The 144,179-nt window shown below is 38.4% G+C and overlaps 2 long non-coding RNA genes and 1 other non-coding gene across 3 annotated transcripts; 2 read left to right on the top strand and 1 right to left on the bottom strand.

The window, feature by feature from the left end:
- Positions 1–45,112: 45,112 nt before the first annotated feature.
- LOC123596612 lies at positions 45,113–45,215 on the top strand. Its single transcript, XR_006711772.1, has one exon. It is a non-coding gene; the product is annotated as a U6 spliceosomal RNA (small nuclear RNA).
- Positions 45,216–55,970: 10,755 nt separating this feature from the next.
- Positions 55,971–126,368, top strand: LOC123585757. Its single transcript, XR_006706405.1, has 3 exons — positions 55,971–56,158; positions 62,590–62,694; positions 126,310–126,368. It is a non-coding gene; the product is annotated as an uncharacterized LOC123585757 (long non-coding RNA).
- LOC123585760 lies at positions 120,425–121,779 on the bottom strand. The gene is made up of 2 exons (XR_006706406.1): positions 121,736–121,779; positions 120,425–121,403 (listed from the first exon to the last, which is right to left on the bottom strand). It is a non-coding gene; the product is annotated as an uncharacterized LOC123585760 (long non-coding RNA).
- Positions 126,369–144,179: the final 17,811 nt, after the last annotated feature.

Below are 144,179 nucleotides of genomic sequence, written 5' to 3'. Positions count from 1 at the left end.
CACTCCGTCCTAATTTGTCTTACATTAACACCTAGACAGAATCAATCGGAAATGAACAGAGAATTTGTTCATTCAACATTTATAACCACCATTCAATAATTCATAACTAATGAACCAGACAATATTCTAACTTGTGTTATAATTATATTTGTACCTGCTTTATATTATCTCTGGACTCTATCTTATCATCATCAGCCAAAGCACCTAGTACAGTACATTGAACATGGATATACACATAGTTACTGAAGGAAGGGATGGGAAAGGGGCATGAAAAGGTAAAAAGTGAGTGGAAAGGGGAAAGGGAAGACAGCCTTTTGGATTTTTATTATTTTACATATATTCAGAAGTTAAATATAAGCATAATTACAATGGGCGAGGCTATTATGAAAGATCCCAATGAACACAGCATTTTGACTTTTGCAGTGAGATCATTAAAATTATTTTGACCCTTCTGGGTAAAATTTACTTTTAGAAGTTGAGACTGTGATGGTTAGTACTTTAATATCGGGAATAAAATTAGTAGAATATTTTCTGGTTTTAACTCTGTAATATTTTGCAAAGGTATTTTATTTTCTGTAAAATAAATATCTTTAAATATGTTTATGGTTTATAAACACTATAACTAAATCATACTTTCCACAAATATGAAACCATTCTAACACCATTTTCAAACACTTTTACCCAGATTTGACTTTTAAAAAGTAATATAAAGACCAGTATTTTTACTGATATGATCAAGGTCTTTAGTAATTATGGATTTTCACAAGATATTTTTTTATTTTTGACTCCTAAGATTGCAGGTCATCAAAATAGGAACACGTTCTTCCTTTCTCTTAACTTCGAAGCTCTCCATCTTTCTCTTTTACTTTAACTCCAGTTTGGAAATGGTATCTTGTGGTTAGCCTCAAGGTGAGCAATGTCCTCGTAGCTTCACCTTGAATTAACCTTATGCTGACCTTATTTAATACACTGTCATCTCCTCCACACTTCAAACGTCTCCATCTGTCTCATTAACATTACAATTCAAAAGTAGCATTAATTTCACTTAAAACTTAACTTAAACTCCCCAACACTAGTTCCCCTTTATCTGCTGATTCCCTTGACGCAGTTTCAATGACCCGAGATCAACCGCGGTCTGAAAGCGAAAGACCCTCCGTCTGACGAATCCTCAGAAGGTGAATAGTAACCTAACTTTACGCAGCAAAGGCCTACGTCATTCGCCTCACTTCCTCTCTTCAGTCGTGGGCGTTTTGTTGTTTGCATCCTCACAAGGGTGAGTCAATGCAATACAGTGTAATATTTTGAGAGAGGGAGGGACTATGTTCACATAACTTTTATTACGATATATTTTCATAATTCTATTTTATTGTTAGTCATTGTGAGTTTTTTTTTTTTTTTTTTTTTTTACCGTGCCTCATTCATAAGTTAAACTTTATCATAGGTAAATATGGATGGGAAAAACCAGTATGCCTAGGGTTTAGTACTGTCCACAGTTTCAGGCATCCCTGTGGCGTCCTGGAATGAAGGTGTCCCCCATGGAAAGGGAGGGCGTCTACTGTATATTTATCCCTCATCTTCCCCATTGGGTCTATGGCATCTATACCCCTAGTAACAGATGCTTGAAATAATCCTTGACCCTGCTTAATCCCTGTGAGCGGTGACAGCCAACTTGTTCTCTAAATTCTTGTGGCGTTAGACTTTTCTTGGAAAAGAATGGGAACCACACACTGGGAGTCTTGTGATGCTTTAAGTTAAGAACAGAAGTCACTCACGAATTGCTTCCGGTTTTAAGATTGTTAGATGGATTTTTGGCCAGAAGGAGCGATGCTATTTAAAAGCAAAGCCCCGGAGGGGCGCCCCGGGTGGCTCAGCCAGGTAAGTCTTCGACTTCGGCTCAGGTCATGATCTCACCGCTCGTGGGTTCAGGTCCAGCCTCAGGCTCTGTGCTGACAGCTCAGACCGTGGAGCCTGTTTCAGATTCTGTGTCTCCTTCTCTCAGACCCTCCCCTGCTCGCGCTTTGTCGCTGTGTCTCTCTAAATAAATAAGCAAACAAACATTGAACAAAATTTTTAGTAAGTAAATAAAAGCAAAGCCCAGGAATTGTGATATGACCTGTGACCTTGTATATCAAGTGACTTCACTGGTCAGGTAAATACAGCATTGAGAATACTCCAGAGTCAGCAGCAGGAAGCCACAAAGCCCTCTTGTATCTCCACCAGGATTTACACATGTTCCTGACGAGGGAGAAAACTTGATACCCTTTGAGGTATACCATGAACTAGTGACAGTGTCAGCCATAACGTTACACTTTTTTCTCGGCCGTTTTTCAAGCCTCACTCATGAGCTGTTGATTCTTGACCAATGCGTTACAGATGATAAATATTTATCCCTAAAAGGAGTCTCTTCCAAATAGTTCGGATTTTCTACCCTTTTCCAGTATCTTATGGGGAAACTAGATTTCTAGGATTCTGGTTGTGGCCAAATGTCATGAGGTCACCAGTAACTAGTACAGTGCACAAACCTGATGTGTGGGATGCTTATCACAAAGCAAACTTATTTGAATTCTTATGTTCATTGAGTTTTCCAGGAATCTATTTTACCTTACTCCTGGGTTAAGCAAAAAATAAAAATAAAAAGCAGTTCCTTTATTTTCTGAGCATTTTTAGAGTCCAATGATGACCTAAGACACAAAATACACAGTAATTTTTTTAATAGAATGTTTGCTTCTATGAAGTAATCAACACTTTGATCTTCATTCAAAGATAATTCTTCTCTGTCATGCAGCCGAGGAAAAAGAAATGATCCGTTTCTTCCCTTCTCCCCTCCTTTTTTTTTTTTGTTTATTTATTTATTTTGAGAGAGAAAGCATGAGCAGGGGAGGGGCAGAGAGAAGGGGAGACACAGAATCCGAAGCAGACTCCAGGCTCTGAGCTGTCAGCACAGAGCCCCGACGCGGGGTTTGAACTTACAAACCGCAAGATCATGACCTTAGCTGAGATCAAGAGTCAGACCTTAACTGACTGAGCCACCCATGTGCCCCTCCCCTCCTTTCCTTTTTTTTTTTTAAACTTTTTTTTAACGCTTATTAATTTTTGAGAGACAGAAACAGAGAATGAGCGGGGGAGGGGCAGAGGGAGAGGAAGACACAGGATCTGAAACAGGCTCCACGTTCTGAGAGCACAGAGCCCAAGGTGGGACTCAAAGTCAGATGCTTAACCGACTGAGCCACCCAGGTGCCCCTTCCCTCCTTTCTTAATAGCTGCTGCTTCTATGCCTCCAGGTGTGGGGCAGCAGGGATTGAAGGTAGGAAGAGGGAGCAGGAAAATCCTTATTGAACAGTTCCAGTGCTAAATACGTTTCATTCTCTGAGTCTGGAAATTGTTCGAAGAGGTCTCTCTCCTCTTTGCATGTTACTAGGTTATTTGAAGACTCCCAGCTTTTTTTCTTTTTTTTTTTTTTTTAAATTAAAAAATTTTTTGAACGTTTTATGTATTTTTGAGACAGGGAGAGACAGAGAATGAACGGGGGAGGGTCAGAGAGAGGGAGACACAGAATCCAAAACAGGCTCCGGGCTCTGAGCTGTCAGCACAGAGCCCGACGCGGGGCTCAAACTCACGGACCGGACCCCAAGATCATGACCTGAGCCGAAGTCGGACGCTTAACTGACTGAGCCACCCAGGCGCCCCTCCCAGCTTTTTTTCTATTTCTCCCTCCATGTATCACTGAGGATCTCTGACTTACAGTTCTTCTCTATTCTGGCCACTTAGTTCTTTGGTAGCTTTTTGGAAGTTTGGGGTCTAGCTCCAGCAATTCTCTCCATGAGTAGCTCCATAGGGCTGTGGGGAGTGGGGACAGAGCAGGAGGAAAGTAATTAAACCATATACAATCTAATCACTTTTTTCCCATCTTGTTCTTGTTATCAGCCGACTCAGGCTTTGGGTAGGAAGGGGACTGTAAGAACACATGCTGAGATGAGACATTGAGAAAGCAAGAAGCATAAAGGAAGGTTAGATTGTCCCTGTAGAAGAATTATTTCCACTCAGCCTTTGAAAAGGAAATAATGTGGTTTAAGTTTTAGATGCACGAATTAATTAAACATCCATTGTATTTCCTAAAGACTCTGAGAATCCGAGTCTATTAAAAAAAATTCTAGAATAATTTTTCCTCTAGCAGTAGAAAGTTAGTTTCCACCTTTTTTTTTTTTTTTTTTTTTTTTTCTTTTTAAGTCTGTCTTATAAAGCAGTAGCAAAGTGAAAAGCCGAAATGTTTTGGTTCTATCCATATTCGTCCATGGCTGTGTAGAACTGACCTAACTTGCTTACTGGTAGAATTCAGTCTCGCCTCCATTCTGTCTGTTACATGGCATTTTAAAGCTGAAATTGCCTAAGACCTTTAATTTGACTTCCAAGCAACAGTTGGGAAAATCCCACAATGGCAAAACATTTTGGCAGCAAGAATGGAAAAGTGAGCTTTGTCAGGACAAAAGGACAGACCTCACCCCTGAAAGTAATCAGACACTTTTCAAAGAAGGTTTCATAAAGTCAAAGCATGTACTAGCTGGATAGAAACTCCACACCAACCAATTCTCTTAGAAGGTTAAAATTACACCAATTCAATATCAGAGCTTTCAGTGCAGTTTTGATATTGAAGTGTGATACTTAATTCAGTGGGAAAGAATTCTCTAGTATAATTAAATCCAAAGCTCTGGTGAATGTGAAATGTAAAAAGGACATGTGGTTACCCAAGCATTGTGACTCAGAGAATATGTTTGTTCATCAAAATTGTTCAAGATATTCAGGAGTAAATTGATGATAAGTGATTTGTCCACCAAAGTAGGGGGCAGGGAAGGAGGTAGAAAGAAGACCGGGAAAGGTGAAAGGATTACAAGAAAACTAAAGCATTTGATCTCCTTCTATAATTTTTTCTTTGCTTTTAATATAAATATTCAAAAGCCTGACACTGTGCTTTCCCATGGTGTTCCCAGAAACAAATACTTAAAACGAAAAACAAATCCAATTGATTTTAAATTGCTGAACAACTAAATTGTCAATTCAGAACAACTTCTAGGGGAAAAATAAAATTAGACGCTAACGTGAGCATGCATGGCCTCTGTGTCTTGTGAAACTGCAACCAGCCGAGGCCACTGAACCCTCGTTAACCAGGGACAAGATGTAGCCCATCAAGGCCATTAAGCAGCATGACACAGGTCCAGAAGACTGCAGGCCTGGATGGGAACTACTTATGCTCCATCTGATGGTAGATATTATTTGATTACTGCTGTGAAATTTGAATTTATATGTCCTCTCCTCTGTCTTCACATCATCGATTTCTTTATACCCATGCCTATTTCTCTGTATCATACAGTGTCTATACTGTCAGCTTACAGCAGCCTATACTCATGCAAAGTCAACGATATTATTAGTTAATATAATAATTGCTAATTATTTTATCAGTCTCACAACACAGCCTAAAATCTTTATGTTTTAATAGGGAAAAATAGGAGCCCTAGCTTGTTCCATTAACTTGCCCAAGGCCATTGTTTATCCAGCTAGAAAGTGTCAAAGTCAGAAATTGAATATGGGTCTTACTTAGTCAGAGCCCAGGCTCAAAACACCACTGCTTTTTACCTTTCCCCCTGTAGGGTCGGCCTTCATTTGCAATGCTCCTCCAGCCTGCCTGTCAAAAGTGAAGTGTTCTCTCATTTTTTTAAAGCTTATTAGTTTATTTATTCTGAGATAGACAAGACAGCACAAGTGGGGGAGGGGCAGAGAGAGAAAGAGTGAGAGAGAATCCCAAGCAGGCTCCATGATGCCAGCACAGAGCCCAACGCAGGGCTCAAACCCAGGAACCAGTGAGATCATGACCTGGCCCGATACCAAGAGTGGATGCTTAACCAACTGAGCCACCCAGGTGCTCCGTAAAGTGCTCTCATAAATCAATACTTACTATAGTATTTATTCCTGAATCATTTGGCCAACTTTCATTGCCCACCTAATGAAAGGCATTTAAAAAAAATTTTTTTTAATGTTTATTTTTGAGAGAGCGAAAGACTCACTGCATGAGTGGGGAAGGGGCAGAGAGAGAGAGAGAGGGAGACAGAATCCAAAGCAGGCTCCAGGCTTCAAGCTGTCAGCACTGAGCCCGATGTGGGGTCGAACTCACCCACTGCAAGATCACCACCTGAGCCAAAGTCAGACGCTTAACCGACTGAGCCACCCAGGCACACCAGAACAGCATTTTTAAAGATCTACTCAAATATCTAGAAGGGCAAGCCCTCGTTCCCTCAACTTTCCATCTGGCTGCATTGGGGGCAGCTGGACAAGTGAAATACTGAAGACTAGATTTTTTCTCATGTTACACAGTGTGAACAACTTTTAACTCCACCCAAGTGAATAGAAAGACCAGCTTCTCTTGTAGTTTCTTTCCTGTTTTGGAACTGTGACGTGCACACAAATACGTACCCTGGGAAGATGGCAATGACAATGCTAAGTAACAAGACCGAATAGAAAGCTCTTGTATACAATTGATGTACATTTATTTTTTAATTTAAATTCCCTATTTGTATGCCAGATCTAACTCAAATCCCTCTTTGATAATTATATGGAGAATAACATATATGTCTGCACTGGCAACATCTATTCACGAATTTAATTTCCAGCAATCAAATAAGCAATCTTCCTCAAAATATCATTAAAAAAATCTAGTTGTCTTGCCTTAGGCATTTCATTAGCTGATATCCACAAATAAACTCACATTTTTTTAATGTTTTATTTATTTTTGAGACAGAGAGAGACAGAGCATGAACAGGAGAGGGGCAGAGAGAGAGGGAGACACAGAATCCGAAACAGGCTCCAGGCTCTGAGCTGTCAGCCCAGAGCCTGATGCGGGGCTCGAACTCACAGACCACGAGATCATGACCTGAGCCGAAGTCGGACGCTCAACCGACTGAGCCACCCAGGCTCCCCTAATCTCACATCTTTAGAATTTTTATAAACTTTGTTTGCAATATATGTTTGAGTCATTTTTCTTCGAGACCTAAAATAATCTTAAGTACTTGTTGTCTTTCTGCCTATAGTGCCGATTGCCCTCCTGTCAAAATCAGAAAGTCCTTTTACTCTGTGTTAGGCTGCCACCCAACTCTTGTAACCAAAATCCTGGGGTTCCTAAAACATCAGGGGAGTGGCGTGAAGTTGCCCTTTGAGGTAATGCGCACACACTTTTGAGTCATCTGTCTTTGATCTTCCCTCCCCTCCCTGCCCCACCCTCTGCTTTCCTCCCACTGTAGTTGCAGTTAAATATCACCTGGCATTTGTATGACGTTACCAAGGTTGCAATATTGTGGATGCCATCTAAAGAGTTTCCATATTTCGCAGCTCCCCTGTGGATTAGCTCCCATCCCTGGGAAGCATGGCGACCTGGCTCTGTTCCCTGTGTCACTAATAGGTGACCCTCATCGCAGTGGAGGAAGTCAGGGCTGCCTGGAGAAAGTGACTCTGTCTAGGATGGGATAAAATAACAATCATGACCTGTGATATTGATAATTACATGCAGTACTCATTGAGAACTTACTGCATGTCAAACAGCGTGCTAAATTCATTGCTTCCTCACAGGAACCCTGTAAGATTATTGCTCTTAGAAATTTTGAGAAGCAAGAAGCCAAAGCACAGAGAAACGCAGTCATTTGCCCAACATCGCACATGAACACATAGCATAGGGGAGATTTTACGCCCAGCAGCCCAACTACAGAGCCTGCTTTCCCGGCAGTATTGCAAACTGCCCATGGTAGTTCGGGTGGACAATACTGAGAAGGCAGAGTGGTGGGCTATGAAGCAAAGGAGGACGGATGAGCTTTCTAAATGAACACCGTTCAGTATGTCCCGGATTCCACCGTTGTTTGAAACGAATAAAAGTCAGCGTGAAGGGGACATCAGGGATGGATGCTTTCAAGACTGTACATTCATTTTACTCAATCTAGGTGCATAAGAATACAGATGGCTGCATAATTTAAGCCAGTCTATGTAAATGACTGGCAAAATAGCTAAAGCCCTTGGCCTTTGGGAAAATTGCCAGTGTGGTTCCAGATGCTTGGAAGATGTGCTCCCTGGATTAAGCCAGGCAGGGTCCCCTAGGTGAATTAGCACCGTTCTGTGAATCACGCCCCAAACATGTAGGCTGTGTACAGTATTTTTATTTATTAAGCAACCATGAAAGACAAAGCTGCAGAGAATTCCCAAAGCCCCGATAAACAATGGAAGACAGCCCAACTGTTGTTTTGTTCACGCTTCGGTTTTCCCACATGCCCCTCTTCTTCTCAAACTGCAGAATTACTATTCATCCCCAAGTTGACTTTAACGAAATGTGGTAATCTGTAGGGATCGTTTTCTTTTAGGAGCAAATAGCAATGAAGCTTGCTATTTAAATCTCCTTTCCATTGATGCACTTGAGTATTTAAATTGCACAGTTAAAAGTAATGAGCACTTCGTATCGTTTTCTGCCTGCATCAAACTGCTCTCTTGCATTATGTAAGAGAAGGTATTTCATTCTGAGCTTCTCAAATGAAATGGAGAGAATAGGAGAAAATTTTTGCCTGTTTTTCTTCTGTATTCTCTTGATTCCTTGGTTCTCCCAAGTCTTAGCCCAACCTCTTTTTTTGATACTCACATGCTTTCTTTAAATAATAAATAGCTCTTTGAAGCTGTCTCAGCATTAATGTCTTCTGCCTGCTTTTAAAAGAGTTGTCAAAAATTAGTAAATCCACGACATAAGTGTTTTATCTATCATACATTCTTATTAGCTTCTGCTGTGAAATTCTTTATAAAACCGTAAAGATGTAATTAGCATATTTCACTTGTAGCGCAATGTGTGACTTGATGTTTTGCCAAGGCACTGATCCCCAGTCGAAGGTGTCACAATGAAAAATAAGGTTTTAAAAATAAACTTGCTGATGTTCAGTGACCCAGGCTTTGGGGTCTAACCGTCACCCAACAGTTACTTCTCAGTGCTATCAAAGATTTATCATCAGAAATCTCCATTGACATACAATGTCTATTTTTCAATTAGATTGTGCTTTTTCCTCCCTCCTTGGGCTGTCTTAATTGAAACACAAGGCAGTCAAACGGCTCATCCAGAGTCATGCCCTGAGCCAGTGGCTCAGTTTGTAATGAACGGTGTCCATCTGGCTGGCAGTCTGTTTTCCGTCCTGCTCCCCACCACCCGAGCCTCCCTCAGCTGGTCTTCCTCACTGTGTCAGTGACCAACAGGAGGCTACACACTTCGTGTTACTTTGCCTATGAAAAATGATATCTACATTTAGAATACACCAGATCTCTTCATACCCAAGGGAATCCAACCTTTCACCTACCACCGTCCTCGTACCTGTCTCTCGTGACTTGATGCTGCACTAGACTGTGTGTTTTTCTTATAAGAATGTATTTTTTTTTTCTTAAAAAAGAAAAACCAAATATAAATACAACAGTAACTCACTGTTTTTTGAAATAAACTCGTTTATGGAAATTGAAATGACAGCAAAAGTAAATATTTGTGAGTTATTTTTTTAACAAGAAACTATGAAATCTTGTTGAAAATGATGTTCAAGTAATTTACCAAAACTGCGTGTCTAATTTTAACATCTGAGAGGGTACTTTCAGATGCAGGGAGGAGAAAGTCTCTCAACTTTTCCTTTGTAACTTGTTAAAAAATAAATTCACGTTGTAACTTAATTATTTCATCACATTATTTTATATTATATCAAAATACATGCCAAACGTGTACTTATATAATATTTAAAGAATGATAAGACAGATACTCATTTAGCCACCATTGTATATTATCAATAACTTTGCTTTTCCATTATGTTGAATTTATTAATAATAATGTAAACCTATTAGTATTCCTAAGTGATATGTTATTTAGTTTGGCCTGATTTCCCGCTTATAATACCACATATGTATGTAGATTTGTGTGCATGTGATATTCTTTTGTTGCTCAATATTATCCTTTTGACTTGAATGCGTGTTTAAATATTTGACTCTCTTCTGTTCTTAATTTTTTTTTTTATGTTTAATTATCTTGAGAGAAAGCACAAGCAGGGGTGGGGCACAGAGAAGGAGAGAGAGAAACCCAAGCAGGCTCCACACCCCCAGAGCAGAGCCCCATACGGGGCTCGAATTCACAAACTGAGATCATGACCTGGGCCTGGGCCGAGATTGAGTCTGGCACTTAACCGACTGAGCCACCCAGGCGCCCCGACTCTCATTTGTTGTTACAAGACATTGATTTGCTTCCAGGTTATTGCTCTTGTGAAAACATAGCTATGAACATTTTATTGTGCATTTTCTTGCTGCATATCGGCAAGAGATTCTTTAGAGTACATTCTCAGGAGTGGAATTGCAGTGTTTTTAGGTAATATGTGTGTTTACCTTTACTAGGTAAAGCCAAATTGTATCCCAGAGAACCACTGATTAATGAGAATCCCAATCTTTTGAACAATTCTAGTTTTAGACTTTAAAATTTCTCCTAGTAGGTTGAGTGTCAAATGGCAACTAATTGTGATAATACCTTTATACCTATGATTTTTTAATTTTTTTAAAAGTTTTTATTTTATTTCCATTTAGTTCGCATACAGTGCTACATTAGTTTCAGGTGTAAATATAGTGATTGAACAACTCCATACATCACCCAGTGCTCATCTCAGCAAGTGCACTCCTTAATCCCGTTACCTAATTAACCCATCTCCCACCCACCTCCCCTCTGCTAACCATCCATTTGTTCTCTATAGTTAAGAGTCTGTTTTTTGGTTTGTCTCTCTCTCTCTCTCTCTCTCTCTTTTTCTTTTGTCCCTTTCCTTGTTTCTTTGTTTCTTAAATTCCACATATGGGTGAAATCATATGTATTTGTCGTTCTCTGACTGACTTATTTTACTTAGCCTTATACTCTCCAGCTCCATCCATGCTGTTGCAAATGGCAAAATCTCATTCTTTTTTATGGCTGAATAATATTCCATTATATATGTGTATATACCACTTCTTTATCCATTCCCTAATTGATGGACACTTGGGCTGCTTCCATATCTTGGCTATTGTAAATAATGCTGCTATAAGCATAGGGGTGCAGGTATCCCTTTGAATTAGTGTTTTTGTATTATTTGGATATATACTCCGTAGTGTAATTGCTGGATCATAGGGTAGTTCTCATTTTAATTTCTGAGGAACCTCCATACTGTTTTCCACAGTGGCTGAACCAACAGTGGAAGAAGGTTCCTTTTTCTCTACACACTTGCCAATACTTGTTGTGTCTTGGGTTGATTGTAACCATTGTGACAGGTGTGAGGTATATCTCATTACAGTTTTTATTTGCATCTCCCTAATGGTAAGTGGTGATGAATCATGGTCTGTTGGCCATCTATGGGTCTTCTTTGGAGAGATGTCTATTCATGTCTTCTGTCCACTTTTTAATTGGATTATTTGTATTTTGGGTGTTGAGTTTTATAAGTTCTTTATATACTTTGGATACTAATCCTTTATCGGATATGTCATTTGTGAATATCTTCTCCCATTCCATTGGTTGCCTTTTAGTTTTCTTATTTCCTTCACCATGTAGAAGCTTTTTATTTTGATGTATTCCCAATAGTTTATTTCTGCTTTTGTTTCCTTTGCTTCAAGGGACCTAAATCTAGAAAAATGTTACTATGGTCAATGTCAAAGAACTTACTGCCTGTGTTCTCTTCCAGCATTTGTATGGTTTCAGGTCTTACATTTAGGTCTTTACTCCCTTTTGAGTTTATTTTTTCTATGATGCAAGAAAATGGTCCAGTTTTATTATTTTGCATGTAGCTGCCCAGTTTTCCCAACACCAGTGGTCAAAGAGACTTTTACCCATTGCATGTTCTTGCCTTCTTTGTCATTTAATTGACATATAATCATGTATTTATTTCTGCACTCTTTGTTCTGTTCCACTGATTTATATGTCTATTTTTGTGTCATTGCCATACTATTTAGGTTACTACAGCTCTGTAGTATATCTTGAAATCTGGGATTGTGATACTTTCAGTTTTGTTTTTCTTTTTCAGGATTGCTTTGGCTCTTCAGGGTCTTTTGTGGTTCCGTATAAATTGTAGGATAGTTTGTTCTAGTTCTGCGAAAAATGCTGTTGGTATTTTGATAAGGATTAAATCTGTAGGTTGCTTTGGCTAGTATGGACGTTCAGGCTCATCCATGAGCCTGAAATACCTTTCTATTTGTTTGTGTCATCTTCAATTTGTTTCATTGATGTTTCATAGTACACGCTTTTCATGTCTTTGGTTTATTCCTTTATACTTTACTATTTTGGTGCAATTGTAAATGGGATTTTTCTTAATTTCTCTTTCTGCTGTTTCAGTATTAGCACATAGAAACGCAGCAAATTTCTGTACATTGATTTTGTATCATGCAACCTTACTGAATCCATTTGTCAGTTCTGGTAGTTTTTAGGTGGAGTCTTCAGGGTTCTCTATATATCGTATCATGTCATCTGCAAATAGTGAAAGTTTTACTTCTTCTTTGCCAGTTTGGATGCCATTTATGTATGTATGTATGTATGTATGTTGTCTGATTGCTGTGCCTAGGACTTCCAGTACTATGTTGAATAAAAGTGGTGAGAATGGACATCCCTGTTTTGTTCCTGATCTTAGGGGGAAAGCTCTCAGTTTCTCACCATTGAGAATGATGTTTGCTGTGTTTATTTTTCATAGAAGACCTTTATTATGTTGTAGTATGTTTCCTCTAATCGCCCTTCGTGGATGATTTTTATCATGAATGGGTGTTTTACTTTGTTAAGTGGTTTTCCTGCATTGATTGAAATGATCATGTTTTTCATCCAATCCTTTGTTGATATGATGTAAACATTGATTGATTTGCAAATATTGAACCACATTTGCAACCCAGGAATAAATCCCACTTGATTGTGGTGAATAATTTGTTAATGTACTGTTGGAATTGGTTGCCTAATATTTTGCTGACGATTTTTGCATCTATGTTCATCAGCAATATTAGCCTCGAGTTTTTTGTTTTGTTTTGTTTTTGTAGTGTCTTTATCTGGTTTTGATATCAAGATAATGCTGGTCTCACAGAATTAATGTGGAAGCATTCCTTTCTTCCTCTTCTATTTTTTGGAATAGTTTGGGAAGAATGGATGTTATGTTTTCTTCAAATGTTTGGTAGAATTCACCTGTGAAGCTGTCTGGTCTTGGACTTTTGTTTGTTGGGAGTTTTTTTATTATTGATTCAATTTCATTGCTGTTAATCAGTCTGTTCAAATTTTCTTCCTGCTTTAGTTTTGGGAGGTTATATTATTCAAGGAATTTATCCATTCCTGTAATTTGTCCAATTTGTGGGCATGTAATCTTTCATAATATTCTCTTATAATCCTTTGTATTTCTGTAGTGTTGGTTGTTATTTCTCCTCTTTCATTTCTGATTTTGAGTCTTCTCTTTATATTCTTTTATAATTTTTTTATGATTCTGGCTAATGATATATCAATTTTGTTAATCATTTCAAAGAACCAGCTTCTGGCTTCTATTGTGAGTTTTTTGTTTTTTGTTTTTTTTTAGCTTCTATTTCATTTATTTCTTCCTGAATCCTTATTTTATCCTTCCTTCTACTGGTTTTCAGTTTTGTTTGTTCTTCTCTTTCTAGCTCCTTCAGGTGTAAATGTAGGTTGCTTATTTCACATTTTTGCTTGTTTCTTGAGGTAGCCCTGTATTGCTATAAACTTCCTTCTTAGAACAACTATGCTGCATCCCAAAGATTTTGGACCATTGTGTTTTCATTTTCATTTTTCTTCATGTAGTTTTTAATTTGTGTTCTTTCTAGATTTTTTTCTTGAAGTTGATACCTAGTTTTATAGTGTTGAGGTCAGAAAAGATGCATGGTATGATTTCAATCTTTTTAAAATTGTCAAGACTTATTGTGTGACATAACATGTAATCTGTTCTGCAGGATGTTCCATGTGACCTTGAAAAGAATGTGTATTCTGGTGTTTTAGGACAGAATGTTCTGATATATCATTTGATCCATCTGGTCCATTGTGTCATACAATGCCACTGTTTTTTTCTTGATTTTCTCTTTGGGTGATCTACCTATTGATGTAAGTGGGATGTTAAAGTCCATTACTGTTATTGTATCACTGCCAATACCTCTTTTATATTTTTTAATAGATGCTTTGTATATTTGTGTGCGCTCATGTTAGGTGCACAAATATTTACAATTGTTATATTTTTTTGTTGGATTTTTCCCTTCATAGTCATATTATGTCCATTTTTGGCTCTTGTTACAGTCTTTGTTTTAAAGTCTATTTTGTCCAATGTAAGTATTGCTACCCCAGCTTTCTTTCACATCTATTTGAACGATAAATTCTCTCCAGCTCTCCACTTTCAATTTGTATGTCTTTAGGTCTGAAATGAGTCTTTTGTAGGAAGCACATAAATGGGTCTTGGGTTTTTTAATTTGTTTTTTTAAAGATAAATTCAGATTTATTTATTTATTTATTTATTTATTTGTTTGTTTGTTTGTTTGTTTTTTATTGCTTGCTTGCCTGCCTGCCTGCCTGAGTGGGGGAGAGGAACTGAGACGGATTCTCTATGTTTAGCTGTGGAGAGTCTGTTCTGCCAGTCCTCAGGTTAATTTCTGGGTTATTTACACTGATCTGGGTGTTATCTGGGTGTATCCATGGGACAATGTGGCCTAGGATCCTCCTATTCCACCATCTTCCCCAGAAGTCTGATAATTTCTTTATCTATTCAACTTTATATGTTCTGGCTAACTTTTATCAGTTGGAAGTGTTAAATGTGGCTGATATTGTGTCCTAAGTTTGCTTATTTTCTCATTCTGTTGTCTTTTATTAAGAACAGAAGTTCTTAATTTTAATGTGGTACAATTTAGCCATTTTTACCTACTCAGCTATAATTGTTTTTATTAGACAACTATGTTGCTACCACTAAGAAATAAATTTATTTTCCTATTTTATCTTCAACATTTTAAGACATTTTTATCACAGAATTTTTTGATCAATCTGGAAATTATCTTAAATTAACCCAAAACAAATCCACTGATCTATAATTTTATTTCTATCATATTTCCATCTACATATGATTCTGTTTCTGGATTCTTTATTCATTGTATTCATTTATCTGTTTTTTTTTTCTGTAATATTGACTATCTTAACTACTATAGCTATTTACTAAGAATTCCATATATTAGAGCACATTATCCTGACCTAATTTTTTTCTTCAGGAATAACTGGCCATTTATGGTGCTTTGTTCTGCATATATGATTTTAGATCTGCTTGTCTAGTTCCATGAAAAAAAATTATTATTTTTTTTGGAAATCTGACTGGAAATACCAAGAATCTCTGGATCAGTTTGGGGGGAAAACTGACAAATTAATGATACTGACTTCCCCCAATCACTATACATGATCATGTGACTTCACTTTTCATTTATTTAGGTCATCTTGGATATCTTTCCATTATTATGTGAGTCTTCATAAGAGACTTGTGTATTGCTTCTGGACTAATTCCTATGCCACATTTTTGCTGTCATTGTCCATAGTATCCTTTATTTAACAATTTCTAAGCACTATTTGCTTAGAGGTACTAAAGTACTAAAAGTGACTTTAGTACCTGAAGTTTTTTATTCAGCAACCTTGTTAAACCACTTTATTAATCCCCACTTTGTAGATTTCTCTGGGTTTTCTCTTTACTTTAAGATAAAGATGGTGTAGTAGCACACCCTGGAAAGGGTTGGGAGAAATGTGCAACCAGTTTAGATCTGAGATGTATGTGATAAGCAGTATAACAATAATATAGAAAAGTATGAGAACAGTGCGCAGGCCACCCAGGCATCCTCAAACTGGGGTGTCTCTGAAGGTGCTTGTGTAAAACACATCTCAGTGATTTCTTTCAAGTTGTCCATTTCATTGCTCAGTTTTGAATCAAACGATCCAAGAGCTTTTTCCATAGGTTTGTTACTCTCTGCTATCTTCTGGTTCAGATATTAATGTTGAATAATTAATTAAAAACATATTTTTACCTTATAAAGAGTAAATTAAATATAATAGAACATTAAACAAACATTATACAATAGATATATGATGGCATTTTACATGAATACAAAATGTTTTGAAACCATCCCTACATTAAATTCATTTTTCTGCCACAAATATTTATTGAGGGCCTTGTATATGCAAGACACTGACCCATTAAGAAAAGTATTTGTTTGGTCATCCCTGTCCTAGGAAAATTAAGAAGATAGTAAGTTCAACTAATTTAAGCCATCAATCTTAGAAACAGAAACAACCCCCACCCCTATCTTTATTCTGTAATAGGTTTTTCACCCTGATTTATTGGATAATTGCCTAATCCATCTTGAATATGTAGACAAGAATTCATCAACCTGAAGTACTTAAATGTATTCATCTTTGAAGGAAAATTCCAACTAGCTAACCATTATGTCCTAATTCATTAGTTATGGTCATCACTCAACACTTTCTAAGGAAAAGCCATACAAAGAAAATACTCATGAGAATTCTTTTTCTTACTCAGTGAGCATTCTCTATTTTTCAGTTCATATATAAAACATGAAAATACTATAGTAATGTGTAGTCAACCCAGAACCAGAGAGCTCTTGGGATATAATTTCTGACTCTACCTCTTATAGTATGTGAATTCCTATAAGCCTAAGAAACCCCTGTATGTAGTATGGATCTTCAATAATTGTTATCTTCTCACTTTCCCTCTCCTTTCTTCCTTTTAGTCGAGGGTGCAGGTGGGGAAATAGTTTTCAGAGGAGGTAATGCTTTGAAGACTCAATTAGATGTTAGGTATAAAAGATTTGAAATGTTAAATATCCTTCCATTTAATTCCATATTTATTTGAGTTATTCAAGTCTTTTATACTTGTTACCTTTACTAGTAATACAGGAATATGCTTATATATAATAAATGCAAACAGGGGGTGCCTGGGTGGCTTGGTCGGTTAAGCGTCTGACTTCAGCTCAGGTCATGATCTCACAGTCTGTGAGTTCAAGCCCCGCGTTGGGCTCTGTGCTGACAGCTCAGAGCCTGGAGCCTGTTTCGGATTCTGTGTCTCCTTCTCTCTCTGCCTCTCCCCTGTTCACTCTCTGTCTCAAAAATAAATAAACGTTAAAAAAAATAAAAAAAATGCAAACAGTATTATTTGTGGAAAGTTTGAATTATTTTGCCATGTTAGAATTTTGTAGATATCTTTCTCTAATATTTCAGTGCCAGTTATCAAGAAATTATTCCTATTTTGCTTGTTACTTTCCCTACTTTTACCTACATTTTTAACTCATTCTCAGGCAATTATGCCCACTCTTTCATTTTTGATAGAGAAATATTAGAGTAACTCAAATGTCAAACTAAAGTGGTGAAGGAAGGAAGGAAGGAAAGAAGGAAGGAAGGAAGGAAAGAAAGAAAGAAAGAAAGAAAGAAAGAAAGAAAGAAAGAAAGAAAGAAAGAAAGAAAGAAAGAAGAGAGGGAGGACAGGGAGGGAAGGAGGGAAAGAAAGGAAGACAGGAAGAAAATGAAGGAAGGAAGAAAGGAAGAGAGAGAGGAAAGAAAGAGGAAAGAAAAGAAAAAAAGAATTAAGCATACGACTCTTGATCTTGGCTCAGGTCATGAACTTGTGGTTTGTGAGACTGGGCCTAGAGTCAGGCTTTGTGCTTACAGCACAGGGCCTGCTTAGGATTCTCTCTCTCCCTCTCTCTCTTCCCCTCCCCTGTTCATGCACACGTGTACTCTCTCTCTCTCTCTGTCAAATAAATGAACTTTAAAAAAAGAAATAAAAAAGAAAGCAAGCCATGTTCCATTTTACCCTTGCACAAAAAGGAAATATACCCAGATAAGCAGAATAGGCATAATAGTTTTTGAATTGACATTTTTAAAGTAGAAAAATCCCATCCTTCAAAGTTTCAGTTCTTTTTTTAATTAATGATTATGTGCTTCTCTTTCTACTTTTCCATGTTGGAAGAGATTTTTGTTTTATTTTAAACATAAAAAATATGATTAATAAAATAGGAGCAGGAAAAAAACTAGAATTATACCTTTCTAAACTTTCCATTAACTTTTTTATTATCTCAACTTATGCTTTCTAAAGTGTAAAGTATGGTTAGTATATGTTATATAAATCTATGTATCTTACTTGTCAGCAGAAGTGAGATCACATCATTATTTTGTAACTTAAGATAATTTATTTAGGCACCTTATTAAATGTTAGGTATTTATTTTATTCCAACATCTTTATGAGTGTGCAGGAATAATTTCTATATCAATTATAAATGTAAAAACAACAAGGTAAGAATAAAAGAAATAATTGGTGAAACATGAAAAGAATGTGACTGAACATTCTATTAGGTAATAAATGGCAAAAGTAGAAAAATACCTCTATATTGGAAAAGAAAATGTAATGATGTATGAAGGTCTTCAAAGTGCCCCATGGTCTACCAAAGATGACTAATACTAGAAAAACCAGTGTCTAGGAATTTTCATGTAAACTCCATCATCACTTCAGCCAAAATGACCTGTTGACCAACTTGCTTTCAACTAAATTGCTTTCAACAAATTATGTTCTATGAAATTGCATTTGTTCAAATTGTTTTTCTAAGGTTATTTTTAAGTGGTTATCAAATCATATGCTGCTATCAAGGGCAGAACTAGAAATCTAGAAGCAGTTTTTGTCTCATGCTTAGTTCCTTTTTCTAGCTCAGTCTCTGTTGGTATTTCTCTCTCTCTCTCTCTCTCTCTCTCTCTCCCTTTCTCTGATCATCTTTATCCTTATATTTCATGATGAATCAATCCCTATCCAGGGCCATGTGGTTATTTTTGTGAATGTGGAGACCCTTTGGAAGATGACCTTCTTCACACCATATCTTCAGAAATACTGTAGAGTATTTTGGCTTTTTGACCATACTATGTCTAAGTCCAACCTTCACTTTATCTTCTAGTTTGGAGGCATTCCTTTCAGTAATATCAAACTAAATTTCATGTATCATATTTTTGCCTCTCCTTATCAGATAAAGACTAAAATTTCTAGTAAACCCTTGAATACAACTTCTGGTGCTATATAACCAGTGAACAAAATCAATGGACTATTCCATTGTGCATTGCAAAATTTTATGATAGCACACTCTTTCCACATATACCCAGATTTCTCCATTGTTATAGCTTCATCCTCTTGTTCCCAAAGCTATCTGCACAATGTGATTCTCATGATAGCAATGTAATAGAAAAAAAACAAGTTATTCACAGCTTTTTCCCCCTGAATTCCAGGGATTCGTGTTTGAAAGGTCATTTATTGGCTTCTTCACTGTGATCCCAGATCCAAATAGCAGGCCCCAAATCTCAGTAGTGTCTGAGACTGCACTGTCCAGTGGTTGCACAGGGCAAGGCAGTGGTGTAGTACGATAGTCTGGAAGAGATGTATTGGACATTGTTCATGAGAGTGTGTTGAGTGAGGGTTAAGAAAGAAGTAGGAACAGGGGCGCCTGGGTGGCTCAGTCGGTTGAGCGTCTGACTTTGGCTCAGGTCATGATCTCACGGTCTATGGGTTCAAGCCCCACGTTGGGCCCTGTGCTCACAGCTCAGAGCCTGGAGCCTGCTTCCGATCCAGTGTCTCCCTCTCTCTCTGCCCCTCCCCCGCTCTCACTTTGTTTCACTCTGTCTCCCAAAAATAAATAAATGTAAAAAAAAAAAGAAAAAGAAAGAAGTAGGAACGAGTGAAAAAGTATTGAATGGCATGAAGGAATAGGAAAATATTTTATTATATGTATGCATGATGTTCTTGAATGTATGATACAGAAAGAGGACATTTTGTCTAGAAAGCAGGCAATGTGAAACTTCCTGTGTCATACACAGAGCAAAATGCCTGAGCTAGAATTCTTCAGAAAGTGGAAAGCAAAGATGATGCCTCACAGCTTCTGGAGTCAGACCTGTGTTTCCTTTTAATGTGACTCTGCAGAGACTGGGTGTCTGTGGGGACATAGCTTGCATATATGATCACCTGGTCAAGAGCTGAATAACATGTCCTGACCACTTTCACACAAGTGAAATTAGAATAAAAACCACCCTCAGGGCATCTGGGTATCTCAGTTGGTTAAGTGTCCAACTTCAGCTCAGGTCATGATCTTATGGTCGGTGAGTTTGAGCCCCGCATCAGGCTCCGTGCTGACAGCCCAGAGCCTGGAGCTTGCTTCAGATTCTGTGTCTCCTCTCTCTTTGCCCCTCCCCAACTCACACTTTGTCTCTCTCCAAAATCAAATCAAATAATAAAATAAAATAAAATAAAATAAAATAAAATAAAATAAAATAAAATAAAATAAAATAAAAATCAACCACTCTGACCTGATGACAAGCTCCCAGGGAACACTCCAGTACTAAGGGGCAAGTCTGGCTCCCTTGCCATAAGTTTTGCTCCATCCATCTAACTAAAATTTGCATAGCAAACACCAACTATATTCTATCTCAAATTCCTCTTAACTCTAATGTAACCCCATATCATGCTTTGCATTAATCCATTTTAGCCTGACCACAGCACCCTCAGCATCTCATTTGACTATGGAACATAAGTCTGTCATCTGAGCAATATTAAAGTCTTGTCACAACAATGCTGGTTACAGTATTTATGAAATTGCATGGTTCTTAAGAGAAAGCCTGAGAAAACATGATCTGTCTATAAACTCCTCTATGTCTCATGACATCCTTTTACCACCACCATGCCAAGAGCACCAGAACTCACCCTGGCAGGAGAATGAAGGGGGTAACCCTGGAAATATAGCAGATGTTTAATTCAAATGCTATGACAGTGGCAGCAAGATTTGCACATATTTTCAAAAGAAACCCGGGGGTAATGGGTTATATAGGTGATTGAGGGGATTGAGGAGGGCACTGGTGATGAGCACCAGGTGATGTGTGGAAATGTTGAATCACTAAAATGTATACCCGAAACATATTACACTGTATGTTAGCTAACTGGGATTGAAATTAAAACTTCGAGAAAGAAGTCTATTTTCAAGAATTCCCCTGGACCTGCTATGTAATCTCCTTGTGTTTCTCACTTTCCTTGACACCCTTGTCTGCTTTTATCCCTCAGAAGGATATCCTCATGTTGACACTTATTTCATTTGCTGTTTCCTATCTTGTGAAGATTGGACTGGTCCCTAACTTTGTGTTTCCCCTAAGTGTGCCTGTTTTGTTCGCTGTTGCATTCCTGGCACCTAGAACAATGTTTGGTATATAGCAGGTGTCCACATGTGGCCTTCTGTATCTTTCTGACTTCTGTCTCTGTCCCAATAGCTCAAACTGTGCATCTTAAGGAGGCATAAAGAATCTGCACTGACTTGAATCATCAGAGGAGAAAAATGTGTTCATAGTAGTCGAGTTAAAGATAGGAAAGATAACATCTTTGGAAAGAGCAGAGAATCCTTTTACGAAAAATGGCTAAGAACCAAATGATGTTTTGTAATTGTTTGCAGTGTTCTAGGAGCCAAAGTTTAGGAAGTGTTTTTTGAAAATACAAGTATTTTATTTATTTGTTTGACAGTTCTGATTATGTACCTGGCCATGTTCTAAGCACTGGATACAGTGGTGAAATGAAGAGACTGAGTGTCTTTCATACAGCACATTATTTAAAAAGCAGAAGACAGAAAATAGATACGTAAACAAATAAATAAGACCATTTCTCATGGTAGTAATTGCTATGAAGTGATGAAAGGGTAACTTTCTAAGAAGGGAGGTTGCCTGTGTGTGGTCAGGAAAGGCCTGTCTGAGGGTATTTTGGTTGAGAACCAGATAGTGAGAAGCAGAGAGCCATGTGCAAACCTGAGAGATCATTCCAGGCACAGGAAAGGGAGTGAGTTCAGAGGCCCTGAGGCAGGAAGGAGCCCAGCGTGTTCTAGGGGTAAGCCCAGGAGATGAAGTGACAGTAGAAGGTAAGGGCACCAAGTAGGCAAAAGTCTGACAGATAATGTAGGGAAGTGTATGTTGTAGAAAGCAACGTTTTCATCCTAACTTCAAAAAGAAGTCGTTAGAAGGTTTTTAAGCGAAGAACGTTATGCTCTGATTTACACTTTTAAAGATCAGCAAAGTCACTTTTGAAAAGACTCAGTGGGCCCTGTCTGTCTGCAACCCAAAGTCTATGCCCAATAGTGTGGGATTCCCTAATAGATATCCAGCTGTACGGGAGAGTTACGATGAATGAGAGAGACTCTCATTTTAGATAGCTAACATTTTAAAAACTCATACAGAAATGTAAGGAAAAGGCAGACAACTCAACAGAAAAATTTGATAGCACATTTCCAATAAATGGATGGCACTTCACAGAAATGGATATCCACATGACCAATAAATTTATGGAAAAATGCTGTACATATCTGTTGTCGGATAAATCCAAATTATAACCGTAATAAGTATCACTATATACTCACCAGAATTGCTAAAACAAACAGAACAACAAAAACAACAGTAAAAGCCCTTGTCAAGTGTGGGAGTAATCAAAATTTTCATACAGTGCTGTGCACTTCTTTGAAAAATTTGGTGGTATCTGTAAGGTATGCTGAAGCAGACTTAACTGGCTTGTGAGACCCACCACTGATTGAAACTGACAAAGGTGATAATATTTACACCAAAGAAGTTGACAAATGCCACAAATCAGAGTTTGCTTGTTTCCCTCACCCCAGAGACCTAGTTGTTTAATATTCAGCACATCATTGACTGAAGTTAAGCATACCTATTACTGGCTGGGAAACTCATACTCATATTCTTGGTCCAGGAATTTCTATCTATAATAAAGTGTGGAATATTCATAAAATGGTATGCTATATAGTGATAAGAATAGCACGAGGCAGTGACATGGATGGATCTTACAAAGATAAGACTGAAGAAACTAAGCCAGAAAAAGAAGAGCATATAATGTATGATCAATGTATATAAAATTCAAATTTAGCCTGAACTAATCTGTGGTATTCTGTCTCTAGTAGTCAGAAAGGGAGATGGCAGTGACTGATAGCGGGAGAAAGTGTTCCAACTACGTTTTCTTTTTGATATGTGTGCTGATTACATGGATATGCTCACTTTTGAAAATGTATTGAGCTCACTCTTGGGCCTTGGGTACTGCTGTATATGTATGCTATCCTTCAGTATGTGTTTTAAAATATCAAATTAAAGAAACTCACATATCGAATCATGCTCACTTATATATTATTATAGGTAAAGGAACTAAGTTTCTTTATTTCAAATCTCGGGGCAGAATATTTAACAACCTTCATTATTGGTGTAGAAAAATAATTTCTAATTCATCCTTAAATATTTCTGATTTTAAAAAAATCCTCTAATTTGAGTAATACAACTCTTACTATATTTGGTGTTATTGAGATTAGAGAAGGAAAATATCTAGAATCTTGGTTTTCAGTTTTTATTGTATATGAGAGTCCCCAGGGGGACTTGTTATGAATTCAGATACCTGAGGCTCCACCACAGAAACTAATTCATGAGGTTTGTTGGACCCACATATCTGCATTTTAATAACCCTCTCATGTGATCTGAAGCAGGTAAATGCATGGGGAAAAACTACAAAAAAACTGATCTAGATGGTTAATGTTTACCCCAGGACTATCTAGAGAGGGAGAGATGGAGAGAAAAAGAGAGAGATGGAGAATACTCTGTTTTGTTCTGGTGGGTAGTTACCAGTGAAATAGAGTCCCAATATTAAGATAAATGATCAAAAAATTATAAGTTCTCACACTTGAAAAGTTGTACACTTAAGTGTTTATGCAGTTGAAATTACCCTGGTATAAAAATAATTTTTAAAATATATTTTCATGTAAATTTTGAAAGATACATTATAATGGAAGGAATAGTACAGGAATTGCCAAGTATAAATACAAACAGAAACATATAAATTAGTAGGGATATTTATTTATAAATTTCCGATTAAAAAAAAACTTGCTTTAACTCATTTTCATTGGACAAAATACACCCTAGAAAATGGCAAATTAAGCCTAGAGACGTCAGGATTATTTGTAACCATGGTGGGAAAATACGTTACTTCAGTTTATTTTTCTCTGTAGATGACTTTCTCATTTTACATGGAGTTGCCCACACTTCTGTTTTGATAAAGGCCTGTGTGAATGAGGAAATAAGTGCAGTATTATTAAGAAAAGTATCACCAAAGGAAATATCGCCAATGAATGTTTAAATATATAAAAATAGAACTAATTCTGATAAATTATAATAGGGTAATGACACCTGTAAATGACAGGATATATGTCAAATAGAGCTGATAAAAGCTTGATCTCAAACACATACGCACACACACAAATATATATATAAAGTTACCAGGTACAATCTGTTGAATAGGTAGTCATGATAGTTAAAAACAAAACAAAACAAAACAAAACTTACCCATAAGGAAATAGAAATCACAAGCACTATCAAATAAAATGCACAAAAACATAAAAACAATTTTGTTACCATTTCAAATTGCAGTAAGAGTTAAAAAATAAATTGCAGTGCTGCCTAACCCTATAGCGCTCTGTACTGGCTCATTCCTCCCTCAGAAAAACCTGTTTACATGTAATAATACTGTTGAGGATCAGACTACATGAATAATATAATATTTATATTAAAATGCTTTATAGAATTATGCTAGTATTTGGAAGCATAAATATTTTGTGAATTGCAGAAGTCACAATGAGATAAGAAATAACAAGGAAACAAAATAATTTTAACAAATTATAAGTGTGTAAAAGGAATATTAGCAAGAATTGAAATAGAAATTAATATTTTTGCTTTTCATGTTCACAAGTGTTTTGTTTTTTTAAAGTTTCTTAAGCATCTTAGGCAATAGATATTTTAAATTCCCTGACATACTTTTATCAATAGTAAAAAGAGGCTTATCTTAGGTAAGAAAGGGTTATTTTTGTTTCTCTCTGTTGATAAGCCCAGAATCAGCTTCTTATGACAGTTTATTTCTCTGTGAATGATACAGTCTCTCAAAATAACTTTTACTTCTTGTCTTCCTGGCATCTCAACCTAAAATCTAAGGTGATAAGATCACATTTCACCATTTCTCTTACTAAGGATTGTATTTAAATGTTTATTTATTTATTTTGAGGGAGAGAGAGAAGAGAAGAGAGGAAGGGAGGGGAGGGCAGGGCAGGGCAGAGAGAGAGGGAGAGAAAGAATGCCAGGCAGGCTCCGTGCTGTCAATACAGAGCGCAACACGGGGCCTGACCCCACAAACTGTGAGATCGTGACCTGAGCCGAAATCAAGAGTCAGAGCCACCCAGGCACACCAGGATTTTTTATTAGTCAAGGCACTTGCTGTTTTCAAAACAACTAATGACACTAGGTATGGAATGCTGTCCACCATTTTCCGGATTTGGGAGTCCCATTCTGCTAGCTCCACCAGAAGCTGTGCTCTTGCCTTCACTGGACTTACAGACGTATCCCCTTACCTGTTGATTACTCTTAAGTTCCCAAAGGAGAGGATAAAGAATATGCCCCTACAAATACAACTATTTGTTCCTGGCTGGGCTCCTGCCACAATCCTGTTTGCCAAATGTTCGTTCAGCTGGCCAGCTTTGGAAGCCTTAAGAACTGCACCTGTTCTTTTCCTTAAAGCCTAAAGCAGAGCTAACAAATCTAGGCTTTTCCTTCACAGTACTTCTACTCCAACCTGACTTTTCTAAATTTTCCGTAAGGAAAGAGGCCTCAAAAGCAAAGGAAAAAAAAATTTTAAATGTATGATCTCAGGGATGCCTGGTTGGCTCAGTTGGTTAATTGTCCAACTCTTGTTTTTGGCTCAGGTCATGATCCCATGGTTCTTGAGTTTGAGTCATGCATCAGGCTCTGCATTGACAGCTTGCACCCTGCTTGTGATTCTGTCTCTGTCTCTCTCTCTCTCAACCCCTTGCTTCCTCTCTTTCTCTCTCTCTCTCTCAAAAATAAGTAAAATAAACTTTTAAAAATTAAAAAAAAAACAAATAAAATGTATGATGTCAGATAATCTTTCAAATTCTTTCATTGTTGCCTGATGACCTGGGGCTCTCCAAGGGCAGGGTCGAAATAGGACATTGTTCAATGACCAGACTACCTAATATTAGCATTTTAACTCACCCTGAAGATATACATGTGGGAGAAAGTATGGTCAACATTTGAAGTCTGAAAAATATTTTCTGAACATATGTGTAAAAATGCCTGTTAACTAACTGAGCCGCATCTCTAAGTTTTTGTCCAGTATTTTGCTTTCCCCCTTTTCTTGAAAAAACAATTAAAGATATTCAAATAGTTTCTTTTTTTAATGTTTATTTTTGAGAGAGAGAGAGAAAGAGAGCGAGCGAGCACACAAGCTGGGGAGAGAGAGGGGGCAACACAGAATCTGAAGCAGGCTCCAGGCTCTGAACGGTCAGCACAGAGGCCGATGTGGGGCTTGAACCCACCAACCATGAGATCATGACCTGAGCCAAAGTTGGACTCCCAACTGACTGAACCACCCTGGTGCCCCAACATTTAAATAGTTTCTTAGTGTGCTCTAGTTTATTAAGAAACATTTAGACTTGAGTAAGGGGAAAGGAGGTAAAACACAATATTGTGAAATACCTGATTGGGAAAGTCACCTAGAGAAAAAAATTTAAAGTACATGTGCAGATAACATTTATTTGAAAATTTAAAAAGACTTTCATCATTTTTCCAGACCATTTTATTGCTCAGATACATAATTTCTATTGGAACATAAGGAAGTGGACAAGCAGAGCGAAAACTTGAAACTTGAAAGGTAACTTATAACTTTGCACTGATAGTTTTCAAGAGGAAATTAATTATGTCTCTCTTAACAGAAGGATAATAAGGGGAAATAGAAGTCTACAGAAGATAGAGAAAAAGGCTATAAAATTTTTGATACTTGAATAAGGTATTTTAACTCCCACATGAGGAGCCAGTGATAAGTACCATAAAATCAGTGTGACCGAGTAAAGACTAGGGATGAGCTAATTTTCCTCAAGAATGAGAGAAAACCTGCCTGAATAATAATTGAAGATTAGGGAAAAATGTATTTAATCACACTTAACGTAAAAAAAATCTGACCTAAATTATATATTATTCATGTAAATGCACATTATTTAAATGCACTAGATAATAATTCTAGTAGACACTAAGTATAGCTCTTTAAGCACTCTTGGTGTTTTAAAAGACTAGAAAAGGAGCATTGCTTTAAATCTCTCAGTTAATCATTCTTACAGGAAGTCTAGAGGTTAATATGAGGTCTTAGCCCAGCTATCTCCATACACCTGGTAGACAAATGTAGACATTTGAAATATACTTCCCATAAGATAGTTTTTTTTAAATTCTTGAGTTGCAGCCTACAAAATACATAAAGATACAGCTTTTTAAAAATATCAGTAAAGGGGCGCCTGGGTGGCTCAGTCAGTTAAGTGTCCAACTCTCAATTGCAGCTCAGGTCATGACCCACGAGCCCACATCAAGCTCTGTGCTGGGCGAGGAGCTTGCTTAAGATTCTCTCCCTCCCTCTGCCTCCCCCCCATTTGCACTCTCTCTCTCTCTCTCTCAAAATAAATAAATAAAAAATATATAAAATAAAATATCAGTGTAAGTATATCCAAGCTGTTCTTTCAGTTTTTAGCTAGGTCAGTTTTGCCAACTGGTAACTTTGGAAAACTTAGAGAAGGTCACCTAATATTTGCTATTATTATGTGTCTTCATCTTTGAAGCATATTTTTCAGTGAATAATATACTAAGCTTTATGTCAGATTGGGAGAAGAAAGATGATTGCATTCTTGAACCTTCCTGCATAGATTCAGATGTTACAATCTTTTTTTTTTTCTTCATTGTTGGGACCAGAGAAAATCGGAAATATGTTCTCTGTGAGCAATTTATATCTTTCCAATTTCTATTTTTAATAATGTTAATACTAAATAATAATTGGCCTTCCAGTATGCTCCCACATATGTATATGCAATTTTTCTCCACTTTGCAGCCATTTTTCATCTAGAGTGTACCCCATGCTTCGCTCTGTAAGTGATGTTTCTATGCACTACAGCTGGAGTTCTAGTCATAGAGCAGAAGCCTTGTTTTCAGAGAAAGGACAACCAGCAGTGAGTTTATTTGCCTTGTGGTGTGATTTGTTTTTTATAGAAGAATCTGTCTTCCCTTAGAGAACATATCCTATGCATACAACACTAAACATTTGCTAATTTCAGAGGATAAAATCTTCTTAGATAATCCACATACTCTCCCCTACATCTTGTGTCCATTCTTCTACTCGAAAACCTGTGCTTTCATATTTACTGTTAACTGTTCAGTTATAAATTGTAATTTCTGCCATGAAAATACCAACGACAGAATTTCTCCTGCACTTTGGACTCCATTTAGGGTGTTACTACTCTCCTTTTAGCTGAATTGTGAAAGTGTTATTAGCAGGTTTATATTGAACTTTGAGTACTCTGGGATCTTAGTAATCAAAATTATGTACCCCCGTGGCCTGACCAGAGAATTTAGTTTCGTTCTTTTATTTTTTTTTTTAATTTTAAATCCACGTAATAAAAAATGTGCATTTATTAGTTTCCTTTAATAACAGTGATTGAGTATATTTGGAATCTTTCTTTTAGATTTTTTTTTTAGCAAGATTTTTTTCCAACTGTAAAACCAGACAAAATTCTAATCCAATTCCATTTCTTCTATTTACTAATGGTTGACTCTTAAGCAGTATTTGAACTCTCTCACTTTATTTTCTTTTTTAAAGTTTTTATTTAAATTACTTCTCTCTGTCTTAAAAATAAATAAAACATTTTAAAAAATTAAAAAAAGGGGGGGGGCATCCAGGTAGCTCAGTCGGTTAACCATCGGACTTCAGCTCAGGTCATGATCTCACAGTTTGTGAGTTCGAGCCTCATGTCAGGCTCTGTGCTGACAGCTCAGAGCCTGGAAGCTGCTTCAGATTCTGTGTCTCCCTCTCTCTCTGCCCCATCCCCACTCATGCTCTGTCTCTCTCTGTCTTACAAATAAATAAAACATTAAAAAAATGAAAATAAATAAATTCCTCACTTTATTTTCTTAATCTGCGTAATGAATACAATACCAATGTCATGGCTGTTACAAAGATTGAACGAGAGGCTATGCTCAGTAAATACTACTTCCCCTTAATCTAATTTTCTCATAATTAAAAATTTTGAGATAATTGTAGATTCCCATGGAGTTGTTAAAAAAAAAAAAAGGATAAGAAATTTCCACATAACCTTTAACCAATTTCCCTCAGTGGAAACATTTTGCTAAACTATAGTACAATATCACAGCCGGTTTATAATGTTGATACAATTTATTGCTCTTCTTCAGAATTCCCCAATCTTATCCATACTTCTGTGGGTATATTTAAATTTTTATTTAAAAATAATTCAAAACTTACAAAAAGTTGACAGAAAAGTACCAAGAGCTTTTTTATTTTTATTTTTCTTAAATCATTTTATGTTAAGATTCTGACTTGATGCCCTGTCACCTCCGACATATGAATTTCTCACAACGACATCATTCTACCTAACTAAAATATAGCCATCAAAATTAGGAATTTAAAATGGATACATTTCTACCACTTAATCCATAGCCTTCATTAAACTTTCACCGTTTTCCAATGATACCCCTTATAGGAAAGGATCCAGTTCTATTTCGTTGACGCGTAGTCTGTTTAGTCTGGTTCACCTTGGATCCATTCCTTCATCTTTACTTGGTTTGCATGACTTAACTTTTAGAAATTACAGGCCAGTTGTTTTGTAGTATGCTTCTCAATTTAGGTTTGTCTGATTTTTCTTCATGTCTAGATTTATTTAAATATTGTCAGGAATATCAGGAAACAAAGATATAGCAATATTCTCATTGTACCTCAGCAAATTATAAGCAAGTTAGAAGCAAATTCAGTTTGTGACATTCCTGGCGATATTAAACATAACTACTGGGGCGCCTGGGTGGCGCAGTTGGTTGGGCGTCCGACTTCAGCCAGGTCACGATCTCGCGGTCCGTGAGTTCGAGCCCCGCATCGGGCTCTGGGCTGATGGCTCAGAGCCTGGAGCCTGTTTCCGATTCTGTGTCTCCCTGTCTCTCTGCCCCTCCCCCGTTCATGCTCTGTCTCTCTCTGTCCCAAGAATAAATAAACGTTGAAAAAAAAAAATTAAAAAAACAAACAAACAAAAAACATAACTACTTGATGAAGGTAGTTTCCTCCAGGTTTCCCCATTGTAAAGATTCTCTCTTTCATCTTTCTAATTAAGTGTTTTGTGCAGACGTTCACCAAATCGATGTAAAATTCCTGTATATCATCTAACTTTCACCCGAATGTTTGACATGCATTGATATTTTTGCCAAGGTTACTATTACTGTGATGGTAGTTCTTTCTGTATTTATTAATTGGCATTTGACTATTAAAATCTTTCACTTCTCATTCATTCATTCATATTTGCATGTACTTGTGGATTTCTTTCATTCAATTGGCTATAATCAGTTACTATTTATTTTGATGTTTAAATATCCCAGATTAGACTAGAAGGAGTCTCACGCTGGTTCATGTATCCTTTTGACATTTGGTTTCATCATTTATGGAACATTTCCTTATTTTATGGTACAACAGAATATTCCTTCTCTTTCTTCTCTTCCCCAGCCGAAGAATCAGAAATTTCTCCAAGGTACCCTGGTTTCTTTTAGTGGAGAATGGTATTTATAAAGCAAGAGCTGAGTGAAAGATATGCTTATTGCCAGTGGGGTATTTCTGCTTTCAGACTGTCTCAGGACAGAGCTAGGATATATATATATATATATTTAATATATATTATTAAATATATATATATTTTATAAATATATAGTATAATATATAATAATAATATATATAATATATATAATATATAATATAAAATATATATATTTAATATATATAATATATATATAATTAAATTACATATAATTATATTATCTGTCTATATATCTATATCCATATCTATCTATGATCTATCAGTTGAAAACTATGAATTCACATTAATATTTCCATTTCCAATCCAACATTGCAGAGTCTATTCTAGTTTTCCCTTTTTCCACATTTGTAACTTCCTTCTCCCCCAGCAAAAATCTGACTCAGTTATTCTCAGTGTATATAATTATTTCCTTTCATAATGTACCCAACTCTTATTATAGCCATCATCATTCTCCTATCCACCCTCCTCATCCTCCATGACTGCTGTAGACAAACTCCTCAATCTGCTAGGTTCCTCACTACTTTGTAACAGCAACTAATTTTGTCATTCTCTCACATGGAAGACATCTTCACCCAACCCAGTCTCTAATATACCGCACCAGATTGCCACTACCCACTTCCCCTGTCAGATATCTTCCCCAAATTGGGCATGCTCCACTGCTCAGTGCCAGGCTGCCACCAGTGCACCAACTCTCCCAGACACTCTCCTTACCTCACTCAAATTCTGGAAGCCCCTGCCAGGTTGCTGTTCCTATAACTGAGGATGATAGTTTTTCACATCTTTATCTAATGGTTTGTCTACTAAATTAGGAAGAAAGGAAAGAAGGAATGGAGGGAAGAAAGAAATGGAGGGAAGGTTGGAGGGAAGGATGGAAATGAAGGAAAGAAGAAGCAAAGAAAGGAGGAAAAGAAGGATTTTGTTGTTTTAAATCAAGGAATTTATGGACCCTTCTTTTACACTACACACAAAAATCAACTCAAATGGATTAAAGACTTAAACATAGGACCTTAGTCCATAAAAATATAATGAAAAAAATGTAGGGAAAAGTCTCCCTGCGATTGAGCTTGGCAATGATTTTTTGGACATGACACCAAAAGCTCAGGCAAGCAAAGCATAAATAAACAAGTGGGATTATGTCAAATTAAAAATTATCTGCAAAGAAGAGGAAACTATCACGAAATGAAAAGGCATTCTATGGCATGGCAACCTATGGGATGGAAGAAAATATTTGAAAACCATATATTTGATAAGGTGTTAATATCTAAAATAAATCAGGAACTCATACAACTCAATAGTAAAACAGACAACCCAATTTAAAAATGGACAAAGAATCTGAATAGGTATTTTTCCAAAGAAGGTATACAAAGGGCCAACAGGTATATAAAAAAGTTGTCAACATCACTAATCATCAGAGAAATGCAAACCAAAACTTAACGAGATATCACCTCATACCTGTTAAAATGACTATTATCAAAAAGACAAAAGATAACAAATGTTGGTGAGGATGTAGAGAAAAGGGAACATTTATACACTATTGAGAAGTTTGTAAATTGGAAAACAGTATTCAGCTTCCTCAAAACATTAGAAATAGATCTGCCGGGGTGCTGTGGTGGCTCAGCCAGTTAAGTGTCCAACTCTTGGTTTCAACTCAAGTCATGATCTCACAGTTCATGAGGTCAAGCTCCTCATTGGGCTATACCCCGAGCCTGCTTGGGATTCTCTCTTTCCGCCCCTCCCCTATTCATGCACGCTCTCTCTGTCTCTCTCTCTCTCTGTATGTGTGTGTATGTCTCTCAAAATAAATAAACATTAAAAAAATAGAACTATCATATGATCTAGCAGTCTGTCTTCAGGTTATATACCTGAAGGAAATAAAATCAGTACTTTGAAAAGATACCTTTACTCCAATATTCATTATAGCAGCCTTCACAGAAACAGTCTGTCCATTGGCAGATGAATAAATGAATAAGAAATTTGGGTATATACATACAGTGGGATATTACTCAGCTTTTAAAAAGAAGGCACTGCTGCCATTTGTGACAACATGGATGAAAATGGAGAACATTATGTTGAGTGAAATAAGCCAGGCACAGAAAGAAGAATACTGCATGATCTCGTTTTTTTTTTTAATGTGGAAATCTAAAAAAAAAAATTGTTTGAATACCTAGAAGCAGAGAGCAGAATACTGTTTACCAAGGGCAATAAGGTGGAAGAATGGGGACACGTTGGTCAAACCTGACTGTAGTAACCATTTTACTGTATATGGGTATCAAAACACCATGTCACACACCTTATGTATATACAATCTTTATGGAAAAAATGAAATAAAAATAAAACTACCATGTGAAGTAGTAATCCTGCTTTTGAATATTTACCCAAAAGAATCAAAATCAAGCTCTTGAAGAGATATTAGTGCGCCTGTGTTCACTGCAGCACTGATCACAACGGCTGTGGGAACAACTTAAAAATCCATCAGCAGATGAAAGGACAAAGAAACTATGGTATATACATATAGTGGAATACTACTCAGCCTTAAAAAGTCAGAAATTCTGCAATATGTGACAGTATTGATGAACTGAGGACGTTATGCTAAGTCAAATAAGCCAGTCACAGAAAGACAGATCCTGAGTGATGTCACTTATATGAGATATCTAAAATTGTCAAATTCGTAGAATCAAAGACTGGAATGGTGGTTGCCAGAGGCTGGGCAACGAGGTGGAAATTGGGAGATAACTAAGCAATGGGTATAAAGTTTCAGTTAAGCAAGATGAATACGCTCTAGAGATTAGCTGTACAACATCATGTTTATAGTCAGCAATAATATATTGTACATTTAATAAAATTTTTAAGAGGTAGATCTCATGTTGTTTCCACAGTAAAATTTAAAAATTAAATTTTAAGAGTAAGTCCATTCTAAGCTTAGTGTCTTGCACAGGCCTGCATGAATTGAAGACAAGTTTACAAATATTTGATGAATAAGAAAAAATTAAAAAATAAACCAAGGGATTTATTTATCACCCCTCCCAGTAGAGATATGACAGAGAAATTGTTCTCCATTTAACTGGCAGTGTGCCTGTATCAAGAAGAAAATGTGGTAAAAGAAAATGCTAATTTTGGATATTTAAAATAGGCCACAAGTCATTCCCTGAAAAGTTTACAGAATAAAGTTTGGCTTTCATGCCCATGTCCTCCTCATTTTGTGTTTTTCTTCTTTTCTCACATATTGTGGGCACCCAGTACTGTCATAGACTCTCCTCACCTCACATCCAGCAAGGATCTGGAACTCATTCACATACTGTAAACAAACAAAAGACAGTTTCTTCTTTGGTAATCAATCCCCAGAGACTAGGTGCTAAGTATTCTTCATTTACTTCAGATCCTTTTCTAAACAAATGGCTTCCCTAGGCACTCAGTAATTCAACCTTGTCCTGCTTGCTTCCTCATTGTGCTTAAAGCCCAGGTCATGACTCAGCTCTTGACCTATTTAATCCGATTATCTAATTCCTCCTTGTCTTGACCAGACCGTGGGCTTGCTCTAGATAGTTTCCATAACTAGTTCTTGCTTCTCTGTAAATAAGAAGATAGAAAGAAATGGCTTCTCACTTGCTGATTGGAGAAACTGACTGATTGTAGATGAGATGAGAGATGTATGGAAAACCGAATCAACCATAGGGCCATTTGTACTCCTTCTTTCTGACATGGAAGAGGTGGGCAGACTATAGAAGCCGAAGCAAGTAAGACGGTTTGTGTGACAAGGAATCAGAGTTGCAAAAGGCAGCCGAGTTTTTACACAGAGACTAAGGGGAGACCCTAGAGAAGTGTTTTTCAGAAACCTGAGTATATGCTCCTGCCTGCCTTCGCTGATCATTGTGGTGAGCAGACGCTCAGAACTTCTGTCAGACTTTCTTTAGATTTTCCTTCCCTCATGCTTCCTACGTGGTGAGGTGTTTTATTGAATGTCTGGAGTAGCAGCGTAGGAAAGTGTCATAAAAACGGAGGAAATTAAACGAAACATGCCCAGTAGGAGCCGAGCACGAAAGCGCCAGCTCCTGTTCTTCATTGCTGTTCTTTCCAGATGTGCAGAATTTTCTTGAAATGGAAGAAAAGAAAAAAAAAAATGGTTAGTAGTGTCTAAAAATATATAATTGGATTCGATGACTATTGTGCTGGAAAGGTGTTTTTCACAAGAACTTCCTGGAGGGAAAAGTCAGAGGAGAAATTATATTTTGGCTTGCCCAGCGACATTATTTTCCATCTGAGGGCTGTGACTGTTTTATCTGGCCATCATCCGCTTTGCTTTACTGAGTATTAACCCTCGGAACCCATATTAAGAACTCGGTTCCAAGGTAGCTGTTCAACATCTCCACCTCCACTTCTAGGTGGCTGGCAATGGGCTACATGTTAAAAAAAAAAAAGATATATTGCTGTGGAATATGGGAGGATATTTCCCTTATGGATAGAGCTTAAGTGGAAATGTGGAAAAGAGTCACTAATGTTTTAAAAAGCTTTTTCTTTGTGTTTGAGTTGCTTGAAATCTTCTTACCTTCCCCACACTTGGTGTGTTGACTGAGGTTTACCTCATGCTGTTGACAGGGTTTGCAGTTCTGAAGGAAAGTCATTTTCCCAGTACCTTTCTCAATGGTCTTGTTTTATTGCCTTTTGTGGTGAGTGACTGAACTTCACTTGGCCTTTCCCCTCTTTCCAATGCCACTCACACACTGTGCTTCTTATCTGAAAGGGGGAAAAAACTGTAAGTTGATCTTTGAAACTGATATTTCATAAAGTTACATATGCCCCTGACAAACTTCCCAACTCTGTACCCCTCGTATTTTCTCACTTCTGTTGTTTTCCAGCACAAAGTCTGAAATAAAAGAGCATGTAGGGGAGATCTTAGGAATGGGATGGAGGTGTCTGCAGCAAGAAGTCAACTTTGCCATTTTCCCTCTATACAGAACATCCTGTTCATTAACCCATTCGTTTAATATCTTTTGAGATTCACTAGGTTTAAGATAGGGAATTACACACATTAGGTGATATAAGGATCGATTAGACACAGTCTTTGTCCTCAAAAATTTAGATTCTAGTAGGTGAGGGAAGATATTTTTAGAATAAAAGTAATAAGTACCTGCTAAGCGCTAAAACCAAATAGAGGAAAAGACATATGGGAAGCATGTAAGAGGAGATTATGGTGTTTATTTTATTTTATGAATCAGTAAATTACTTTATGGGGGAAGTCCCATGTGACTTAGGACAGGAAAACGTGAATTTTCATGGGTAGAGAGAGGGTGGGAGGAAAAGAATTCAAACGAGGAAGAACGATAAACACAATCCCTGACAAAGTCCTTATGGGGACTTTTGTTTGTGCCACGTGTTTTTCTCATGCAGGGAAGACTGCAAGAGTTTCCCACACCAGTGATGCTCACTGAAACATTTATGCCTTTTATTTTTCCTCCTTGTTCCAACCCTGACTCCTTGAGAATGCTCTACGGAGTCAAAGAGCATACGAGAGCCTCCACTTGTCCCCCTCAACTTGTCTGCGTCAAGTGAAGTGTAAAACCAATTCACTGACTCTTGAGGCTGGAGAATCACATGCATGACAAGGATGTATACAACTTTAGCCCCCAAATGAATTTTCAGAAATATAGACTCTTAGTACTGGAAAGTCACTGAGGCCTTATGAATGCTTTTACAATGTTTGTTTGTTTGTTTGTTTGTTTGTTTGTTTACAACTACCCAACCCCTGCCTGAATACCTCTAGTGACATGGAACTCACTATTTCTGAAGAGTCCACACTTCCTTCTGAAAATCCTCACTACTAGAATTTTGTTTTCACATGTTAAGTAGAAATGTTATCTTCTGCTGCCTTCTGACTTTTCTACCCAAGAGGACTGCTCCCCATAGCAGTGAGGCAAGGTGAAAATCCTCTTCTGCTACAGTGGCAAACTCTATTCTCCTTATATAAATTGGCTTCAGGTTTCTCTCTATAGGGTGACACACGTACAAAATGCTTCCTACTCTCCAGCCCATTATTTAGAGTATTGGATGGATTATTTTCTGTATTTGCTACTAAATTCCAGTAATCTCAAAAATATTTTCTGGAAATAAAACTCTTACCATTTAGAATGAATCATGAGGAAAGAAAAGAATACATTCAATTATCTTGGCCAAAAAAAAATAATGCCTTTATAAACCTTTTCTTTTTTAATGACATGTTCCCTTATGGAAGCCAATAGCTTGGGTTTATAGAGGCTTCATTTCAGGATGTTTACAACATGAGCTGGGAAGATGGCAAAGCAGTAATTGAGGAGGCAAGAGTGGCAGTGGTTATTACGCTTTCAGGAATTGTTTACCACAGGCTGGCTGCAGGAGCCTGGTTTGCGAAGGGAGATAATGCTAGCTAGGACTTGGGGGGAAAAACCACTGATTGTCAAAAGTATCGTTGACTCTTTTATTAAACACAAAAGTAAACCTAAGCTCAGAGACCAAAATCCAGAATGGTTCCAAGTTTTGCTTTGGCTGCAGGAACGTGTCTGCATCTCCAAATAAAATGAAAATAAACAGCATTTTTGTTTTTCTCAATGGCTTGACGAGAAAAGCTTGTTTGTTGCCAAATGTTTGGTGAAGGTGAGTCCACACCTATAGTATGTCCAAAATGCTCTGGGTGCTTTTAAGAGTATGCCCCCAGCTGGCTAGTGAAATTCCTTTCTCTAAACTTACAAACAAGTTACTGGATACCAAATCTAATGGCCTCTTCGAAACCTATTCTCTTTACTTTTATAGGTTTGGACGCTCTCTTTTTGAAGATCTAGCCTCTTCTTGAATGTAAACATGCTAAACAGAGCTAGAATAATACAATTCAGAGTTTGAGGATTTATGACACTATTGGATGATGATATTTTTAGAAATCTTTTTATAAAAATTGGTAGATCTAAAGGCATATCGCTCATTAGCATTATAGATTTGTTTGTAATATATATCTCAACAGACCATCAGGACTTTATTTTGTAATATGATGTGAGGTAGGCTCATTATTCTCTACATAATGAAACCATTTCTTCTAATATGATTTAACAAATATTCTATTCTTTATGAATGATTTTTTTAATGCCAGCTCAATTCTATATCAAAGTCTCATATATAAAGCACTGGCTGCATACACTCCTTTTTTTTCTTCTTCTTCTTTTCAAAATTTTAAATTTTAAATTCTAGTTACTTAATATACAGTGCAATATTGGTTTAAGGAGTAGAATTCAAGGATTCATCACTCACATAAAATACCCAGGGCTCATCATAACAAGTACCCTCCTTTTTTTAATTATTTTTTTTATTGAGAGAGAGAGAGAGACAGAGAGAGAGAGACAGAGAGAGAGGGGGGAAAGGACAGAGGGAGAGGGAGACACAGAATCCAAAGCAGGCTCCAGGCTCTGAGCTGTCAGCACAGAACCCAATGTGGGGCTCATACTCACAAACTGTGAGATCATGACCTGAGCCTAAGTCAGACACTTAACTGACTGAACCACCCAGGTTCCCCAAGTGCCATCCTTTAAAAAAAAATATTTTTGAGATAGATAAAGCGTGTGTGGAGGAGGGACAGAGAGAGAGAGAGAGAGAGAGAGAAAGGGAGACAGAAGATCCAAAGCAGGCTTTGTACCGTCAGTACACAGCCCACCACAGGGCTTGAACTCATGAACCATGAGACTGTGACCTGAACCAAAGTCTGACGCTTCACTGACAGAGCCATCCAGGCTCCCCAACAAGTGCCCTCCTAATACCCATCACCATCTAGCCCATCCCCCGACCACCTCCCCTCCAACAACCCTCAGTTTGTTCTCTATCTTTAAGAGTCTCTTATGGTTTGTTTCCCTGTCTCTTTTTTCTTTTTTTTCCCCCTCCCATAACTTTGACTGCTTTGTTTCTTAAATTCCACTTATGAGTGAAATCATATGGTATTTTTCTTTCTTTGATTGACTTATTTTGCTTAGCATAATATACTCTAGCTCCCTCCACGTCTTTGCCAATAGCAAAATTTCATTCTTACTCTTGGCTGAGTAATATTCCAGTGTGTGTGTGTGTGTGTGTGTGTGTGTGTACACACACACACACACACATATATATATGTGTATATATATTATATATATATATATATATATATATATATCATATATATCACCTCTTCTTTATCCATTCAACAGTCGATGGATGTTAGGACTCTTTCCATAGTTTGGTTGTTGTTAATAATGCTGCTCTAAACATTGGGGTCATGTGCCCCTTCAAATCTGTATTTTTGTATCCTTTGTGTAAATACCTAGTGCAATTGCTAGATCGTAGGGTCATTCTATTTGCAACTTTTTGAGAAACCTCCTTACTGTTTTCCAGAGTGGCTGCACCAGTTTGCATTCCCACCAGCAGTTTAAGAAGGTTCCCCTTTTGTTGCATCCTCACCAACGCCTGTTGTTTCCTGTATTGTTCGTTTTAGGCATTCTGACAGGTGTGAGGTGGTATCTCATGGTGGTTTTGATTTGTATTTCCCTATTGATGAGTGATGTTGAGCATCTTTTCATGTGTCTGTTAGCCATCTGGATGTCTTCTTTGGAAAAAAGTGTCTGTTCATGTCTTGTGTCCATTTCTTAACTGGATTGTTTGTTTATTGGGTGTTGAGTTTGATTAGTTCTTTATAGATTTTGGATGCTAACGCTTTATAAGATATGCTGTTTGCAAATATCTTCTCCCAGTCCATAGGCTGATTTTCATTTTGTTGATTGTTTTCTTTGCTGTGCAAAAGTTTTTATCTTAATGAAATCCCAATAGTTCATATTTGCTTTCTCTTCCCTTGCCTTCAGCGACATTCCTAGTAAGAAGCTGCTCTGGCCAAGGTCAAAGAGGTAGTTTCCTGTTTTCTCCTCTAGGATTTTGATGGTTTCCTGTCTCACAGTTAGGTCTTTCATTCATTTTGAATTTATTTTTGTGTATGGTGTAAGGAAGTGTTCCAGTTTCATTCTTCTGCATGTTGCTATCCAGTTTTCCTAACATCACTTGAAGAGACTGTCTTTTTTTTCCACTAGGTATTCTTTCCTGCTTTGTCAAAGGTGAGTTGACCATACAGTTGTGGGTCCATTTCTGGGTTTTCTATTCTGTTCTGTTGATCTATGTGTCCACTTTTTTTGTGGCATACCATACTGTCTTGATAACCACAGATATGCAATCTAGCTTGAAATCCAGAATTGTGATGCCTCCAGTTTTGTTGTTCTTTTTCAGGACTCCTTTGACTATTTGGGGTCTTTTGTGGTTCCATACAAACTTTAGGATTCTTTGATATACCTCTGTGAAGGATGCTGGGTGTATTTTGATAGGAATGGTATTAAATGTGTAGGTTGCTTTGGGTAGTATAGACATTTTAACAATACTTGTTTTTCTGATCCATGAGCATGGAATGCTTTTCCATTTCTTTGTGTCCTCTTTAATTGTTTTCATAAGTTTTCTATAGTTTTCAGAGTACTGTTCTTTTACATCTTTGGTTAGGTTTATTCCTAGGTGTCTTATGGGTTTTGGTGCAGTTGTAAATGGGGTTGATTCGCTTATTTATTCTTCTGCTGTTTCATTATTGGTGTATAGAAGTGCAACAGATTTATGTACATTGATTTTATATCCTGCAACTTTGCTGAATTCATGTGTTAGTTCTAGCAATTTTTTTTGGCAGAATCTTTTGGATCCTAATTGGAATAGCCTGTCATCCACAAATAGTGAAAGTTTGACTTCTTCCTTGTCAATTTGGATGCCTTTTATTTCTTTTTGTTGTCTGATTGCTGAGGCTAGGACTTCCAGTAGTATGTTAGATAGCAATGGTAAGTGTGGACATTCCTGTCTTGTTCCTGACCATAGGAAAAGCTCTCAATTTTCCCCATTGTGGATGATCTCAGCTGTGGGTCTTTCATATATGGCCTTTATGATGTTGAGTTAGGTTCCATTGATGCCCACTTTCTTGAGGGTTTTTATCAAGAAATGATGCGTTTTGTCAAATGTTTTTTCTGCATCTATTGAGAGGATCATGTGGTTCTTATCCTTTCTTTTATTAATGTGATGTAGCATGTTGATTGATTTGTGGGTATTGAACCAGCCCTGCACCTGAGGATAAATCCCACTTGGTCCATGGCAAATAATTCTTTTAATGTATTGTTGGATCTGGTTTGCTAGTATCTTATTGAGAATTTTTGCACCCATGTTCATCAGGGAAATTGGTGTGTAGTTCTCCTTTTTAGTGGGGTCTTTGGTTTTGGAATCAAGGTAATGCTGGCCTTGTAGAATGAGTTTGGAAGTTTTCCTTCCATTTCTATTTTTTGGAGCAGCTTCAAAAGAATAGGTATTAACTCTTCTTTAAATGTCTGGTAGAATTCCCCTGGGAAGCTGTCCGGCCCTGGGCTTTTGTTTATTGGAAGATTTTTTATTACAGATTCAACTTCTTTACTGGTTATGGGTCTGTTCAAATTTTCTGTCTCTTCTTGTTTCAGTTTTGGTAGTTTATGTTTCTAACAATTTTTCCATTTCTTCCAGATTTCCCAGTTTGTTGGCATATAATTTTTCATAATATTCTCTTATGATTGTGTTTCTGTTGTGTTGGTTGTGACCTAACCTCTTTTGTTTAGGACTTTGAGTCCATTTTCTTTTCTTCTTGATCAGTCTGGCTATGGGTATATCAATTTTATTAATTATTTCAAAGAACCATCTCTTGGTTTCATTGGTATGTTCTACTGTTTTGCTGTTGTTGTTTCTCTTTCATTTATTTCTGCTCTAGTCCTTATTATTTTCCTTCTTCTGGCTTTAGGCTTTATTTGCTGTTCCTTTTCTGTCTCATTTAGGTTTAATGTTAGGTTGTATATTTGAGACTTTTCTTGCTTCTTTAGTTAGGACTGTATTGCAATATATTTCCCTCTTAGGACTGCCTTACTGAATCCCAAAAGGTTTAGACTGTCATGTTTTCATTTTCAATTGCTTCCATGTACTTTTTAATTTCTTTTTTAATTTCCTGGTTAACCCATTCATTCTTTTGTAGGATGTTATTTAACCTCCATGTATTTGTGGTCTTTCCAAATTTTTTCTTGTGGCTCAGTTCAAGTTTCATAAGCTTGTGGTCTGAACAAATGTATGGAATTATCTCATTCTTTTTGTACTTGTTGAGAGCTGATTTGCTACCCCATATGTGATCTGTTTTGGAGAATGTTCCTTGTGCACTTGAAAAGAATGTGTATTCTGTTGCTTTAAGATGAAGTGTTTTGAATATATCTGTTATGTCCATCTTGTTCAGTGTGTCGTTCAAAGCTATTGTTTTCCTTGTTGATTTTCTGCTTAGATCATGCCCATTGCTGTAAATGGGGTGTGAAAGTACCCTATGATTATTTTATTATTATCAATGGGTGGGTTTCTTTATGTTTGTTATTAGTTGATATATATATTTGGGTTCTTTCAAGTTGGGGACATAAATATTTAAAATTGTTACATCTTGATGGGTAGACCCCTTAATTATGATATAATGATGTTCTTCATTTCTTCTTACAGTCTTTGTTTTAAAAATCTAGTTTTTCTGATATAAGTATGGCTATTTTGGCTTTCTTTTGATGTCCATTAACATGATAAATGAATCTCTATTCCCTCACTTTCAATCTGCAGGTGTCTTTAGGTCTTAAAATGAGTTTCTTGTAGGCAACATATAGATGGTTCTTAGTTTTTAAACATTCTATTACCCTATGTCTTTTGATTGGGGCATTTAGTCCATTTACATTCACAGTAATTATTGAAAGATATAAATTTACTGCCCCTGTATTACCTAAAAAAGCTGTTGTTTCTGATGATGTTCTCTGTTACTTTCTAGCCTTTGTTGCTTTTGGTCTTTTTTCACCACTCAAATAATCCCCTTTAATATTTCTTGTAGTGCTCATTTAGTGGTCATGAACTCCTTTAATTTTTGTTTTAGAAAATCTTTCTCTCTCCTTATATTCTGAATGATAGCTTTGCTGGAATGAGTGTTCTTGGCTACAGATTTTTTTCCTTTTAGCACTTTGAATATATGATGCCACTTCCCTCTGCCTTTCAAAATTTCTGCTGAAATATCAGTTGATAGCCTTATGGGGTTTCCCTATAACTGTTTTCTTTTTCTTGCTGCTTTTTTTCCTTAAGTTTATTTATCTTTGAGGAGAGAGAGAGAGAGAGAGAGAGAGAGAGAGAGAGAGAGAATGAATGAATGAGAATGAGCTGGGGAGGGGCAGAGGCAGAGGGAGAAAGGGAGAATCCCAACACTCTCCACATGTCCAGCACAGAGCCCAATGCAAGGCTCAAACCCACGAACGTGAGATCATGACCTGAGCTGAAATCAAGAGCTGGATGCAGAACTGACTGGGCCATTCAGGTGCCCTTTCTTGTTACTTTTAAAATTCTCTCCTTATCACTACTTTTATCCATTTTAATTACTGTGTGTCTTGGTGTGGACCTCCTTGGGTTGATTTTGTTAGGGGCTCTCTGTGCCTCCTAGATCTGAATTTCTGTTTCCTTCCCCAGATTCAGGAAATTCTCAGTTATTATTTCTTCAAATAAGTTTTCATTTCCCCTTTTCTCTCAATCTTCTCCTTCTGGGATCTCTGTAATGTGACTGTTATTATTCTTAATGGAGTCACTGAGTTCCCTGTGTCAATTCTCATTTTGTGTATTGTTTTTCTCCCACCTGCTCAGCTGTTTACTTTTCATTACTGTCTTCTCCAGGTCACTGATTTGTTCTTCTGCTTCCTCTAGTTTGCTATTTATTCTGTCTAGTCTATTTTTTGTTTCAATCATTGTGTTCCTCATCTCTGATTGGTTCTTTTTTTATCTCTTTGGTAAGGGTCTCACTGGCTCTACTCTCTTCTCAAGTCAAATGAGTAGCTTTATGATCATTAGTTTTAAAAAAAAGGAGGTTAGAGTTAGAGTGGGAGAGAGCAAAAGCATAAGAGACTCTTAAAAACTGACAGCAAACTGAGGGTTGATGGGGGGTGGGAGGAAGGGGAGGGCAGGTGATGGGTATTAAGGAGGGCACCTTTTGGGATGAGCACTGGGTGTTGTATGGAAACCAATTTGACACTAAACTTCATATATTGAAAAAAAAATTCTCTATTGGATATATTACTTGTCTCTGTTTTGCTTAGGTCTCTTGCTGTAATTTTGTCCTGTTCTTTCATCTGGGACACATTCCTCTGTCTCCTCACTGTGTCTAGCTAGCTCTCTGTTAGGAAAGTCAACCATGTCTCCTGTTTTTGAAGTAGTGGGGTACACACTTTTAACAAGGTGGTACTGTTCGTCTGCCCAAGGGGAGGCAGAGGCCACTCCACAAAGTGTGGGAGGGTAAGGCATGTGGTTTTGAAAAGGTATGCATGTCCTCCAGCAGGAGGTGACCAGCCACTGTCATCACCAAGGACACCAAGGCACTGCAAGTGCACAGTTGGGGGATGCAGTGTTGGTAAGGTTCATTCCAGTCTTCTGGGGAAAGGGACCTGCATTGCTGGGGATGAGACATGTCAGACTGGAGGGTGCAGAGTGCAGCATAAGCAAGTTAAGTACTGAATGCCTGAACTACACTGGATCCCACAGATGGTCAGATGTTTATGTTGGAGACAGGGGAGGGTATTGGCACTTGCCATCTCCTTTGTTTTTGGAAGAGTTTCCCAGGGATCTGTGTCCCGGTGGGACATGCTCTGTGATTAGTATGTCACTCTCCCTCCAGTATGCTCCAGGCATCTTTCAAACTGCTGCCTTTATGCTGTGGGCTGATTTTTGTGCTGTCTTTTTGGAGATGGGGATTCCATTTCCTATCATCCTCCCAGCTGTCCCAGGGCCAAGTCCACTGATTTTTAAAGTTCCAGGCTATAAGTCCTGCTGGTTATAAGAACTTACAAAATTCAGCCCCTCTGTTTTTCAAAGCCAAATGTCATGGGATTTGTCTTCTCTGTGTAGGCTTCCTGGCATGATAGGCTGTTTCTCTCACTCCCTTGGCCTCTGGGTCTCTCCTTCCAGTAGACAGACCTGTAGGTCCATTTAGCTTCCCCCACCTCCGCCCTTTCTATCCTCTTTGATATGATTTCTTTTCTATATTTAATTGTTGGAGTTGGTTCTGCAAGTCTTTGGGTTTTTTTTCCCCCTTGGGTCATTTATACTGATATGAATGTTATCTAGTTGTATCCATGGGAAGATATGACCTTAGGGTCCTCCCATTCCACCATCTTTCTCCAGAAGTTCACAACATTCTACAATTTGAGATCACTAGTAAGCACATCCAGTCTTCAAGAAATTTAGATAGGCCAGCAATTTAAAAAGTTAGCTTATAAAATTGAAACAATGCAGAGAGGATTAATGTGGCCCCTGACAAGGATGACACGGAAATTGGTGAAGCATTAAAAAAAAAAAGTTTAATATAGTACTAAGAATTTAAAAAATCTAAGACATTCCTTACTTTTAGTAAACTTCATATAATTTTTCTGAATATGCAAAGATGACATGACTGGGAACTAACCCATTTTATGTAACCTTGGATTTCATTTTCCAGAGTCACATATTTTTGTTTTTGATGGAGGGGAATTGGAACAATCAGCTCCTCACTTAGCCCCTAATGGTTTCTACCCACTGATATTCATACCTTCATGTAATCCCTTTCATTGAGTCTGGGTAGGATATGACTTGCTTCTAATGAATAAAATATGGCAAAGGTGATGGATATCACTTCCACAGTTATGTTCTATTATATGAGACTCTGTCTTTGCAGACTGGACTGAAGTCCATCTTTGTGGGCTTGATGAATTAATGACTATTTAGGAGAAGCCACATGGCAAGGGACTGTAAGCAACATCTAGGACTTGAGGGTACCCTTCACCTGACAACCAGTGAAAAGCCAAGGAATGCCATCCAGTCATAGAGCCTCAAGAAAATTATGCCAATAATCTGACCCTGGAAGCAAATCTTCCCCAGCCAAGCCTCCAGATGACAATAAAGCCCAGCCAAGTCCTTGGACCTCTGAGCAGGGGACTCAGATAATCTCTGCCCAGACTTCTGACCCACAGAAACAGATAATAAATGTGTGCTCTTCTAAAGTTGCTAATTTTGTGATGATTTCTTATGCAGTGATAGAAATTGCATATATACAGATGTGATAAATGAATGAGACAAAAGTTGAGGTATTTAATTATTTAATTTTTTTAGCATAGAGAGTCCTAAACACAGAAGACAGTCTTATGATCTGTTGAAATGAATATGATAATAGGGACTGTAGAGAATTATGCAATTTGCTGATCCAAAATGAAAGTGAATTGCTTGACTTCGATGCACTTCAAAATTAGAATGCACTGAAAGCTGTTCACACATAAAGATGACTCTTGATCACTGGTATTTGATAAAAGCCCTTTAAAGTACATCCATATAAAAGAGACAGATAGTACAATAAATACTGGAGGGTGGGGTAGGCCAAGGCTTTACTGAAATTTCCTCCATAAAAGTCAGTGAATTGTAGGGGAGCTTGGGTCACTCAGTCAGTTAAGCGTCCGACTTGGGCTCAGGTCATTATCTTATGGTTTGTGGATTCAAGCCCCACATCGGGCTCTCTGCTCACAGCTCAGAACCTGGAGCCTGCTTCAGATTCTGTGTCTCCCTCTCTCTCTCTGCAAAATTATAAAATAAGTTTGTTTCATTTTTAATAACAAGTTAAATTGTGTTCTAAGAATAAAAATTAATCAAATAATAGTTAACAGATTGGACTTTTATTTTTCCTCATGATATTTATTATATTCTAGAGGTATCGGATTTCCTACTTCCCATTTGAGTTTTTCTGTTTTGTTTTGTTTTGTGTTTTTTTTAAAATATGAAATTTCTTGTCAAATTGGTTTCCATACAACACCCAGTGCTCATCCCAAATGGTGCCCTCCTCAGTACCCATCACCCACCCTCCCCTCCTTTCCACCCCCTATCAACCCTCAGTTTGTTCTCAGTTTTTAAGAGTCTCTTATGGTTTGCCTCCCTCCCTTTTTTTTCCCCCTTCCCCTCCCCCATGGTCTTCTGTTAAGTTTCTCAGGATCCACATGAGGGCGAAAATATATGGTATCTGTCTTTCTCTGTATGACTTATTTCACTTAGCATAACACTCTCCAGTTCCATCCAAGTTGCTACAAAGGGCCGTATTTCATTCTTTCTCATTGCCACGTAGTATTCCATTGTGTATGTAAACCACAATTTCTTTATCCATTCATCAGTTAATGGACATTTAGGCTCTTTCCATAATTTGGCTGTTGTTGAAAGTGCTGCTATAAACATTGGGGTGCAAGTACCCTTATGCATCAGCACTCCTGTATCCCTGAGGTAAATTCCTAGCAGTGCTATTGCTGGGTCATAGGGTAGATCTATTTTTAACTTTTTGAGGAACCTCCACCCTGTTTTCCAGAGCAGCTGCACCAGTTTGCATTCTCACCAACAGTGCAAGAGGGTTCCCATTTCTCCACATCCTCGCCAGCATCTATAGTCTCCTGATTTGTTCATTTTGGCCACTCTGACTGGCGTGAGGTGATATCTGAGTGTGGTTTTGATTTGTATTTCCCTGATGAGGAGCGACGCTGAACATCTTTTCATGTGCCTGTTGGCCATCCGGATGTCTTCTTTAGAGAAGTGTCTATTCATGTTTTCTGCCCATTTCTTCACTGGGTTATTTGTTTTTCGGGTGTGGAGTTTGGTGAGCTCTTTATAGATTTTGGATACTAGCCCTTTGTCCGATATGTCATTTGCAAATATTTTTCTCATTCCGTTGGTTGCCTTTTAGTTTTGTTGTTTCCTTTGATGTGCAGAAGCTTTTTATCTTCATGAGGTCTCAGTAGTTCATTTTTGCTTTTAATTCCCTTGCCTTTGGGGTTGTGTCAAGTAAGAAATTGCTGCGGCTGAGGTCAGAGAGGTCTTTTCCTGCTTTCTCCTCTAGGGTTTTGATGGTTTCCTGTCTCACATTCAGGTCCTTTATCCATTTTGAGTTTGTTTTTGTGAATGGTGTGAGAAAGTGGTCTAGTTTCATCCTTCTGCATGTTGTTGTCCAGTTCTCCCAGCACCATTTGTTAAAGAGACTGTCTTTTTTTCCATTGGATATTCTTCCCTGCTCTGTCAAAGATTAGTTGGCCATACGTTTGTGGGTCTAATTCTGGGGTTTCTATTCTATTCTATTGGTCTATGTGTCTGTTTTTGTGCCAATACCATACTGTCTTGATGATTACAGCTTTGTAATAGAGGCTAAAGTCTGGGATTGTGATGCCTCCTGCTTTGGTCTTCTTCTTCAAAATTACTTTGGCTATTTGGGGCCTTTTATGTGTCCATACAAATTTTAGGATTGCTTGTTCTAGCTTCGAGAAGAATGCTGGTGCAATTTTGATTGGGATTGCATTGAATGTGTAGATAGCTTTGGGTAGTTTTGACATTTTAACAATATTTATTCTTCCAAACTATGAGCACGGAATGTTTTTCCATTTCTTTATATCTTCTTCAATTTCCTTCATAAGCTTTCTATAGTTTTCAGCATACAGATCTTTTACATCTTTGGTTAGATTTATCCCTAGGTATTTTATGCTTCTTGGTGCAATTGTGAATGGGATCAGTTTCTTTATTTGTCTTTCTGTTGTTTCATTATTAGTGTATAAGAATGCAACTGATTTCTGTACATTGATTTTGTATCCTGCGACTTTGCTGAATTCATGTATCAGTTCTAGCAGACTTTTGGTGGAGTCTTATCGGATTTTCCATGTATAATATCATGTCATCTGCAAAAAGTGAAAGCTTGACTTCATCTTTGCCAATTTTGATGCCTTTGATTTCCTTTTGTTGTCTGATTGCTGATGCTAGAACTTCCAACACTATGTTAAACAACAGCGGTGACAGTGGACATCCCTGTCGTGTTCCTGATCTCAGGTAGAAAGCTCTCAGTTTTTCCCCGTTGAGGATGATATTAGCTGTGGGATTTTCATAAATGGCTTTTATGATGTTTAAGTATGTTCCTTCTGTCCCGACTTTCTCGAGGGTTTTTATTAAGAAAGGATGCTGAATTTTGTCAAATGTTTTTTCTGCATCTATAGACAGGATCATATGGTTCTTATCTTTTCTTTTATTCATGTGCTGTATCACATTGATTGATTTGCAAATGTTGAACCAGCCCTGCATCCCAGGAATGAATCCCACTTGATCATGGTGAATAATTCTTTTTATATGCTGTTGAATTCGATTTGCTAGTATCTTATTGAGAATTTTTACATCCATATTCATCAGGGATATTGGCCTTTAGTTCTCTCTTTTTTTTACTGGGTCTCTGTCTGGTTTAGGAATCAAAGTAATACTTGCTTCATAGAATGAGTCTGGAAGTTTTCCTTCCCTTTCTATTTTTTGGACTAGCTTGAGAAAGATAGGTATGATCTCTGCTTTAAATGTCTGGTAGAATTCCCCAGGGAAGCCACCTGGTCCTGGACTCTTTATTTGTCGGGATATTTGTGATAACTGATTCAATTTCTTTGCTGGTTATGGGTCTGTTCAAGTTTTCTATTTCTTCCTATTTGAGTTTTGGAAGTGTGTGGGTGCTTAGGAATTTGTCCATTTCTTCCAGGTTGTCCAGTTTTGGCATATAATTTTTCATAGTATTCCCTGATAATTGCTTGTATTTCTGAGGGATTGGTTGTAATAATTCTATTTTCATTCCTCATTTTATCTATTTGGGTCATCTCCCTTTTCTCCCAGGCTTCTTGAGAAGCCTAGCTAGAAGTTTATCAATTTTGTTTATTTTTTCAAAAAACCAACTCTTGGTTTCATTGATTTGCTCTACAGTTATTTTAGATTCTATATTGTTTATTTCTGCTCTGATGTTTATTATTTGTCTTCTAATGGGTTTGGGGTGTCTTTGCTGCTCTGCTTCTATTTCCTTTAGGTGTGCTGTTAGATTTTGTATTTGGAATTTTTCTTGTTTCCTGAGATAGGCCTGGATTGCAGTGTATTTTCCTCTCAGGACTGCCTTTGCTGCATCCCAAAGCATTTGGATTATTGTATTTTTATTTTCATTTGTTTCCATATATTTTTTAATTTCTTCTCTAATTGCCTGGTTGACCCATTCATTCTTTAGTAGGGTGTTCTTTAACTTAACTGCATGCTTTTGGAGGTTTTCCAGACTTTTACCTGTGGTAGATTTCAAGCTTCATAGCATTGTGGTCTCAAAGTATGCATGGTATGATCTCAATTCTTGTATACTTATGAAGGGCTGTTTTGTGACCCAGTATATGATCTATCTTGGAGAATGTTCCATGTGCACTCGAGAAGAAAGTATATTCTGTTGCTTTGGGATGCAGAGTTCTAAATATATCTGTCAAGTCCATCTGACCCAATGTATCATTCAGGGCCCTTGTTTCGTTATTGATCCTGTGTCTAGATGATCTATCCATTGTTGTAAGTGGAGTATTAAAGTCCCCTGCAATTACTACATTCTTATCAATAAGGTTGCTTATATTTGTGATTGTTTTATATATTTGGGAGCTCCCATATTTGGTGCATAGACATTTATTATTGTTAGCTCTTCCTGATGGATAGACCCTGTAATTATTATATAATGCCCTTCTTCATCTCTTGTTACAGCCTTTAATTTAAAGTCTAGTTTGTCTGGTATAAGTATGGCTACTCCAGCTTTCTTTTGAGTTCCAGTAGCATGATAGATAGTTCTCCATCCCCTCACTTTCATTCTGAAGGTGTCCTCAGGTCTAAAATGAGTCTCTTGTAGACAGCAAATAGATGGGTCTTGTTTTTTTTTATCCATTCTGATACCCTATGTCTTTTGGTTGGAGCATTTAGTCCATTTACATTCAGTGTTATTATTGAAAGATATGGGTTTAGAGTCATTGTGATGTCTGTAGGTTTCATGCTTGTAGTGATGTCTGTGGTACTTTGTGGTCCTTGCATCATTTCACTCACAGAATCCCTCTTAGGATCTCTTGTAGGGCTGGTTTAGTGGTGATGAATTCCTTCAGTTTTTGCTTGTTTGGGAAGACCTTTATCTCTCCTTCTATTCTGAATGACAGACTTGCTGGATAAAGGATTCTCAGCTGCATATTTTTTTTTCTGTTCATCACATTGAAGATTTCCTGCCATTCCTTTCTGGCCTGCCAAGTTTCAGTAGATAGATCCGTCACTAGTCTTATCAGTCTCCCTTTATATGTTAGAGCATGTTTATCCCTAGCTGCTTTCAGAATTTTCTCTTTATCCTTGTAGTTTGTCAGTTTCACTATGATATGTCGTGCAGAAGATCGATTCAAGTTCCGTCTGAAGGGAGTTCTCTGTGCCTCTTGGATTTCAGTGCCTTTTTCCTTCCCCAGATCAGGGAAGCTCTCAGCTATGATTTGTTCAAGTATACCTTCATCCCCTTTTACTCTCTCTTCCTCCTCTGGAATCCCTGTTATACGGATATTGTTCCGTTTCATTGCATCACTTAGTTCTCTAATTCTCCCCTCATACTCCTGGATTTTTTTTTATCTCTCTTTTTCTCAGCTTCCTCTTTTTCCATAATTTTATCTTCTAATTCACCTATTCTCTTCTCTGCCTCTTCAATCCGAGCTGTAGTCGCCTCCATTTTATTTTGCACCTCATTTATAGCATTTTTTAGCTCCGCTTGACTGTTTCTTAGTCCCTTGATCTCTGTAGCAATAGATTCTCTGCTGTCCTCTATACTTTTTTCAAGCACAGTGATTAATTTTATGACTATTATTTTAAATTAATGTTCCTTTATATTGCTTAAATCATTTTTGATCAATTCGTTAGCTGTCACAACTTCCTGGAATTTCTTTTGAGGAGAATTCTTCCGTTTCGTCATTTTGGATAGTGCCTGGAGTGGTGTGGAACTGCAGGGCTCTTCCCCTATTATGTCTGGAGTAACTTGTGTTGGTGGGCAGGGCTGCAGTCAGACCTGCCCCCAGCCCACTGCTGGGGCCAAAGTCAGACTGGTGTGTATCTTATCTTCCCCTCTCCCAGGGGCAGGACTCACTGTGGAGTGGTGTGGCCCCTGTCTGGGCTACTTGCACACTGCCAGGCTTGTGGTACTGCTTCTATGGGATCTGACGTATTAGCCGGGGTGGATCTCCAAGGTGCACAGGGGCGAGAGGGGCAGGCTTAGCTCACTTTGCCTTTGGTGGTCCACTGCAGGAGGGGCCCTGCAGCACCTGGAGGGAGGCAGGCAGACCCGTCAGAGGGATGGATCCACAGGAGCACAGCGTTGGGTGTTTGCGCCGGTGCAAGCAAGTTCCATGACGGGAAGTGGTTCCCTTTGGGATTTTGGCTGGGGAATGGGCAAGGGAGATGGTGCTTCCCAGCACCTTTGTTCCCCAGCCCAGCCGAGCTCTATCTTCCGGGGCTCAACAACTCTCCCTCCCATTGTCCTCTAGCTCTCCCCCTCTCGGAGCAGAGCTGTTGACTTATAACATTCCAGATGTTAATTCCCACTGGCTGTCAGAACTCATGGAGTCTGGAGCTTCTGCCTTTGCAAGTCAGACTTGGGGGCTCTGCCTTGCTGGATGGGCTGGCTTCCCCTCCACCGCCCCGGCTCCCTCCTGCCAGTCCGTGGAGCACGCACCGCCTCTCCGCCCTTCCTACCCTCTTCCGTGGGCCTCTCGTCTATGCTTGGCTCCAGAGAGTCTGTTCTGCTAGTCTTCTGACGGTTTTCTGGGTTATTTAGGCAGATGTGGGTGGAATCTAAGTGATTAGCAGGATGTGGAGAGCCCAGCGTCCTCCTACGCAGCCCTCTTCTCTCTTTAGTCCCCATTTGAATTTAAAGCAAAATTTAAATATTTATAATTTTTAAAATAATTTTTAGGTCTTATCTACTTTCCCCATAATCTTTCTTAATTTTTTAGTGGTTAAGTCATTCTATTTTATTTACTATTATTTGTTAACTTTCCTTTCCTTTTCTTTCATTGTTAGCTCATCTAGACTGCTAGTCTTTCATTTGTCATTGAGTTTGTCGTGACCTGAGCAATCCTTTCACTGTTACTGGCCACATGAAATATTGCATCTTTTATAATATTCACCCTTTCATTTTACAGAAGTTTTATATTATTTTTCCATTGTATTGTTGAATATCGAGCAATTTTCAAAACCACTCCCTGTCTCATGGCAAAGACAGATTGTAATATTAAATGTGAAATCTGCAAGTGCAAAGATTTGTCTGCTTTGTCTATAATAGTCTCTTCCGAGGTCTTAATGCAAAAACTTTGATTTTTACTGTGAAATCTGATTTGCCTTCTATTTCTAGCCTCATTTGGCCCACAGTTTCCTCTTCTTTTTATCTCTAAGAAGATAACTCTAGTCTAAATGCACAGATAAAAGTCCATGAACTAGACTTTCTTGTAGGAACTCATAATTGAGGGAGATTACTTGGTACCTTCTTGTACTTTCAACCCATCTTATGGAGTGGCTTCTGTGAACCAAGAGAGAAGGAAAAGCTTCAATACTTTATTTTCAAGTGCTAACTAATTAAAACCAACAAATGTGCATATGTATCTATTTGTTGTCTCTTGATGTTATAGTTCAGATGTATTATACCTGTAGATCCATCAAGGTAAATTAATACATGGTGAATACAGAGTTATTCATTTTTCCTCTGCAGTCTTTCCCTTTGTCTCATTTCCACATGTACTATCTTATCTACTCTTATCTGCACAGTGTCTGGTACAGAATAGCTTCATAATAAATGGCCATTGAGTAGAAGAGTCACATCCCCAAGGAAGAAACCTAGTAATACTTTTTTAAGTTTTAAAATACAAAATTATGTGTAAATGTGGGTAGTACTAAACTTCATGCTATCTTGATCAAATGCAAATGTAAGTATAAGACAAGGACTTTAGGGAAAATTTTCACTTTACACTGTGTTGAAGCAGGTCAATGTGGCATAACTGTGGGATCCATTAGCATTTAGCAGGCAAATGACTGGCATACACATGGAATCAAAGACCCTTTGTTTTCCTGACGTAGACATGATTTTCTGATGATCAAGTATGAGTAATGACAAGGCAAAGTTGGTTGCCATTTGAAATATTTGGCTGTAGCTCTGGGAGAAATCCAAGGCTTTCTAATAGATAAACTTACAGTATATACAGTTGATTAGTTTCCCTGATTACAACACTGATTAGTGAGGCTCAAATTAGAATCTGAATTCCTGTGGAGATCAAATTATCTTCACTCTATACCATGGCCAACTCTTAACTCCAAACAGCAGTTCAGAGTTGTTGGTCTCACAGTAATCTGAGTGAGAAGGAGCAGTTTTAAATTAAACCTGTCATTACGACTGGAGCAACAATTACAGTTGTAACAGTTGTCATTCTGGACTATGAAGACTTCTTTTCTGCAATTACAGCTAATCCAAAAGAACAAAGCAAAACATTAAATAATCTTTTAAGTAAGTAAGGTATTGAGATAGGATTTTTCTTTGTTGTAGTTGAACTGAAAATTCATCCACCAAGGCAGACTGACATCTTTGTTAGAATCTAATTCTAACCCATGAGATTTGCTGCTATGGTAAATAAAATAGATTCTGGTGTCATATACAAAATGGAAATGGCGACTATCAGACAGAATAAATTGCAGAATTGGATCCTAAGCCCAATATGTAGAAAGTTTCAGTGTAAAAAGAGAGTTACAATATAATGACTCTTTTTCTTTTTTTGCTTCTATGTAACAATATAATTATGGTCAAATATGTTTCCTCTGTTTTTGTGTTGTTTCTTTGTTTTTAGTTCAACTACAAATGAAGTTTTCTCTTCAAATAATCTGAAATCATTAAATTCTAGTTTTAAATTTTTTAATGTTTTATTCGTTTTTGAGAGAGAGCAAATGGGGGAGGGGCAGAGAGAGAGGGAGACACAGAATCCGAAGCAGGCTCCAGGCTCTGAGCTGTCAGCACAGAGCCTGACGTGGGGCTTGAACCCACAAACTATGAGATCATGACCTGAGCTGAAGGCAGATGCTTAGCCTAGACTGAGCCACCCAGGCACCCCAAATTTTAGTTTTTAAGAACAAAGAATATCCCTTGATTTCTTAAGGGCTAATTTTTATTAAGAAAAAAGAATATCCCTTTTTGTCATTGTAAGTTTAATTATTAAAAATTTAGTTTCACTAAGCCAAGAAAAAAAAGCAATATAATGACCAAGTACTTGTCCTTGTTAGACTACTGATATTTTGTCTTTTCCTGGAATATTGACAGGGATATCAAAGATAATTAAACTTTCTAACAAATATAAGCAACATAGAAAAGCAACTTCAAGAAATTTTTATTATAAAATATTGGAAAGGCAAATGAAAAATATAATAAGACTTTTAAAGAAAATTCAAATTTTTATAATAAAAAGTCAATAAAATACTCACTGAAATTTAAAGCTTTACTTTTTTATCACTGATATTTACATATTGTATTTAAATTTTGAATTTTTACTGTAAAACAAAGTATGTGATTATTTATTGAATTATTTTCCACATGAATGTTTTGTGATAAGTGGCCGTAGGCTAAAATTGCAATCATTTTTATTAAGAGTGAGTTTTCTTTGAAGTTAGCAAATATATACCAGTCCTAATAGAATCTATTATAAATTTTTTTCTAGCCCAGGATCACACATTGCCTTTAGTTTTAAATGTCTCTTTTAGTTTCTTTAATCCAGAATGGGGCATCATTTTGTGTGTGTGTGTGTGTGTGTGTGTGTGTGTGTGTGTGTGTGTATGTGTGTGTGTCTTTCATGGGTTTGAAAGTTTTGAAGAGTAGAGGCCAGTTATTTTAGAGACTGACCCTCATCTTGGCTTTGTCAGATGTTTCCTCATGATCAGATCTACTTCATGCGTTTTTCACAGGGTATTAGTATAACTGATGCCGTATTCTCAGAGCATCATATCAGGAGACACACAAACAAAGAAATAATATAACCATTCTGCTATCTTAATGACTAGTTTCTTTTTTCAATAAATGTACATTTTCCTAAATTTTAATACTTATAAACACAAGTATATGATTTTTATCTTCTTCCTTTTCCATTTCCAATATTATAGCATTTTTGTATCTCTTTATAACTCATAATTTACTTAACCAGTCTCTCATTGGGGATTCAGGTTGTTTCAAATGCTTCACTACACTTCTTATTAAATAAATAAAAACATTATATGCTACATACTGTTGATGGAGTCATTAGGTTCAACTGGACAAAACATTATGGTAATGTAAGTCAAGTTCTTTTCTATTCTCAGATATTTGGCAACCGCTCCCCTATTCTCAACCAATAGACTTAGAAATGGAAGCTTTGCAGCAAACGGGATCTGGCAGGGAATGAAGGTGGGACCAACATACATTCATTCCCAATCCTAGAAGATAATTTTAAATGTAAGCCTGTTGACAGTGACCCAGCCATGTCATTTTTGTTCATGGGCCATAGAATGCTTTTGTATATAAATCTGCTTGAGCGAAAATATAATGTAAGTTACTTAACTATGCTTAAAATCGTCACTTAAAAATCATTTATTATAGAAAGCTTAAGTATGTATATCCAGAAATTTTACTCATGCCTTCTCCAACTTTTGCCCTAGAAAACACCTAAAGGGAACTTTTTGCACACTTACACAAATGGAGAGAGAACAGTGTTTTATATAAGGAAGCTGTGGTGAATGTAACCAAAATACTGTCAAGTGACGAGAAATAGTGTGTTGATGTCCTGCAGTGAAGCCTGACAGGTGCTCCATACAATAGGAGATTTTTCTATTTGCACCAGCAGTGGATCATTTGGAATATCTCAGAAACTAGAACTTGAATCAGAATGCCAGGCATCTTAACATGATGCCAAACTCTTCAGACAAAAAGATAGAGGGAAAGAAGAAGAAGAAGAAAGAAAGGGGAGGATATTCATGATCTCTACAGAGGCTAAGTTTTTGCCTAGGTTCATGGCCATTAATTGTGACTGCGTTTCTAAAACTTTCCAACCATCAGCCTGGTAAAGAGCCTATCTGAGAATCACCTGCTGTGTGGGATGGAAAGGATTAGCGTGGCTCTCACGGGTTACATCACCGCTTAATTTGGCTCTTCCCTATATCAAGTCAACTCATAATTATCTGCTCTAATGGGCCTCAGAGGGAGGGGTGGGAATGGGGAGCTGTGACACAGATAATACTGAATAGCAAAGCCAGCAAAATATTTTCGATTAGGCTTATGCATATATCATATGCTTAAGAAGGAAGTATGTTTATCTTTCTAATTATGTTTTGCTTAGAGTAATTTTTTTAATTCCCATGCCAGTGAAAAAGCTATTTCATATTACACAGATAGAAGAGAAAGCAGCCTAGGTTTTAAAATCTTCAAGATAAAATTCATGAAATTTGTAAACTACAAATCTGAAACATATTTTTCTGAAAATGTGGCCTCTCTGGTGTCCCTGTGTTCTGGCTCAGGCCTCCATTACATCTTAACCAGACTCCCCATGGCTTTCCCCCTCTCCAGTCTTCCTCCTTTTCAACCCTGTAGCCCAAAGAGAACCCAGTGGCCGTGGAGGGAGTGGGCGCTGGGTTCCTTCCACTGTCCTGACTTCCCATAGTGAGTCAGGTGCTAGGGGAGCAAGAGTGTTCCCTTCCATGTCACCAATAGTCCCTCAAAAATTCCACGCTTTGTGTCAAAAGGCCTATGAGTATTTCAACTCATTGGAAGAATAGTTTCAGGTAGTCAGTGAAAATGGCAATGGAAGGGTGGATGAGCTTCAAAAAACTATGTTGGAGAAAAAGAAACATCTACTTGTTTTTTTTGTTTTTTTGTTTTCTTTCCTTCCCCCTCTCCCCCACTCTGCCTTTCTGATGTAGTAATCTGAACTCTCCTGTGGCAGGCAATTGACTAGCTCTGTTCATCCAGGAGATAGGGAGTCACTGACAACAAACTTTAAAAAAGCATGGATATAAATACTAAATCCGTTACTTTAGTGGAGGGATTGCTCTACAACACGGCTACGCATGTTTAAACCTAGCATCCCTGGCATATAGACTGCATGTCTCATGGCCCCGAAATTACCACTGGCCTTTCCAGTTTAGTCTGTGCCTCTCCCTAACTGCACCAAACACAACAAACTATTTTCCATTCACCAAAGATGGCATGCTTTCTAGTTAATATATTTTAAGTGTTAAAAGAATATGGACTTGTAAGCCTGAATATAGGCTCCAGGCCCATGTCAACCAATGCAATACCTTGGTCAGGGAATCAAAACTTTATTACCCTTGGAAATAGGCAGAACTGCTTGTCACCACTCACCCTGACCTTTCAGTCTGTTTCACTGTGAATTAAGGACAGTGCTGTCCCTGGAAATTGCATAATAATGAAGTACTGCCCCTAAGTTTTTTTTGTATGCACAGTTTACTGGGTCTGTGGTCATAGCTAACATGGAGGAAAAAGATTACTACATTTCTCTCCCCGTGCCCCTTCCCTAGGACAAAGAAAAGAAATGTTTTATTACCAGACCAATTCATATTTTTTCTTTTGTTTTCATTCTAATTCAACAAAACCACTGAATCATCTACAATGTGCTGTGCTCTGAGAGGCATACTGGGTCAGGTGCTTTCAAATTTTTTGACCTAAATCCATAGTAAGAATTACTTTTAATCCTGATCTATTATATGCAAACACTGCATCCTTTATATAGATATATAGATAGATATAGATATAGATATAGATATAGATATAGATATAGATATAGATATTTAAGTGCATACAAATATATAAATATGCATATTTTCTTTATTATATGTGATGTTCTCTGATACCTTATATTCTGTTTCCATCCTATTCTTTTTGTTTTTGATGCTTGTTGCAAACCATTACATATCATGCCCCAGGCTCTCTGCCTCAACATGATCTCTGGGTATAACTTCCTAAAAGGTGCCTGACTGTAGCTACTCTGGCTGGTTCTACACGGCTAGTTTGCCTGGTACAGATGAAGAGATCCTGTTCCCAAAATTACCACGGTCCCAGTTAGGGCAAAACTAAGTTGGACTTCTTTTTTTCAATGTTTATTTATTTTTGGGACAGAGAGAGACAGAGTATGAACGGGGGAGGGGCAGAGAGAGAGGGAGACACAGAATCGGAAACAGGCTCCAGGCTCTGAGCCATCAGCCCAGAGCCTGACACGGGGCTCGAACTCACGGACCGCGAGATCGTGACCTGGCTGAAGTCGGACGCTTAACCGACTGCGCCACCCAGGCGCCCCTCTTTTTACCTGTCACCCCTCACATATTAGAACATCCTATTGGCTCCTCTCCAAATTATTTTCCAGCTGACCACCCCTCACCATCTCCCTGACCATCGCCCCAGTCCAAGCCACAATTGGCTCAAAGCCCCTAAGGCCTCCCTTTTACTCCATTGCCCCCTTAGAGTCTTCCTCACAAAGAAGCCAAAGTACTCCAGTGAAAATGTCAGTTACATTCCATCACTTTCCAGTGGGCACCCTCCAGGAGCTTTCTCCCACGGCACTCTGCATAAACCAAACCAGATCCTGGCCCATGTCTCACCCTGCACTGTGTGGCTTGATCCATCCTGCCACCTCTTCAGTCCCATCTTGTATTTCATTTCCTGCTACTTGCACCTGCCCAAGCACTCCACCCTTAGACCAGTCACTTTATTTTTCCTCAAAACACCAAGCCCTGCCATGGGGCGTTTTCAGTTGTCTGGAGTCTCCCTCCAAACTTACACAGTGATTTACTTATTTGTCCTGCTTGTTTATTGTTCATTTTCCATCTGTTAGAAGTGAGCTTCCCAAGGGCACAGATCTTTGTTTTACTCACTGGTGGTATATCCAAAGTATCTAGAAGAGTGCTTGACACATTTTGGGTGCTTCTTTTTTTCTTTTTTTTCTTTGGGAGAGAGAGAAAATCTTAAGCAGGCTCCACTCTCAGTGCGGAACCCCACCCGACATGGGCTCCTTCTTGGGACTGTGGGATCAGGACCTGAGCCGAAATCAAGAATCATATGCTTAACCGACTGAGCCATCCAGGCACTCTAGATTTTGGGTGCTTCTTAAATGTTGATGGTTGAATGCAAAAAGTGCTAACTATCATATTAATACTGTCAATAACATAAGCTACTCTTGCCTGAACACATATACAACAATCACACCGCTCCATTTTTTTTTAGCAGCAAACAAACCACACCAGTCATAGATTTAACATTTTGAATACCAACCATATAAAGTAAGAGTGAGAGAAAAAAAATGACAGTCATCTTTAGTATCTTTGTATTGGGTTAGTTACTAATCTTTTGTAATAAATGTTTCTCAAAAAAACGCTTAGTAAGTTATGAAGTCTACTATCTATGTTTCAGGCTGTTTCCACCATAATCCAACTGAATATTTATAAGAGGTATTCAGTGCATGTTTTCTAGAAAAGAAATTTTTAAAAATGCCTACTTCAACATTTCAGAAAGTCATTTCTATACCTCTGAAGGTACAGAATGGAATAAATTTGATTCATCTAACACTGGTGCCAGAGAACCGGTTTGCAATGTGGGGTCTTTTTGTGCCCTCCTGGATTGTCATTTTTCATTCAGAATATTCAGATGAGCCCCTTCAAAATCATGTAGGTTATGTATTTGATTATTAAACTTGCAGACCGGGTAAGCGCAAGAGTTGACAACCTTTAATGATAATTCTCTGCCCATATTAGTCATTGTTTTCCTATTCCTGCAACAGTCTTCAATTGTGTAATCAGTTAGGAGTTAGTTCAGGATTAACCTCTAAGCCCAGCCTGAGCATTTCTCTAGTGTAACACCACTGGGGATTAGCCAATGCTGGATTCTGAGTTCAGAGATCAGGAGCAACGAGGAAAGAAAGAGGGTAAAAGAAGATTGCCAAAATAAAGGTTGGGTCGCTTGGCTATGTCTGCTTCATCCCCTTCACATCTATAAAATCTGGAAGACTAGTTTATTTTAGAAATTAATCTTTCCTTTAGTATACATTTCATTTTGCACAAAAAAATGGTTTATATAAAAATGTCTATACAAAAGTTGCCATGGTGTACGTTGTAGGTGCATATATGTTATATAAGGCATAAGGGGTAAAATACAATCTGGTTCATATTTCTTCCCTTGGGCAGATTCCAACATCCACCCTGCCAAGCAATAGGCCATCAATCTCTTCTTTGTTTAGCTCCTTTTGGAAGCAGTAAAATTTGTATGATTGACACTTAGAGAAGTCTTCAGGTGGTCATGTGTGAAAGCATTTCAAGTCCCATTATTAGATGCTAGTTAGCTCGTCCTATGAGTGCTATTTAATTAAGTGGGAAGCCATCTTTACCGTAAACCAGAGAAGAATGTCACTGTAACCTGGTTAAGAGCATGACCCTGAGTTAGTTTGCCTGGGTTCAAACCCCAACTCTGCCACAACAGAATACTACAGACTCAGTGGTTTCAACAGCAGACTTTACCCCAGGGGTGTAAAATCGATGTGCCGGCAGTGTTGGTTCCTGGTGAGGGCTTTCTTCCTGGCTGGCAGACAAGCAGGCTTCTTGTGACCTCTGTTCTGGGCACACACACTCCTGGTGTGCATTTTTCTTAGAAGGACACAAGTCCTGTTGAATTAGGGCTCCACCCTTCTGACCTTATTTAACCTTAACTACTTTACGGGTCCTGTTTCCAAATACAGTCACACCAGGGATTAGGGCTTCAACACATGAATTTGGCAGGGGCCGGGGGGACGCACAATTCAGTCCGTAACAAGTCACATATATGTTGCCCGGAGCACATTTGCAATAAACGCTAGCTCTTATTTGTGATACAGTTTTACTTTTCTCCCCGATGTGTATAGGAGTCCTAGTTTTGCCATTTATTGTTTGGGTTGGTTAAAATTCCCATTTATAAGCAGAGGCATATTAACATGAGTAAACCCCAATTAGTGCATTTATTTAAAATGATAGTAAATGAAGTTTCGATTCTAGTGAGGTGACTTAAATGCAGACGTCAACACTTCACCCGTTATTTTATGTAATGGGTTTTAAAAGGCGCTTAACTTGAATCCTGTACAGGACATCACTGTCAGCAAAGTGTGGCCTGTGGGCTAAATCCGATCTGTGGTTTGCTCCTGTACAGCATGTAAATTAAGAATTTTTTTTTTACATTTTTAAAGTGTGGCAAAACAAACATACACACGTGAAAGAAATATATGTAACTGAGGCCTTCTGTGGCTCACAGAGCTGAAAATATTTACTATTTGGCCCTTTACTGAAAGACTGCTAACCTCTGCTCCATGGATAGAGTTAACCCAAGCTCTTCGGGTATATCCATTTCTTGTAAGGTGGCACCTCCCCTTTCCTCTACCCTGAGCAAAGTTTCCCAGCCCCAACATTTTCTATCTTATTTATTTTGGAGAGAAGTAGTCTACAGTCCCCGTCCTGTCTCACCAACTTCTGAGAAAGATACTGAATATAATTTCACCTTTTCTTGGTTACTGTGACCCAGTGATGGCCTTGGAAGTGAAGAAGGATCCTGGTGGTTTTAAGTTATTTTTCCACATAATATCCTTTCTGGTCAGGTTAGGCCTGTTATTTCTTGTCACTGTTATCTGTCCATCTTTGAAACCTCCTCGTCTTCTGCTTCCAGTCTGCCTTGGTCTTGGAAAAGGAGAAAAAAGAAGTCACTATTAAATACATTTTTATCTATAAGATTTCATTAGATTCTTTTCATATGTTAGCTCCTTTAATTCTCGTAGTATGACTTTGTGGTTAAATGTCATTATTTCTACCTTGCAGATTAAGAAAAGGGTTAAATTTATTTGAATCCGAGCCCAAGTCTTTCTGGCTCCAAAATTCAAGGCCTTTCACCAAAGAAACCCAAAAACCTGGCTGACTTGAACTGTAAGTAACATATAAACAGACTAAAATGATGCCTTTGTTGATAGTGCCCAGTTGTAAAGTGTTCTAAGACATCTGTTTTGTTTTCTTCTCAGTTCTTAGCTATGTTCTATGGTTCCGTTGTGTGATAGACAACTTCCAAATTAGCGAGGTGCTGTGATGACACTTTGTTCAAATATATCCTTGGCCACCATTCATTCAATGAATATTGAGTGTTTTTCAATAGCAGCTCACATCTGAAAGTATGTGAAAGGATATTTATTGAGATGGAGATTTACTTAAGCTCCCTTTGTGTGTTTCTTCCCCAGTGAGGAGCAGGTGGGCCTCATTGTTCTCTCTTGTCATACTTAGGGAAGGATGGGATTCCAGGAGGAAAGCAGAGCTCTTTTAGCATCCTTTGCTAGGATAAACCAGTGGGATGGGAGCGGGGGACAGTCCCAGCAGCTAAGAGGAAAGAGAGAAGATTCCCTGCTGTGTTGCGGGAAAGGGAATTAGTAGTTTTTGTTTGCACATGCTATTTAAAAGATCTGGACGGGGCGCCTGGGTGGCTCAGTCAGTTATGTGTCTGACTCTTGATTTTAGCTCAGGTCATGATCTCCTGGTTCATGAGTTGAAGCACCGTGTCAGGCTCTGCGCTGGGAGTGCAGAGTCTGCTTCCACTTCTCTCTCTGCCTCTCTCTCTGCCCCTTCTCCACTTGTTTTCTCCTATGCTGTCTCAAAATGAATAAATATTAAAAAAAAAGATCAGGAAAAGCCAGACATTCATTCGTGTGTGTGTGTGTGTGTGTGTGTGTGTGTGTGTGTGTGTGTGAATTTAGAGTGAAGGGCTGAAGGCCACACCAAAGGATCCTCTTGGTAGACACATTGAAGCTATAACGGGAATTAGAAAGCACACAGAGATGGTGGTGTTTTGTTTCGCTGGGCAGAAGAGATGGCTGCAGATTGGGGGCCACCCTGAGAAGTGAACCGCATCATTCAGGCAGTGGTGACCTTCTCTGGCATAAATCATGGCAGCGTTGGTTCACAGCAGCACTGGCCCCATCAGAGGTTGGAAGTGTCGTTTGATTTGAGCATGGGCAGGCACTCTCCCCAACAATGTGTTTGTGTGGAATTTTGGCCCAGAAACCCAGAATGACAAGACAGAACATAGTCCTTTATTACTTTTAAATCAACATATTTTGTCTTGAAAACCCCATCTCAGTTATTACTGGGAGCCTCTCTCCTTCCCTGGGTTCCACAAGATTATGAGAATTTTTTGTGGTATCTAGCAATTGGGAAAAGGACTCTTATCTTTAGGTTACCATGCTGATATACAGTCTCCTCTTCATCCCAACCAGTGGGTCCTTTCAAGTAGCCAGTTTAGGAGCCTTCTGTTACTTTGAAGGCCAAAGATACTTTCATAAATATCAGGATTTAAGAATTCAGATTCAACCATAATCACAAGATCAATTCTAAAAAGTATTATGTATTGGTCTTTATTTTTCCTATTTATAAACATATAATTGATCAAAGCGGAGGAGTAGAAAAATCCAGAAAAGTACAAAGCGAATAAATATTAACATCTGCAATACATATTCTTCCAAAAATTCTTCCCTACCGAGATTTTTTTTTTAATATTCAGAGGTAATAGTCAAAACATTGAACTACCTGCACAGCTTAGACACCAGCCAATCAGAATAAAGCCCTGGCTGGCAGTGGAGAAGGATCTTGAACCTTCCTTCCAAACTCCCCTTCCAGGCTTTACTTCATAGCTGCTTTATCTTGAGGAAGTCCAGATTTGCCATATTTGGGAGAAGCCATGGGTGGTGGTGGCAGCAGAGGCTGTGGCAGTGGCAGTGGCGTTGGTGGGCTTGTCGGTGCATGGGCTATTTACCAGCAGATACAGAATTCCTTTAATAGTTTGACAACTGGTATGGGTTTATGGCTACCTGTACCAATATGTACTGATGGAGTTATTAGCCTGGAATGTATTACGATTCCTCATAGTTGGCATTGTCTTCATTTAGCAAAATTTAGTGAACGTTTGCCTGTAGCATAATACGTAGCATAACTAGTCTTTGGGGATGCACTACAGACATGTCAAGATAATGATTCCATCACCTCTTGCAGTGGCTGGCTGGACATGTGCCACCAGCTTCCAGAACCAGTATTCTCCAGCCCCCTTGACTGTTTGCCCTCGTGTGATATAAAAATACTGTCATTTTCGTCACGTGTCATGATGTGAAAAGGGTTGGAAAGAATCGCTTTACAACAAGGTTTTTAATGGGAACATATCATCCCATCATATGATTATAACATGGTTAACTTAACCAACCCCCTATTAGTGGACTTTCATCTTGTTTCCCATTTTTTCAATATTTTATTTTACTCCTAATGGACATAAGTAAACATATATCTGATCATTTTCTTAAGACGAGTTCCCAAAAGAGGAATTTTGATATACTGGGTCCTCTTTAAGACCTGGACACACAATATCAAGTTTCCCTACCTTGCTGTGAGTACCACAGAACACAAGCTCTAGATCTAGAATACTGGTATGTGCATCCCTGTCCCATTTCTTTATTAGTTGTGTGATTCAATGCCTCTGTGTCTTAGTCTCTTTGCTGAAAATGGCGATAATCACAGTATTTATCTCACTTAACTGTCATGAAGATCAAATGAGTTAGGAGTACTTAGAACAGTTCCTGGCTCATCATTACCACTCATTAAATGTTAGGTATTTTCTTTAGTAGTTGTAGTTTTTATTATTTTAAAGTTTGCCAATTTTCACTCCTCCGGGAATATATGAGAATGTCTTCCCTCTCATAATACCAAGGGCACTGGGAATTAAGTTCTTTGCAATCATTGCTATAATATAATAGGTACTTAAAGATTTTTCTTTTAGAAAAATGCATTTCAGTTACTTATGAGATTGAATATGAGGTTACAGTCTTTGAGAGACATACATGTTTTGTCTTGTGCTCACTTTCTGTTAGGCTGTTTGTCCACTTCAGGGATATTTTTACAAATGGAGAATGTTCTGGGAGTCCTAGGCAGCCTCTTACCCCATTCTGTATAAAAAAGTAGAAATGCTAAGGTAATCAGAACCTCATGGATGTATCTAGATAGGGAGCTGCGGTTTTATAACCTTGGCTGCCCATTGTAATCACCTGGGAAACTTTAAAAGCTGCTCACGACTGGACCACACCCCCAGAGATGGTAATTTAATTGGTCTGATTTAATTACCTGGCATAGGGATTGTTAAAAGCTCCCCAGGTGATTCTAATGTGCAGCCAAGACTGGTGTAGGTGGGTACTGATTAATTCAGGGTCAGCTGGGCGTGTCTGTGAGGCGGGCTGCTGGAGAGAATGACGTTCATAATCAGTCAGCTCTCCACCCCAACTGAGTCAATTGCCGCCATGTAAATTGGCTAAGACTGAAAACAAAACATCCAATTCTGCTAGACTTTGCAGTATCTTAAAATTTTTGCTCTGGATAGTTACTTTCACTTTCAAATTTTTCTTTTTCTTAAAAATCAACCCAAATGTCACACTTACATTTTGGTGGTGGAAACGATCACTACATAGCAGATAACTTCACGCTCTTGACTCTTCCTACTATGTTGTGTTTGCTGTTGATGAAGCAAACAATCACAAAAGGACTACATACAAAACAGACTGGATAATATGCTCCCTGTGTACGACAGCTTTGATCTTTTGTCTTACTTGGGGGTATAAGTGACTTGAGATTCGGCATTTTGAGAAGACTTCCTTTAGACTAAAAACTACAAACTGAAATTGTCCTTGAACTGGGAATATTCGGTTACAATGTGTTTTTAAGGGAAAGCTTTAAGAGTAGCTTCAAAGAAGTCAGAAACTTAAGAGAAGGACAAGAAGATGCTGATGTGTTAGTAAAGTCTACATTATTTGCTTCTGTGGTTTGGAGATGTAAATAGAAACAGCTATGGCAAAGAAGTTCTATAATTAGCTTTCATCCTGATTCCAAAAGTTGCTTATTTTAGAGCTATTAATAGTATATAACAACCACTGTTTAAAACTCTGGGTTTGAATTTTCTGGCACTTTAATGAAAAAATTAGTATTTTCAAGCTTTGTGGTTTCTCTAAAGTCATGTGCTAAACAAGTCGAAGTCCTCTGTTACTGAAAGGTTTTTGGGAATGTTGAATGCTCTGGTAATTTTCTTCTTCCTGGGCATAGTTTTCTCTAAGAGTCAGAGCATGAGTTTAAATCAGAAATTAAATAAATTACTGATCTAAACCGTGGGTCTAGTTATAGACAGACACTGGAATTTAGACCCAACAAATATGCTCTTTAAACACAGTGACCTTACCCAGTTGTTCTTCCAAAACCACAACAGAGAACAATCTTGCTTAGTTAATCATGTCTCCTTAAAGAAACCACCACCTAGAAGGGTGTCTTTCAGAATATATTTGGCAGCAGGATGAGGCAACCACATCCTACCCTGAAAAGCGAATCCTCAATATTTCCTTTCAATCCAAACCGCCAGTCAGCATCAAATCCCTTCCCTGAGCTCACCAAATGTGTTGTTTCATTATTTGTTTTTATACTTGGGTGAATTTCTTGTAGTTCTAAATCCTATAGGATACAAATTGAATCTGGAGAAAGACTTCGAATAACCGCCAACCATCCGCAACCAAATTTTACCCAGATGCAAAGTAGACGAAGTGGGCCTAAGAGACACTAAGCCACGTCTATAGAAGAAAGAATGGAGTATTAATAGAGTCAAAGACCATTTATGGAATCCTTGAATTCCCATTTAACATGTTGCTAAGTTTCAGGAAAGAAATGTTAAGCAGTGGTGACTGATAAAAGCAAGTCAGGTTACAGTTATGTTACTCTTTACATACCAGGAAAAAAAAAAAAGTTCTGGATTAGCCTCCTGGACACTATAGGGGAAATCTAGCCTGGTATACCCCCTAATAGGCAGAGATGGCAGTGAGCTTTGGATAATATCTTACAGAAATCAGTCAAATAAAATTAGTTCTGGGTTCCTCCAAGAATTCAGGATGCTGTTTGATGATCACTGTGTGATCCCCCTGGATTCACTAGAACCCACCCAATAGAGACTGAAAACTTCCCAGTGGTGGTTCTCAATCTTTATTTCTCAGAATTATATGTAGGGAATTAAAAAAAATACCCATTCCTATAGCCTATCACAGAATGTCTGAATCATAATCCCTGGTGGTATATATTTTAAAGAAATGTCCATAAGTGTTCCTGATGCACAGCAAAGATGAACACCTCTGAACACAGGCAAATAGATGGGGTCAGGTTTCCCACAAGAAAATTGCTTTTCTGAGGACTAGAGATTTTTGAAGATTGGTTTAGATCATCTCAGCATCCTCTTCAGGGGATCTTCGAGATAGTCTAATGAACAAGATGATCACAGAAAGGACACTCTTTAATTGTAAGGGGTCTTTGAACATCAAAGTGCTGTGCACTTGAAAGCATTGTTACAACCAACTTTTTATGTAAGAATTAATTTAGGAAGTGACTTTTGTTTGTACTGTTTGCAATTCTACTTTTAAAAAAGTATGATAACTCCTGTAGTTAACCTAGACAGCTTCTATTTTCTATAAATATACATTTCATGTAAATATTTTCATATTTTTACATTCTATTATAGGCATTCCCAAGAATGTTTCCATTAGGAATTAATTGCCAACATAGCATACAGTTCATAAATAAATTTCATACAGTTTATTTGATGAAAAGGAGTGTATATAGGAAGAGAAAGTTAGATCAGTATTTGTTAAGCTTCTCATATGCACTCTTTTAATAACAGATTGGTTATCATACTTTTTGCTGTTGAAAAAACTGAAGTTCAGATTAAGAGATATCTCCAACACCATACAGTTAGTAAGTAGTAGCATCAGGATTTAAAATTAAGTCTGCTGATATATTTTCTAAATTGCATTATACTAGCACAATCAGTAGAGAAGCAAATGTCCTTACTTGGTCCTTGAAAACATTTCATTTAATAAGTTATATCCTGGAGGACTATTCTGTATTCACAGTATGGCCATAAAGATTACACAATTGGGTATCCAAGAAGACTTTTTCATCTCTCCTATTTTCCATGAAGGAGGATGTAGACATTTTAATGAATCTTTAAGGGGGTCCAATATTTTAAAATATCTACTATCTTCTTAAGCAACTAAGAAATAAGGTCACAGGGTGAGGTAGATGAGAACCTAATTATTGCTTTTATTATGGATGAACTTTAGACCGATGTGTTAGGCTTAAATCTGAAGCAAAGTAGGCATTCTAAATTTAAATCCCAGTTTTAAACAGACTTACCTATCCAGGCTACAGGCAGTTCCCGTAACACCTGAAGCTTGAAGGACTAGAGATTTATGTGTTCCTTCTCTACCCAAGCTTCCTGTTAAGAGAAAATAAAGAGAAAAAGTCTAGATCTCTCCAGACTCACCTATCAGATGGGTCACTCCACCAGCAGTGGAGAAAGTCCAGCATTGCTGCAACTCAGGATCTGCCTGCACCTGGGGAAAAAACATCAGAAGTAAAAAAAATTGTGCTTCTCCTGGACAGAAAACTATGCCAAGAAGTTTTTCATATAGCTAACAAAAACGTGTAAGGACAGACACAGCTAAAGTTAGAGTTTGTTCGCTGAGTGTAAGGAAGAAACAAAAGGCTACCATTTAATGTCATTGTTTCTAGGATACACAGATAAAACAAATATTGAAATTGAGGGTTTGAAACAATAGTGTTCAGTGTCAGAGAAGTTAATAATTAGGACATTTTTACTTAAAAAAAAATCCCCTGCTTGCTTTTTATTTCCTTCATCTCTTCTGTAAACTTTGCTTTAAATAAGTATCTTTGAAGAAACATACTTCACAACAGAAACTGAAATTCCTTTTCACCCTAAACCCTCAGTTCTGTGTGAAGACTGAGACCCTGCAGAACCGACAGCATTGTCTGCTTACCTTTAGATGTTTTTTTGATTCTTCCTTCCGTGGTGTGTTTGAAGGCATTAGTTCCATTTAATATTTATAAACATGTGGAGTGTTTCTTCAGCTGATAGTCCATTTATACCAGGACACAAAAATAATTCATCATTAATATGCACTTAATTTGTTTCTCAAATTTAATTTCTAACAACATCTTACTTCATGAGTTTTTAGCTTACCCTTTAAAAATGATGTATAATATTAAGGCAGATTTCTTTTTTTAATGTTTATTTTTATTTTTGATAGCACACACAGAGGAACAGGGAGGGGGGGAGGGAGAGGAGAAGATGGAGGGGGGGAGGCGGGAAAGAGGATCTAAAGCAGACTCTGCACTGACAGCAGCAAGCCCGATGCAGGGCTCCATCTCACAAACCTAAGCCTCAAGTCGGATGCTCAACCAACTGAGTCGTCCAGGTGCCCCAAAGCAGATTTCTAAATTATTTAGGTCAACCTCCATGCTGCCTCCTCCTAAAACATTTTTGTATCAGTTTGCCTAAATTTGAGCCAACATTTTTGTCTGATTTAACATTTCAAAAATTATAGCAAAAACTAGAGCTGGAACACAGTAGATCCAGGGCCCTCATTTCATAGGTAAAAAACAAAGAAACAAAAACTTGGACTTAAAAAGATTAAGTAATATGACAAAGACTGTGAAATAACTTACTTAGTAGAGCTGGAAGTGGAAATACATTCTTCTCACCCCTGAAAGGGTTTTTCAATGGGAGTTGCCTTGTTTTCCAGTTTACTTCTGTATTACTAATTTCCAGTTTAAAAACTCCAACTCCCAGGACAATATTTCTCAATCCTGGTGGCTTTGGTTAGTTTGGTAGTACAGTTTTTATTTTTTAAAAAAATCTAGTGTGATTCTACAGAAGGAAAGGGATGGATTTGTGTTGTCTTTATTGCTGTCTTTATAGCCACACACACACACACACACACACACACACACACACACAGAAATCACATGGTATCAAAAATCTCGCAAAGCACTGGGTGTAGCTCCACTGGCTCTGATTTCAATACGCATTCTAACTACGTGAAAGATGTGCGCGAGCACTTTCCACTCACTGAATGTCTTGGTGCTTGGGTTTCTTTTCCCAGACTTGCTGCTTTGTTCGGGTTTGACTCTCATTACCCACATTTTGCGGGGGTCCCTTTGCCATTTCCAAAGGTACACTTCCGACTGGGAGAATCAGCTCAGCTTACAGAGTTGGGTATGGTTATGTTTATTTACTGTTCTTTGGTAAAAAGCTAAAGTGTCCCTGCCTGTTTATTACATTAGAAGATGTTTAAGTGCATTTCCTAAATAAGAAGCCCTTGTTTTCCACTTGCTTCAGGTAACTTCCAAATCCCCGGGGGTGATCATGTCTGTTCTTGGAGGTTCTCCTTGCAGTCCGATGATGTAAAACAAATCTGCTTCTTCTCCAGCCCCATTTGGGTGTCTCTCCTTTCTCTCTTGTTCCCACTTGATTAAAAAAAATTACCACTAAGCTGCTCCAGATCAGAAGGAAAACATGACTTTCCTAGCCAGAGATTTTTGCATTGACCAAGGCTATTTAGAGTGTCAAATTTATCTTTCCAGATTTGAAATCAGGTTTCGTCCATCTCAGCAACGATGTCCATCAGTATGATGCAGCCATTATTCTTTTCCAATAGATAAGCCTGTGAATAAGGGTACCCGTGTTCAAAACTATCTTGATGCAAAATGTAACATAACATAGCATATGTCAACGCAGTGGGAAACCACTGCCTCTGAGAGAAATAAATGAGCCTGATTTTCTGAACCACTGGCGTGAGAGTAAGTGGACTTGGATGAAGTGCAAAAGAAGCCATTAGAGGAAAGGGATGTTCTAATAATCCTACCCTTCCCAAGAGCACGTCTGCTTTGATATGAGAGCACAGAGGAGTGCTGGAAACGGACTGTCAGTTTCCCACCACTCCTTAAATGGCTGGAGCACCAAAGCCCTGTGTACAGAGCAAGTGGAGGCTCAGTCCGCAACCTCCAGGCTCTCAGGGCAAGGAAAAGTTGGAGTCATCATCTGTGAGCCAGATCTACTCTGGCTAAAATAATCATGTAATTGAAGTGAGATTACATTGTTAACATGGAATTACTGATTCATGGCTCCCTTCCTTCCACATGTATGGTCCCAGCCTAGCCATCTGAATTGGCAATCTAGATGCACTTTCTAAATGTCCTCCCCAACCTTTCTTTCTTTTGTATTTTTTTATTTTTGGCTTTTCATGACCTTCAGCCAAAAAAAATAGAGTGGAATTTTTCAGGAACTGTTAGGGAGCCAAAATGTGTGCTAGATGCATTAGGTTTATGCCGGATCTAGGATCTGAGGGAAACAAGAAATCCAGGAAAAGTTTAAAAATCAGACTGCGTCTAAGAGGAAGCAGTCTTTGGCTTCGTGCCTTAATGGACAGCAGGAGTGATGCAGAGAGGATTATAAGTCACTCATTCCCCAATTAGATCTCATTTTCCCTGACGGCACAATAAAACCATGTCTCCACACAGCAGTAAAATTCATATTCCACTGATCAGTCAGGTTCTTTATTGCTGAATAGGTTTCCCAAGTAAAAAAGGTTCAGTAGTGGCCCTAATGAAAAAGCTTCAAATGTGATAGATGGAGAGAGTTGAGCATCGCTTAATAGTACTATTTCAGTTAAGGTCTTAAAGACTGTTGCCAAATTGAACTTGAAATAGAGTTTCAGCATATGCAACCTGGCCATTTTCGCAGCACACCAGCTCTTGGACCTGAAGCTCCACGCACGGAGCAGAGTCATACGCAGAAGGTCACTGGCAGCCTGGCGTGCGAGAACAGTCGACAGGTCTGGACCATGGCCCTGATCTGTCCAGAACCATTCACGTCATTCCGTGGTGGGGAGTTTCCCTCTCTGTTCAGTGGGAAGGTGAACTCACGTTCTTTTCCAGGTGAAAACTGCTATGCCTGTATGAACGCGACAAACCAGATACTCTAATCACATGGAATCTGGCTTCTCTCCTGGGGGCACTTGAGCCAAAGCGACAGCAAATGAGCATTTTGGGTGCCGCCTCTCATCACGCATCCCTCCTCTCCTCACTGCCAGCAGGTCCCAAGGTTTCGCTGTTCCCATGGCTGCAGTGTCATAGAGGCCAGGTGAGGAAGACACTGGACCAGTTACCTTCTGCTTAGACCCATAATAGCCCTCTCCTGAGAACAAGAGAATGGATAAAGAGTTTTTCACGAGAGCAAAGGTAAAAGAGCCACAAGAATTTAATGTCAGATTTCTTCAAATTCCTCTGCCTATTTTCCTGGAAAAAGCTGTGTTTCCAGTAGAAGAGATTGAGATTCCAAAGCTTCAGATACTAGTTTCCCGTGTGTGTATTGGGAAAAGATGAGATAACCCTGTTCCTCCTAACGGATGTGTGTGGTGGGGAGGAGAGGACCCTCAGTGGTTCTGCACATAAGCATCAAGGAAGCGGGGACTCTCGTCAGTCTTAGAAAAATGACTTGGAGTCAAGTTCCTAGAATCCAGGCCAACTGCAGGATGACCACTACCCACATATAAAGCCTGCCGGGCCAAGAAAGACCCACCAGCCATTCCAGCCAGGCGCTGGCTGCGGTGTGGAGAGGGGGACCCAAGGGCGGCCTGCACAGGTGTGAGTGGTGCTGGTGGCACCCCAGCCTCGGACACGCGCAGTGGGGCAGAGCTCCTTCCTGGTCCCTCCAGCTTCCATAGGAAATCTACCCTCTCGCTCACTCAGTGCAAAACACCCAGATGTCAATTCCAAGAAAATCTGCTTCCCCTGTCACCAGGACCTCAGGCTGCCAGCTACCACCCCCCTCCTTTTTCATTATAAAACATTCCATTTGGAGATCCTATGCCCGTTATGGGTTCATGTCATAAAAATAATTTGCCCATGGGAATGTGAAAAATAACCTTCTAGTCAGCGGATGTTTGTATCCTACAGGACATCTGGTGTTCAACTCAGGAAGAATTCTCATTTGTAGTTTGCGGGGGTGGTACCGTGGAGCGTTGGATTTTATGGCACCAGAGTCTTCCATTCCCCCAAATTCTGGTAGGGAATGAAACATAATAAAATAAACCGGCTTTATTTATCTCATTTCATCTTTGCAAAGTGATGAGGTAGACTTCATTCTATTTTTATAATAAACTAAAATTCAGAGACGCTAACTGACTTGCCCAGACCTCAGTAACTCTAGGTTCCAAATGCTCTGTATGTTTTTTTTACTTCATCACACCATAATCTTTTTTTTTCCTTTTCTTTTCTTTTCTTTCTTTCTTTTTTTTTTTTTTTTTTTTTTTTGAGAGAGAGAGAAAGAGAGAGAGAGAGAGAGAGAGAGACATGAGTAAGGGAGGTACAGAGAGGGGGGGAGAGACAGAATCCTAAGCAGGATCCACACACAGCACAGAGCCCAATGCAGGGCTCAATCTCATAGCCATGAGACCACGACCTGAGCCAAAATCAGGAGTCGGACACCCAACTGACTGAGCCATTCAGGTGCCCCAAGGATGTAAGACTCATACCTAAAATACCAGGTGCTTTTAAGCTAAAAAGAGAGGAGTTTGAATCCCACCTACCCAGTTCTGAGACTAAGGGAAAAGGCCTTCAAAGGTCCTGAGAATCGTTCTCACCTGTCCAGTGAAGGGTAATGGACGTTTAAATGAATTGCTGTATTTATAAGCCTGGCAAAAGTAGACATAATCCTTATTTAATGTTTCGTACTTTTGAGAAGTGGAAAAATATCCCATCTTTGAAAAATAATCCAGATATCAAAAAGTGATAAAAAGGTGTTCACAACTATTATTATAAGGACTTGCTTATCACATCTTCATTTTAAGAATATGTACCACTTGCATCAGAGTAATTTTTGTAATTCCTTTTGGAAACCTACAACACATAAGAATAGTGTGAAAAAAAATAAATGTCTTGCTCTATAATTGAGAACGCTCTCCTAAATAAGAATAGTAATTGTATCAGGATTCAAATACAGTTCAAACCCAGAGGCAACGTGAAGGAAGTGTCGAGCCCTTTGGGTTGACATGGAGTCTTACCTTTCAGTCACTGAAACTGTGCCTAAAATTTTACTTCCTTCCTACGGTTCCCCACAAATGGCATCAATTGTCTGATACATAGAACTTCTGAACAATAAAGTTCACTACCTAGTGGGTTGAACTGTTTAATGAAAGATCATAATTCCAGGGCACCTGTTGGCTCAGTCAGGTAAGCATCCAGCTTCAGCTCAAGTCGTGAACTCCCAGTTCGTGAGTTGAAGCCCCGCATCGGGCTCTGTGCTGACAGCTCAGAGCTGGAGCCTGCTTCAAATTCTCTCTCTCTGCCCCTTCCCTGCTCACACTCTGTCTCTCTTTCTCTCTCAAAAATAAACAATAAAAAAAAAAATTTAAGATCGTAATTCCCTCCCAGATAATTCATAAATTTGGAAATCCACCCCACTAAGCACATATTCCTCAGCTCCTTCTGTGCTTACAATCTTTGCTAGATATCAGAGAAGATGCAAGAATGATTATGTTAAGGTAACATCAGGGAATTAAAGTGTGATGGGAAAGTTAGCCTAGCAATAGCAAGCCGTCAACCTGGAATGGATGGTGTAAGTCAAGTGGTGTAGGAGGATAGAGGAAGAAGCTTTGGTTCTGCCTGGGCACTTGAAACAGGCTTTGGGGAAAATAACAGTTGAGTTGAGACTTTAAGAATATATAGAGAAGGGGAGGAAGGTGTTCAGACATAGAGACAGCGTGCGCAGCGTGGAAGTGTAAATGCGAATGATTCTTCCAGTAACAGCAAGTTCTCTGGTTTGACTGGAGCATAAAGTAGGTGGTAGCAAGAGGCACCATCGTGGTAGGCAGAGTATTGCCCCGCAGTGACGTCAACGGCCTAAAACCGGAACCTGTGAATATGGTACATTTCATGGCAAAGAATTAAAGTAGCTAATCGACTGACCATAATGGAGAGAGACTATCGTGCATTATCTGGGCGGGCCTCATATAATCAGAAGGATCCTTACAAGCAGAAGGGGAAAAAGACGTCAGTGATACAATGTAAGAAGCACGTGACCAGCATGGCTGCCTTTGAAGACAGAGGAAGGTACCCCAAGCCAAGCAATGCAGGAAGCCTCCAGAAGCTGAACGAGACTGGGAAATGGACTCTTTCTCCAGCCTCGAGAATGTGATGCAGTTCTGATGACACCTCAATTTTAGCTGAGTGTGATCCATAGCACGCTTTCAACCTACCTAACTGCGAGATAGGAAATTTGTGTGGAAGCCTCTGAGTCTATGGTAGTTTGTTACAGCAGCAATAGGAAACGAATGCAGAGGTGAGGAGTGGACAGCTGAATTTGGAGGCAGTGTAGACGGTACAATGGAGGAGAGTGAGGTCAGGGGAAGGGGACCATTTAGGGGGTGTTGGCAATAACAGAATGGTGAGTTAGGGCCATAAATCTGGAGATGGAGATAGATCAGAGGGGGTCAGAATAACCAGGACACTGAATTAGTGCCACAGACCTAGGGTGCCATACATCTAGAGAGGGAAGTGAAATCTTGGTAGCCAGTTTGATGGCTGGTTTAAGCCAGTTTCTCAAAGTTCAGGAATTGAATTCAGGGAACCAATTAGAGTCTCCTCTTTCAGGTTTTATCAATGATCGCTTTCACATGACGTTTGTCATTGATTTATTAACATTTTGTTTTATTTCTCCCAAGAGGAAAAATCATGCTGAAGGGCAGGTTAAGAAAAGATTGGTTTGTAACAGGCAGTTTGGTGTGACTGAGCCCCTGGGTAGAAAACTCACAGCAGAGGACTGGATTCAGAAACCTCGTGGCCCAGTGGTTGTGCCGAGAACTCAGAAGGTATTAGAGATTTTCCCAGTGTGATGACTTCCTCAGGCACTGCCCACCTGGATTTGTGTCAGTGCAGTGATTCATCTAATCTATCTGAATAAGTGATAAACTCGGTTCCTTCAAGAAATTTTGGAGTAAGTAGATAACATACTTCCATTTATTCCCGCCTCCAAAATAAAATAAAATAAAATAAAATAACAATAAGACCCACTAACGTCAGGTCTTCGCTGTGGCTTTGGAGATAGCATGTCCCTACCCTGGAGTTGCTTAGATTCCTCAAGGAGGGCAGTCAGAGTTCATGACTGCAGAACGACGTAACAGGGGCATGCACCGAGTGCAGTGGGAACACAAAACCAAATTACGACTAGCAAATCAGCAAAGGCTTCTTAGAGAATTTTTGAGAGTTGTATAGGCACTACCAAGATAAAAGGGAAGGCAGTAGAGATAGAACATGGGCAAAGAAAGGAAGAGTGAGACAATGTGGCATTTGAAACAAATAGCAGTGTTCCCTGGGGAATATGAGAACTATCTGTATGTATCTCTCTCATATGTATATGTTCCTCCACTCTGGACTCTATCTGGAGGAAACAAAACCAATGGGATATATATAGAGAGAGAGAGAGGAAAAAAAAAGCTTTCTTCTTTTTTCAACTTTATTGAGCTATATATAATTAACATACAAAATTGTAAGATATTTAAAGTATACATCATGGTGATTTGATATATGTATACGTTGTAAAATAATTCCTCCCATGTCAAACACATCCGTGACTTCTCATATTTACCTTTTTTTTTTTTTTTTTTGGTGAGAACATTTAAGTTCTACTTTCTTACCAAATTTCAATGATACAATACAGTGTTATCAACTCTATTTAGCACATTTTATATTAGATCCTCAGACCTTATTCATCTTGTAGCTGAAAGTTTGTACCCTTTTATCAACCTCTCCCTATCTCTCTCACCATCCCCCTCCTGAAAACCACTTTTCTACAATTTATATGATTTTGACTTTTTTTTTTTTTTTTTAGATTCTTTGTATAAGTGATACCATGAAGTGTTTGTCTTTCTCGTTTTGGCTTATTTCACTTAGCATAATGCTGTCAAGTTCTATTTATGTTGACACAGATGCCAAGATTTCTTTCTAGTGGCTGAATGATACTCCATTGTATATATTTATGAGATTGTCTTTATCCATTCACCAACACTAAGGTTGTTTCCATATCTTAGGTATTGTTAATAATGCTGAAATTAACACAGAAGTGCAGATACCTCTTTGATATCCTGTTCATATTAACTTTGGATATATACCCAGAAGAGAGATTACTAGATTACAAGGTAATTCTATTTTTGCAGGAGCTTCCATACTGTTTTCCATAGTGGCTGCACGACTAACTGCACGGTTTCCCTGAACAAACAGCACCCTTAATAATATTCCATCAGAGGTCATACTGTGTCTGAAACTAGTCACCTCTTGAATGACCCACTTGAAGAGCCTATACATTTCTTTTTTAAGAAAAGCAACATTAGTTTTATTTCTGCTACTTGCAATTGAGGGATTCTTGATTGATACATCTGTAACCCAAGCAAAAAAAAATTGCCAATGGTTTGTTCTTTCATAAAATTCTTTAAAAGCACTGAAGGTGTTAAAGTCAGAAAACCATGCATAAGGGCAGAAACAATACTCATACACACATACACCTATATAAACACTACTCCTGGGTTAGAAGCTGCCCAAAATTCTAACCAAATAGGACAGGTACCCTTAGGCCTTATGCACCAGAATTGTTTCAATTTGTTGCTTTTCATAAGAAAGGTTTTATTTCCCCAGTTGATCAGAGAGCACACTTGGTTAAAAAAAAAAAAAAAAAAAAAAAAAAAAGTCTGTTGATATTCCCCTCGCTGAGTTTTAAATAGCCTGAGTATGTGTGATATATCTTTTGTAGTGAGTACTTTAGAGAAAAAGCATTGCTTTTAAATCTCATGCATGCCCCAAATGTAATGTGAAATAAATTCCACCCTGAATGAGCTCCTGCCATGTCTGAAAACTGAATTGTAATATGCAAGGTTTCTCCGAGACAGGCCATTTTTTTTTTTTTTTTTTTTTTTTTTTTTTTGTGGTCTTAAAAGCAGCAAAGCTAAGAGGATTGATAAATTTTAAATCTCTCCGGCAGATTTCATGTAAAACAGGAAGTTTATATCTCATGCAACTCTAGTAGCAAAAGCACGAGTAATTCATTCCAAGGTTTCCCAGGAATTAAATTCCGTTCAATTAACAGGGTGCACTGTATTCAACATGGTAAAGTTGTGAATAATAATAGTTAATAATAATAAAACCAACAACCTTGGGTCTGCCCTCCAGGAACTTGTACTTAATCCCTGAGATAAACATAGTTTCAGAAAGTGGTGTCTGAATTTTCCCATTGTTTTCAGCATGCTTCTGAAACTATCAGGTTAAAATTAAAAGCTCCAAATTAATCAAATCCCTGTTCAGCTACTCACTTCTATAGGGAGTAAAGATGCAACATTTTCTTTGTGATTCTCTCTTCTCTCAAGGGTGAGGAGTCCTTTCTGAATTCTGAAAGAATATCTTACCTTCCCGAGACATCCTTCTCAAAATTAGTAGGAATAGAATTAAAATGGCAATACCAGCCATCATTTATTGAACACATACTACATGCCAGGCATTTTCAGTAGCTTTTAATACATCATCTACTTTAATTCATGCCATAATCTCATAAGCAGAAGTCTTATTATTTCCAACTTAAAGATAAAAAGCCTGAACATCAGCGAGGTTAATTAACTGAACTAAAGGTCATAAAGTTCTTAAACTAGGATCCAAATTCAAAACTCATGGTGTCATTCACCAAAGCCTCTATTCTTTCCACTGTGCTATGCTTGCCTGAAAAAAGTGCCTCCAGGGTCTCATGCTGAAGCTGTGAAGCGGCACATTAGAATAAATACAGTTATAGAGGCTCTGGCTTGCTTTCTTCTTACACACCTCAGATCATTTCACAAAATACTAAAGCTTCCTCTGTAACCTGAGAAAAAACTTCCCAGAGGCACTTCACCTGCCATCACTGAAGATAAGAAAGCATTCCATACACCACACCAGTCTTAACTAAACCCACAGAGCCTACCCCCTTCACTGTTACCAGGGTTTCCTAGCTGAGCAGAATGGTAACCAGTGGGCCACGGGGACATTCATGTTAATAGATCAGACTTGCAAATGTCAGCACCTGAGTAACAGTTACATGCCATGAACCTCTGCTGTGCATGCCCAGTCTGAACTGAAATATGCAAAACAAATAGTTGAACAGTTTTTTTTGTTTCTTTTTTTTTTTTTAGAAAAGTCATTTGCAAATGCAAATCAAGGCTGAGCAGGCTTGAACTGTGCAAAGAAAGTGTTAGGACATTCATGTCATCTTTTCAAGTTCCAAGAATTTTACAGCTGCTCTTAACGTGTGTGTGAATATTTTATGCCTGTGTTTTGAAGGAAGTAGTGTATTACCTTTCTTAAAATTCCCTATGAATGGCAGATTTTCGTAGGAATTTTTTCTCAAACACTTGTTTTCCTGAATCATTGAATCTTATTCTCAGAATCCATTGTGCTAGTAATGAGGTAACTCAGTGTCATTTAAGTTTTTGTTTTTCCTTTAATGTAATTTTTGGCTTCTGAAAAACATTTATGTCAGACATTAGATTTTATAGTTTTTTATTCTAGTTTTCTTTTCATGCTCTTATTGGTTACATGCTGTTAAAACTGACCAGGAGGTTTTATTGGTTAAAATGACACAGGAGAAGAATGTTATCATAATGTTAAATTCCACTGTGGTAAGCCACGTATTTTTTTTTAATTATGGCAAAATACACATAACAAAATCTGTCATCTCAACCATTATTAACTGTACAGTTAAGTAGTATCTAATACATTCACATTGTACTTAGTCACTCCTATCCATCTCCAGAACACTTTTCGTCTTTCAAAACTGAAACTGTATCCATTAAACCATGACTCCCCGTCTCCCCCGCCCCCCACCATGACTCCTCATTCCTCAACCCCTGGAAACCACCAGGCTACTTTCTGTCCCTGTGACTACTGTAGGCACTCCGTGTAATGTTGGGTTTTTGTGATGGTTTATTTCACCTAGCATAATGTCCTTAAGGTGCATCCATTTTGGAACATGTCAGACTTTCTTTTTAAGGCTGAACAACAATCCGTGGCATTTTTTTTTATCACATTTTATTAATTCATTCATTCCTCGATGCTTGGTTTGCTTCCTCACTTTGGCTGTTGTATATAATGCTGTTGTAAACATGGGTGTACAAATACCTCTTTGAGATCCTGCTTTCAGTTCTTTTCAGCATATATCCAGAAGTAGAACTGCTGTATCCTACGGTAATTCTGTGCTTAATTTTTGGAGGAACTGCCATACTGGTTTCCATTTTACATTCCCATCAACAGTAAACAAGTATTCAGATATCTCTGTATCTTCATGAGCACTTACTGTTTTCTGTTATTTATAATTATTAGTATAAGCATCCTAACGGGCATGTGGTGGTGTGTTATTGAGCTTTTGGTTGCATTTCCCTTATGGTTGGGAATGTTGGACATCTCTTCATGTACCAGTTGGTCATCTGTATATCTGTTTTCTAAGAAATGTCTATTCAAGTGTTTTGCCCATTTTTTGGGTGTTTTACTTTTAGTTGTTGAGTTGTAGGAATTCCTCCTATCTTCTGGATATGAAGCCTTTATCAAATATGTGACTTGCGTCTGTTTCTTCCATCCTATGTGTTGCCTTTTCATTCTCTTGATTCTGTTCTTTGTTACACAAAAGTTTTTAAATTAAAAATTTTAATTGTCCAATTATCAGTTTTTTTCTTTTGTTGCCTGTACATTTGGCATCTTATCCAAGAAATCATTGCCAAATCCAGTGTCAAGAAGCGTTTTTCCTAAGTTTTCTTCAAAGAGTTTTATAGTTTTAGCTAATCTATTCATGTTTTTGATCCATTTTGAATTAAATTTTGTGCATGGTATGAGGTAAGGGTCCAACTTCATTTTTTCATATGTGGATATATATAGAATATGTATATACAGGGAATATATATAAGGTGTATATATAAGGTGTATATATATATTTAAGGTATATTTAAAATACATATATGTACACACACACACACACACACATATATATATATATATATATATACATACACACCACTGATTCTCATTATTCATGGTAGTTGTGTTCTATACAGCCATTGTGAACACTGAATTAGGGAATACTGAATCATTGCTCTAGAAGGAATATAGTCTGTTGCAAACCTCTGGTCACATTTATGTCAACCATTCAATACATAACCTTATTTTATGCATGTTTGTGTTTAAAGAAATCCTATTCAGGGGCGCCTGGGTGGTGCAGTCGGTTAAGCGTCCGACTTCAGCCAGGTCACGATCTCGCGGTCCGTGAGTTCGAGCCCCGCATCAGGCTCTGGGCTGATGGCTCAGAGCCTGGAGCCTGTTTCCGATTCTGTGTCTCCCTCTCTCTCTGCCCCTCCCCCGTTCATGCTCTGTCTCTTTCTGTCCCAAAAATAAATAAACGTTGAAAAAAAAAAAAAAAGAAATCCTATTCAAGGTGCATTATTGATTTATTAACATTGAGCTCACAGCCAACAGCACTATAAGTCATGCCAGAACAAAGCTTATCTAGCATACTTACTTTCTCTGTAAGATAGCACAACCTTACACTTAGGAATACTGGACAGTACTCGGCATCCCCTGTTTAGGGGCCATTTTAAACAGCAAAATCACCAACAAGAAGCATAAAAGTGGCACTAAGTAACCATCTAAAGGACACATGTTTATAGCATGAGAGGAGAAACAGGAAGGCAGAGAATCTCCTTGTTCCACTTCAGGTGGGAACATGTGCAGAGATCAGCTCACATGTTTGGCTGCTCTGCACAGGTCTCCACAGATGGCCATGAAAACTGCACAGGTATTGATTTGGGGAGTACAAGTGCATTTTAGTGAGTAGGCAGATTCACAAATATTGAACCTATGAGTAATTAGAATTGATTGTTCAAATGTATAAATACATACATACATACATACATACATATTCTACTTGCTTCAGGGATCCTTGTCTCTCTGGCATCTACGGAAAGAACAATGTGTGAGCATAATAAGCTGCAGAGAATAAAGATGCATGTGTTTGGTCTTAGTCCCCTGTCAGGGCCTTCAAAATAATTTATTTATCCCTGCCCTCCAAACTAACCTACTTTCTCTCACCCATAGATATAATTTCAGAAATCACTTAGAAAATGTTTATTCTAATTCTGAAATTACATTCTCCATGGTTTGGTCCAAATCATTGAATTTTCCAAAGATAGGTCAGGCTGACTCAAGTATCTAGACCACTTAACACATACCTACTTATTGCATAGACGCATCTGATGAGCAAACCCCAGTGTCCTTAAATATTTGCAACACGTGTAGCTGGCTGCTGTGTAACTTGCTGTAGGGTGAGACTGCCTGAACAATGACAGTGAGTTCTGGTCAGCCTGGCTGTGAGATGTGTTGCTGGAAATTAACAGGGATGCTATGCTGCTATGTTCACTTCTTCTGAACTGTGCTAATCTGAGAGCGCACAGGGAGGGAGGCTGGCAATTCTGCAGTACTAGTAAGATCCCAGTCTTGGAGAATTCAAGGCTGGGTGCAGAGATGAGTCTATGGTCAGTCCAAGTTTAAGATAATTTTGTGAAGGCTCTTGGGTTCTCCCAAGTTCATTTCTCCTGTTGAGACTTTCTTCACACCTTCAAACAAATGAGTTGGTTTTATTTAAAACTAAAACAGAGTTATCTCTTTGCTTTACTTCATATTTATTGCATTCATAACAAATGCTAGTTTATGTCTGTGTCTACGTGCAGACTTTTGTGTCAAAAAATATACAAAATATTGGGGCACCGGGGTGGCTCAGTCACCTAAGTGTCCAACTTTGGCTCAGGTCATAAACTCACGGTTTGTGGGTTTTGAGCCCCGCAGTGGGCTCTGTGCTGACCACTTGAAGCCTGGAACCTGCTTCGGATTCTGTGTCTCCCTCTCTCTCTGCCCTTCTACCACTTGTTCTCTCTCTCCCTCCCTCCTTTCCTCCCTCCCTCCCTCTCCCCCCCCTCTCAAAAATAAACATTGAAAAAAATATGTATATATACAAGATATATTAAGACTGTGTGTCTGTTTTGCATTTTTCTATGTCTATAGAAGGACTATATCAATAATATCTTGGAGACTTGTGGCTCCTTCAACAGAAATAGACTGTGCCTTCAGGTGTCCTTGTGGGTTGAATTGTGTCTCATTTGCAAATAGGATTCTTGTAGATGTGATCAGTTTAAAGTGAGGTCATAATGGATTAGGGTGTTATCCTTATAAGAAGAGGGAGATTTGGACGTAGAGGAACTGATACACAGGGGAAGAGATCACATGAAGACAGAAACAGGTTGGAGTGATGTATTGATAAGCCAAGAAAAACAGTGAGGGTTTCTGCCAGCCATTGGGGGTTAGGGAGCAGCAAGAAAGGATCTTTTCCCAAAACCTTCGGAAAAGGCATGGCCCTGCCTGTACCTTTATTTCCAACTTTCAGCCTTTGGAACTATGTGAGAGGATGAATTTTTTTTGTTGTAAGCCACCCAGTTTGTGGTAATTTATTACAGCAGCCCTACAAAGCTAATACAGATGCCTTTTCTGAAAACGTCACTACTTGTACAATGTTTTGTCTTTTCTATTCCAGAGAATGTTTTCTTTTAATTGAATGTGTCATAGAGAACATCTATATTATTTGCTCATTTTATGGATATAGAAACAGAGATCCAATGACGTTATCTGTTTTAGATCACAGAGATGTAAAGAAGAGTCAGAAAAATAATACAGTCTCCCAACTACTTGTTTTGTGCTACTTTTTCAATGCACACTCTTGCGAAGGAATTTAAAATTAATGGTTGAAAGAACACATAATTCTTTATCATCCTTTTAAACTCTAGTTATAGACTTAGCTGCAGTCACAAAATCTATTCCAAGCTACAGGAGCTAGCGTCTCACTATCCCAAATGTAGATGCTGCCTGGTCTAATAAATATTTTCTAAGAACAGCCTGTTATGTTGTCTTGGGTTTTGCTCATTATTATAACACTGCCTGTAACTAGATTCAGGCCTGCATCATTTAACTCCTGACTCTACCAAATTAAAAATTTTCTATCTCCCTTTCCCCAAATGTACCCCTTATACACATACACATTTAAAACCACAGTAATACTTGGACCTTGATTGGTGTATCAGGTATGTGTGAAAAATCCATACATTGATATATTGGTCAGTGAATAAGGTCTGTTTTCCCCCGAATTAATATGTGTCCAAGGAGAAAATATTCATATTGGAAAGCTCAGCATCAAAGAAGAAAAGTGGGGGGGGGGGGAAGGCAGGTGATGGCAAGAAATGCCACCTGCGATCACAGCAAAGACAGGAACTTCAGAGCTTATTAGTCATTTTATTTTCTTAAAACCAAACAATAAATCTTATTTCACAAGGCTGATTGAAGATGAAATTTGAGCTATTGTATTAATATCTGAGATTAAAATATACAGCTACCGTTATTAAAAGTCCTAGAGTTATTACTCTTGTTTACCTGTTTATAGTTATGTAATAACAATCAATGATATGTTCACTTTGCTGAGTGCAAGACCACGGCATTTAATGTTCTTCAAAATCACTACTTTATGTATACTTACTGTTGCTTTTTGATGGATTGTATTCATGAATTATGGTTGTCTTAAGAAGAATTTAATCAAATTTATTTTACATGGTCTTTTTAGTTAGGGAGATTCATTGAAACGTAGTCCCACCTATACTTTTTTGGTATTGCCATGGGACTTATTTGAAAGTAAATCTGTTGTGTTTTATTGCTACATATGTACCAATATTCACTGACCACATGTTTTTTAGCCATGTTACTTTATAGCACCATTTTTAGTTTTTATATAATATTACTATATAACCAAGTCTTATGAACTTTTTCCAAGCACGTGCGCGCACACACACGTATTTTTTTCAAAAAATTATTTTTTTTGTAATTAAGAAATATCTTACACTTTAAGTAGTCTTAAACACTGGCAAATTGATACTTTGAATAGTCTCTTACTACACTAATGTGGTAGCTGTTAACCACATGTGGCTATTAAATGTAAATGAATGAAAACTCAATAGAATTGAAAATTCACTTCCTCAGTCACACTAGCCGCATTTCTAATGTTTAATAACCACATGTGGCTAGTGGTTACCTTATTAGACAGTGCAGATATAAAAGATATCTGTCATTACAGGAAGTTCTGTTGGACAGTGCTATCTATAGCATTAAATGTTAGAATTTAAATTTGAGGAAAAAAATAGATTCTTTAAGCAGAAAATGAATGTGGCCCACTCACATATTCCAAAGATGATATTTTAGGACTCTGTACAACAAAGGCCAAAATACTAAATATCCAGGTGTCCTACACTAAATTCCTTGTGTTTCTTCAGTTCTAATTAACTGAATTCTCAATCAAGTTTGTTTGCACCCTGTAGCTATACTTTCCATTGCCTTTTCCACTTACTTAATAATTGGCTTGCTTTCTATCACATGTCCTATGTGCCATAGAGTGATAGTCTTTAGTTACATTGTTAATAGAGTGTTCATTTCAGTTCAGATTTAGCTAGCCTGCAAATATCCAGATCTAATTTTAAATTGCCTGGTACATAACATAGTGACATATGAATATTACATATAGTCTCTTTTCACTCATGTTATAGATGAATGCTAGGTAGATGGATAAAAATATATGTAATTCTGGGGTGCCTGGGTGGCTCAGTTGGTTAAGCGTCCAACTTCAACTCAGATTATGATCTCATGGTGGTGGGTTCAAGCCCCGCAGCAGGCTCTGTGCGGACAGCTCAGAGCCTGGAGCCTGCTTCAGATTCTGTGTGTCTCTCTGTCTCTGACCCTCCCTCGCTCTGCTCTCTCTGTCTCTCAAAAATAAGTAAAAGTGTTAAAATTTTTAAAAATATATATACATAATTATGTATAAAAATTGTTTATCTTCATTGTATGTTAATTTAAGGTATACATTCATTTTTATACAAAATTTGAATTTGTACTCTGGAAAAAGGAAGACTATGAAAATTAATGCAAAATAATCTCTGCTAATGGAAAATAAACTATTGAAACAGTTGGAAAGGGGTAAATTTTGACCCTAATTTGAATTCCCCCTTGCTGTCATTCATAATTTCTAGCTTTTACTTTCAAAATGGGTGTTAGGTAAGAAACATGACCAAAGCATGCCTTTAACGATTCTTAAATAATATGTCACAAAAACTGCTCAGGGCCAGGGTTCCAGCACCAGAGGGGAAAGCTGCTGGCTGTCCAGGAAGCTTCTGACTAACAAACAAAATACTAGTTTCAAGGATGCGTTGGTGCCTCCAGCCAAAACAAGAAGAAGGGTTTCCCTACAGAGATTATTGCTATAATAGTATGTGCTACCAGGAGAGAGCTTGACTTTAATAATGCAACAGTCTGTCAGAAACCTATGGCCATGTCCTGTGGTGCCCGGCCAGAGAGATATACTCTGTCTAACCAAGGAGATAACTACTCCCTCCCTTCTCTTTTCCTAGTCCTCATGATGGAAAAAGTTTTACTTCACTTTGTCAGCAGAATCTTCTTGTTTATAAAAGTAAATTAAAAAAAAACTAGTACCTAGAACATGTTCAAATTGTAGACCTCATTTAAGTTATGTTAATTTAACAGGACACACTATGAAATTGTCTAAATATCATAAGAATGCTCATTCAACTATCACATACCAATCGACTATTGAATGCTAATGTTCATTGTTGCACAAATAAAGATAAACACAATTCATGAACATAATAAGGAAGAGGAGAGGGACCAACTGGGAATCAAATTTAAACCTTTTTAAATTCTGTTCCCACTTTGTTTTAAATCTCTTCTGATTTGTTTGCCTTCTTTACCCATTTCCTCTGGAAGATTCGGAAAAGGAAAAAAAAAAGATGAGCAAGATAATTACAAAGAAGTGTGTGTGGGAAAGAGACAGAGGACTCAGTTGTAGGATAAATTCTATGTAATCAGTAAATTGTACATCCTTGTACTGATATTTTGCCGTATTTCCAGCTCCATGCTGTAATCTGAAAGAGGCACTGATTTTAGCAAATTAATTCGAATTACAGTGAAGATATATGTGGCATGCCTTAAACAACTTCTAGAATAAGGTAGGGCGTTAATTAGTTAGACCATACAAATAATTACACAATAAAAGTATCTTTAGTGTCACATTGTCTTTTATAGAAACATGTCTTTTTCATGTGATAATAGTTAATTATAGTTCAAAGAAGGGGAAGCCACAATTAGCTAGATCACCTTGATGAAGGAAATAGGAATTCACTTGGCCTTGATGGGTTATTCGTAAACATGGAGGAACAAAGGGGGAAGAAGGGTCCTCCAGAGCCCCAAAGAAACTGAGTCAAAGATGGGCACTTGCGAAGGCAGTTCAGGCTTGATTAGAGAAACATGAGTTTGCACACGAGCAGTGTAACACATCGCATCAAGTTATGAGGGTCAGAAAGAGGCCTTCTGTTGCGGTAGGGCTCAATGAAATAAAGGCCCATAAGTACACTGAGGAATAAAATTAAATTATGAAAGACAATGATGCAGGTGAAGTTTCAACACCAGTGTGTGACCTTGAAAGATTTCTGAAAGGCATTGAGGGATAGGGGTGCGCACAGCCTTCTCTACTGCTATGCTGCGGAGATGCTCTAGACCAGGTCTGTTGAGGCTGTGGGGGGCACCAGGCTCCAGTCAGCGGGTGCTGCTGAGGGCTGAGGTTGTGGCATGCAGCCAGACAGAGATTATTTGAATCAGCACTTACATCCCTCAATCCCTATCCCGGGTGAAAAACAAATATGGCTGATGCTACCCAGCTGCCAAACCCCAGAAATTCTTCTCCAACGAAACTGAAGCAAACATTTGGGGAAATCTGATGCTCCCAACATGGATGTTGATACTCCAGAATAAATCTTCCTTTGTTCTACTCTCTGGGGAATCTGTGGTCTGAGAGCTTGCTCTTTGTCCACTCACTGAAAAGAGGATCTACTAATTAGCACAGCATGCCTCTCTTCATGTACCTCCACGTCATTTTTTTTTTTTAAGCCAGGTTGGAGACCTAGCCAGAAACAAGTCATACTTATAAAGGCAGTAAATGATAACATTAACATGAGATTCCTACTCTTCTCTTTGAATATGAGTTACTCAGCTGTTGCACAGAATTGCCTGTTAGCATCCCAGCAACATTTCTGCTTCTCTTTATGCATACACGAGAATCCCAGAAACTACATCGACCTGGAATGGGTAGTGTAAGCCAAGTGGTGTAGGAGGATAGAGGAAGAAGCTTTGGTTCTGCCTGGGCACTTGAAACAGGCTTTGGGGAAAATAACAGTTGAGTTGAGACTTTAAGAATATATAGAGAAGGGGAGGAAGGTGTTCAGACATAGAGACAGCGTGCGCAGCGTGGAAGTGTAAATGCGAATGATTCTTCCAGTAACAGCAAGTTCTCTGGTTTGACTGGAGCATAAAGTAGGTGGTAGCAAGAGGCACCATCGTGGTAGGCAGAGTATTGCCCCGCAGTGACGTCAACGGCCTAAAACCGGAACCTGTGAATATGGTACATTTCATGGCAAAGAATTAAAGTAGCTAATCGACTGACCATAATGGAGAGAGACTATCGTGCATTATCTGGGCGGGCCTCATATAATCAGAAGGATCCTTACAAGCAGAAGGGGAAAAAGACGTCAGTGATACAATGTAAGAAGCACGTGACCAGCATGGCTGCCTTTGAAGACAGAGGAAGGTACCCCAAGCCAAGCAATGCAGGAAGCCTCCAGAAGCTGAACGAGACTGGGAAATGGACTCTCTCCAGCCTCGAGAATGTGATGCAGTTCTGATGACACCTCAATTTTAGCTGAGTGTGATCCATAGCACGCTTTCAACCTACCTAACTACGAGATAGGAAATTTGTGTGGAAGCCTCTGAGTCTATGGTAGTTTGTTACAGCAGCAATAGGAAACGAATGCAGAGGTGAGGAGTGGACAGCTGAATTTGGAGGCAGTGTAGACGGTACAATGGAGGAGAGTGAGGTCAGGGGAAGGGGACCATTTAGGGGGTGTTGGCAATAACAGAATGGTGAGTTAGGGCCATAAATCTGGAGATGGAGATAGATCAGAGGGGGTCAGAATAACCAGGACACTGAATTAGTGCCACAGACCTAGGGTGCCATACATCTAGAGAGGGAAGTAAAATCTTGGTAGCCAGTTTGATGGCTGGTTTAAGCCAGTTTCTCAAAGTTCAGGAATTGAATTCAGGGAACCAATTAGAGTCTCCTCTTTCAGGTTTTATCAATGACTCAATGTGTCATTGATATCAGTGAGTTCAAGTGACCCAACCCCTCTGTGCCTCAGTTTCTTCACCTGGAAAAGAGGAAATATAGTCCTACTTATCTTGGCTGCAGAGTTGATGCAGCTAAAGGGCTGGACAGGTGGCATGCACATAGCAAACGGCAAGTATTAGCTCCCTACTCTGAACTTTTACTTCTCGTCGCCTCGCTGCCTCACTCATTCAGGCCATCTGAGATCCTCACGTTTCTGAATCTAGTGCATAAGCTTCAGTCTTTATGTTGTCATACTTTCCTGGAGCATGTGACACTCTCTACCAACTGCCCCACAACCTTGGCATGACCCCTGTCTTTGGCTTCTATGCCAGGCCATCCTCATTTTCTCCCCACTCGTATAGTATCTGTTCCTTTTTCTGCACTGCCAATGTATCTGATTAGGCTGTGTTCTTCCTTGACTCCGGGTTCCTTGAAAATGTTGTAAGTCAGGGTGCCTGGGGTGGCTCAGTCAGTTGAGCATCTGACTCTTGGTTCCAGCTCAGGTCATGATCTCATGGTTTGTGGGATTGAGTCCCATGTCAGGCTCTGTGCTGACACACAGAGACTGGGATTCTCTCTTACGCTCTGTCTCTGCCCTTTCCCTGCGCATGCACTCTCTCTCTCTCTCTTTCTCTCAATCAATCAATCAGTCAATCAATAAACAAACAAACTAACTAAAAAAAAAAAAAAGCGTTCTGGGATGCCTGGGTGGCTCAGTCCATTGAGTGGCAGACTTTTTGCTTAGGTCATGATCTTGCAGTTCATGAGTTTGAGACCTGCATCGGACTCTGTGTTGACAACTCAGAGCCTGGAGCCTGCCTCAGATTTTGTGTCTTTCTCTCTCTCTCTGCCCCTCCCCTGCTCATTTCTCTCTCTCTCTCTCTCTCTGTCTGTCTCAAAAAATAAACATTAAAAAAAGTTTAAAAAAATGTTCTAGGTCGATTGGTTCACAAAATATGTTGGAGCTTTATTGTTATTATTGTTATTATTATTATTGCTGTTATTAATAATAGCTGTTGCCAGTAGAGATTGATGAGTGAGACAACAGGCTGACAGCACCCTCACTGTACATCGGTGTCAGCTAAGCTTCAGCCCCAGCTCCCCATCCTGCCTGCTGTTATCATATCTCTTAGGAGAGGTTCACTCAAGGCAAAGAAACCACATGTTACAGCTAAGATCCAGCCCATATTATAGTCGGCATCCTCTTAAATAATAATTGGACACAGAATCATTAATAAGTCAGGCCTCAGGCCCCATCCTGGAGGGATGAGGTCATGTGGATTGTGTCATATTTTCTCCATGTTCTTACAAGGATGGGAATGTCTCCAAAGGTTTTTGCCAATCCACATGTTCTTTTTTTTTTAAACCTCAATAATTATCTTTTCAGAAATTTATTTATTTTAATTTTGTTCTTTTAATTTACATCCAAATTAGCAGATAGTACAACAATGATTTCAGAACAGGTTCCTTAATGTTCCTTACCCATTTAGCCCATCCCCCCCCCACAACCCCTCCAGTAACCCTCTGTTTGTTCTCCATATTAAAGAGTCTCTCATGTTTTGTTCCCCTCCCTGTGTTTATATTATTTTTGCTTCCCTTCCCTTGTGTTCATCTGTTCTGTGTCTTACAGTCCTCATATGAGTGAAGTCATATGATATTTGTCTTTCTCTGACTAATTTCACTTAGCATAATACCCTCTAGTTCCATCCACATAGTTACAAAGGGCAAGATTTCATTCTTTTTGATTGCTGAGTACCACATCTTCCTTATCCATTCATCCATCAATGGACATTTGGGCTGTTTCCATACTTTGGCTATTGTTGATAGTGTTGCTATAAACATTGGGGTGCATGTTTCCCTTCAAAACAGCATACCTGTATCCCTTGGATAAATACCTAGTAGTACAATTGCTGGGTCATAGGGTAGTTCTATTTTTTATTTTTTGAGGAGGCTCCACTCTGTTTTCCAGAGCGGCTGCACCAGTTTGCATTCCCACCAGCAGTACAAAAGAGATCCTCTTTCTCCGCATCCTCTCCTACATCTGTTGTTGCCTGAGTTGTTAACGTTAGCCATTCTGACCGGTGTGAGGTGGTATCTCAGTGTGGTTTTGATTTGTATTTCCCTAATGATGAGTGATGTTGAGCAGTTTTTCATGTGTCGGTTGGCCATCTGGATGTCTTCTATGGAGAAGTATCTGTTCACGTTTTTTGCCCATTTCTTCACTGGACTATTTGTTTTTTGGGTGTTAAGTTTGTTAAGTTCTTTATAGATTTTGGATACTAACCCTTTATCTGATATGTCATTTGCAAATATCTTCTCCCATTCTGTCTGTTGCCTTTTAGTTTTGCTGATTGTTTCCTTTGCTGTGCAGAAACTTTTTATTTTAATGAGGTCCCAGTAGTTCATTTTTGCTTTTGTTTCCCTTGCCTCCAGAGACGTGTTGAGTAAGAAGTTGCAGCGGCCAAGATCAAAGAGGTTTTTGCCTGCTTTCTCCTGGAGGATTTTGATGTCTTCCTGTCTTACACTGAGGTCTTTTATCCTCTTAGTTTTTTTGTGTATGTATAAGAAAGTGGTCCGGGTTCATTCTTCTGCATGTCGCTGTCCAGTTTTCCCAGCACCAGTTGCTGAAGAGACTGCCTTTATTCCATTGGATTTTCTTTCCTGCTTTGTCAAAGATGAGTTGGCCATATGTCTGTGGGTCCATTTCTGGGTTCTCCGTTCTGTACCATTGGCCAATCCACATGTTTTGAACACCATTGTCTCACCAGTGCAAAGCCTTTTTCTAACATCCATCATGTTAACCTGCAAACCCCTAATGTCACCAATGCAAACGCATTGCTAAGGTTAACTATGCTAAGTAACAAACCCCTCTGGTGTTGATAGAAGATAATAAAGATGAAACACTTTCAGGAGCTGACTCTGTAGAATTATGTTCCTCATTATACATGAACTGAATACCCCAAAGGTGTGTGTTCCTGATTAGAGCAATGGACACTGGAATTCAACCCCAGCTGCCTAGATCCAGGGCTGCCACAGGACACACAATGAATAGAGAGGTGTCTTTCAGAATGATTGGCTTGGCCCTAAAGAAAAGAAAGAGTATAATGGAAGGACACAGAGATGTGTGTTCCTGACCACCCCCATGGAACATACATAAAATCACACTGTATCCAGTGATACTGTGTGAAGTAAATTGGAGACATCATAACATGTCTTATCATAACCATCTCCAAAGTGAACCATTCTTTTTCCTGCCCCTCCCCATGTGCCGCCTCTCATTGTGAACTTCCACAAGTGTTCCAGATCTCTACTTAGGTGTGACTTCCTCTCGAATGCCTCCTCATCTCCAAGAAAAGTCTAGCAAGTGCCTCACTACAGCTCTGCTGTAGTGTTGTTGCATTTTTTTGAAATTATTTATATACTTGTCTTAGTCTCTCTTCTAAGACTATAAATTCGTTAAGAGCAGGGACTGGATCATTGTTCACCTGTTTATTCCCAGGCATCACATATACTCTAAATGAGTGACATTAGAATCCATGAAATGGAACATGCCTAATAGCAGCTTATATCAGAAAACTCCTTTTTGGTTCATATTGAACAAAATTTTGAGTGGCTGTGATATGAAAGGAAATGTGCTGTGATCTGGAAATATGAAGGGAAATAAGTCAGAGGCCTTGATCTTAGGAATTTACATGATAGATAGATAGATAGATAGATAGATAGATAGATAGATACACAAAACTGGCAGTTGTAACAGAACATGGGGAAGGATGTACACTCCCACTTTCAGGGGGAACCAAATCAGGATAATGCCACCCTCTTGTTCTAAAAACAGATTCCATTTTCCAGGCCTAAGTCAGTCAGTTTAGGCATTATCCTGGTCAGACCTTGTTTTAGAAAGTGGCACATGACATTTAAGGGCCAGTGAGATGCATGGGCAATTTTGCAGTGATTTCTGGAAAAGAAACTTCCACATTCTTTTAGATACACCAAAAGAAACACTTTCTTTTCTAGTCTGTGTGATGTGCTAATCAAACCCCGGAACAATAGCGTTTTGCTATCATGGATAGGCAGCCATTCTTAGGAAAACACAAATACTGTGGATGGGAACATGAGAAGGACCAGTTCTTTCACGTACAAGGATGAGTTGTCAAATCAAACCAACCCTGAAGCTGTGCCTTCTACAGGCTTTCCATTGTAGTCAACCTTTCCCTGATCTTGGTCTCCTCCCTTTTTCCCATCATTTATATATAAAGCAATTAAGTGTGAAAATAGGACCCTGAATCCAGAGTCCGAGATTTGTATTTCTTTTATTCCTCTGCATACATTGGCTAAAAGCTGCCATTTTGACCACTATGGTCAGTCACTTAAATTAAATTCATTATAGTAAGTTTACTCAGATGTTAGAGTTATCTGGTGGAATTAACCAAGCCACCAGTAATCTGGGCATCAGGTAAACACTCAATCTGGTTGGAACTACCAGGCATTCCTTTGTAGGATATTTAGTTGTAGAAGAAAGAATCAAGGGGGAAGGAAAATATCACACGAGTCTTGAGAAGAAAACTGAAATGGAATGACCAACCTCACAGGTAGAATGTAAAAAAGAATTTCTATACAATTTATAGAATTTAGCAGAAAAAGAAAATCAATACAAACTGTAAAATCACTATAAAATGATTAGGAGCCAAATCTTTTTAAGGCTGGATTTAAACATATCTACTATAGGTTGACCTATCCTCAAGTGCGTGAGGTTTTGCTGAACTCCTTAAACGACTTGAAGTCAAACAAAATATATTTTTCAAGTGCTTTGAGAAGTTTGAGCACAAATCCTCATACTTGTTTGGAAAATTGAGCATAGCAGCAGCATTCAGAAGTAAATCCCAGCCCTACAACCTGCATAGAAAGAGGGGATAAACTGAATCTCATTACTTCTGCGGCTTCTCTGTTTTCCACATAATCCAAGGTAACTGAAAAGAATTAGCGTAACTCTTACAGATAATCAATTTATTTCAACAAATTTCCAGAACATTTTGTATGTGGTTATTTTAGAATACTAATGCTTGGCAATTATTCCATACCTAGTGAATGCCTGATTGTACAGTCTCAGTTCAAAGTTCTGAAAGGATTATTCTTATGCCTTAAATCCCATTGCCAACCACACTTCACCTGTTACCCTAGCAAGTAGAATAGGCACAGTGTGAAATGAGCACAGTGTATACCATAAAAAGCCAGTGAGTTACAGTGAAGAAGAAATGATGGGCTCACATAAAAAAGACTGAGAATAGTCTTAAAGCAGGGTTCTTCAGTCTCCACACTATTAACATTTTGGGTTAGATAATTTTGGTTGTGGTTGTGGCGAGTGTTCTGTGCATTGTAGGATGTTTTGCAACATCCTTGGCCTTCATCCACTAGATGCCAGTAGACCCGTTATGACAAGTCTCCAGGCATTGCTGAATGGCTCATGTCCTGGTTGAGAAACACTGGTCTAAAGTAAAATAATTTCCAAATGAAACAATGATAAATTGGTGCTGAGTGAACATTAATTTTTAGAGTACCTTGCAAAATAGATACCATTAGTTGATCTTAAGGGAAAATGGAAGTAGTGTAAGCAGGAGCCAACAATGGCCAAAGGCCCAACAACAGTTCTGGATTCAAATGCTTGAATGCGTCTAGCACTGTGCTAGGCTCCAGACATTCAGCCGTGTCCAAGGCATCATTTCTATCCTGAGGAATCTTCCTTCTTTGGTATCTGGCTGAGGGGTGGTACAAAGAAAGACAGACAGTGTCATGACTCTTCATGCAGACGATCTGGGAGGCACAGTGGTCAGAGGAGACTTTATAGAGAAAGACTGAGGGTGAATTGGAATTAATGAGACTAATAGGGGTGTCAGGGGGAGACGGAGTTTGGAGGTGAGAGAAGAGATGAAGAGCATTCCAAGAAACAGGGAGAGGATTTATAAATGCCAAGAGTTATGACAGAACATGGGACAGCTCAGCATGACTGGAGAAGAGAATGGACAAGAACTGACTGCACCCCTGAATGTGTCTTAGAGCAAAGTGATGAGCTGGAAATAAGATCAGTATTTTTCAAAGGCCCTCATTACATGTTGGAAAAGGCTATAGCCTGTCTCCAAAAAGTTGGTTATGGTCTACATTCCTTGTGCTTCCAAGGAAATCCAGGTCTCTGTATGTGTACCAGCCAAGGTATTCATTTGATAAGAGGATTAATGCTGTGTCAAGAGACTGTGCATTAAAAATGGACTAATAGTAAAACACTAAGTTGAGATGGTCTTAACCTGTTGAAAATAGAAAATAGTAGGTACTCAATAAGTATTAACAGTATTTATTTAATTGTATTCATGTTATTATTTACCTCTGTATAGCTCAGCTTTTTTTTTTCCAGAATATTCCTACATACACACAAATCTAGTGAAAAAATATCCAATGTCACCCAACTGCAAAGGCTCTCTCCACTCTTTGTTGCTTTTATTATTAAACAAGAGGCACAGGGTTCTCAGAACAAGAAGCACAGGGTTCTGAGAGGTTTTTCAGAGCTTAAGGAACTCGGCTCTCTGAGAGCTACTGTCCCCAGGGTTGGTTCAGGTGAACTGTACTGAGAAGGCAGACCTTTGAAAAAGTACAAAGGCAGGCAGTTATTGACTGTATACTGCAATTCACGTGGAAGACATTGTGGGTTTCATGAGCATACTTTATGTTTGGTGTTTGAAGTAGTTTCCTTCAGATAAGAGTAAAGCAAACAGCTCACTGGATCTCAAGATGTAAATGAGCCAGACCTTCTCTTTGGTGTTGTCTTCACTGTCTTCAACTTACATCTTTAAGTTATGAATTTCGTGATTGTACTTAATGGATTTTGAAGCCAAGGGGGATGTAGTGTACTTTTTAAAAAATGCACTGGCATGACAGTCAAGAGATCTGGGGCACTTGATACTTTATAAATAGCAAGATTGACATTGGGTTGCCATAGATAAGTCACATGAATTGATTGGCGTGTGTCCTGACAACCTCACCAGGTTGTCGTGGGGATAAAAATAATGAATTCATATAAAAGTGCTTTAAAAAAGTGAAATGAGTAAGGAAAAATATGTTTGGGCATGATGTTTGCATTTCATAGCTCCCCAATTCTAAGCATCTACACTTTTTAAACATTTTAAAGGTTCCCATTGTTTGCGTAAAGAGAGGGATGGACTGCAGGAATAGGACTTGCAACAGGTCTTAAAGGAGACTCCTTCTTTTCTAAACTTGTGTGGGTTCTTTCCCCATCCTCCTCAGGCAACACCCACTGTCAGCCAACCTCCTTTCTTTTTTTTTTTATTTTTTTTATTTTTTTTTTTTCAACGTTTTTTATTTTTGGGACAGAGAGAGACAGAGCATGAACGGGGGAGGGGCAGAGAGAGAGGGAGACACAGAATCGGAAGCAGGCTCCAGGCTCTGAGCCATCAGCCCAGAGCCTGACGCGGGGCTCAAACTCACGGACCGCGAGATCGTGACCTGGCTGAAGTCGGACGCTTAACCGACTGTGCCACCCAGGCGCCCCCCAACCTCCTTTCTCTCTACAAAATCACAGTCATTGTATGTCAATAACTATAGTCTCTTCCATATTTAAAAAAGAAAGGAAATCCAAAACCCTTTCTTGGCTTTACTTTTCAGCTACCAACTTACTCCTTTTTTTTTTCTTCTTTATAATCGCGTATCTTTTGTCTTTCTAAAAAATATTTTCTTTTTGAGAGAGCGTCAGCCAGGGAGGAGCAGAGAGACAGGGTCAGAGGATCCAAAATGGGTTCTGCACTGACATCAGAGAGCCCAAGGTGGGGCTCAAACTCATGAACCATGAGATCAGGACCTGAGTCGAAGTCAGACACTCAACCAACTGAGCCACCCAGGCACCCCTTTTCTTTTTTTTTTTAAATGTTTATTTATTTCATATATCTTTTAAAAGTTATTTACACATGTGGTCTCTGTTTCCTTTTCTTCCATTGATTTGTCAGTCCCCTCCAATCTACAAAGGCTGTCCTTAGGCTTACTAATACCCAGGTCACTAAATACTGAGGTATTTTTCATTCTTAGTCCACCTGACCTTTCACCTCATTCAACACTATTGCCCACTGCCCTCCCCTTCATCTGGAAAAGTCTTCTTCCATTGATGTGCACTTGATCTTCCTTCTACCTAGCTGCTCCCCTCAGGGAACCTTGCAGCTCATTCCCTGTACTTGACCGTTAATTTTTTGAAATTTGTCAAGGTGCTTACCTTAACCTGATTCTCTGTTTTGTTATATAATCTTTCCCACATGGATGGCATTTGTGACTGCAATTTTAGTAACCTCCGTGGCAGACTGCACGGCCAACCACCCATAGATGTTTTCTTCTCTCAAAGCAGCCCATGCATTTTCCTCCTAGGACTTGTCACAGTTCACAATTCTGTATCTCAGTCATCCTCTGATTAACACTGTGTTCCCCATTCTGTTCTAAAACTAATGGTAGAAGACACAGTATCTAGTTTTCTCACTCTTAAATTCCCAGTGCCTAGCAAAGTGCTTGCCACATAGTAGACACTCAATAAAATTAGATTAACTGGATGACTAAAGAACTGGATGTAGAAAGGAAAGAATAGTAAAATTGTCATGGATCGTAGGCTCCATGGGACACCCAAGTTCTAGTTTTTGTCTGTGTTTCTCTGATTATAAAAACAGCACATGCTTCCTCAACTTTTTTAAGTTCGTTTATTTATTTTGAGAGAGAGGGAGAGAAAGAGCACAAGCGGTGAAAGGGCAGAGAGAAGGAGAGACAGAAATCCCAAGCAGGGTCTGTGCTGTTGGCACAGAGCCTGATGAGGGCCTGGAACTCACAAACTGTGAGATCATGACCTGAGCTGAGATCAAGAGTTGGACACTTAACCGGCTGCACCACCCAGGCCCCCCGTAAGAGACTGCTTCCTCAGTTTATTCAGCTCTTCATTTATACGTCATTGCCCTAGTTAAAAAGCACTCCTTCCCATCATGTACTATCTCCTAGACTCTGCTTTTTTTTTGTAGGATTTAGTACTAACATAGTTTTATTTATATATAAAGAATTTTACTTATATATTTTATGCATATATAAACATGCATATAAACGTGTGTGTGTGTATGCACGTGTGTGTCTGTGTTTCTCTCTCCCCAGACTAATCAAATGGTGAAGGGGAAGAATGCTGGGAACAGTATGCTCCAGGAGGAAAGACTGTTTTACCCCTGAATTTGTCTAAAATTGAGTAATATTTAAAAGATGACTGACATTTGGCGGGTTTATTATTTTCTTTTAGTTCTCTACAGACAATATGCCCTTTATCGTCTGCATTAAGGGTGGACCACTCCCTCTGCCACACCCTTGGTGCACTAGTATATGCTCCACGAGAACAGGATATCTTCTCTTTGGCTCATGGCTTCTTCCCATAGTAGATAAAGGAAAAGTCAGTTTATTTTGGAAAATAAATACGAACATACAAAGAAATAGAAAAAGGTATCCATCCATAATCTTTCCACACAAAGATTTAAATGTTTTTAACATTTTAACATATTTTCTTCCACCTTTTTCTGTGTATTTTTTAACACGACTAGGGTCCTGAAATGCGTTCACATATCTACACTTCACTTTTCCCTTATTTTCCAAGTGGTTAAGTGGACACAGTCTGAGAGCAGATGGCCACAGTTCCAATACCTGATCAACCACTTATTATCCTGTGAGCTCTTAAGCCAGATGCTTAACATCTTTGAGTCTCAGCTTCATGATTTTAAAAATAGGATAATCACATAACTGTCTCACTGGGCAGTTACAAAGATTAAATGTGATAATGTATGTGTATGCCTTGTGGTAAATGTTAGTTTGGGGGATGTGCAGCCTCTAAAATGCTCCCCAGAGATCCTAGCCTTCTTACATTCACACCCTTATGCAAACTCCTCCCTCTGAGAGTGGACTGGACTTGGTGACTCATTCTAGAGAACAGAATATGGCAAAACTAATAAGGATGCCACTTCTGAGAACTGGTTACGAACAGACCATGTGTGCCTTCTGTCTTGCACAATATCTCTTGTTCCCTTACTCACTGTGAGGGAGCTACCATGTTGTCAGCTGTCCTGTGAAAGGGCTCACATGGCAAGGAGCTGAGGGATGCCTCATGCCAACAGCCAGCAAGAAAATGAATTCTGACAACACGAATGGGCTTGGAAATAAATTCTCCCCATTCAAGCCATCAGATGAGACCACAGGCCTCACCCAAATGCTCTTGCAACCATGTGAGAGAACTTGAGGCAGCAGCACCCAGCCAAGCCATGCCTGGATTTCTGATCCACAGAAACTGTGAAATAAAATCTACTTATTGATTTAAAATCGCTTCCACATTTTGGAGGAAGTTGTTAATGGAGCTTTTATTAATGGGCAGTTTCAAATATTGGCATGTCTGGAGAGACTTCTAGAATATAACACTTTTCTTTCCCACCAGGTTTTTGAAAAAAAGATGGGAAATCAATATACCACTTTTATTAATAAAGGCTAAGCTTGCCTAATTGGCTTAATGTGATAGCCACATAAGCTCTCTAACTGAATCTCAGAAGTAGCTAGACATAGAGCGCTATCTTGGGCGACACCAGATAGAACAACAGGCTTTCTTATGTGGGTAGAAAGAATATGGCTCTGGAGAAAGATTCTGTTGCTGAGGAGAAACAGAGAGCAAAAGGTTTCCCAAAGGAAAAAAAAGTATATAGCAGTTCATGTCCAGTTCTCTATCCCGAATTTACCAGTCATGTCGGGGGATGAGTGATGGGGCAGCATAAGACTAGGAGAACATGCTCACGGAGTTCCCCACACATAGAAGAAACTAAATCAGCACTAATCCAGTAGCACTCCCTGTCCAATATAAGTCATTAGAAATTACTTATGAGTATCACTATTATCCCTCTTTTTTGCAATATCCATCTGTAAGGTTGTATTCTAGTTTATTAAACTAATCACCTCTTGTTGGAAGTTAGATTATTTCAAAATTTTAGTGCTATAAATATTGCTGCATGAACATTTCTTTATTTCCTTAGCATAACTCCCCCAAAAGAGTTAGTAATTTACATGTAATTTACATGTTTTCTCTGTGTGTAGCTAAATTGCTTTCAAAAGGGTTAACTAATTTCCATTCCCATCTGCAGTGTGTAAAAATGTGCTTCTGACCCTGGAAGCCTTAGGTTTTCACCTTTATTTGATAATCTTTGCTAATTTGATAAGTGAACCACATCTTATACTTAATTTACAATTCCTTGATTATTAGTAAGGTTGGAAATTTTTCATTGCTAATTAGTCATTTGTATTTTCTTTTCCATAATTTATCTGTGTGTCCAGTGCTCACAGATCTGCTGGTATCATTCACCTCTGTCTTTTTAAGCCAAACATTCAATTTCCCTCTTATCTAGAGAGTAATTCCAGGGAGAAAAGGGCCTGGGGGAAATACTAGTGGATATTTTGGGGGTTTTTTTTAATATTTTTTTTACTTTCTGTCTTTTAACTTATTTTTTCTACAATGTTTCATATTCTATTAATGGCTCATAATACACCTAATATAGCATTATAAGAGTGCTGACTATGTGTCAGGTATCATGCTAACAGCTCTGTGTATGTAGATTAACACCTTGGATGCACATGACAACCCTATAAGCTAGCTACTATTTTTACAGCCATTTCCATAAGAGGAGGCTGAAGAAAAAAGACATTATCTATTTCGCCCAGGGTAAACAGATAACAAACAACGGAGCTGGAATCTCAACTCTACCCCTTCCTTCCATGCCAGCATTTATGAGCTTATCCACTAATCCACTCAATACAATATTGTAGTTAACCCTAGAGGATCATGGACTTAATTTTTTTAACAAATCATCCTTAGTGAATAATGTGTCTACAACATTAAAAATGGCAGGGATTGGGGCGCCTGGGTGGCACAGTCGGTTAAGCGTCCGACTTCAGCCAGGTCACGATCTCGCGGTCCGTGAGTTCGAGCCCCGCGTCGGGCTCTGGGCTGATGGCTCAGAGCCTGGAGCCTGTTTCCGATTCTGTGTCTCCCTCTCTCTCTGCCCCTCCCCCGTTCATGCTCTGTCTCTCTCTGTCCCAAAAATAAATAAACGTTGAAAAAAAAAAATTAAAAAAAAAAAAAAAAAAAAAGAGAAAAATGGCAGGGATTCTCCCTTATTCTGATAAGGTTTTGATAATAAAATGATTATTTAAAAAATAAAACAGCCTTATTTTTTTCTGATTATAAAGTATGTATTTTGATGTTTAAAAAATTCAGGGAGTGCAAATAAAATAAAGTAAAACAAAATAAAAATTAGATAATTTCATCCTCCAGAGGTAGAAAAAACACAGTGTAAAAATATGAGAGTACTTTAAAATTCTGTTTTTACATTGTTACAAATAAATCTGATGGGATGAGGGAGGGGACTAAAAGCATACAGTTCTACTTCTTTTAGAAGACTTAACACCATCCTTTGACTGTACATGTTACACTATAACATTTACATGTTACCAAAGAAACATGTATGGGGGAAATTTAATTATTTAGATGCAACCATTTTAATTCAATTATAGACTGGAGATATAACCTAATTAAAGAGAAGAAACAAAGCATTTAAAAACAGCCCAGATGATCTAGAATATTTGTGTTGTTTCTTCTACTCTATTTCCTCTTCTATTTAAAACACTGATGTTCCATTTACATTAAGAAGAAAGAACTTACCGCACACTTAAATTAATCAAACTTATGTAGTAAATTACGGGTGAATATAATTTAGGTGTATATTGTATCCCCAAAGCTATGCTACTAAAACCTGATGACTTCCATTTTTTTCAGAGTTCTTAAAATTATGGCAAATATTTACTATCAATTAAGATTGATTTTTAGTTAATGGGGCCGTTCAAAGAATACAGTCCAAAAACTAAAGGGAAAACAGCCCTCTTTTATTATTTATATTATTTTATTTTTATATTTTTATATTTTATTTATATTTATTTATATATTTTTTATAATTATAAATTATATATTATATATATATATTTTATATAATAATTTATTTTTATATTATTAAATAAATTATTATTTATATAATTTTATATTTTATATTATTTATTTTATTATTTATTATTATATTATTAAATAAATGTCACATTTATTTAATTTTTAAAAGTTTAAAATTTTAAAGCCTAAAATAATCTTTATTTCAAAACTTTTTAAAACTAAACATTGATCATTCCTCAGAAGTCATTAATTATCTCATGCTTTAATTGTCAGTGGTACAAAGTATGAATTGATCCTAATATATTTCTTCTGGTCTTAAATTAATACCTATTTTAGCGGCTTCAAACTACTATGAACAATTATACCTCACAATATAGGGGCATAATATATTCATGTAAAGACAAGCACAATGTAGGGGCATAATATATTCAAGTAAAGACAAGATATCTTTATCTTCATGTGTAAGGACGCACCTTGCTTCTAGTAGACGTGCAACCAAGAATTGTTGTGTTTTCTATTTAATGGTAAATATATCAGGTAAGGGACATTTTCTGTTTTCATCTCAGTGTATCACTAATTTCTCTTTCACTGAGTGTTTAAAATGCACAGCCTTAAGAAAAACAAACAAAAAGATCAATTACTCTGACAACAAATGATTCCTCTGTACTTGGTCAATGTAGACTCCCTTGATTAAAAAATCAAAAATTTGATTGAATTTAAACTGTAGTCTTTTTTCTTTCTTTCTCTGTCTCTAATTTCTCTACCCCCTACCCAGTGTGGAAAGCACTGAGCTACAGTAGAGATGAATGAACAAAGGGAAGAACTAAGTTATATCCTAATTTCACCACTCACTAGCATGTAACTCTGAGCAAACTACCAACTTGCAAAATTAATGCCTCGTAACACCACCTAACAAAATCATAATATTGTGTAACATAATAATATTTAATAACTGTCAGTCCTTGTCTATTCATAGGTCTCTGTATTTTTTTTCAATATTATTTTTATTTTTAATTATTCAAGGTAATCAAAGATGTGTCTTTCAAAAATAGACTTCCACCAAAAATAGGAAAATTCTAAAAATGTCAGTTGGAGAAACCCAAAAAGATAAAAATTTTGGAAAAGGTTGAAGACGAGTTGAAATGCTTCAAAATAGATGACATGATGATGAGATACTATGTGACAGTGAGCAAATCCCACCTTTTCTATTTCTGGTTTTGTTCCAGCCCAGCCAGGGAATACAAGGGAATCAATAGCTAATGTGATCTCATACTCCCTAGCTCTGTTCCTGGGCCTGAGGTTTCTTTGTTATGCCTTTTGTTTCTGAGAGAAACTAAGTGCGCCCTAGCCAGTTTTAGGCTAGCCTATAACATGGTGTGGGGAGAGGCTCATCCCAGCCCTGAGTATTCTGGATCAGCCGTGGGAGCACTCTCTATGCCAGAGCCTGAGCCATGATGATAGCAACCATGCCCAGCCTCTACTATAGAATAATCAAAGATGGGGTTGTGCATACTTTATTCTTTCTCTGCCCATTTGTTCTCTGTTACATGTACACTGTGTGTTGCTTAGTGATGATATTGGAATCAAGTAGCACAAATCCTACGAATCGTTGTTGAATGTGTGTGTGTGTGTGTGTGTGTGTTACTAATTGACAAACTAAATTAATGAATTTTTCTTTAAAAATAATAAAACCAGAAAATTTAAGCAGAAGCATATGTTCTGAAACTATTAAAGCCAGTTATCAAACTAAATCTATGCTTCATTTGGTCTAAGTCCTAAATAACCCACAGATGATATGCTTAGAGAGCTTTGGAGGAGAAGGAAAACCTGGAGTCTTGAGTAAAAACTCCAGATATTCCCATATCTCATTTGCTCTCCTCCTAGTTACACTGAAGCTTGAACCGTTACTATCACCATGGGAAAACATTTGGTCCCTCAAAATGGAATTCTGTCACATGCCCTTTCCAGCCTTTCCGTGCTCAAAGACTGAAAACCCATCAAAGTCCAATGGGATTGATCTCTCCTCCATGAAGTCTTCCATAATTTTCTCAACTGGAATTTTCTCTTCCATCTGGGAACTTATCAAAACATATTGCCAATATCTGTTGTGGAATACTTTATACTCTACTAAAGTAACATTAACCTTTCCTGGTGCATTAACAGTCTCTCAATCCCTACTAGGTATGGAGTTCAGCTGAAAATATGAGAATACCCTACCAACAGTTCTGAAACAAGAAGAGCTTCTTCCCACCACATAGTAATTTCAGAAGTAGGTGGTTGCTGGGATCTCTCCTGATCTTCCTTGCTTTCTCAGCCACTAGATGGGGGAGCAATCCTAAAGCACCACGTTCTCTTGCAATTGTGTACATAAGTGAAAAGCAGGCGACAGCATGAAGAGAGCCTCCTTGACTCCTTCCCTCCTTCTTATATCTCATTGGCCAGTGGAGGTCATATCTACCTCTAGAACAGGTTCTGGGTCTTCTTACCTTCAGATCAAACTATCTGAACCAAATCAGGGTTCTGGTGGGAAAGAAGAGGGTCAGGGGTAGGATACTTTGGGGTAGGCAATATACTGTGTTTAATTTAAATGAACATATATAGTACTTAGATGATAATTTTGACCATTTGACCAAAACTGAGATTCAAATATAATAAGTAACTTGCCTTAGACCATACAACTGGGTAGGAGTAGAGAAAGATTAAATCCAAGTCTCTCTCTACATAGTTTAACTCTTAATGTTAAGTACTAAGAGTTTATTATTTCCCCTTTTGAGTGTTAAATAATTTAACCGAAGTGGGTATGTTTGCTTCAGCTTTGTATGTGTGCATATTTATTGTATAAATTAAAAATACCTCCCTGAACTCTAGTCAGTAAGGTATTAATTTCCATAAATATGTTGAAAGGCTTAAGCAGAATTTACAATAGAAAGAGGAGTGGAACATCAGGAAATAGAATTGTTTATGAGGTAGATAAGGAGCAGTGGGACTTAGCTGTATTTTAAAACACAAGGCCAGCTACTAGTTCCATGGCAAGAAAATTATTACTATTAATAATGAATGACAATACACTAGCAATTCCTGCAATTCACACAAATAGTATTCTCTATTAGCCTAATGATGTAGGAAATGGGATATTATTTATTTTAATTTTGCCGTTGTTGACTTCTACATTTTACTAGAAATGTATTTCACAGGTTTTATGATCACTCATGATAACTAAAAGATAGCAATGTATATGTAAAGCAGAGGGTGACAGAGACCTTTCACAGTAGAATATTTTTGAGGTACACTTGTTTTTCTTATGCTAATGTTAAAATGAGTTTGCTCTCCCTAAGCACATTCCAGTTGGTCTAAATACAGTAGAGTCCCTGAAGGAAAGTAGTATTTTTTTTTAATGTTTATTTATTTTTGAGAGAGTGTGAGCAGGGCAGGGGCAGAGAGGGACAGAGGATCCAAAGTGGAATCCGTGCCTATAGCACCAAGCAGGGCTCAGATTCACGAACCATGAGATTACAACCTGACCCAAAGTTGATCTCTCAACCTACTGAGCCAACCTGGTGCCCCAGGAAGCCAGTATTAAACGGACTATCCTTTGTATAGTTTTAGACTTCTTGCATCGACTGTTTAATTTTGTAAGTTTTAGGCGAGGACAAGCAGTTCTGCGCATTAAAATATTATGTTCAAAACTGGCACTTTTTAATAACTGCAAGCATTCACCCAATAATTAGTTGTGCAATTTTTATATTTTCTAAATAAGATGTCTGTTGAATGTACGCTTACAACATAGACTACCATCATTAGAATTAATTAAATATCAAGAAAAAACACTGTGTATTCACAAAGAACCACTGTTATTTTGGACTGCCATAAGGTCTCATGTTGAAAGCTAGGATTTATGTAGAATTTCATTTAGAAATATATCTATAATCACTGTTATCCTACCTTCAGACTGAGCATAAGGCTTCAGACTGCGATATCTTACACCCGCACATTACAGCTGCTGTAGTTCTCCCATCTCTTTTTTATTCTCTTCTTACCTTTAATTAAAATGCATTAAAGAAAGAAAAAAGAAACAAATGGTTGTAGAAAGTAGCATTTAAATGGAAACGATTGCTCTAAATGTTGCTGTTTAGGAAATATATGGCGTGGTGTGCAGTTTTGCAAGGCGTCAAAGAGTATACATGAGATAACATAAGTATTATTTATGAGGATGTTGGATGGAGCAAAAACACCATTCCTGTGCTCTGACTTCCAGATGGAACTCCTCAGACTAAGTACTGAAGCATCTTCTGAATTTTTCACTTTTCAAAATCAGTTGTGTTTTCATAAAATTTAAAAACGCATATAACTATGTTAGTTTTCTGTTGCTGCTGTAAGCAGTTGCCACCAATTTAGTAGTTTGAACAATATGGATTTGCTATCTTACGCTTCTAGACATCCAAAGTCTGAGCTGGGTCCCTGTGAGCTTAAGTCAAGGGTCAGAGAATTTCATTCCTTTCTGGAGACGCCAGGGAAGAAAACATTCCCTTGACTTTTCCAGCTTCTAGAAGCTTCCTTATTCCTTGGCTCATAGGTTCCTGACGTCTTCAAAGCCAGCAATGGCCAATCGTGTCTTTCTCATATCCTGTCACTCACATTGACTCTTCTGCCTTCCTCCTCTGCATTTAAGGAAGGACCTTGGGGGTTAACAACAGGCCCACCTGGATAATCCGGGGTGCTCTCTCTATTTTAAAATCAGCAGATTAATTTAATTTCATCTGCTACCTTAATTCCCATTACCATGTAATTTACTATATTCAAAGTTTGTAAGGATTAGGGATTCAAAGTTTGTAGGGACATATTTAAAAACATTTTTTTAATGTTTATTTATTTTTGAGAGAGAGAAAGAGAGAGACAAAGCACCAGCAGGGGAGGGGCAGAGAGAGAGGGAGACACAGAATTCGAAGCAGGCTCCAGGTTCTGAGCTGTCAGCACAGAGCCCGACACAGGGCTCAAACTCACAAACCATGAGATCATGACCTGAGCCAAAGTCGGGCGCTTAACCGACTGAGCCATTCAGGTGCCCCTAGGACAGGGACATATCTTAGAGGTGATTGTTCTGCCAACTACAAACACATACAGATAAACCCCACTCTGATACATTTAGAAATGGAAGTATTCAGTAATCAGACATTTTTACTCCTAGATGTAGACATATTTACAGATCTATAGATGATGAATTTTTGAGCATATATGTGACCTATGGTATACAAAGGAATCTCACTTTGTATTATAGATATATCGTGATACTATAACTATCCCTAAATAAAACAAATCGCATGCTACATGCACAAGAATAAATGTAAGCTCTTCGGCCTCACTGCCCTAGATTTTGCCTTATTCCAACCTACTTTTTATAATGAGAGGTTGATCAGAAACCTGTGTTCCAAAAAGCACAGGCGTACTACCACATTTGCACACACGCAAACCCACTTGCAGATACACATCCACACGCCTCATCAGGTTTCTAAATCAATCCTGTCCAAGGGAGGGAAAGCATTTTCATCCTGATTTCCAGGGGTTAAAGCTTTTAGTTGCTGTGGCTAAATCCACTCCCATGTTGTTTCCCAGATTGAAGCCATTTTAATCCCAGCGATGCCTGATTCTGATAAGGTTATGGTTATACCGACACATCGAAGTCTAAGAACCCTATCTCCTTTCCCTGTAGGCAGACACCATGGGTCCTGGTTCAGATTCAAGTGCAGGCTCACAATCTGAGGATCTCGTACTTGTGTCAAACTCTGTACCATGGGATCCGACGGACTCTTCTGGACTTGAAGATTTCTTGCCTCTCTGAGAGCTAGACTCATGTGCTCCTGCCCCTGAGCTCACAAACTGGGTCTCTGTTCCCTGTGAATATAATTCTCTAATGTTAATGCCCAGTTTGGAGTATAAAATATCACCAAGGGGATACCCAGTCACTTTTCCTGATCTTCCTTCGGAGGACAATTGGTGAGAATTTCTACTTAAAGGAGCTTGGAAATGGCAGGCTCAGCAAAGGGGGCCTTAGGGACATGCTTTAATGCTGAATTTGTCTTAACAAGCACTTTTTTTTTTTCATTTCCATTATTTGAGTTGACTTGGGAATGAGGCTAAAGCCCAAGGAACCTCCTTCCCTGTTACTGTCTCTGCCTGCTTACACCAGGTGCCAGCCATTGGACTACACTGCTTCTTGCCTCTTTTGATTCATGGGGAGCATCTTATCTCTTAGACTTCAGGGCATTCTAAAAATATTGAGAATCTACTTATTATTATTCAGACATAATTGACATGTAACATGTTTGTTTCAGGTGTACAGCATAATGACTCAATATTTGTATATATTGTGAAATGATCATCACATGTCTACTTAACACCTATATTGTTCATCCTATCCGTATTGAGAATCTTGATTATAACAACAACAATAACAGTGTTTCAAATAGAACTGGTTCTATGTGTGCTAAGAAGCTACCCTAGCAGTTGACCTATGAGGTCGCCTTTAATCCTCACAAACCCCATGAGATATGTATTGTTTTTACTTCAACGTTATAAGAGATTTAGAAAGATTAATCTCAGTGTGGTTTTGATTTGTATTTTCCTGATGAGGAGTGACATTGAGCATCTTTTCATGTGCCTGTTGGCCATCTGGATGTCTTCTTTAGGGAAGTGTCTATTCATGTTTTCTGCCCATTTCTTCACTGGATTATTTGTTTTTCGGGTGTGGAGTTTGGTGAGTTCTTTATAGATTTTGGATACTAGCCCTTTGTCCGATAGGTCATTTGCAAATATCTTTTCTCATTCTGCCTTTTAGTTTTATTGATTGTTTCCTGTCTCACATTCAGGTCCTTTATCCATTTTGAGTTTATTTTTGTGAATGGTGTAAGAAAGTGGTCTAGTTTCATTCTTTTGCATGTTGCTGTCCAGTATCACCCCATGCCAGTCAGAGTGGCTAAAATGAACAAATCAGGAGACTATAGATGCTGGAGAGGATGTGGAGAAATGGGAACCCTCTTGCGCTATTGGTGGGAATGTAAACTGGTGCAGCCACTCTGGAAAACAGTGTGGAGGTTCCTCAAAAAATTAAAAATAGATCTACCTTATGACCCAGCAATAGCACTGCTAGGAATTTACCCAAGGGATACAGGAGTGCTGATACGTAGGGGCACTTGTACCCCAATGTTTATAGCAGCACTCTCAACAATAGCCAAATTATGGAAAGAGCCTAAATATCCATCAACTGATGAATGGATAAAGAAATTGTGGTTTATATACATAATGGAATACTACGTGGCAATGAGAAAGAATGAAATATGGCCTTTTGTAGCAACATGGATAGAACTGGGGAGTGTTATGCTAAGTGAAGTAAGTCATACAGAGAAAGACAGATACCATATGTTTTCACTCTTATGTGGATCCTGAGAAACAACAGAAGACCATGGGAGAGGGGAAGAAAAAAAAAAAAGAGGTTAGAGAGGGAGGGAGCCAAAGCATAAGAGACTCTTAAAACCTGAGAATAAAGTGAGGGTTGATGGGGGGTGGGAGGTAGGGGAGGGTGGGTGATGGGCATTGAGGAGGGCACCTGTTGGGATGAGCACTGGGTATTGTATGGAAACCAATTTAACAATAAGTTTCATATTTAAAAAAAGATTAAGTAATTCTTTTCAAATTGCCCAATTAACTTTGCTCAGCAAATGATAGATTTGGTGTTTGAGATAGGATCATAAGATTCTAGAACCAGGTTCTAAATTGGTTGCAATACTGTCTTCTGTGCCAGCTCAGTGACAGTCCCTTGGGAATTAACCAGCCAACTCCTGGGAATCAACATGGGACAGTATCTGAATTATTTGAAGAAACACAATGTGTATAAGAATTCTTAAAAGGATTCATCTAAAACCCAGGCATGGGTACTAGCTTAGTCATTTCATTTCTCTGGACTTTTCTTTGGGGGCAGGGGGATTGAACCTCTTGATATTTGAAGTTTTCTTGAGCATTAATATTTTATAATGTAATAAATCTTTTTGATCAACACATAGTGCTAAATTTTTCCCTTCTATAAAGGTAGTACTTATATTTTTAGAGTGTAAGGTTTAAAAGAGACACTCCTGTGCCCCCAGTGTAGCTGTGACCATGAAGCATTAAGCCTCTAGCCTTCCCTGTATTGTGTTGGAGGTACGTTATGTGTAGCTCCCACAGATCCTTGTAGAACTAAGCAGACCAAGGAAATCTGTATTTATGTGAGACTGATTTCTTCTTTGGCCCATGGATGTCTGCTTTAGTACCTTGTAACCATGTCTCATATTTTGTTTCTAGGAGGATTCTAGAATCTTCACTGAATGTTTCATATATTCCATTTAGAGTGTAAGATCTCACATACTCAACTCAATGTCAGGTCTGGCTACTGAGAAGAAAATCACATTTATTACACAATGAGTTTTGTTCTCCTAGATAATGGAAAAGGAGTTACACTGGCAGAATTCACTCTGGTTTAACACGCTTGCCTTAAAATAGCTGAAGAATGTTTAACCGCTAAGGCAGCTAACTTCGCCAAAGTTTTATTCTGAGAATCTAAGTCACTGCAATAAATATTTACTAAACACATATTATATGCCAGGCTAAACTCTTATCAAATGGGATACATGATGTGTGTACAAAAGAGAAAAAGGTCCCCGCCTAACAGGCTTCAAGTCCGAGGGCAGTGCTGTGCACCGAGGCAGCCTCACCTAAAGGTTGTTACAGGGTTGCATATGCAGGAAGGAATCAATTCCAAGGTCTTTCTCTTCCTTCTACCTGCTTCTCCTTCAAGTTCTACTGGATTTCTTAACTTACCTTTTTGTGTGTTTTTATCATCAGTCACCCATCACTAGAGGGTAAGCTCAAAGAAGGAAGGGAATTTTTATGTGTTGGTCACTGCTACATCTTCATAACCCAGAACAGCCCTTGGCACTTAGTAGATGCTCCAGAACTATTTGTTGAATGGATGAGCAAATGAACTCAGCCTCTTCATCCACTCCTGGCTGCTTTCCTCCTTGGCTCCTGTGTCATGCTTTGGTCAGTTCCTATGGCCCAGGCCTTACTGGTGGGTGCTCAGTAAAGTTTAGGATTTTGTAACTTTAGCTCTCATACGTTTTACTTCTTCATCTGTAAAGCAAAGACAATAAAAGCTTTATTAGTTGTCTACTGCTGTATAATACATGACCTCACAATTTAGTGGCTTAAATGAACAAACAATAAAACAACAAAAACCTATGATTTTGCATAAATTTTATGGGTCATGAAACGTGAGGGGGGGTTGCTTAGCTGGTTACTAGAACCATGGTGTAGCAGTCAAGGTCTCTCACGAGGTTGCAGTCAAGAAATCGGTTAGAGCTGCAGTCATCTGGAGGCTGGCCTGGGGTTGGAGGACTCTTCTCTCACGTGCTTGGCAAGTTAGTGCAGGTTGTGGACGGGACGCCTCAGTTCCTCCATATGTGTTCCTCTTCATAGAACTGCCTGAGTGTTCTAATGACATGGCAGCCAGCTCTTCTGTCTGGAAGTGATCCAGGAGTAGGCAAGACAGAAGCCGTGTGGCTTGTATGATCTAGCCTGGGAAGTTATACACCATCATTTCTATATCCTACTGGTTACACAGGTTGCACAAAGACACAGACACCAGGGGGTGAGGATCAATGGGTATCATCTTCTAGTTTGGCTCTCAGAGATAATTAGTAGGAAGATTGCCTGTATTTATATAAATCATAAATGTAAAGTACCTGGCATGGTGCGGAGCACACAGTAGGCAATTAGAAGATCATTAGCTCCACTTAGACACTCACGCATTGTAGAACCGTCTTTCATAGTTCTGGAAGATTATCTCTCAGTGCTATCTGTAAAAGTCTGAATTCATCTATAGAATTCATATTGCTTTCTCATTCACTCATTCATTCATTCATTCAAGTTTGCTGTCTTCACATCCTGTGGAATTATCCTGATATCCGCCTAAAGTATAAATTCTTGGCACCAACCACGTAGTGAAATAATGACCCCCAAGTTGCTGGCCTATTACCGGGGTGTCAGAATGCTCTATTTCTTGGTGCTGTGTGCAATGATATTATCTTCTAGATTTCTAGAGTAGCCCAGGGTCCAGACAGGGTCTGTCCATGGGCTACTGTCCATGGAGAAGTTGGCCGCCTTCTCCAACCTACTCTGACAACTGTGACTCTTGCATCATTGCCTTCCATGCCTCCAACATTCTGACATACAGAAAGACATCGTGCCCTCAGCTGGGATGTAGGAGAAGCAGTGTGCTAAAGACCACACAGGTCTAGGCATGACTAATATAAAGCTATGCAAAATAAAAGCAATAAGGAAGCCGATGACAAGAAATCTTTGACAGAGGACTGAAGACCAACGTGGGAACATAGAAAAAGAATATCCTTCTAAAACAAACTTCTATCAAACCTGAGATCAGTTTGTAGGAAAAGAAGGAACTTTGTAAACCTCACTCCTCTTGACTCTTTACATATTATAAGCTGTTTATGAGACACTTTCCTGTAAGCATTCTTTTGCACATCTGAAGAAACAAATCCTAAGCTTCCCTTGAAGCCAGCACCTGTTCAATTCTGTGTTGCCAGCATGGGTGCCACAGGAGCAAAGGCCTCACTCCAGGGAGTTAGCAGAAGATTAAACTTCAGCCAGAATGTTGGGAGAAGCTGGTATGCTGAGTCAATACCAAGTACTGGCTTTAATTTGATGTTTTCCACGCACGATCAAAATTGTGGTTTTTTTCTAACTGGAGAGCCATTGCCTCCTCTGCCATCTTTCATGGGTTCCCTGTGGAGTGTGTGTTATGCTCTGATATTTGAAATTGATCACGCGGCTTCTATTTCAAGGGTGATAATAAACCCGGTGCAAAAGCTGGGGTTAGCGAAGGTGACTATTAACCTTTCTTCTAATATGGTCGATTTATTTTGCCTTGTGGCACAAACTGATTCCCAGTATGATCTGCTGGTAACTTCACTTTAAATATCACCTATCGATGAAGCATGCAGAAGCGAAAGAAAAATTCTTGTCTGAATTTTTTTGTAGGGGGAACTGAAAGAAGTCATCACTCGTTCTTCCCTGATTATTATTACAAATTTTGCTATTAAGGAATTTCTAAGTAAATAAATACAGACCTTTTATTATTAGCCACTAGGGACTAACATGTAAAAACTATCTCATTTCTCATTTACTTTCGAAAGTGAAGATCAAGATGCTAAAAAACCTGAAGCCATTTTAATATCTAAATGATTCTTGCCATTGTGTGATGAAAAGAACTTAAGTTTTGGAAATAGATGAGCCAGATTTACTGTCCTGTTTTGGGCAAGTAACTTAATTTCATCCTCAGTTTCTCCATCTGCAAAAAGAACTAAGAATTCCTGCCCTTTCATTCTGTAAAGTTTCAATTAATATCTCCAGCAGCTAGAAGAATCCTAGGTAGATGTGGAATAAAATACAAAACGCCTTCTCTCTCTGAGTGGTCCTTACTAACATACTTAAAGTTTTTAAAAATTCTTCTTGCTTTTGGGTCTAAAGAACCTCAAGTTTTATTCTCTACAACGGATTTGCTTCAAATACTGCATTGGCAAGATGACAGATGAGTAACCTACTATCTAGTTGGGAAATCTCTGAACTTCTTATTGTCATCCAAAACTGTGGATGTAACTTAGATTACATTTTGGCATTAATAAAAATATATACAACCATTGCCCTTTATCTGGCAGTTTTACCAGATGCTTTGTGACCAGTTGACTTATCTGAAGTGGAAGTCCAAGTCAATTTCATTTTGCAGTGAAAAAGGTTTGATTTTCAAAGTGATTAGTCAGCTGGAAAAATTATGAAACACAAGACTTGGGTAAGAAAGAGATTGGATCCTTCTCATAAATTCCCTGTTGCCAACAAAATCGACATGTATGTGATATTAGAACTATGTTTTGATACACATTACCTGTTATCAGTCATTATATACATGGTTCTCAGTCTCCAAAATTAGGATTAAAAATGTATCAAACTGGGACCCGATGGGAACATGACACCCTAGGTTAGCTTGTCCTTAGAGTTAGCTAAGGGGAATTTTGGTTTTCAGGGGTTGAGAATAAGTATGCACTGAGATAACTTAGAGCAACATTGCAGAAGTGGGCATATGCTGGATCAGTACAGTTTTGTCCAAGTAGAAGCCCAAACCTCTTATGTCTTGCTATTGTGCTCTTTTGGGGTTGGGAGGAAGAGACATGATTCTTTTAAGAATTTTAAAAATAATGTTGAAAACAACTCGAAGCTTCAGGAGACTCAGGGATGTGGTAATAATGGTCCCTCCAGGATGAAGCAGTGAAAGCTGAATCTTTTACTGAAAACAACTGAGATGAGTAACAGTGGTAAAAAGATTCAAGCTTCTGAATGCTTAGTTAAGTTGAAAACATGCAAGACAGACCCCGATGAGGTTTTTATTGAAAAATCTCTCTTGTGCTGCAGAAAATAATACATATTCAGGGCTATGGCAGATGTATGTTGTATTTGGAAATATCCTGATGTGTTTAATGCAAATTCCTAAAATAATATATTCCAAGCATTATATGCATCTCGTCCATGGTAGGTATTTGGATCAAGCAGTGAAACAGAAGTCCTGCTTTGTTCATTATACGAAACCTAATTTTAACAGTAAATGAGCAAAAACAGCTAATGGACATAACTCAGTAAATTGTCATTCTACGCTAATCCTTTGTCATCAGTCTCCTGAGTTTGGTGTGCTTATGGGTGGTTAGAAGGGAGTGGAAAACCATGACCCTCCTTGTGGACCTGCCTGAGGGTCCTGGCCCAGAACTGGTGCAGGTTTGACTTTCCAGCTGCTCAGCTGAATCCATGATATTCCCTTCTCCCTAGGCTGTCTGTCTTTCAGAGAGAGTCTGAAGCACTTTTTCTTTCTACATATAAAATTTTATGACTCAGAAATAACTTTAAAGTATAGAGACAGTATGTGTGTTAAAGGGATGGCTTTAGGTGGGGGTGCTACAGGCAGATTTAGCAAAATGTTTATATATCCTAAAATATGATTTTTTATTAGAAACTGGTTTGACACCTTAAAAGTCTGGGTATGTGGGGCACCTGCATGGCTCAGTTGATTAAGCGTCCGACTCTGGACTTTGGCTCAGGTCGTGATCTCACGGTTCCTGAGATTGAGCCCTGCGTTGGGCTCTGTGCTGACAGTGTAGAGCCTGCTTGGGATTGTCTCTCTCTCTCTCCCTCTCTCTCTGCCCCTTCCCCACTTGTGTACATGTTCACTTTCTCTCTCTCTCTCTCTCTCTCTCTCTCTCTCAAAATAAACAAACATTAAAAAAAGTCTGGGTGTTACGAACTCGTGGTTGGGACTGCTAGAGATAGGCCAATTTTGTTACCTTGGCCTTGGTTCCAGTCAGAACATAGGTAGGCTTTTTTATTGCTTAAACATCTCACAATTCTGTATGGGTTAAGAGCAGAGACTCATGAATTTTATATGAACCAGACACAACTCTGACTCTGGTTCTGCCACTTACTCTGTGACCTCTGACACCTTCCCTCTGTAAGCCTTTGGTCCCTTACCTGGCATACGAAGTTATATGAAGTTATAATAGCACCTATTCCTCAAGTTTTGGGGATTAGGTTAGACTTGTTGCTCGTGCGGTGCAGAGCACAGTGATGTGTGCATATTAAGTTTGCAAAACATATTAGCTTTTCTCCTATCATCCTCGGTAGATGTTGGTTTTATTCCTTTCTTTCCTGAAGGACTCTGAGCAGCATTCTTGCCTTCTTGTCAATACTTTACTCTGTGCAAACTGCTCTCGCAGGTGCTGGTGGGAATCCAAGACCTGAGATCTATGGTTCCTGGAGCTTCCTCTCTAGTGGAGGTAGAGATGCATGAAATAATTGCGAAAAGCAATGTGGATGATAACTGTTAGAGCGGAGACATGAAACTCTTAACTTCGGGAGTATGGGAGGAAGGCCCAGGTGTGTTATTTGCAGGTCCAGTGCAAAACAAAAATGTTAAGCCCTTTGTTCAAACTTTAAGATGGCAGCAGCAGGGCGTCAAAGCAGGTGCAGGCCGTTTCTGAGCACAGAGCGCCATGTGGCTGCTAGAGGTCACGCACCCATTGGCTCATCCGGACTGGATGGCCGTACTCACTGCACACAGGAAAATTAGAGAAGGTTTGCCGTTGGGAGATGTAGGAGCTGATGGTACCCTGAAGGATGGAAAGAACTTTGAAATAATGAGAACAGTACAGACAAAAGAGAAAACTTGTATCAAGTACCCGTAGGATTGTTGTTTTTGTTTTTGTTTTTGTTTTTGTTTTTGTTTTTGTTTTTGTTTTAATTTTTTTCAATGTTTATTTATTTTTGGGACAGAGAGAGACAGAGCATGAACGGGGGAGGGGCAGAGAGAGAGGGAGACACAGAATCAGAAACAGGCTCCAGGCTCTGAGCCATCAGCCCAGAGCCTGACGCGGGACTCGAACTCACGGACCGCGAGATCGTGACCTGGCTGAAGTCGGACGCTTAACCGACTGCGCCACCCAGGCGTTGTTTTTGTTTTTAAGTGAGACTTATTAGGGCAAAGTGATTTGGTAATCAGGGAGTGAGGGGAGATGGGGAGACAGTAGGCCTAGGTCTGAGGTGTCCACTAAAACGAAGCAAGCCAAGGGCTTTGAGAATAGAAACAAGATCCGATCAAGGTGGAGACATGGCTCTGGTGGCAGAGAGACAAAAGGACTGGACTTCATGAAGGAAGCATGGGCAGCAGGAACTTTCCTGGTGAAAGCAATGTATTCTTTGCAGGGGAGCTGTGATGCTTTTTTTCTATTTCTCTGCCATCTGATGTCTGCTTTCCTCTCCCCCCACCCCACAAGAAGCTACACTCTGTTTCTGTTTTGAAGATGTCTTCAATTATACAATGCCAGCCAAAGAGAAACATAATGGAATTTTAACCAGTTTGCTTTTTTTCTCTGAGGACAGCATTTCAGCAACATCTCCATTCTGGTTATAGAAAGAGAGCTTGAAGACACCCAAATGTGCATTAAAAACCTATCACCTTTTCTTGGCCTTTCAAGCAGAATTGTATTCCAGAAACACCATGTCATCTTGTATTCCAGGCAGTGCTCTTAAAGACAACATGGGTGAAACCCTTGCCCTATTCATCACCGAATGGAAGTGCAAGTCTGTGCACGTTCTGTGTGTCTGTCTCTCGTCCTGACAAACTGTCTTCAACGGTGGGAAAGTAAAACCTTCTTCCTTCCTTTTCTGTTTTTCTTATAATAACTCAGCCTTGAATCAGAGGTATATGTTCAGCCTCCCAAAAGTGCTTCTGTCATGGAAAGGAGTTCCTTTTGTTCGCTAATTTATCATGTCTTAAAGCAAGCTAAAATGTTCAGGATGACAAGGATAGAATCAGCCATGGTCTGAAAGTGGAGAAGGTACAGAGGGAACTGTATGTCAGTATCTGTAAGAGACAGGGAATAGCATTTTATCAGTATTGCGGATTCCAACAAGATGGGAGAAAAGGATGAATATATTTTAATACCAATAGAAAGCATTAAAACTAAATAAAAATTTTAAGGAACTCTCCTTAAGGTAAAATTTCAAAAATATTTTTCTTTTGCTCCTCCACTAAATTTTATTATCTCTGTTACATGAGGCAAATGACTTAAGTCTCTCCAAGCCTCAGATTCCTTACCTGTGAAAAGAATGGATGCTTGCTAAGATCGCTTCACGACTACAACATCAGCATTAACATTCTCTGGCTGGGTGAATCTATTCCTCGGGTGCTTACCTGAGTTGGTAAGATGGGAGGGTCCACATTCCTGCCCAAATACATGCCCACGAAATTCCCATACCTTTGAGTATGGCATTTACATTTCTATTATCTTTCTCCATCAAGGGTAGTTACCCTTGTTATTTTCTCCAGAATACTGTGCAGATTACAGGTGGTAATTAACATTCCTCTAACCATGTGTAACCAGTGTAGGCCTGAGTCAGAAGCTGCTGGTCAAGCTCAATCAGACAGGAAGAGGGGCACATTCAGAGACGACATGAAACACGTGCATTTCCAGATCTCTAAGAATGGGGCTGGGCGGCCTTTTAAATTGTAGAGTTTCCTCTGTAGACCTTTTAGAGTTCTAACCAAGATTTTAATGGTTTTCTCATTTTAGTTGCTTTTTAAAAAATATGACCATTCACTTCTTGCATTTCTTATGTCACACACGCGCGCGTGCGCGCGCACACACACACACACACAGAATGTCTCATATTTGCAGTGAAATGATTTTGCCATTCGAAATACACATGGCAATAGTAGCTAAGCAGAGTGGCCCCTGGGAAATCTCTACTATCTGGAGTCTGGATTGTGAAAAGGAGCTACATCAAAACCTTATATTGTGCCAGGTAGTGAAATGAATAATGTGGCAGGGAATTTCAAATGGTCCAGGAAGCAAAACCTTCTCTGGGGACCACAGGTGGGGTAGGTGTGAGCCGTGAGAACGTGCATGAATGTGAGAGAGCTGTAGGCATTTGCTGCTTTTCTGGAGAAGGGTCATGGGGGTAAGAAGTGAGTGTCTCTTTAGAGCACTTTCCATCCAGCAGTTTTTAGGAAATACCTCCAAGAAGGTGCCAGAAGTAACTCCCAACTCCTGTCATGGAGCTATGGGAAAGGAGCAATGAATTCATCGTTAAAGGGCAAGAATGCTATAACTAGTTGTTTAAAAATGCTAATAACCATGATGTCAATGATTCCTTTTCTTTAGATATTCTGATCATTGTAAGATGGGAGTTCAGGTAGCTACTGATAAACAATAATAATAGAAGCACGTATCAATAATGCGCCTCGCAGTCCACACTCATGTGAATTACTTCCCCTCACTTAATGTATATTCCAAGAGGTTTAGTGATTTTCCTTAAGTCAATTAGATAGAGGCAGAGCTAATGGATCCTGTGGGTTGGACTAGAAGAGTCTTACTGTTTGCAATGTGGCACTTTACATTTCAGATAAGTGTGGTTTTCCTGGGGGACTCGTCTTTCCATTTTCTTTAAACCCTTGCTTCGTTGTTTCTGTATTATCCTTCTTAAAAATAGTGCATGTCTCAGGGTGCCTGGGTGGCTCAGTCAGTTAAACATCTGCCTCTTAATTTCAGCTCTGGTCCTGATCTCGCACTTCATGAGGTTGAACCCTGCGTCAGGCTCTGCACTGATAGTGCGGAGACTGCTTGAGATTCTTTCTCTTTCTCTCTCTCTCTCTCTCTCTCAAAACAAATTAATAAACATTAAAAAATAGCACGTCTCTTTTAATACGTTTTAATAAGAAATTATGCACAAATCTGAATACAATGAAGAGAAATTTGTCTTTGGAATTTCCCTTAAAGATAATAATGCATTTGAATTTGCAGTTTTTTTAATTTTGTCTCTTACTATTTCTACTATGGCTATGTAGTATCTGCCCCCCCCCAACAAAAAAAGAAAAAAGAAATGCAAGAATCTTTTCACTTCAAGAATTTGCAGCAGAAGGGATAAAATGGTTCAATCCAAAGAATCACTGATGTTTAATGAACTAAGGTAAATGCACAAAACATGAGTCATGAGTTTTACTTCTAACTCCATTATCGTTTCAACATGGGAATCGTATTTTTACTAGAGTCATTGGATAAATGTGAATTAAAGAAGCATCAAAGTGTTTAAAGTTTGTGTTGTGTTTTTTTTCTATTTTTTTTTTTATTTGAGTATAGTCAGCACACAATGTTACATTAGCTTCAGGTGTGCAACTGAGTGATTTGACAAGTTTGCACTCCTGATTTTTAAGAATCTACTATAATCTGCATCTTCCTTCCTATTGAAAATTTGTATTCATTTGAAAAGCATGAGCTACCTAAGCTACTTCTCTCCTTTTACCTTTACCACCTTGCTATAAAAGGGTCACTTTCTCACGGTTTATCTCTCTCTCTTGCAATTTGTTTCCAAGACTGAGGCGAGTTCAGTGTGCTAACGAACCTCTGTGGGCACGCGAGGCTGCAGGCGCTGGCCGAGCCAGAAAAGTGCCGGCTCCCTCTTTATTGGCATGTTGCAGCTAATAGATGCTCCTCGGATTTCTTGCTCCTTTTCCAATACAGCACTTTATAATCCTTTCAATTTCATGAACTGTTGGGGCTCATTCATTCTTGGAGTGGAGAGCTCAGACACAGGCACATATTATGTCAGTGGTCAAGTCCAAGGAGGAAGTCTTAGAAGAAACCATTTTGAATCGATCTCTTTCTTTTGCGGTCACTATGGCAGTGTTACACCAAAGAGAAAAAAAAAAGAACAATTTAATCTATTAATAAATTTCAAACATGCAAAAGAACTTCGGTGATAGGAAGAGAACTCAGTCCTGGGTCTACTGTTTACGAACCCTGTGACCAGGACCAGATGTTAAAACGTCTCTGAACCACAGCTTTCTTTTGTATGAAATGGAAAGCAACAAGAATTCCTCAGCAAGATTATATAATAATTACTTAAAATAACACATGTAAAATGTGAGGGACATATTAAAGTCTTGGGATCTTATTGAAGTATCAGATTATTATTAGACTTTTTGAAAAATGGCCATTAAGGAGCACCTGGGTGGCTCAGTTGGTTGTGTCTGACTTCGGCTCAGGTCATGATCTCATAGTCTGTGAGTTCAAGCCCCACGTCGGGCTTTGTGCTGACACCTCTGAGCCTGGAGCCTGCTTCAGATTCTGTGTCTCCCTCTCTCTCTGTTCCTCCCCCACTCATGCTCTCTGTCTCTTAAAATAAACGTTAAAAAAAATATTTTAAGGAAAAAAGTGGCCATTAAGAAATTTTTTTATTATTTTACTATTATTATTTTGTTATTTTCATCTTACTGCTGTTTTAAACTATGCAGCTTTGACATCATCTAAACAGTTTCAAAACAAAGCTATAAGAAGATACACATTCTGCAAAAATAACGTTAATGGCAGGTTGTCTTTATAAATGTCATTTCTTTCTGTCTCAGGTAGTTTCTTTTTTATGTTGCTTAAATGATTGTTTTACTCTTTTAGTAACACACATGGAAACAAGGTCAATTTTTTTTTTTTTTTTGGTCAGTCAGGTGTGTTTAGCAGTCTTAGTTTTTGGATCCCTGCTCTTACCAGAACATAAATATAGCCCCAGGGATAGATACTCAAATTGATATGTTTGCATAGCTCCCTTTAGTGATCTGAGGCATATAGAATACGCATACAAGGTTTCCCTATGATCCACTCACCCCTTCATGACCCTTGCTCAACAGTGTGCAAGAAAGAGCTGGCTGCCAGGAGGGCCCAGCAATTAAGCCCCAGAGCGCATTTTGTTGAGAAGAGTAAAACGAGGTGTGGAAGTCAGGCTCTTGGTAATTTGCGACCTTACTCCAAGACCTTAGTACTCAGGAGGCAGACAAAACACCATCCTCTCGCTCTTCTCTTAGCTTTGCAGGCACTGAGGGTAAGAACCTAGTAAGAACTGCCTTTTTATCTCAAGAAGATTAGCTAGAGTGGATCCAGAGAAGTCAGAGGTCGGAAGGATCAGACAGGGCACTGGAATGCCTCCCTCTGTTACAGGAACTACTGGGCATGTTGTGAGCCAGCCAGTGTTGGCTGTGTTTGTTCCTCATGTTGGCAGGATCTGAGGAGGGCAAATGGGGCAGAGTCAGATGAGGCAAACAAAAGGCTTATGTCACCATTGTGGCCTGTTACTGATGGGTGCAAAAGAGCTATTGAAAACACCACCGTGATGTGCAAGAAAAAAAAAAAAACAAACAAAAGCCCAGCAAATAGGCTTGTATTGGTTTTCCACGCACAGACATCTGAAGAGAATTAATTAGTACTCCTCATTTTCACACACTTTAAGTGCTCAAACTGAACTTTGTTTAACCCGTAGAAGTCCAGCTTAGTTCCCAAGCACATTTGATCATTTGAATTGTATATACAGATTAGAGCATTTGTTTCCCACTCCTGTGAACATTAAAATAAAGAAAAAGGGGAGAGAGAGAGAGAGGGAGAGGGTGAGGGAGAGAGAGAGAGAGAAAGAGAGAAAGAGAGAGAGAGGTGGATGGAGAGGGGAAGAAAGGCATTCTTGGAACCAAATAAAATCGTTAATGTTAATTTACTCTGGACAGGTCTCAGGTTGGGGGAGAGTGGAAGATAGAAGGAAACAAGAGGAAAAGCAGAGGCCATAAGTTAGATTGTCATTTTTCAATCAGCGTAAAACACAGTATTTGAACGCTAAAATGTGCTATCATGTGACACCACAGTCAAAGCCTTTGTGGAGCTCTCCTTACAGCTATGAAATGTTAATGTATAGAGAAAAGTAATGTGGAAAAAGGAAGGTGCTACCCAAAACCTATCTTCCTTATAAAAACATCACTTTTAGGGAAGTCTAAATGACAACCAATATGTAAACATCCGGAGGCAGGGGGTTAAATGAACATTTCTTATTCTAGTCCAAATACATGGCATCCTGCAGTCATCTAAAAGTGTACATTGATGAAAATTTTGCAGCACAGAAAGGATATTTCCTCTTTAGAAGGAAGCATATTCTTTATTTTTAGACGCCCAGGCTGCAGAACTGGTTTATGATCAGGGTTTGGAAAAGCTCATCAGGAGACGGTCTCATCGGATTACTACGCCTCGGTCTGGCACAAAGCAGTGTCAAGGCTATATCCTAAGATGAATAAGATTCTCCCAGAATTGCAGGACTGAAAACTGGAGAGACCACATTAATTGGGTGTACCCTATCCATGAGGCATGACATCCTCACAGCTCTTCAAGTTTGGGGGATCCATCTTGGATGTCAGGGGAGGACCGAGAGCACACGCTGAGCAGAGCAGAGGGGGACTTTCAGGGGTTCGTGTCGAATATCTGCCATGCGAGAGCACAGCCCCGCACAGGGTGTGGGATTCTTTCAGGGATTTTAAACAATCTGCAAGACTTCCTAAATGCCCAATTTACTACTGAAGAACGATTTGGCTTCTGGAAGTAATTTAGTTGGTAAATAGGGGATGATCCTCGGGATATAGGTAGTCTATAATTTGGGGCTAGACTCCATGGCCCAACATAGCAATTCCTCCGTAGTTTATAATTTTTGCTTCCAGTCTTGAACTGGATAGAGTACAAATGTAAGAAAGCAAATGACTGCTTTTTCTTTCTAACCTTCTAAATACTTCATCTGGATTTGGGTAACTTTTTGAATTTTCATTGTTTTAGGAAAGATACTATTAATCTTAAGTTATTTTTTCTTCTGTATGTCACTCATCAGATTGGCACAAAGAATTTCCATATTTTTCATATCATTTTATAAATTTATCATATGTGTGCATGTATATGCATTCACATGAATTATTTATATTTGTTTATTAGTCACTGATTGTTGTAATATAATATTTGCACTTTAAAAAGAAACTTTCTATGTGGGCAGTATCATATTACGTCTGAAGTTATATACCCTCCATGAACAATGTTTCAATTTTTGCTAAAGAGAATATGGAAAAAAGTCAAGTGAATCTTCAATAGGTACAATAGTATTGTACTTATGACCACAAAAAGACTTCATAAAATCAACACTGGCTCAGAGGGCAGAAGGTTGTGTTAATACTATTCATATTCTTATGTAACTTACTGAAAACTTTTTATCATGATTTAAGTACCCATACAGTTGTAAAGCATCAAATCCTTAGAAAATGCTAAATTACAGAATAATAATAACCCACAAAAAATTATGTATTATTTGAGGTTTGGAACTGAAATGAAATATAAAATTTTTAGCAACCACCTACAAATTTTCAAAGCTGCCACACAATTGTAAAGTGAGATGAACTGTCTGAAAAGAAATAAAAAATTAAAGACAAAACTAAGGCAGGTATGTTCTCCAAGAAAACAATTAAAGGTAAAACTGGTATTTTTTATACAAAAACTGACCTCTTATTTTCGGTACAGCATAAATGGCTTGTGGAATATAGTGACTGTCGCTCTCCTGCACCACACACACACACACACACACACACACACACACACACACACACATTTCCTCCAGAAATGCATGGGGCTGTGAAGATTTTTCTTAATTGATGTGAAGAAGCTAAAACAACTAGAATCCACAGCCTGTCTCCATTTGATGTATAAACCTTACATTTGGTGAAGTTAGCAGTTTTGTTGATCACGTCATCAACATAATGAAACAGTTGGTTTATTGAGCACTTCAAGTAATGGAGCCATCATTAGCTGTAGCAGGGAGGGTATATATAGATTACAGATTCCATTACTATTTATATTTGAGAACAACAAGTTTTTGTAAGTTATAGTTCTCATGGTAAATGTTACACCAAGTATAGTCTTAAAAATATTAATATGGCATAGTGTTATGGTATCGAAGGGAAACACAGAATTTCATCAAAGTAATGCTTTTTATTTCAAGAATTCTGTCTCACCAAGATAACTTCTACAAGTCTTTAATGAAGGAAGCTTAGCATTTCCCTTGATAATTATCCATAGAGTCTAACAATATCTCTGTTCAAGAGCTTTTGTTACATGTAATAAAAGAGTTACTCGAATTTTTACCAGTTTTGCCCAGAAGAGAAAGCATTGATTCCCATTCTTCAAATGCCTTAAAAGGCCTTCAGGTAAATATTTCTCTTCTGACAAGTGTGAGGATAGTCTATGAAATTGATCTGGTGTTCACACAGGGATTCAATTCAAATGGGTTATGTTAGGTTATCGCAGTGGGGAAGGGAGGAGAATCCCACATAAATTACAAATCATGATCAAATTAGTCACATGTAACATGAAACAATTTGCCAGATGAAAAACGGACTGCCATCAGTATAGTTGTCTGGGTTATATAATTATATCAGTGTAAATAGAATTAAAACCAAGTATCTCTGTATTACTCCCCACTAACAGGGGAGCATTTACAGCTATAGGGCGTGGTTCCAAATGCATTAAGATGTGATTTTATCCAGAGTTCCCAGGGACACCTGAGTGTTGCCAGGGCTTCATGTCTTCTCTGATGGGATACCTAAGTGGTACAAATGGAAGCAAAGTTAAAATGCCATTCAATTATTAACTACACTAAAGCACAAAACCTAGATGTTCAGTAAACTGAACTGAGCAGGTGGGTGGCTTAAATTAGACCCAAGTAAAATCTGTTCTTCCCCCAGGAATGAATCGTACCACCAGATGGCCACAAGAAACTAAGGCAAGCACTGCTCACATGTGAGGAAAAAAAGAGGACAAACGTAGATATCTGTTGGCTTTTTTTTTTTTTCAACGTTTATTTATTTTTGGGACAGAGAGAGACAGAGCATGAATGGGGGAGGGGCAGAGAGAGAGGGAGACACAGAATCGGAAACAGTCTCCAGGCTCTGAGCCATCAGCCCAGAGCCCGACGCGGGGCTCGAACTCACGGACCGCGAGATCGTGACCTGGCTGAAGTCGGACGCTTAACCGACTGCGCCACCCAGGCGCCCCTCTGTTGGCTTTCTTGTCTATCCAGCTTTATGGAGTAGGAAACCAATGAGACACGCTTATTTAATAAGTAAATGTGGCCAATCAAGCATTCCCTAACTCTGAGCCAATGAGGTTAGTAATCCATCTACTTGTCGGAGAACAGAGAAAGTAGTGGATAGAGGGGCAGGAACCTTACCTCATCCCTTGAAGAACCATGGAGTGTTGGAGAATTCAGGTCCATTCTCTGTCACTAACTGTATGATACTGTGCAAAGACAGATGAAAGGGCCAGCCCCACTGCGGGAGACCCAGGCACAGCCCAAATGTTACATGTCTTTTCTGCAACAGCTAAAGGCAGTAACAGGAAACTCCAGACAAGGACTCCCAGCCATCTCAGGAGACTCCCCAACAATGAAACACCAGGGCAATGATTTAGAGTTGGAATTCTTTGCTCTGTGTGTAGAAGTTCTACTAAATATAACAACTTCAACAGCATTTCCTGGTGCCATCTGCTAGATTGCATGTTCTTTGAAAGGAGGTTTTATTCCCTTTTTTTCACATTTTTTCCAGCTTTATTAAGGTATAATGGACACAATTACAAGATATTTAAAGTGCGCACTGAGATGATTTGATGTACGTGTACTTTGTGAAAGGATTTCCTCCTTCTAGGAATTATCTATCACTTCCTATATTTATCTCTCTTTTTAATTATTTTTTGAGAGGAGAACATTTAAGTTCTATTCTTTTAGCACATTTCAAGTCTACAATACAATGTTATCAACTCTAGTTACTTAAGGTTTACTCTGCGTCTTCAGCAACTGCCTGATTGCAGCTTTCAGTAAACAATCAGTAGTTGTTGAATGATTGTGTCGTGCATGTGATCTTCATAATACCTCCTTTCTACTTTCTTCTCCATGCGTCTGAACCTCTACCTCCTACCTCACATTTCGTGTTTTCATAATACTAAATTGCTTGCAGTTATTGAGAAATGCTATGCTGTATCCTTTGATATGGTTTCTTCTGATCCTAGATCTACCTGGATAACCTTTTATGCTCCCCTTCCTTCTGAGCCTGGATGATTTATTAGACCTTAACTCTGGCATCCTCCTTCCAGGAAACCCTCCTGAAAATCTAGGCTATGCTAAATCTGCCTGCACTGAGCTCCATTACACTCTGGGTTCCCTCTGTAGTAATGCCTTCAATGTTATATTGAAATGATCTGGTGTAGGGCGACTCCACAGCACCCCCCCCCCCACCACTCACACACCTATGTTCACATTCCTTTAGGGGAAGACCCATATTTTATTCCACATTGAATCCCATCTCCAGGTAAGGTGACTAACAAATAAATGCTTCTTTAATGAACATATTTTTAAACTTTATCCTTCAAATAACAGAGATTTCAAGGGTATTAAACATTAAAGTGACATGGTCAATTCTGTGCTTTTAAATAACCACTTAGCAGCTTTATGGAGGTTGGATTGTAATAGAGCCTACTAAAGCCTAATAAGAAGATGAGACTCTACTATCAAGCAAGCAAGAGATGCTGAACAAGGGCAGTGGCCAGTCTTTAAGAATCAGTAGGGGGTGGGGGAAATCAGGAGAAGTTGGTAAAATGGCACAAACTTTCAGCTCTAGGATGGACATGTTAGATCTGAGGATCTAATATGTCACCTGATTACTACAGTTGGTACCACTGCATTGTACAGTTGAAATTCACTAAGACACCAGAGCTTCAATATTCTCACCAAAACCAAAAGGGCATGGGATAAATATGTGGGGTGACGAATGCATTAAATAACTCAGGGGGGGGTTATCCTTTCACAGTGTCTATCAGATCATCACACTGTCGTTTAAAACGTCTTACAATTTTGTTTGTTAATTATGTCTCATTAAAGCTGAAAAAAAAGATCAGTAAGACAGGAAGGCCAAGCTGAAATGGTTCTAACAGGGAAGCTGAACCCAAATCAGAGAGGAATCTTAAGATGGCAAAGTTTTCTGATTTGATGAACTGAGTGGGCAGTAGAACCATCTACAAAAAGCAAAATGATGTATGATGAGACCATTAGTGTGATGCAATTCAGTATGCATAAACTTTGAGTTCTGTCAACCTCCCCTCTAAGTGAAAGAATGTTCTAGTTTGTTCGTTCCTATTCCTGCATTAGCTAATGTTGATTTTACTTATTTGTGCATTCTGGAATACTTACCAATAGTATGAAATGAGAATTTAAGTATTTTTTATTTTTTCTACCTGTATTCCTTTAGTCTTTCATATTCATTCTGTGTAATTTGGAAAGCAAACAATATAGGAGAGAATATTTTTTTATATATTTTACTGTCTTAAAAGATACTACGCTCTCTTAGTAATCAATTTTGCACATTTACTTCAATTGTGGGTATGGATTTATAAATTTTATGAACCCTTATCTCAATATCTACATAATTCCACATAATTTTTAATTTCTTCAGATGCCATCATTTAATTGAGCTTCATTCCATGATTAGATAATGGTTATTGAGAAAATCAGAATAAAAAACAAATATAAAATTCAAAACATTATGCTAATGTAATATGTTTTTTCCTGTGCAGAAACTTGGATATACACCAAAGGGAAAAAAATCTAATAAAACATTTTATTTAAAGTGGAAGAAAACTCTTAAATATTATCAGGATGATTGAAATTCTGGTCCATATTAGACCTATTCTATTTACCATTAGAATCAAATTTTGAAAGGGGTAGTTTATGAATATGAAATTTCAAGCTATAATCCATGAAGATTTCCTGAGTCTGCTGATATATGGAAATATAGTAATGAATAAGAGCATAGGAGTTGAATTCAGAAATGCTTGCTCAAATATTTCCATTCTGGGGGCACTTGGTTAAGCATCCAACTCTTGATTTTGGCTCAGGTCATGATCTCACAGTTCATGAGTTCAAGCCCCATGTTAGGCTCTGTGCTGATAGCAAGGAGCCTGCTTGGGATTTTCTCTCCCTCTCTCTCTCTCTCAAAATAAACAAACATTAAAAAAAATTTTCTTTCTGACAAGTTTCTTAACCTTTCTGAGCTTCATTTTCTCCAACTGTAAAATGAGAAGAAAAGTTGAATTAGTTAAGACTTCATAGGATGAGGGTTTTAGAAATGCAATTCAAATTAGTGTTAGGTGCAAAAGAGGAATTTACGATCATGAGTTATTGAAAAGTGCTAAAGATGGTAAGTGCTAACTTACTCAAATGGCATCCATGTGCTCAAACAATAGCTCTTCCTCTGTTTCTTTACACCATTCATGATTATTTTCCCTAGGTTAGCTTCATTCCCAGTCTTATGAACATGGTTACAAAGTGGCTAGCTCATTTTTTTTTTTTTTTTTTTTTTGGTACTATGAGCTATAACATCCCATAAAATTCCAGAACTGTCAGAGAAAAATATAGCAACTTTCCTACTCTTAAATTCCTAGAAACAATTAGTCATGCTTTGATCATGTGACCAGCCTGAGTTAATTGTGGTTTCCAGGGAGGAGGACTTTGTCCAGGTCATGGGTCCAAAGGGTCCAGCCTTTGGTCCAGGAAAGCAAGATCAATTCCACCTGATCACAGGGTTCCAGCAGAATTACTGCAGAATAAGGAAGGGATGCTCTCTCAAGGAGGGGATAATTGGAAAAAAAAAAACCCACTTTCCATTTTAATACATAAGGTAAATTAGATGATATAAAGAGAAATAAAAGACATAAGTAAACTCAATGGGTGTGGATTTTTATTAATTATTGGAATAAAATGTTAATATAATCATGGACTACCCTTAGTTTCTGCCTACAGACAAGAAGTCTATTTATTCCTGACCAATTCTTGGGCCTTTATTTTACAGGTTAAAGATAAAGATGAAAGATGTATTGTTGGAGAATTAAGGAGAAGAAATAGGGCTCATGTATTATACAGATATTTATTGAGTTCCTACGTTGTGTGAGATAGTTCTAGGTCCTGGTGAAACTAAACATATGAGGCCCCACTCTTGTGTACTTGTGCAAACAAAATCATTTCAGACATGATCAGAAGTTCCTAGAAAAGTAATACAGAATAATGATGTTAAAAATTACCTGGGAATGAATTCTATTAGATTGGGTGATCTGAAGAGGCCTTGGCAAAAAGGAGATAAAACAATGATGTGAAACAGTCAGTACCTATTAGCTGGAATATAGTGGATGAGAGGCAGAAAAATTGAGGTGAAGGTGGAGAGAGAATAGGGTGCGTGTAGGTTATGATGAAGGATTTCAACTTTATTCATTTGAATCTAAAGGCAATTGAAGCCCCTGTAAGATGTTGAATAGGAACAAAATGTGATCTGCTTCAGGTTGCTAAGAAATCATGCTTTTGTTTTTTTAATGATTACTTATGGCAAATTTTTGCATCCCATGCTGTGATGAAAGTGACATGGAATATGAAGATCACAGTAGAGGTTAAAAGAAAAATGGATCAATACCAGGTATGTTTTGGAGATAAAGTTGACAAAACTCAGCATGGGGTTAGATATGGAAACTGAAGCTAATTGAAGTGTCAACATTAGTTTCTAGGTTTTAGTCTTGAGCAACTGGGTGGATGGAAAGGTAAGAGCAGAAATAAATTAGGTGATAAAACCAACAAGAGTTTTCTTTGGGCTCTGCTAAATTTGGGTTCCCTGTTAGAGAAGGAGGTGGTGATGTCAAATAGGTGATCACATGATTCTGGAGACGTTGGGCTGAAAATATAGATGTGAAAGTCATGAACATATAGACGGTATTAAAACCTTAATATTAGATGAGATATCCTAGGGGAGAGGTTTGGATCCTGATATGTACAGGGCATAGCACCGAACTCTGAGATCCGCATATTAAGGTGCTGAGCACAGAAGGAAAAGACAATGTAGACACTGAAATACATAGGTATCAGTGAAGTAAGAAAAAGAAAGCCATGAAATTGTGATGTTTTTGAGAACTTTTTAAAGAAAGGAGTGATGAATGATGTCACATATTTCTGAGAGAGAAAATTCAGCAGTGTTAGAGAATTGACCATTGGCTTGCATATCATGAAGGTCACTGGTGACCTGAACAAGAGTAGTTTCGGCAGATTGGTGGCAATGGAAGCCCAAATGGAGTGGGTTGTGAAGACAGTGTGGATGGAGACGAGGGGAACTAGGACAGTAGTTGTAGGGAGATACAGGTCTGTATGCCCAGAGAAGGGTTTTCTTAAGCCAGGAAATACTAAAGCAAGTGGATGGTAATAATCCAGAAGAGAATGTAACACTGAAATGCAAAACACAAAACAAAACAAAGACAAGGAGAATTATTTGCAGGATAAAATCCTCAAAGTGGAAAAAGATGAGATTGAGGACACTGGTGAAGGACCTGCCTTTGATGGGAGCTGGAGTCCTTCATCCACTATCTCCTTCATCCACTATCACAGGAGAGAAGGGAAGGTGGGACATGTGGATAAAGATAGAAATGTTTCGATGGATTTGATGGTGGGCAAAAAAGTTGCCTTCCGAGAACTTCTGTTTTCCAACTAATATGTGAAAATGTCATTCACTGAAATCTTAATGAGGGGATATTAGAGGTAGCAGAGAAAGGAAAAGTCATAAAACTGCTCTTTCAAAGAGTGAACAAGGAGGCTGTACAAGGGAAGTTGCTGGGATTAGGGGCAGGTGGACTGTCGGGTGGCATCATGGTCATGGATCTAGACAGAGCTCAGGAAGTCAGTGTAAGATAGTTGGGTTTAAACCAAGTCTGGGATTTTGCTGGTAAAAACAACGTTGCCAAGGAGTAACAAGGAGTCAAGGCTGTTTTCAAGGGATTAATTAGATTTATAGTCAATGTAAATTAAAACATGAAAGGAGAAAAGGTAGACACAGTGAGGATTATGGATGATTTACAAAGTGGTGGAGTCAACGAAAACCGAAAACTGTCGGCATAAAAGGAAATAGCAGGTTCTGAAGAACTAAGGAGGAGAAGATTAGAGTCGATGTGGGCTGGATTTGGTGAGTTTGGAGAGAGGAAGAAAAGTCTAGGTGACAGCACTACATGTGAGATTGGGGAAAACAATGATAAATAAGGATTTTAGGAGGGCTTGTCTATTATGAGGAAAGAAAGGAAATCTTCCTTGACATTCTTTTTGAGGCACCTCTTCAAAGATTTACAACTGCTTTACAGGTGTGTTTTGGAGTGGGATTGGCTTTTCTTTGAACATGACCCTGCTCTGAGAGTATGCCTGTCTGAACTACACAGGGGATTCTCACTCTTTATAATTGTCAGATCTTCGTCCTATCTCCATAGCAGCGCAGGTGATCTTGTAGAAGAGAGGTCAGCAAACTATTCTGTACATGAAGTTTTACTGGAACACAGCCATATTCATTCATTTATGTGTCACCCATGGCTACTGTCACACCACAGCTGCAGAACTGAGCAGTGACAGTGGTGCCCACGTGAGAGAGTCCACTAAACCTGAAATATCTACTGTGTAGTTCTCACAGAAAATATGAGCCTATCTCTGAGAATAGATACGCATAGATCAAATCATGTGGCTCCCTCCAGTGACTTCAAACAAAACCCAAATTTGTTGGCCCAGCTGTCTCTCCATACTCACCCCCCTCCTCCAACTCTCCCTCCCAGCCAGCTTATGAATCCACAGTTCCATAGCTGCCTTCTGTGCCTCAACTACAACAAGTGCCTTTCTGCCACTGTGCCTCTGCCATACCTGGTTTCTGGGGCCAAGAACTCTCCCATCCTAGATCCTGGTGTGGCTGTCTCTTCTCACCATTCAAACTTCAACCTCTATGTCCCCTCCCAACAGAGAGAGATCTCTGGCACCGCATGTGATACTTTCCTTCAGAGTACTTACAACTATTGCGTACTTATTTGTTTGTTTGTATATTTTCTGCTTCTCTCCATGATAATGTAGGTTCTGTTAGGATGGGGCCCATGTTTGTTTTGTTTTTTCACTGCTTGTAAGCCCCCATAGAACCTAGAGCCTTGCACAGAGGAGGTGGTCATCAATACTGGTTAAATAAAAGAAAGCAAGAATAAAAATAATAAAGTGCTAAGCACTTCAGAATACAATAGTATGTATCTTTTTTTCATAATACTGCTTCATCTTCTAAGGAGTTTGTCCTGACTGCCTTAACTTGGGGCTTCATATATTGTACACAGGCTTTGGAACCACCCTGAATTATAGCTCTGCCCATTCCCAGATGTCTGATCTTTGATAAAGTATTGAACCTATTTCAGTCTCTCCATTTGGAAAATATAAATAATATAGTAGCAATCCCAGAGCACTGTGAGAATTAAACAAATTTATGCATCCTAAGGGCTTCAAAGTAAACCCTTTAACTAAGGGCTTGTGGTGACCCCTGAACAAGTAAGTGATGGCTGTTTTCATCACTTTCTTCTCTTTCTTCTCCTTCTCCTTCTCCTTTTCCTTCTTCTCCTTCTCTTTCTCCCTCTTTTCCTCCCCCTCCCCATCCTCCTCTCCCTTTTCCTCCTCCCTTCCCCCTCCTTCCCCTCTCCTTTTCCTACTCCCTTCCCCCTCCCCCTCCTCCATCTTCTTTCTTTCTTTCTTTCTTTCTTTCTTTCTTTCTTTCTTTCTTTCTTTCTTTCTTTCTTTCTTTCTTTTTCTCCTCCTCCTCCTCCTCCTCCTCCTCCTTCTTCTTCATCATCATCATCATCATCATCATCATCATCAACAATATCCCCAGACCGACCAACTACTGCCAGGAAGTCATTGTCACATAAGAATGTGGAAGCGTCTTCCATGTCAAACTTCACATCATAAGGCTGAAGTGGGGTTTGCTCCGAGAAGGCACAGTGGTGCGTGATTATGATTTTCAGTCTTACCTGAGTGCTAAGAAGGATATCTTCAGCAGGATTCGGGCATGCCATTTTACTTACTTTGATCTTAAGTTCTTCATTTGTAAAACAGATTATTTCTGAGGTTTTTCCAGTTTTCAAAGTTTATGATTCTTTTGTAACCACAAATCCCCAATGTAATATAAACAGAGGAAAAGGCTAAAAATTAATTTCTTACATAATTTTCAACAACTTCTAACTTTTTAAAAGGTGTAAGACATGACACAGTTTTTATTTTCATCCCAATTTATATTATCAACATTTTTGAGTGTCACAATTTTTTTTTCCTGTATATGAAGTGCAATCCTCCTCTATTTCATGAATTGGGAAAAGGATGTTAAATTACTTTTCCAAGGTTGTTATAAAATTTATTTAAGAAGACCTGGGATTTTTAAAAAAAGGCTGCTTATTCCAAGTTTCTTGTCAGTTCCCTGAGTTAGCTTTCATTCTCTCTGGCACCCACAGAACAGTTAACTTGGTAACACGCTCCTTTCAAAAAGTGTAATCCTGGATGAAATAACAATACATGACTCCGAAGAGGTTTCAAAGTACCAAGTATACTTTCTGGATTATAAACTCCTGGAAGAATTTACTTCATATAGACCACAAAATATATTCAAGTTAGCTAATAAAGAGCCAAAAGTTTTTTTTTTTTTTTTCTTCACACCAGGAATTAAGTATCAAGGGGGAATTATAAAATGTAACCGTTGCAGAAACCTCTTACTTTGCATTCAATGGCTGTGGCTCCTTCCTGTGCAATTCATCATGTAGATAACGGTTTAAAGGGCTGTAAACACTTGTCCTAAGATAACTATTCTAGATTTTTTTGTTTTATTTTCCCATTTAGATTTCAATTAGCATGAAGAGAACAGACATTTGAAAACAGCAAGAGATCATTTTCATATGCCATAAATCACATATATAAAAGTAGCATTTATCAAACATATTTGTGCTGTTAAAAGAAACTGCATCTAAAGAACAAAAAACTTAACTTTTGTCAGTTTCTTTTCAATTGCTAAAGAAAGGACTAAGAATAACAGATTAGATACAAATAGAGATGTAGGTAGCCAATAGATGAATTTGCCTCACAGCATAACTATGTGATCATGATGATAATGTGGATTATTTTTATGAGCTTTTCTCTCTTTTAATGAATATGAAAATATTAATCTTACAAATCCAGTGAGGTGTATTAGTATTATTTCCTGGCTCTTGGTAATTTTTGTCCCTTTGAAACTTGGAGGAGGAGTGGAGAAAATAGTAAATCCTCCTTGAAATGTACATATCACTCATGTGCCTGAGATGCCAATAGTCTTAAGGCCCAGGTAACTTATAGGAGTGTCATACTTGGTGTGACAACTGTCCACCTGAATGGAATCTCTATATCATTTATTTTTTTGGAAAATCAAATGAAATCAATTTAAAACAAAACAAAACAAAAACTACACTTTCCAATCTTGCAGCCATAATGTATCAAAGGGACATTTTCTTAGAAGAAAAGAAAAATCAATAGGCATATATTCTGCAGTATGTGAATCACAAAGCCCTGTATTTCCACAGTTTAACACCATCTCTCAATGTCCTACAATGGGTGTTTGTCATTGTCACAGTCAGGAGGCTCTTCAAATAGAGACATATTCCAGAATCCTCCAGGAGATAGATTTCAATAGCACTTTGAGCAATTTATGCAACCAGTTTCCCCACTTAGCTGGGAAAGAAGCCATCAACAGAGGGTCGCTAAAGGGGCTTCTGGGTCTTTGGTGGCCTAATTGACTTTCACTTTGCCCTACTGGAGAGTAAATCATGTCCTCACAAATGTCCTTGCCTGTTTTCATTCCTCTCTCCTCTCTTCTTTGTCTGTTCTTTTCCTCCCTATCTTTGTAGTTCCCTTGCTTCTTACACTTACTCCTCGACCTCCCCAACCCACCTTTCTTGTTTGCAGTAGAAGATAAGAGGATATGATTTAGAAGTGGAAAATACGAATAGGCAGACATACCACTCAGATACTTTTCTTTTCTCCAACTTCTGACTGGATCATCTCTTTGAGGGTGTAATACATTCAGCAGAAGTTGTATGGTGATGCACAGTGTTAATAGGAACACTTTTGCTCCAATCAAGTTCCTATCACGGTTTGGGGAATTTGTAAAATAAGGCTTATCTCCTGTTTGTTACTTTCCTAGAGAAAATCCACAGTTTACCTAACATGGTAAGATTAGAACTAAAAACACCAATTTATAGCTTTTGTATGTAAGCTCTGTGAGCTAATACGTGAAGGCAAAAATTTGAGTTAGGCTCCATATTGGAATATAAAAATCCAAGGGAAGAGAGATCACAAGACAATACATTAGGAGCATAGGAAGAATATATTTTATTTGATAAATTTTACTTTGTTTTTATAGATGTTTAATGCACTTATTACACATGGAGGAATAAAATGTATAAATATATGTATAAATTGACATTGTGCAATTGAAGCTTTGGAAGACCACAGAATAAGAGTGATCTTCTGAACCTACAAGTTATTTTTAACCATATTAAATAAATCCTCTGATAATTTTCTCTTTTTAAGACTTTTGAACAGTAAATGGCAATTTGGGGTAAGCTTAGGCTCTTTACAGTCTTGTTATCATTAATACTTGTCCTTAATCAGTCTCCCTTCCAAAGCTATAGCTAGATCCCTACGTGTGATCATTGGTCATAGTGAGGTTAATAATAACTGAGCGCAAATGGCATTTTCATTTGTTTTAATCTAAGTTTATATCATTCTTCTCAGAGCTGGTTACCCCTGTGAGTGGCCACAATCTACTCGTCCTCACTACCTGAATTTCTGAATAATACTCATCTGGGAATCCAGGGATGACCCTCTCAAGGTATGAAGCAAGAACTGTATGGGGAAAGTAGACTATAAAGCATAAGGGTCTGTTTTATTACCTTTCTGTCAACAGGAAGACTGATATATATTTTTGTCTTAATTTCTTAATAAGATGAAAGATTTGGATTTTCAAAATTCTCTTCATATAAAGAATTACCACTGATTTCAAAACAATTTCTGCAATCACCATTATAATTCTTGGTAGAGCAGACAAAAAAATCTTAGCACAATAAATGCAATACCAAAGGGAAGTATTAGGAGAGAATATTACATATAACTAATACCGGGAAAATAGAAATTGTCAGCCAATGAAGGGCAAGTTGAAAATATTAGTTTCACACCGCCACTTACTAGCTATGAGACCTGGGGTGAACTTCTTTTTTTTTTTTTAATTTATTTTTTAACGTCTTATTTATTTTTGAGACAGAGAGAGACAGAGCATGAACGGGGGAGGGGCAGAGAGAGAGGGAGACACAGAATCGGAAGCAGGCTCCAGGCTCTGAGCCATCTGCCCAGAGCCCGACGTGGGGCTCAAACTCACGGACCGCGAGATCGTGACCTGAGCTGAAGTCGGACGCTTAACCGACTGAGCCACCCAGGTGCCCCTGGGGTGAACTTCTTAACCACATTTTTCTCATTTGAAAAACTTGGATAATTATTACCTATTAGCAGTAGGTGGATAAAAGCCTAAAATATATGTCACAATCGATAAAGTGTCGCTTCATTATTATTATGTTGGCAATGTAGGATTTGACCAAAATGACAAGTCTTTATCTAGCTTGTTTGATTGGAGTGTAGATATATATTCCAATGTAGGCCCAGTTTTAACTCAAATATTTCACATACTCTACTTGGGCAGAAAGTGTCCATTGATACTAATATCAGAAGAATTTTTGGTGCGTACAGAAATAGTTTCCATGGAATCTGCCAAGTCTAGGGGAGATAGAGGTATATGAACTTGAATATCTCATATTCCCTGACCAGCTAAAGGTATGAAGGCTATGCAGCCTCACATGACAAGGGTAACTGAGAAGGAATGCTTAAGAGATGATCAAATTTAAGCCAATTCAGGATGTGCACCAGAATGTGCTGTTTTGTCACAATGATTGTGGGCTTCAGAATTAGACCTAAGTGTGAATACCAGCTTACCCACCTGGAATGCCAGGAAAGTACTCATGTCAACAGGCCCCACACCATTTCAAAGCGATAATGGGAAGACCCCAGGAGATGATATCATTGAAGAAGGCTTAACACCTTCTTCAGTGCTGTTTAACACTGGTTAGTTTTTCCTTCTTTCCTGTAGAAATGTTTGGGAACTACCGTGCAAGTTCATAAATAACACACTTCAGCAGAGTGAGGTGAAAATACAGATTGTGAAAATAAGCAAGTGTGCCTGGGGGGATATGCCCATTTAGCAAAAAAACTCCTCGATAATTAGGGAGGAAATTAAAATTCCATATTTAGCTCACAGACATTAAAGAAAGATAAAGGTAGTATTGAGCAACCCTCAAAATGTGTCGTCTTTTCCTCATTTCCTACTCAACCTAATTACCAAGGACAACAGAGCCATTTTGTTAATTCACACTAATGATGAGGAGCCTCACTGTAAATTACCAAATATCCTAGATTAGTTACTAAATAAGTAAGTCCCATAAAAAATAAAACACAGCAGTGCTGAGATAGAGAAGGCAATATGTTCATTCTGTAATTGCGGCTGAATGTTAATTATTTTGGGTAATACTTTATTCCACATATGTGAATGTTCTTCAGTACATTTGAGGTAATATCAGTTGGTCTCACCATTTCCATATCTAACTGGGATCATTATCTAAATACTGAACAAGTCAACTAAGAAATTTGGATAATGAGTGATTCAATTCACATATGCCACATTCATATTCTAAAATGGTTTTCATTATAGTTTTATTTTTCTTGTAAGTTTTGATTATTCCTTGAACACTAGAGTGCCACAATTACCAGTGGGTAAGGCCACGTGAGTTCAACAGGCTACAAAGCAGCCATGACATTATTAATTGGTTCTTGTAGACTGTGTTTTCAATCAATAATGGTTACAATAGCTGAGGCAGTCATGCGCTAATCTGCTGTGTCTATTAAAATGGCTGCAGTGAGTAGTTTAGCTGTCCTCAGATTGTTCAGGTTTATGTGAAAAGACATTTACTCTCCAGCAGTCCAAGGGTGGTTCAGAGAGGGTAGTCGGAAATGGAAGTCAAGTGTGTGCAAGAGAGCAAACCATTATTCTAGAACTCAGAGCACTCTAACACACCTAACAAGGTTATAATAGAAACACTTCATCCGTGTCTGATCCACTAACATGAACTTATTTGATAACAAATAACTTGTTCTTGAAGAGAGGGTCCAAAAGTTAACTTATATCTCACAGTACAACTAAATAAGAAAAGACTTACAAATCTCCCTCCATAAATCCCCATGATTTCATGTTCCCTTTGGTCATATTGAGGAAAAGACAGAGCAGAAAAGATTTGCTCTTCTAATAGGCTACATAAACAGAAAGCCTATCAAATATATCAAGGAGATAGGTATGACAGAAAAAGTAATAGTTGCAGAAAATTATAGGGGTATAAGGAAAAGAGAAGTAGATTTAATAAAATCTTCTAATTGAAAAAATTATTACCTAGTCTTGTATAGCACATGAAATATGCTGTTCCTGTTACAAGGTTCCTGTTTTAAGGTCATCTGGTTTTGAAGAAAGTAAAACTTGACCTTCTGAGGGTATATATACTACTAGAGAGTGAAGGTAAGCAGATACTATCCATTTCTGAACACCTTATGTAGTTATTTCCCACTTCAAGATAAAATGGGCAGTTCCAAGGAGAGCAATGCATAACATCTGAAACTATGGGGCCTGGAAAGCTTTGGTAGCCCTCCATAGGCCTATTGTATTTCACAGACAAGATAACATGCCATAACTAGTTGGCATTGACCACAAGAGCTGAAAAAGGGTGGACTGCTCTTGCTTTTTCCTGCATGAACAACTTCCTATTGCAGTGACTTGTCTATATTGGGTACTGGAAAAGCGTCAGATATTGTACTTACTTTTTGTAGAAGGACCTTGATCCTACCCTCTGCCCTATTGATTTATTTTTAATGTATGGACCTCTTTCGAAACTGCATCACAAATTATCTTTACTTTTGGTTCTTGGCTCCGATTACAACCCTGAAGTTTATGCTCTCCAATTCTTATTAAGAATAGAGCTAGGGGGCACCTGGGTGGCTCAGGCAGTTAAGTGTCTGACTTCGGCTCAGGTGATGATCTTATGGTTCATGGGTTCCAGCCCCGTGTCAGGCTCTGTGCTGACAGCTGGGAGCCTGAAGCCTGCTTCGGATTCTGTGTCTCCCTCTCTCTCTGCCCCTCCCCCCTCTCGTGCTCTGTCTCTCTCGCACAAGAATAAATAAACATTAAAAAATTTTAAAAAATATATAGAGCCTTAATTCATCCATACATCTGGATGTTCTAATTTTATTCTAAGGTCAAGCCTGACCATCAGAATCATGTGTTTATACTCTTTTTGTAGCCTCTCATAAAAGCACTCATAAAGCTTCAGTATTCTGTCATTAACAAATATTGAGAGATGGTAGCTATTGAGACTGGACCTGTGGATCATTATTTATTCAGTGTAGTGATAATGTTAAAGACATAACCTAGTCCATTACCAGAGATCACCTTAAAAAGAAGAGATATTTCCTACTGGTCCTTTTAGCTTCTGGCTCCCAAATGAAGAAACGCTATGATTCTCCTAAGCAATTAAAGTTTATTTATGATCTGAACAGTGTGTTACATGTAAACCATGTCCCTCTTTGCTTTGACTCTCCATTAACTTAGAGACAGGATCTTGGCTTCTAGCAATTGTGTATCCACCAGCTAATACAAATGTATACATTTTGATGTATTTATTTTATTCCCAACTGTATTAGTTAGCTATTGCTGCATAACAAATTACCTAAAATGTTAGCGTTTAAAAGCAACAAACATTTATTTTCTCACAATTTCTGTGGATACAGCTTTGCTGGGTGCCTCTGCCCCAGGACCTCATAGTTTGTGATCAGATTTTGGCCTGGGCTGTATTCTCATCTGAAAGCTTGTCAAAAGGAAGATCTTCTTCCAAATTCACTCACATGATTGCTGACAGGATTCAGCACATCACAGTTTGCTGGATTGTATTCCATAGTTGCTGGATTGTGTTCCATAGTTTCTGACTGTTGATCAGAGGCCCCCCCCCCCGCCTTAGTACCTTGCCAAAGGGCCCTTTTCATAGGATGGCTCACTGCATGGCAGTTTGAGCAAGCAACTGAGAAAGCAATAGAGAGGGAATAGAATGTAAGTCAATGTCTTTTTGTAACCTGATCTTGGAAGTGATGTTCCATCACTGCTGGGGTATTCTGTTCATTTGATGGAGGTCACTAGGTCTAGCTTATATTCTAGGGAAGAGAACTGTACAAAAGCACGAATACCAAAAGGTGAGGGATCTGGGACCATTTTAGAAGCTATCTTTTTACTTTCTTATACATAGTTCATCTTTGCCTAAGTCTTCAGTTACTTTTATTCTTTGTGTTACACATACTTCCATTACTTTACTTAAAATGCATATATATCATATGATAACATATGGTGTGTATTTTATCAATGTATATTGTATGAGATTGTACACCCTTTGTCATTCACTTTAACAACCACAATAATTAGTTTATTAATCTATCTGCTATGGGTATAGATCTGTTTTGAGGACTAGGAATACAATAATTTACCAAAAAAAAGAAGAAAAAAGTCTTGCCTTTAAGAACAGTTATGGGGATCCAGCTTAGTATACCATATTCTAACCGAAGAACATTTTTTTAAAGATAATTCCTCTTTATATATTTAGGGTAAACCCAATCTTGTCTTGGTATATTCTCTTTCCAAATATATATTGGATTTGATTTTCTGGTTTTTTAAATCTCTATTATTTTTAGGATTTTTACATATATGTTAAAGAGTAAAATTGATGTGTAGTATCCTCTTACATGCCTTATTTGGCTTTTGATATAAGGATTTTACTTCTCTTGTGGAATAAGTTAGATATTCCCTCTTTTCCGACCATTAGAAAGAGTTTGTTAAATTAAAAAAAAAAGGATAGCCTGCATTTTGAACATTTGGTAAAATTCATCTGTAAAACTCCTGGCTCTGCTGTTTTATTTCAGTATTTTTATTTTTATTTTTATTTAGCTGTTTTATTTGAAGATTTACAGACTAACTTCTCTAATATCTACAGATTACTTGAGCTTTTCACCCTCTTGAAATCATGTCTGCATGTATATATATTCTCCTTTACATTTTTTGTTTCATCTCTGATTCCAAAATTATAGGAACGTAGTTATTGGTAGTGTTCTCATTATCTTTTTAGTTTCTATTTGTAGTGTGGGCCCCTTTTCATTCATAATATTATGTATTTGTATCTTCTTTTGATGAAAATTGTCAGATTCATCTATTTTGTGGGATTTTTATTTTCATGTATTCCAATTCTGGAATTCTTGGATCCCTCATCTGATTTCCATGTCTCCACAATTCTAGTCTCTGGGCTGTGAATTCCAGGGCCCTGCAAGGCTCCAAATCTCACTTTCTCCCTGGGTTTTGATTCCCTGATTAGTTTTGAATGAGATACTCCCTGCTATTATAGGATGGTTCCCTACATAGAATATACCAACCTCTCTTTATACGAGGAGAAGATTTGGATATCACGTGATTTAAAATGGGAGAATCTTGGGGTTCCTGGGTGGCTCAGTTAGCTAAGTGTCCAGCTCTTGGTTTGGGCTCAGGTCATAGTCTCACAGTTTGTGAGGTCGAGTCATTTGTTGGTCTCCAAGCTGACAGTGTGGAGCCTGCTCAGGATTTTCTCTTCTCTTCTCTTCTCTTCTCTTCTCTTCTCTTCTCTCTCTCTCTCTCTCTCTCTCTCTCTCTCTGTCCCTCCCTTTCCCCCACCCTCAATAAATAAATATTTAGAAAAAATAAAGTAGCTCAATCTTTAGTGTATCCTGGTTATGGTTTCTTAAGCCAATTCTGTCTCAGTCAGAAAATCTACTCCCAGAATGGAACAAAGCACGTCTCTGTGTCCTGGGAGGTATTCCCCATCTCTTCTTGATTCCTCTGCACCTTGGGCCCTAACCCTGCCTCTGGTGCTTAAGATTCTGGGTGGTACCATCCCCTGTACCTAGTAGTGGTCAGACATTCGTGCGTTTCCCTTGCCTTTATCCACTTAGCCAGTATCCAGGCCTGGCCATCCCTGACATTGTCCACCTTAAAAATAATCCACCTTATTTGCTTTTCTGCCCTTAACTATTTGGGTCTTCAAGAGAAAGGGAAAATGTCTAGCCACTGCAAATGGATGCCTGGAAAGAGTTCTTCTGACCAAAAATAAAAACGTGAAGCTGAAGCTTAGGGATTGATTATACTTTATCCCTTTGTGTCAATTAGCTTTGAAAGATTTAGCAGCTGTGATGTCTCCACTTAAAACTGAGTTGAATTTCTATACAAAAAAAAAAAAAAAAAGACCTCTTAAATTAAACTATCTTTTGAACTTTTATTAAATATTTTTTAAAGTTTATTTATTTATTTTGAGAGCGAGAGAAAGAGGGAGAACAAGTGGGGTAGGGGCAGAGAGAGAGAATCCCAAGCAGGCTCTGCACGGCCAGCACAGAGTCCGACGGGGACTCCAAATCTGGGCTCGAACTCATGAACCGTGAGATCATGGCCTGAGCCAAAATCAAGAGTTGGATGTTTTACTGAGCCCCCCAGGTGCCCCTTTATTAAATATATTTTAAACTGAT

The sequence above is a fragment of the Leopardus geoffroyi genome, chromosome B1 (genome assembly GCF_018350155.1).
Source record: "Leopardus geoffroyi isolate Oge1 chromosome B1, O.geoffroyi_Oge1_pat1.0, whole genome shotgun sequence".
Lineage (NCBI taxonomy): Eukaryota > Metazoa > Chordata > Mammalia > Carnivora > Felidae > Leopardus > Leopardus geoffroyi.
This window is presented reverse-complemented; position numbering and strand designations above follow the sequence as displayed.